The 144179-nt window shown below is 36.6% G+C and overlaps 1 long non-coding RNA gene across 5 annotated transcripts; it reads right to left on the bottom strand.

Moving 5' to 3' along the window:
* Positions 1-55457: 55457 nt before the first annotated feature.
* Positions 55458-143754, bottom strand: LOC103886213. 5 transcript variants are annotated; one of them, XR_002523350.2, is made up of 9 exons: positions 140802-143754; positions 129760-129853; positions 127260-127329; positions 106624-106746; positions 95909-95995; positions 72334-72384; positions 57987-58090; positions 57598-57782; positions 55458-56776 (listed from the first exon to the last, which is right to left on the bottom strand). It is a non-coding gene; the product is annotated as an uncharacterized LOC103886213 (long non-coding RNA). The 5 variants fall into 5 exon arrangements; XR_004184932.1 differs by having other exon boundaries at positions 57598-58090; XR_004184933.1 differs by lacking the exon at positions 57598-57782 and having other exon boundaries at positions 57787-58090.
* Between the last annotated feature and the right edge of the window lie 425 nt (positions 143755-144179).

The raw sequence follows: 144179 nt of genomic DNA, 5'->3' as shown, positions 1-144179 counted from the left end.
TCATAAGTGAAGGAGAAATAAAATCCTTTACAGATAAGCAAATGCTTAGAGATTTTGTCACCACTAGGCCTGCCTTACAAGAGACCCTGAAGGAAGCACTCAACATGGAAAGGAACAACCGGTACCAGCCATTGCAAAAACATGCCAAAATGTAAAGACCATCGAGGCTAGGAAGAAACTGCATCAACTAACGAGCAAAATAACCAGTTAATATCATAATGGCAGGATCAAGTTCACACATAATAATCTTAACCTTAAATGTAAATGGACTAAATGCTCCAATGAAAAGACACAGACTGGCAAACTGGATAAAGAGTCAAGACCCATCAGTTTGCTGTATTCAGGAGACCCATCTCACATGCAGAGACATACATAGGCTCAAAATAAAGGGATGGAGGAAGATTTACCAAGCAAATGAAGAACAAAAAAAAGCGGGGATTGCAATCCTAGTCTCTGATAAAACAGACTTTAAACCATCAAAGATCAAAAGAGACAAAGAAGGCCATTACATAATGGTAAAGGGATCAATTCAACAGGAAGAGATAACTATCCTAAATATATATGCACCCAATACAGGAGCACCCAGATTCATAAAGCAAGTCCTTAGAGACTTACAAAGAGACTTAGACTCCCATACAATAATAATGGGAGACTTCAACACTCCACTGTCAACATTAGACAGATCAACGAGACAGAAAGTTAACAAGGATATCCAGGAATTGAACTCATCTCTGCAGCAAGCAGACCTAATAGACATCTATAGAACTCTCCACCCCAAATCAACAGAATATACATTCTTCTCAGCACCACATCGTACTTACTCCAAAATTGACCATATACTTGGAAGTAAAGCACTCCTCAGCAAATGTACAAGAACAGAAATTATAACAAACTGTCTCTCAGACCACAGTGCAATCAAACTAGAACTCAGGACTAAGAAACTCAATCAAAACCGCTCAACTACATGGAAACTGAACAACCTGCTCCTGAATGACTACTGGGTACATAACGAAATGAAGGCAGAAATAAAGATGTTCTTGGAAACCAATGAGAACAAAGATACAACATACCAGAATCTCTGGGACACATTTAAAGCAGTGTGTAGAGGGAAATTTATAGCACTAAATGCCCACAAGAGAAAGCAGGAAAGATCAAAAATTGACACTCTAACATCGCAATTAAAAGAACTAGAGAAGCAAGAGCAAACACATTCCAAAGCTAGCAGAAGGCAAGAAATAACTAAGATCAGAGCAGAACTGAAGGAGATAGAGACACAAAAAACCCTCCAAAAAATCAATGAATCCAGGAGTTGGTTTTTTGAAAAGATCAACAAAATTGACAGACCACTAGCAAGACTAATAAAGAAGAAAAGAGAGAAGAATCAAATCGACGCAATTAAAAATGATAAAGGGGATATCACCACCGACCCCACAGAAATACAAACTACCATCAGAGAATACTATAAACACCTCTACGCAAATAAACTGGAAAACCTAGAAGAAATGGATAATTTCCTGGACACTTACACTCTTCCAAGACTAAACCAGGAAGAAGTTGAATCCCTGAATAGACCAATAGTAGGCTCTGAAATTGAGGCAATAATTAATAGCCTACCAACCAAAAAACATCCAGGACCAGATGGATTCACAGCTGAATACTACCAGAGGTATAAGGAGGAGTTGGTACCATTCCTTCTGAAACTATTCCAATCAATAGAAAAAGAGGGAATCCTCCCTAACTCATTTTATGAGGCCAACATCATCCTGATACCAAAGCCTGGCAGAAACACAACAAAAAAAGAGAATTTTAGACCAATATCCCTGATGAACATCGATGCAAAAATCCTCAATAAAATACTGGCAAACCGGATTCAGCAGCACATCAAAAAGCTTATCCACCATGATCAAGTGGGCTTCATCCCTGGGATGCAAGGCTGATTCAACATTCGCAAATCAATAAACATAATCCAGCATATAAACAGAACCAAAGACAAGAACCACATGATTATCTCAATAGATGCAGAAAAGGCTTTTGACAAAATTCAACAGCCCTTCATGCTAAAAACGCTCAATAAATTCGGTATTGATGGAACGTACCTCAAAATAATAAGAGCTATTTATGACAAACCCACAGCCAATATCATACTGAATGGGCAAAAACTGGAAAAATTCCCTTTGAAAACTGGCACAAGACAGGGATGCCCTCTCTCACCACTCCTATTCAACATAGTGTTGGAAGTTCTGGCTAGGGCAATTAGGCAAGAGAAAGAAATCAGGGGTATTCAGTTAGGAAAAGAAGAAGTCAAATTGTCCCTCTTTGCAGATGACATGATTGTATATTTAGAAAACCCCATTGTCTCAGCCCAAAATCTCCTTAAGCTGATAAGCAACTTCAGCAAAGTCTCAGGATACAAAATTAATGTGCAAAAATCACAAGCATTCTTATACACCAATAACAGACAAACAGAGAGCCAAATCATGAATGAACTTCCATTCACAATTGCTTCAAAGAGAATAAAATACCTAGGAATCCAACTTAGAAGGGATGTAAAGGACCTCTTCAAGGAGAACTACAAACCACTGCTCAGTGAAATAAAAGACGACACAAACAAATGGAAGAACATACCATGCTCATGGATAGGAAGAATCAATATCGTGAAAATGGCCATACTGCCCAAGGTAATTTATAGATTCAATGCCATCCCCATCAAGCTACCAATGACTTTCTTCACAGAATTGGAAAAAACTGCTTTAAAGTTCATATGGAACCAAAAAAGAGCCCGCATCTCCAAGACAATCCTAAGTCAAAAGAACAAAGCTGGAGGCATCACGCTACCTGACTTCAAACTATACTACAAGGCTACAGTAACCAAAACAGCATGGTACTGGTACCAAAACAGAGATATAGACCAATGGAACAGAACAGAGTCCTCAGAAATAATACCACACATCTACAGCCATCTGATCTTTGACAAACCTGAGAAAAACAAGAAATGGGGAAAGGATTCCCTATTTAATAAATGGTGCTGGGAAAATTGGCTAGCCATAAGTAGAAAGCTGAAACTGGATCCTTTCCTTACTCCTTATACGAAAATTAATTCAAGATGGATTAGAGACTTAAATGTTAGACCTAATACCATAAAAATCCTAGAGGAAAACCTAGGTAGTACCATTCAGGACATAGGCATGGGCAAAGACTTCATGTCTAAAACACCAAAAGCAATGGCAGCAAAAGCTAAAATTGACAAATGGGATCTAATTAAACTAAAGAGCTTCTGCACAGCAAAAGAAACGACCATCAGAGTGAACAGGCAACCTACAGAATGGGAGAAAATTTTTGCAATCTACTCATCTGACAAAGGGCTAATATCCAGAACCTACAAAGAACTCAAACACATTTACAAGAAAAAAACAAACAACCCCATCAAAAAGTGGGCAAAGGATATGAACAGACATTTCTCAAAAGAAGACATTCATACAGCCAACAGACATATGAAAAAATGCTCATCATCACTGGCCATCAGAGAAATGCAAATCAAAACCACAATGAGATACCATCTCACACCAGTTGGAATGGCGATCATTCAAAAGTCAGGAAACAACAGGTGCTGGAGAGGATGTGGAGAAATAGGAACACTTTTACACTGTTGGTGGGATTGTAAACTAGTTCAACCATTATGGAAAACAGTATGGCGATTCCTCAAGGATCTAGAACTAGATGTACCATATGACCCAGCCATCCCATTACTGGGGATATACCCAAAGGATTATAAATTATGCTGCTATAAAGACACATGCACACGTATGTTTATTGCAGCACTATTCACAATAGCAAAGACTTGGAATCAACCCAAATGTCCATCAGTGACAGATTGGATTAAGAAAATGTGGCACATATACACCATGGAATACTATGCAGCCATAAAAAAGGATGAGTTTGCGTCCTTTGTAGGGACATGGATGCAGCTGGAAACCATCATTATTAGCAAACTATCACAAGAACAGAAAACCAAACACCGCATGTTCTCACTCATAGGTGGGAACTGAACAATGAGATCACTTGGACTCAGGAAGGGGAACATCACACACTGGGGCCTATCAAGGGAGGGGGGGAGGGGGGAGGGATTGCATTGGGAGTACCTGATGTAAAATGACTTGAGTTGATGGCAGCAGACCAACATGGCACAAGTATACATATGTAACAAAACCTGCATGTTATGCACATGTACCCTACAACTTAAAGTATAATAATAATAAATAAATTAAAAAAAAAAAAAAAAAAAAGAAGCTAGCTCTGTCTTGATGGACAGCAGCTAATATATAAAGCTTAGCTTACTAAGGATGTCGGTGTCAGGAATAAGTTCTTCACAAATCCAATCTTTACTTGATCAGGTGATACTCTTACTCAGCATTCACATCTTCCCATTAAAATAAAACCATGAAACTGAAAATCAACGGTTTCTACCATTTTGTACACTGGTATTATTATGTCTTTTAGTATTAATATTCATATTATCAAATCTTTCAATTATTAAATCTTTAATTATTAAACATTTGCTATGCAGAAGCTTTTTAGCTTTATGTAGTCCTGCTTGTTTACATTTGTGCTTTTGGTGTCATATCAAAAAAAATCATTACTTAGATCAATGTCAAGAAGCTTTTCTCATGTTGTCTCTAGTACTCTTACAGTTTTAAGGTCTTATATTTAAGCCTTTAATCTACTTGCAGTTGATTTTTTCCATATAGTGTGTATGAATTAAGTATCTAATTTTATTCTTCTGTATGTGGATATACAGTTTTCCAGGACTGTTATTTTTAAAGACTGTCCTTTCCCAATTATGTGTTTTTGGCATGTTTATTAAAAATTAATTGTCTATAAATATGTTTCTGGGCTTTCTATCCTGTTCATTAGTTGACATGTCTCTTCTTGTACTAGCACCATGCTGCTTTGATTACAAAGCTTTATCGTATATTTTTAAATCAGGTACCATGATAGTTCTGGCTTTGTTCTGTTTCCTCAAGATGGCTTTGGTACTTGAGAGGATTTTGGTGATTATGCAGTCAGAGGAGCAAAAAGGAAAGAGAATGAAGAAAGCCTACAAGAATTATGGGGTACCATCAAAAGGACTAACATTTGCATAGTAGATTCCTCAGAAGAAAAAAAAGGAGTCAACAAGCATATTAAAGAAACTGATGGCTGAAAATTTCACAAATCTGGGGAAAGATATCAACATTCAAGTACAGAAAACTCAGAAGTCTCTGATCAAAATCATTTGAGAGAGGAGTTCACCAACACACATCATAAACTATCAAAAATCAAAGACAAAGAGAATTCTGAAATGGCAAAAAATAATAAACGTATCATAAAAAAGGAAGCCCCAATATGACTATTGGCAGACATCTCAGCATAAACCCTGCACATCAGGAAACAGTGGGATGATATATTCAAAGTGCCGAAGTAAAACAAAATGCCAATCAAGAATTGTTCACACAGCAAGGCTGTCCTTTAGAAATGTAGAGAAAAATACAATTTTACAAGACAAACAAAAGCTAAGGGAATTCATCTCCACTACACATGCCTTACAGGAATTGCTGAAGGGAATTTTTTAAGCTGATAAAACAGACTGCTAATAAATATACATAAAACATCAGAAAGTACAAAACTCAACGGTATAACTATACATGGTCATATTCAGAATACTCTAATACTATAATGATGATGTGCAAAGAAATTTTGTCTCCAATATGAGGACTAACAGACAAAACTATTAAAAACAACTATAGCTACAATAAATTGTTAATTCTGTAAACTATACAAGATGTAAATATTGACACCAAAATTATGAAATATGAGGTGGAGAGGAGTTACAGTGTAGAGTTTTTGTATCTGATTTAAAAAGTTATCATTTTAAAATAGTCTGCTGTAAGTATAAAATATTTTATGTAACCACAGCAAAAACCTATAGTAGTTGCACAAAACATAAAAAGAAAGGATTCAAAGCATACCACTCCAGAAAACTATCAAATCACAAAAGGCAGCAATAAAGAAAATAAAAGAAACAAAAGATTTACAACACAACCTCCAGGCGATTCTAATTATATTTAAAGTTTGAGAATCACTGCTTTAGGCAATAAATAAGGAATATCAGTTAAGCTACACATCCTAGAAACTCAACAAACAGTAGCTTAACCCAATGTGATCGATTTTTGTCACATAACATGAAGTATTGAGGTAGGCAGTCCAAGATAGGTATAACAGCTCAAAAAAATCATTAAGGACCTAAGTCCTATGTAGCTTCCTGATCCTCAATTCTTATTCTGTAGTGTTCACCTTCATGCTCACAAAATGACTGCATGCCAGTTGCGTCTTTTTCCTTTATCATTGAAACTATAACTTTTCCCAGGAACCCACTCATTAGACTATATTTACATCACAGAACTATGTTTTGTATGTATAATTAGCTGCAAAAACTCTAGAGAAATCACATTTTCTAGCTGGATATTTTGTTGACTTTTGCAAACCCTGGGTTCTGTTAGTAAGAGAGTTTGGGTAAGCAACTAGCATATTTTCTTAAAACTGGAATAATTTCTTTCTTTTGTATGACAATAAGAAAACAAAGAAGCAGCTCATTTAAGAATGTGCTTCCAATGTTTCCTTTCCTTATAACTTTAATCACTGTTTAGTCGATAATCTTAATTAGGTCAAACAACAAGAGTTACAATGTTTAATCTTTTTCAGTTTACAAAAATGACAATTTTATGAGTTTCTACCTAAAATATGTATATGAGATTTGGGTGGAGACACGGAGCCAAACCAAATAGATAGATGATAGATAGATAGATAGATAGATAGATAGATAGATAGATAGATAGATAGATAGATAGATATTCAGTTTGGAAACATATACTCAATAATTAGTGTGCATATAAACTACAAAAAAGACATTTTTAGTTGTTTGTTTAATCAAAGAAAAATGAATTTTAACTACACTCAAAGGTTGAAGTCTATAATTTGAACCTCTTTGGAATCAGAGTTACAATGTGTAATGCTATATGCTGTATCTTTTGGGGGAAATAGGCTAGGAAATCTATAAATCAATGCAAACCACATGGTTCATAAGACAAGCCAAAACACATGCTGACTTTTGGTAAGTCAGTACATATATCTCCACATATGAAACTTTATTCTTAAGAGTACAGACACTACAGTTCAGAATTTGGCTTGTACCAATAAGCATGATTTTGAAAGAGAGAATTTCCAAAAGTATTCTTTGTTATCATCAGATTGCCATGTGAAATGATGATTCCAATTGGTTTGAAAGTTATAGATAAAAGAATTTATGAAACTATTCTAGCACCAGGTCTGTATGTGGACCCCATTTTACATCAACACCTCAGATTTTTAGCAAAGTCAGATTTTTGCCATCATTATGCAGTAATAATAGTCAATAGGTATTTCTGCATTATACTTAATTATTTATGTTGTATTTGGTATTAATTATTTGTAAAGTATACTCCTTTATAACTCCCCACATAGAGATGGAGGAAATAACACTTTTACAAAAGCATTTGATTGAAAATTGTTTTAAAGTGGAAAGAAAGTAGTCATACTTCTCTTAAGTGAAATGACTGCTAACACCATAAAACATTTATTTTAAGGACTGTTTATTTTCTTTCCTGCACATTTGTGCTCAGCATTTGAACTAACAGTACTTTCAAGGCTAGAATTTGGATCAACTCAACAAGTCACAAGTTGAGTAAGTGGGTCACCCAGTGAAATCACTTAGAAAATACTTTAGATTTCAGGACTTTCTGAAGAATGTTTAGATTTTCAGTGGTGGATTATTGTGGTCTCTGAAAGTAAGAAATGATATAGTGGATATTTTTAACTTAGAAAATGAGGATTTAAAAATAAATTCTAAATGGATCCAATGTAAAATAATTTAAAAATAAAGAAAATGTGAGTGAACATTTATCTCAAGGTGAGTGATGACTTTATAAACATGAAATGGAAATGAGAATAATCAAAAATAAAATAAACATAATATTTTAAAGTTGTAATTATCAGAATTCTGTATGAAAGAAACAAAATCAAAATTCATAGACAAAAAGTTGAAAAAAATGTGCAAATATGACAAAAGATTAATATATTAAATGTGCCTTCTCAAACTAGACCATCTTAATAATATTAATAACAAAGGAAAACATCTTAATAGAAAAAGTCAAGTAAATTAAGTGAAAGTTTTCAGGAGAAAAAGAAATTTTAAAAAAAAGTATAAATTATTAAATTTCACTATTACAGACATTTGAATTAAAATTAGAAAATGTATTAGTTTGCTATTGCTATTGTATTAAATTACCACAAATTAAATAGTTTAAAACAATATAAATTAACTATCACACAAAACTAGTGGTCAAAATTAGGACACATCTAATTGGTTTAAAACAAAGTATTGACAAGGCTCCACTCCTATTTGCAGGCTCATGGGGAAAATCTATTTCCTTGCCTTTTCCAGCTTCTAGAGTCTACCCACATTTCTTGACTCTAGGCCCTCTTCCAATACCCTCAAAACCCGCAGTGTTGATGGTAATGAAAATTAGTTCAACCATTGTGGAAGACAGTGTGGCAATTCCTCAAAGGCCTAAGGACAGAAATACCATCTAACCCAGAAACCCGTTACTGGGTATATACCCAGAGAAATATAAATTATTCTATTATAAATGCATGTGTGCAAGTTTGTTCACTGAAGCACTATTCACAATAGCAAAGACATGGAATCAACTTAAATGCCCTTCAATGATAGACTGGATAAAGAAAATGTGGCACATATATACCATGGAATACTATGCAGCCATAAAAAAGAATGAGATCATGTCCTTTGCAGGGACATGGATGGAACTGGAGGCCATTATCCTTAGCAAACAAACACAGAAACAGAAAACCAAATACCACTTGTTTTCAGTTATAAGTGGGAGCAATATGAAAAGAACACATGGACACATAGAATTGAACAACACATATTAGGGCCTTGCAGAGGGTGGAGGGTAGCAGGAGGCAGAGGATAAGGAAAAATAACTAATGGATACTAGGCTTAATACAAAGGTGATGAAATAATCTGTACAACAAAGTCCCATGACACAAGTTTACCTATGTAACAAAGCTGCACATTGATATGGTTTGGCTCTGTATCCCTATGTCCCCACCCAAATCTAATCTTGTAGTTGCCATAATTCCCATGTGTTATGGGAGGGACTGGTGGGAGATGACTGAATTATGGCAGTGGGTCTTTCCCTTGCTGTCCTTGTGATAGTGAATGGGCCTCATGAGAGCTGATGGTTTTAAAAATGGAAGTTTCTCTGCACTAGCTCTCTCTTTGCCTGCTGTCATCCACATAAGATGTGACTTGCTCCTCTTTGCCCCAGCCATGTGGAACTGTAAGTCCATTAAACCTCTTTTTTTTTTTTTTTTTTTTTTTTTAGATTGCTCAGTCTCAGCTATGTCTTTATTAGCAGCATGAAAAAGAACATAGTAAATTGGTACCAGGAGTGGGGTGTTGCTGAAAACATACTTGAAAATGTGGAACAAAACAGTTAGGAGGGCTCAGAAGAGAGAAGAAACTATGGGAAAATTTGGAACTTCCTAGAGGCTTATTGAATGGCTTTGACAAAAATGTTGATAGTGATTTGAACAATAAGGTCCAGGCTGAGGTGGTTTCAGATGGATATGAGGAACTTGTTGGAAACTGGAACAAAGGTAACTCTTGTTATGTTTTAGCAAAGAGAATGGTGGCATTTTGCCCCTGCCCTAAAGATTTGTGAAACTCCAACTGATTTAGGGTATTTGGTGGAAGAAATTTCTAAGCAGCAAAGCATTCAAGAGGTGACTTGAGTGCTGTTAAAGGCATTCAGTTTCAAAAGGGAAACAGAGCATAAAAGTTTGGAAAATTTACAGTCTGACAATGCAATAAAAAAGAAAATCCCATTTTCTGAGGAGAAATACAAGCTGGCTGCATAAATTCGCATAAATAACAAGGAGCCAAATATGAATCACTAAGACAATAAAGAAAATGTCTCTGGGGCATGTCAGAGACCTTTGCAGCAGCTGCTCCCATCACAGGCCTGGAGGCCTAGGAGAAGAAAGTGGTTTCATGGGCGAGGCCCCAGGGTCCTTCTGCTGTGTGCAGCCAAGGACTTGCTGTTCTGCATCCCAGGTGCTCAGGCTGTGGCTTCAGAGGCTGCAAACCTCAAAGCTTGGCAACTTCCACTTGGCATTGAGCCTGCAAGTGCACAGGAGTCAAAAATTCTGAACCCCCGCCTGGATTTCAGAAGATGGAAACACCTGTGTGCCCAGGCAGAAGTTTGCTGTAGGGGTGGGGTCATCATAGGGAACCTCTTCTAAGTCAGTGCAGAAGGGAAATGTGGAGTCAGAGCCCCTACACAGGTTCCCTACTGGGGCACCCACCTAGCAGAGCTGTGAGAAGAGGGCCACTGTCCTCCAGACCCCAGAATGGCAGATCCACTGACAGCTTGCACTGTGCCTCCAGAAAAGCCACACTCAACAGCAGCCCATGAAAGTAGCCAGGATGGAGGCCATACCCTACAAGGCCAGAGGCAGAGCTGCCTAAGACTATGGGAACCTACCTCTTATGTCAGTATGACCTGAATGTGAGACATGGAGTCAAAGGAGACCACTTTGAAGCTTTAAGATGTGACTGCCCCACTGGATTTTGGACTTGCATGAGGCCTGTAGCCCTTGTTTTGGGCAATTTGTCCCATTTGGAATGGCTGTATTTATGCAATGCCTGTACCCCCATTGTATCTAGGAAATAACTAATTTGCTTTTGATTTTACAGGCTCATAGGCAGAAGGAACTTGTCTTGGATGACACTTTGGACTGTGGACTTTTGAGTTAATGATGAAATGAGACTTTTGAGTTAATGCTGAAATGAGACTTTGGGGGACTGTTGGGAAGACATGATTGGTTTTGAAATGTGAAGATACGAGATTTGAGAGGGACCAGGGGCAAAATGATATTGTTTGGCTCTGGGTCCCCACCCAAATCTCATCTTGTAGCTCCCATAATTCACATGTGTTGCGGGAGGAACCCAGTGGGAGATGATTGAATCATGGGAGCAGATGTTTCCCATGCTGTTCTCGTGGAAGTGAATGGGTCTCACAAGATCTGATGGTTTTGAAAAACAGGATTTTCTCTGCACAAGCTTTTTCTTTGCCTGCTACCAACCACATAAGATGTGACTTGCCTCTCCTTGCCTTCCACCATGATTGTGAGGCCTCCCTGGCCATGTGGAACTATAAGTCCATTAAACTTCTTTTTTGTTTTGTTTTGTTTATTGCCCAGTCTTGTGTATGTCTTTATCAGCAGTATGAAAACAGAGTAATACACACATGTCCCCTGAATTTAAAATAAAAGTTAAAAAAAAAAATATTGATTTTGACCCCGCTTCCATCATTACATTCCTTTCTCCAGTTGTGAGCTTCTGCTTGTAAGGACATTTGTAATTACATTGAGCCCACCTAGATAACACTGGATAGTCTTGTATTTATAGGTCAGCTGATTAGCAACCTTTGACATGTAACAGATTCACAACTTCCAGGAATTATGGCAAGTATATTTTTGAGGAGCCATTATCCTACCTTTACACATGCCATATTTTGCCAGTCTAAAAATTGGCATTCTAAAAATTGTATTCAACCTGGGGAGTGTAATGAAGTGATCACTGAATTGGACTAAAAAACATTAGTAAAACAAGAGTAGACAACTAGACTTACAACTCAAATAACTTGAATCTCTCAATAAAATAACATAACCATCCAGTCTGTATGTTTAACTATCTCCAGTGATGGGCACATCCAAAGACAGCTCTTCCAACTCTAGATTCCATCTCCATGTCTGAATACTACACATTCCTTTATTATTATCAGTCAAAATTTGCCTGCCTCCCTCATAACCTCCACCCAGTCTTCTGCAGATTTTGGTGCATGGAACACCTACCAAACTTCTTCTTCCACACCATAAGCATTCCAAAGTATTTGGATAGGCCTTTCTTATATATAAGCTTTATTCTTCGAGTAAAATATGTTTTATTATTTCAACCATTCTACATTCATCACAACTTAGAGACACTTTACCTCTCAGGTGAATGTGGAAAGGAAAAAAAAAATGAAGTAACAAAGTTAACATTTGTGCAGTTAATTTTCAAGTGAAGGATATAAAATAACAATTTTTCCAGAATTCCTTTGACATCAGAATCTTCTTTTTATGGAACACCTTATGTGACAAAATATATCTAGGGAAAAGTGACTCTAGTCATTCTTCCAGTCAGCCATGATTTTATTTATAGATTCTGTTCCTTAATTCGGGGCATGACAAAGCTAAGATTACACTGTGTAGCACATATCAACATGATACTAGATTATTCTCCCATTTATTATTATACTACATGGGTTCAATCATGAGTCAATTTTTAGTCTGCTTAGTTTCAAAAATGTCTCATTTATTCTTTCAAGATGTATGTATTGAACAGGCAGTCTGTGTCAGGCACAGATGGCACAGAGGCACAGCAGTGAAGGCAGAAATCACTCTTCTCAGTGAGTTTAGAGTTTACTGGTCAAAGTCAGTATTAGGTAAGAGTGATTATGGGCCTTGTAAGAATGAGTAACAGAGAGGAGCATTCTACTTTTGAAGTTTAAAAAATACTTTTGGGGGGAATGTAAAAACTGAGTTTTGATGGACAGACAGTGTATCAGCCTTCCTGCTTCTGTAACAAAATACCATAGACTGAGTGGGTTAGACAACAGAAATTTATTTTCTCAAAGTCCTGGAGGCTGGAAAGTCCAAGATCAAGGTTCTGGTAGAGTTCATTTTCTGGTAAGGGCTCTCTTCCTGGCTTTCAGAAGGCCACTTCTCCCTGTGTCTTCATGTGGCCTTTTCTTGGTGTGCATGTATATAGACAGACAGAGAAATCAAAGATTCTATTACATTAGGATCCCACTCTTACGACCTCATTAAATCTTAATTATCTAAGGGCCTTATCTCCAAATACAGTCACATTAGAGTTAGGGCTTCAACATATAGATTTTTGGGGGACAGGTTTCAATTCATAGTAGGTAAGAATATAGCAAGTGAGGTCAGGAGGTGGAGTGGCACGAATAAGAAAGGGATGCATGATGAGTCTGCAAAGACAGAGAAGGATAAGGCTGTGGAGAGACGGAAACTATGGCAAGGATTTTAAAGGTATTCTAACCGCAATAAGAAACTATTGAAGGGAAACTTCCTCAAATAATTCACTAATAGAATAAAATGAGAATAGTCTAACAAAAATTATAAAAGTAATCATATGTGAGTTATTTACTGCTATATAATAAACTTCCCCAAAACTCAGGGACTGGAAATAACATTTGTTATCTTACAGTTTCTTTGGGTCAGATATCTGAGTGTGTCTTAGTTGAGTCTTCTGGCTCAGAATCTTTCCCAATACTAAAATCAAGAGGCCTAGTAATAACAGTCACCTCAAGACTCACCCAGAGAATAGCAAACTCCTAAGCTTTGTTGTAAGTGTGTGCTGCTAGGCCTACCCTGGGCTTAGTCATGTCCAAAATTTGTATGCCTTTAGGAAGGATTTCATTCCTCATGAGCTATTTTGACTAAAAGACTCAATCCCTCACTGGCTGTTGGCCATAGGGCTCTCTCTGTTACTTGCCACAAGGGCCTCTCCATAGAGCAGCTCACAGCATTCAGCTGGCTTCACCAGAGTGTGCAAGCAAGACAGAGTCTTAGCAAGACATAAGCTAGAGTCTTTTGTAATCTTATGTCAGAAATGGCATCCTTACACTTGTGATGTTTTCTACTGATTATAAGCAAATACAGAATAGATTCAGACTGTACTCAAAAGGAGAGCACTTCACAAGGGTCTCAATACCAGAAAGTGGGTGACATTGGTATCTATCTTGGAGCCCTCCTACCACAGACTCTAAATTGGCTTTCATTCATTAGTGATTAAATTCATTAAAATCATTAAAATAATTCTTATAATAATCTGTTCAAAAAACTCAGTTGCAAACTCAATATTCTTCCTCTTTTTAAAAATCATAACTAAAATTGTCCATCTTCAATCGTCAATCCAATGATCAATTCCAGTTGCAAAATATTCTATTAAATGGAAATCATTAAAATGTTCATGCTATACTTAACCTTAAATTTTGCAATATCTTTCATAAAATTGCATACATTGTACTTGAAATGATGTTTAGTTTGTTTTAACTTTCTGTTTACTGAAATCCATGAAATATTTGGGACATTTTCCTATACTACTACTGTTAATGTTACTTGCTTTCTTCATCCTGTGATCATAGAAATTAATGATTCACTATTTATAGAAACTTTCACATATTGCAAAGCTTTTTAAAATATGTATTGAAGGATGTAGGTTATGTTATGTGAGTTTCAGAGTGACTTCCAGGCAAGCATTTGAAAACCACCCACTTAGGTACTTCAGGTTGAATTTTAATTGTCAACTTCTCTGACCGTCAAAGGTAGCTCCCTTAACTTTCAGTAGCAGCTTTCTTGACATCTGCTCCATGATCTTTTCCAACAGTCCTGTAAACCCAAACCAGAATACATAAAGTGGCTTCTGTTTTCTTCACTGAACATAACTAAAACAACGTATGCTATACCTCTCAGAAATCCCAGAGGACCAATTGGAAGCAAACGTGAAGTCCAACATCTTCATCAACTCATTCCCTCTTTTCTTTGCACCAGAAGCTTTCTGACTTTGAATTCAGGAGAATAGCAATGCTGTATCACTATAAACATTTTTAAATTTCAAATTGGATCTTATTTAAATTTCTCTCTTATTTATGATTTGTTATTTTCATTTTACAAACAGAAGAATTGAAATACCACACAGTTACATGAACGACCAAGATTTCATCACTAGAAGGAGCAGGACAACAACTTGAACTCGGGTCTACTTATCTCAAGACCAGAATTTTCCACTCCCATACCATTGGGAATACTATAAAGGCATACACATACATGGTGTGCTCAAATAATGACACTTATAGATCCAAAATCAAGATGAAAACCAGACTCCTTACCATGGACATATAAAGCCCCCTAAAATCGGGCTTCTCCCTGTATCTCTAGCCTTACCTCTTGCCATTCCCCTACCTGTCTCGTAAGTTTTTAACCACACAGAACTGCTTTAAAGTCACGTTTTCATGCATTTGCTTCCTATGCCATCTCTACCTAAAACCCCTACTTCTTGCTTTTGATTACACCTTCCTTCCATCATCATCCTATCAAGAGCAACTACTGATTGTTCACGATTCAATCTAGAAGTTACTGGCACCATGATGGCTTTTCTGCTTCCCTGTTTCCCACTTCTATTCCATTTGTATCCAGGTGATATCATATATTTAAATATAATTTTAGATCACCTCTAATGTTTAAATTGCATTTAATTATTTGGACTGTACATACTATGACTTACAATGAACAGAGTGCTTCCACAGTTATGTCAATTAATTCTTAAAGGATGCTTACATCACCTTCATAAGTAGGGACTGTGCCGTAATTCTCTGCTCCAGCATTATGATTGAAATAAAGTACTTTTAAAATAAATATTTATGGATTACACAAGGAGTAAATTAAGTAGATATAAAATAGCTACATAGTGCATTTGGGGAAACACATGTCATTGAAAAACAACAAAATCACAACATTATTTTCACCTGGTAACTTTACTCACCACACTGAGTAAAGCATTTGTCCCACTTTCCTTCACCTGTACAGCACTTCGTAAGTCTAAGTTGAAACAAATAAGTAAATTCAGCTGTAGAAAGGAAGGTCTATTTATTTAATTAAAGAATGATGCTAAAGCAGGTCTAATTTTTCTGCCAGAATTGATAATGACTTTGGATATGTATGAGCACTGTTGTGTAACATAAAGAACATTAATCTCTCAGTCTTGAAACTTAGATTTTTTTCCTGCTTTGCCACTAATCAGTTAAGTTAATTGAAAAGCTCATTTAACCCCTCTGGCTTCAATTTTCTCTCATATAAAATGAAGACCAGAGTATTTCTGAAATTATTTGCACTGCTTAAAGATCTCATACATTTTTGCATCTTCATCTTTTGATTAACATGATTATATAAAATCACTTTCATTTACCACTTAATGAAAATCGCCAGCAAGATACGGGATCTATAATGTTCCTGGGGTCTAGTAGCTTAAAGAATATTATTTTTCTGTTCAACTTTCCAGGAACAGGTCACATTTAAATACAAAGCTATTATGTGTAATTGAAAGTTATTTCTTTAGCTTAGGTTTTCAAAAAATAATCTTTGGAAAATTACATTTGGTAAGAGTGACATCTACTTTTATCCTTTATACTTTATTTTATGAGGAACTTTGTCAGGCAAGCATAGGCACACACTGTCACGGTGATTATTTACAAGCATCATAAAATTGCTGAGTGCCTAGAATATATAAACCCCTAATGCTAAAGTCTTACAGGGAACCAAAGGAGTACAGCTCTTTCTGCTCTCATGAAACAAGCAATCTCTTTCATTGAGCTTTTTTATTCTAATTGACATATTAAACTTAGTCAAATCATAATCCATGTAAATTGTTAAGAAGATTGAAATGATTGGGGGCAGGTCATACCTTGACAAAAATACACATATACATATAACTCCCATCTGGCATTATAACTGATTTGTGTATTCTGTATTATATTTCCCCCTCCATAGAATGTATACAGTATACAGTAACAAATGGTATCTGAAGTCATGGATGAAGATAAGATTGTCTGAGAATGTATACAGGTAGAGAAAGAGATGGGGAGAAAAGAACAAGAGAAGTCATTCTAGAATCCTGAGATTCAAGAAATAACCTCAGTGAAGGGAGTCTGTGAAAGTGCCTTCGAAAAAATATTCGGAAATGTAGGAAGAAAAGCAGGATAGAGTGGTGACATGGAAGTTATGGAAGAAAAAAAGTATTAAGAGTGGATAGCTAGTGTCACAGAAAGGAAAAGACAGAAAATACTTTAAATGGACTATTTGCTTAAAAAGTTATCAGTCCCTCCAGGAAGAACTGCCTCAAGAAGGAAGCAGAATCAAACCTCAAATTAAAGTGGGTTGAGGTTTGAAAGGATAATGAAAAAATAGAAACAAGAATTATGGAACACTATAGCTTTGTTTCAAATAGTTAGAAGAAAGATATTGAATATTCCCAACACAAAGAAATGGTAAATGTTTGAGATAATGGATATGCTAATTACCCTGATCTAATTACCCTGATCACTTGTACATAATAGTACCAAAACATCACTCACGATGTGCCCCATGAATATGTATGGCTATTACTTGTCAAGTTTAAGAGGAAAAAATGTTTAATAAACATATGAATAAGTATTAAATAAATGGCTAAGTAGAAAAATAAATAAACAAATGTACAGTAAGCTGTAGGATTTTTAGAAGGGCTTAATTCTCAGTCAGGGAAACCAATATAGAGATAAATGAGAGCCTTGCTTCCTATGCTACTCTAAAGAGAAGAGCTAGGATTCAGAACAAAAAGAGCACTGGTTGAGATTAAGCATTTTGACATTTAGAGAGGCATGCTTCAGGCTTTCTTCAGAAGCACAAGAACCACAGACTAAAATCTAAAAGCCATATTAGAAAATACCTTTTAAAGAATTGATGTTTTCATCAAGAAATCCTGTAATGTTTTCCAGGTGATTAGCTTCAGGTCATTTTAGTAGGCCCAACAATTATAAACAAATTATCTTGGAATAATGCTTCAAATTATGGATATGAAACTGTACTTTTTAAAGATACTGAATTCATTTTAGGAGAATGTTTGCTTTGGGATGATGTAATAAATGCCACTGTTGGGTTTCTTGCTTGAAATGCACATCTGAAAAAAGAGTGTAAGTATCTAAATTACTTGAATTATTTGTGAGAAGTTTACATTTAATATCCACACATACCTTGGAGATCCTGTGTGTTTAGCTCCAGACAATTTCAATAATGCAAATATTGCAACAAAATGAGTCATATGAATTTGGCCTCTCAGTGCATATTAAATTTATGTTTATATTGCAGCTTATTAGTTTATTGAGTGTGCAATAGCATTATGTCTAAGAAAACAATGTACATACCTTAATTAAAAATACATTATTGCTAAAAAATATTAATGATCATCTAAGCCTTGAACGAGTTGTAATCTTTTTGCTGGTGGAGGGTCTTGCCTTGATGTTGATGGCTGTTCACTGATTAGGGTTGTTGCTGCTGAAGTTTGGGGTAGCTTTGGCAATTTCTTAAAATATGACAATGAAGTTTGACACATCAATTGACTATGCCTTTCAGGAAAGATTAAACTGTAGCATAAGATACATTTTGATAGCATCTTACACACAGTAGAACTTCTTTCAAAACTGGAGTCAATCCTCTCAAAACTTGCCACTGCTTTATCAATTAAATTTACATAATATTCTAAATTCTTTGCTGTTTTAACAGTGTTAATCAGCAGTAGATTTCAGCTCAAGAAATCCTTTTCTTTGTTCATGCCTAAGAAGCAACTCTTCATCTGTTAAATTTTTGTCATGAGACTTCAGCAGTTCAGTCACATCTTCAGGCCCCATTTCTAATTCTAGTTCTCATGCTATTTCTACCACATCTGCACTTACTTCCTCCAGTGAAGTCCTGAACCCCTCAAAGTCATCTACGAAGCTTGGAATCAACTTCTTCCAAACTCCCATTCACGTTGATATTTTGACCTCCTCTTGCTAAGCACAAATGTTTTTAATGGCATCTAAAATGGTAACTCCTTTCCTGAAGGTTTTCAGTTTACATTGCCCAGATTCATCAGAGGAATCACTATCTATGATAGTAAGAGTTTTATAAAATGTATTTCTTAAATAATAAGACTAGAAAGTTGAAATTACCCCTTGGTCCATGGACGTTGTGTTTGCAAGCATGAAAACAACACAGACCTTCTGGTACAAGTCCATCAGATCTCTTGGGTGACTAGGTCCATTGCCAATTAGCAGTAATATTTTGAAAGGGGTCTTTTCTGAGCAGTAAGTCTTCACAGTGGGCTTAAAATATTCAGTAAACCATGCTGTAAACAGATATGCTATCATTGAAGCTTTGTTGTTTCATTTATAGAGCACGGGCAAAGTAGATTTAGCATCATTCTTAAGGGCCCTAGGTTTTCTGGAATGGTCAATGCGCACTGACTTCAACTTAAAGTCACCAGCTGCATTAGGTTTTAATAAGAGAGTCAGCCTGTCCTTTAAAGTTTTGAAGCCAGGCATTGGCTTCTCCTCTCTAGCTATGAAAGTCCTAGAAGGAACCTCCTTCTAATAGAAGGCTTGTTTCATCTACATTGAAAATATGTCATTTAGGGTAGCCACCTTCATCAATTATCTTAGCTAGATCTTCTGGATAATTTGCATCTTACATCAGCACTTGCTGGTTCACCTTGCACTTTTATGTTAAAGAGATGGCTTCACTCATTAAACCCAATGAACCAACCTCTGCTAGCTTCAAATGTTTCTTCTGTACTTTCTTCACTGCTCTCAGCCTTCAGAGAATTAAAGAGAGTTGGGGCTTCAGTTTAAGGGAATGTTTTGGCTTTGTTGATCTTCTATACAGACCACTAAAACTTTCTCTGTATCAGTAAGAAAGCCGTTTTGCTTCTTATCATTTGTGTATTCTGGAGTACCACTTTGAATCTCCTTCAAGAACTTTTCATTTGCTTTCACAATGTGGCTGTTTGGCATAAGGCACCTACCTTTGAGCCTATTTTGGCTTTTTATTTGCCTTGTTCACTAAGATTAATCATATTTAATTTTTGATTGAAAGTGAGAAACATGCAATTTTTTATTTCACTTGAACACTTGGAGGCCATTGTAGGGCTATTCATTGGCCTAATTTCAACATTGTTTTGTCTTGGAGAATAGGGAGGCCCGAGGAGAGGGAGAGAGATGAGAGAATGACTGGTTCATGGAGCAGTCAGAACACACGCATTCATTGGTTAAGTTTGCTGTCTTATACGGGCATGGTTCATGAAGTCTTAAATAATTACAGTAGTAACATTAATAATCATTGATCATAGATCACCATAACTGATGTAATAATAATTTAAAAAACTGAAATATTGCAAGAATTACACAATGTAAAGATATGCACAAAGTGAACATGTGATTTTGGAAAAATGTCACCAGTAGACTTGCTAGACACAGAGCTGCTGCAAACCTTCAAGTTGTCCAAAATGCAGTATCTGCAAAGCGCAACAAAATGAAGCAGAGTAAAATGAGGTATGCCTGGATACAAAATTGAATAGGCATCAGTTATTATAATAAAAGCTTCAGCTATAATAATAAAAGCTCTGAAGGAAATGGGCTTGGTCTTCTAGCCACAGGAGTCTGTCACTGAAGAGCTACAGTCCGAGGGACCATCATCACCCAAGATAAAAGCAACTAACCAAATAACTGGTGTCTTGGAACATCAGACAACTCGAATTGTCACTCTCTCTTCTTTCCGTGTTACACAGACGTTATTCAGGTGGCAGAAATGTGCTGTGGGTTATGTTAAAACCCTGTCCATATCTCCTGAGGGTCTGGGCCTTCCATGTTGGGGGTGCCAACAATACACTGTGTGCCCTGAGGTCTGCCTTTTCAAATGTGCATCATTTTATTCAATGCCACAACACAGAGAAATAGATTTGTGAGGGTTCATATGCAGAAGATTCAAGCCTCCATTTTTCCTTATCTTTGAAAAAACAAACTCTAAAACACCAGTTTACCAAGATGACAATAGATTAAACATGATGCAGATATTGGTAATAGTTACCCCCTTTACTAAATGCCCCAAGTGCCAGAAGAGTTACATTGATCCATTCAATAGTCCACACTACATAATTAAGAGGATAATACAGAGCATATTACATCATTCAGGGCATGTTAGTATGAATAAAGAAGTGGAAGCTTGGAGAGACTAAGTTGCCAGAATACAAGTTCAGGTAAGTGTCAATACAATGTTGACATGGTTTGGCTATGTCCCCACCCAAATCTCATCTTGAATTGTAGTTCCCATAATCCCTGCATGTTGTGGAAGGGACCCAGTGGAAGGTAACTGAATCATGAGGGTGGTTACCCTCATGCTGTTCTCATGATAGTGAGTTCTCACGAGATCTAATGGTTTTATAAGGGGCTTCCCCCTTTGCTCAGCACTTCTCCTTCCTGCTGCCATGTGAAGAATGATGTGTTTGTTTCCCCTTCCACCATGATTGTAAATTTCCCGAGGCCTCCCCAGTCATGCTGAACCATAAGTCAATTAAACCTTTCCTTTATGAATTACCTAGTCTCAGGTATGTCTTTATTAGCAATATGAGAATGAACTAATACAAATGTTCACACTCAAATCTGGCTGACTTCAAGCCTGAGCTCTTCCCACACAACACAACATCAGAGTTCTCATTAACACTTCATCAGGCAGGAGCAAATTAGCATCTCTAGATTAAGTGGAATACTAAGAAAAAAAAATAAAAGTCAGGTAGGTTAGTCTGGAATACTCCACAGAAATCACAAAAATATACTCTCATATGAAGCTTCTTTTAACTAAAGTTTCAGATGGCTGTTTTAAAAGGAAAAATAAGAGAAGACGGCAGGAAAAGTATAAATGCAAGAAACAGAAATAGACTAGATGGCAGAAATAGACTATATATTATAGAATTTAGGTTATAATAAAAACAACATAAGAAATTCACATGGAAAAGGGATAGTCAATATTTAATAGGTGCTACTGAGATAGTAAATTGTTTCGGAAAGAGAGGAAGAGAGGGAGAGGGAATTAGAGTCCTACCTCATATTAACTGAATAAATAGTAAAAATAAGTTTCTAAGTTTGATAGAGAAGAATATATAGAACACAATCTGTTCTAGGGTGAAGAAAAATTTTGTAAGTCACAAAGAAATCACGAAGTAAAAGATTAGTAGATATGACTACATAAAACCCATATATTAAAAAATCAGAAAAAATAAATAAGAATTATAATCATATGAAATATTGGAATTACTAAAGTGTATAGTTTAAAACAATATGCAAATATAAAATAATACAAAGGATATGAAAACTTTATAAAGAAAAATGAAGACTGACAAAAGCACTTGAAAAATTTTACTCTAATTAGGAATCAGCTAAAAGCTACTTTTAAGAATGCTGTACTATGTTTTAGCTATAATAATTGCAAAGATTCACAAATATGAGTGAAACTAGTATAGGGGACTGGGCAGTGAAATGGAGTTTCCTCCAAAGTTGGTGGCTGTATTAGGGTGCTCCAGAACTAGTAGGATATATGTATATATGAAAGGTAGTTTATTATAGAGAATTAGCTCACATGATCACAAGGTGAAGTCCCACGATAGGCCATCTGCAAGCTGAGGAAGAAAGAAGCTGGTGGTGGCTCAGTCTGAGTCCCAAAGCCTCAAAAGCAGGAAAGCTAATAGTGCAGTCTTCTGTCTGTGGCCAAAGGCCCTAGGGCCGCTGGCAAAGCACAGGTGTAAGTCCAAGAGTCCAAAGGCCCAAGAACCTGGAGTCTGAGGTCCAAGGCCAGGAGGAATGGAATGAAGCATCTAGCATGGGAGAAAGAAGGAACCCAGAAGGCTCAACATGCTAGTTTATCCCACTTTCTTCCACCTGGTTTGTTCTAGCTGCACTGGCAGCCAATTGGATGGTGCCCACCCACATTGAGACTGGGTCTTCCTCTCCCAGTTCACCAACTCAAATGTCAATCTCCTCTGGTAACACACTCACAGACACACTGAGAAACAATACCAGTTATCTAAGCATCCTTCAGTCCAATCAAATGACACCTAATATTAACCAACACAGTGGTGGTATAAATTAAGACTTTCATTGAAAAAACTGAACTATATATCAAAAACCTGAAAATTATTGTACATATTGACTCATAAATTTCACTTTTAGGAATTCATACTAAGGGAAAAAATGGCAGATGTGCACAAGTGCATGTGAAAATGCTTCATCATAAAGATATTTATAATAAAGTATATAAAGGCCTGGATATTAAATAACAATGGTATTGTTCTACAAATTTTGGTGTGTCTATAAAATTGGTATATTGTACAGTCATTTATTAATATTATAATTATGTTTTTTCAAAAATAATATTCTAAACATTTATCAGTTAAGAACTTCCTAAAATGAAGCAGAAAGTCCTTCTAATTTTTTTGCAGTAAGTTTTGCAAAAAGTTTTTTCTTGAGGAGGGAGGAGCAATACATATAAAAATATTAGAACTAAGCAAAAGGAAGCTTTCACTGGTTCTTACTCCCATTGTGATATAAGGTAGCAGTCCTCAATCTTTTTGGCACCAGGGAGCAGTTTTGGTAGCAGAGGGATGCGGCGTCAAGTTTGATTCCCATAAGGAGTGCACAACGCAGATCCCTCGCATGCGCAGTTCACGGTAGGGTCCCAGCTCCTATGGGAATCTAATGACCCTGCGGATCTGACAGGAGGCCGAGCTCAGGTGGTAATGCTCACTTTGCTTCCTCTCACCTCCTGATGTGTGGCCTGGTTCCCAACAAGCCATAGACTACTACGGGTCCATGGCCAGGGGATTCGGGACCCCTGCCTTAAAGGATGGGGCCTTCATACAGGACATAAGCTTATAGAATGCAGAAAAAAAAAAAAAAAAAAAAACAGAAAGAACTTAAATGTAGCCTCTCAAGACCTAGTAGCAAAGAAAAGGATGCCTAGCTGAAGAGGAGAGGTAAAGAGTTACAGTTTGTCATCATTAGACAAAGTATGTGGTACATACAGACAACTGAGCCTGGATAATGGATTTATCCCTACGGTTTGCTGATCCTAGAGGAAGCTGAGTCCATTTGTGTCTGGCAAGAGCAGTAGCAGCACTTGCATTAACCGCTCTCAACCAGGTGTCAAGAGACTGCAAGGGCAGCATGTGTCCCCTTGCCCTCACTGTCCAGGAGAGACAGCCAAGGACCTCTGCATTTGACTGGCTGGTTAAAGTCCTCTTTCTGGCTGACTGTGGCCAGCCAAAAAGAGGCAAGAAGCTGAATCATATTAAGCATAACTACACAACTCAGTACTTCAGTCTGGCTGCCCAACTGTTCAATTGAACTATGTGATATTGCCAATGTGGGACCACTTTGACCTACAAAAATGGAAATTTCATATGGTTGAAACTATATATCAAAGTTGGCCATAAACTCAGACTCTGTATTCCCCCAGTAAAAATAAGACAACTGTTTCTTTAAAGAATATAGTCAAATTTGAATCCAATTAAGATTTTAAGCACAGCAACTCCTTTATTAAAAAAAAAAAAAAAAATTGATCAGCCAAGCTTTCATTACAAGCTTGAACAACTTTAGAGAAATATCTTATGACCAAAAAGAAAAAAGAAAAAGGACTTTCTCTTTGGGCACAAGTCTCTAGAAAACCTGTTCCAGGGACCTCTACCAAACAAAGGGGAACACCTAGAGAAGTTACCAAGCTAAGACTACCTTCCCTCCTGGAGAGCGTTTGCATTGGCAGTACCAACATTTGCCCTCTGGCTTTCCTTTCTCTACACCTCCATTGCTAACAAAGAGCACTTCAGTTGTGGTCATAATTTTTTAGTTATTTTGGTTCATTTGAAGATTTACTATACTGTCCTTTTGCTCTGGAAAACTGTCCTTTGCTTTTAAGACTATGTGTATATCTGTACTCTGATGTATTGATTTTGCAGTTCAACAGTGAAGATGATCTTATTTTCAGATTCTCAGAGGATTCGTCAGCATAGTCCCCTTGTCAAGTAATAATAAAAGTAACATACTACTTACTGAGTGCTTATCGGTGCCAGGCCTATATGCAGGGCCCTGTTGTACGTGTGTTAGCTCATTTATTCTCATCAGTATTCCAACTAGGACAGGCAGGACTCAAAACCAAGAAGTGTAGTTTTAGACTTCCTTAACTACCAGTTGTTAAATTTTCTTAACCATTTTTATACTAGCCTATAAGAGAAGAAAACAAAGTCTATACATTTAGTTTTTTATAATAAATACATTTAAATTTGCACAAGCAGGTGATAGGGTTTGGCTGTGTCCCCACCCAAATCTCATCTTGAATTATAACTCTCCCGATTCCCATGTGTCATGGGAGGAATCCAGTGGGAGGTGATTGAATTATGAGGGGCAGGTCTTTCCTGCTCTGTTCTCATGAAAGTGAATGTGTCTCATGAGAGCTGATGGTTTTTAAAAGGAGTTTCCCTGCACAAGCTCTCTTCTCTTGCCTGCTGCCATGCGAGATGTGTCTTTCACTTTCCACCATGCCTGTGAGGCCTGCCCAGCCATGTGGAACTGTAAGCCCAATAAATCCCTTTCTTTTGTAAATTGCCTAGTCTCAGGTATGTCTTTCTCAGCAGTATGAAAACAAACTAATACAACTGGAAAAGTTATTTTTAATGATTGTTTTATTCCCTATTATCTGTTTCTCCCTACTCCAAGTGACCAAAGCAGTCAAAGTCTCTGCCCTCAAAAAAGTTGGGAGAGACAGACAATAAAAACTGGGGGCAGAGACTTTGACTGCTTTGGTCACTGCTGCATCTTTGGTGTGTGGAATAGGCATAGGAAATATTCATTAAACACAATGACCTTTTTTTAGTCCCTTATTTTCTATTTTATTTCTTTTCAGGAAAAAAAAAGGGCTATGATTTGCACAATAAATTACATGGTTAAGACCAACCTATCTATAAATGTGTATTAAATAAATGATATGAAAAAATCTTTGATTTTTTACATAATTACATGGTATGCACCATCTACCCAGATACCATCAATTCTAATGGAAGCTAGGAAAAACAAACCAAAAAGCACCTGAAGACTAAGATCCTAGGACTGAATCCCAAATAAACTGGACAAAGTTCACAAAAAATAAGCAAGCAAGATGTAGTCCAGGAAACCCCCCCATCCCTCCCCATGTTTTAGATATTGATAGAGGCTTTTGATGCTGCCTGAAGAATACTATTTATTTCCCGGAAGTCAGTATATCACTAAACACCATAGATGAACTATGGTGGCTGCATGCTACAAGATCAGTTGTGGATGGTAGGATCTCACAAAATGAGAAATTTGTTAAATAAAGAAAATACACATCAAATTACAGGCAAAGAGAAAAGAGTATTTAAAAATGCCCTGGTCAGTGAAATAAAGAGAAAGAATCTAAATGGCTGCTAACATAAATAACATGAGGAAGAAGATTCAGTTACATTCCTTGGTAGATAAGTGAAGGTACTAGTTTAATTTAGCGGGATGAAGTTCTCCACTAAAATCAAACTAGATACGATCTCTCCAGGTTACAAGTCAGGTAACAAAGCCCCATTGCCCATGTGATTATAATTAGAAAAGCATCATGCAAATGAAAGAAACCTTCAGAAGATGTTTACAAAGAAATGTGTAAAGATTTAAGAGATTACTAAGATCAGAGGTGATGGTTTGGACCTTGTAAATAATTTTGGGGGGTTGCATATAATTTAATGAGCCTCATGCTGGGATTTTTCTAAGTGACACAGTGATACAGATACAGTGATAATTTCATTCACTGACTTCACTAGCTAGAAAAAGTAAGCTAAATGTTTCATGTGGTCAATATCACATAATTGGAAATCCCAGGACTTGTAGAGCTCATTCTCTTGTTTGGGTATTGGCTACAAAAATTGAAGAAAACTGGAAGAGCCTCATGCCTTGATATGTCTTCCTGGTCATCCAGAGAGTTTCAGCTAACCAGAAAAGGTTTGCAAGTGTCAGCAAGCTTCAATCTGCTGGTGAAATCAATCCTGCCACTCGTTTTTATAAATAAAGTTTTACTGAAATACAGCCACATTCATTTGTTTGCATATGATCTGTGCTGCTTTCACACTACAAGCACAGAGTTGAGTGGTTTTTGTGAACATGGCCTACAAAACCAAAAATATTTACTACCCGGTCATTTACAGAAAAAGTTTGCGGATCCCCTAGAAAAAAAAAAAAAAGACAGGAGATTATAAATGTCTATCATCACTACTTAAGACATTTTCTTACAAAAGTCTGAGTCACTTTTTGATGATATGATAAGTATTTTAAGAGATATTTTTAATTTTCCACAACTCCAGACCCAGGCGCCATCCTTGCTCATGTATGCTAAGTGGCATCTAATGATCTGAAACAGTCACTCCACCTAATAACCACTGGAGAAAATCTACCCCATCTCAGAATAAAGTTTCATAAGCACAGTGATCACTCTGTTTGGTATTCCATCAAACTGTTGAATTTTATAGGACTCTCATAAAACTTTAATGTTCTTCCAGTGCTGTAATCAGATGAACAAAGCCATATTTTAACACAGAACACTTCTGATTATATGACATATTACGATTTTAAAAACATATGTTCAATCTACAATCTGAAAGCAACAGGATGGTACAGAGTAGATGGCTGTAGTTAATCTGTCTTAAACTACATTATTCTTTTTAAATCTGAATAAAATTTCACCGACAAAGATGGTTTATGTTCAACCATTAATGTGAGCAGGCACTATGAGTCAACGACAATGCATTAAACAAATCACAGCTGTAAACTATTTATTAAGTAATGTATTTTATGCCACATTTATCTCTGTTACTCATCAAAACATCTTTACCACTTAAAATGGTATTTCATTTTCTTTTATTTGAATAACTATCTGCACAGATTTATAGTTTCACAATTTTTCATTTCTGCCATGGAAGAAGAAAGACTTTTTAATATTACTAGATTGTTCAAGGCAAATAAAACATTTGAAATAGGAGAAATTTTGCATTTTTTATAATGAAGCAAATGTCAATTCCAAATAGCTTCCCTAAAGAACAATCGGGGGAAAAAAAAAAAGAAATTACTTTCCCTCATTCAAACATTCTAGTGTAACAAATGAATGACAAGAACAAGATCTTTTGTTTGTACACCATGCAGCACATGCAAGTTTTTTATAAAACAGTTCATTAGAACAACATTCTGAAAGGGGTGGATAAAAATAATGTTACTTTTCTCTGGTTTGCCAGAATTGACTTATATAAATGTAAAGGATGTATTCAATAATTATCCTAAAAAAAAAAAAAAAAAAAAAACTTGGAAGAGTTTTGTTGACAAGGTTGACTAAGACCTTACACGTTTTTTCCTATAAGACTAATAAGCAACAATTCTTTACATATAATATGTGGTGGAAAGAGGGAAAATTTAAATGATGAAAATTCTTTTAACACATTGTGACTCAAATAACAGTCTTGACTGTTTGAGTCCAGATTCTTGGGGCCTCTAACTGTGCTTCTTCTTCTGAGTATCCTATGCAGGTTTTCTATTTCTATATTTTCTGCATAAAGTTTTTGACCTCACTTCCCCCTGACTTAGGTTGTCCATGACTGCAGTTTTATCCTCTGTTCTTATTACTAGCTCTTTTTTATTCTGTGCATGTTTCCTTCCATTATAAGGAAATAAATGTTTTTCTAATTGGGGTCTTGGGTCTTCTTGATTTCTTCTACTAGAGAGTGATATTGATATACTGTGCAATTCAATTAAGCATTTTTGAGCTGCTAAGATCATAGAGGGGAGGGTCTGCTGCTTAATTATCTTGACTCAGGAATGGGAGGGCTATATCTGTACCCCAACAGTTCACATGAATAAACTAAACAATAAAACTAAACAATTTTATTAGAGGTGTTTTGTTTTTTAAATTAAATCCTCTCTGGTAGGGAGAGTGAAGAACTCCAAATAAATAAATCTTATTTCTCTAAAATAGCATTTTAAAAGGGACTAGAAGTACACTGTCTTAAAGGAACTCTAAAGAAAATATTTTTTAAAGACAGTAGAAATCCACTTTTCTCTAGTGTGCTTTTTATACAATATATTCCTAGTTTCTATTGTAGCAAGTCTAGCTGTGCCAATACTTAATTTTGAATGCCTTCTTTCATCAAGTAGCTCATTATAATCTCTCAATTTTTCAGATTTTGGTATAGTAAAACCAGAGCCTCTATTAGTCAGGAATTCAACATGATTACATGAGAAAATTTTAATGAAGAGACTATGGTGGGTTGAATGTTCCCCTCACCCACCCAAATATTCTCACCTGAAACCTCAGAATATGATCTTATTTAGAATAAGGGTTTTTGCAAATGTAATCAAAGTGAGAATATCAAGATTAGATCAACCATGTTTGGTTCTAAAGTCAACAAATAGGTGTCCTTATATAGAACAGAAAAGGAGAATACACACAGAGAAGGGAAGGCCATGTAAAGATAAACACAGGTGTTGGAGTGATTTATCCATAAGTCAAGGAACTAGGACCTCTGACATTCACCCGAATCATAGGGAGAGGTATGGAACAGACTCTTCCTTCTATTCTCCTGAATAAACCAACCCTGCCAACGAACACCTTTATTTTGGGCTTCTAGGCTCCAAGACTGTGAAAGAATTTCTGTTGTTTTAAGCTACCAACTTTGTGGTCATTTGTTTTGGTAGTCCTAGGAAACTAATACAGATAATATTTATCAGGGTTTAGCAGAGATAAGAAAAACTACCAAGAGATGGAGAAGTACCCAGTTTAGTAAAACAAAAACAGAGATCGTTACCATCCCTATGTCTGAAAAATCAAAGGAAAGAGAAGCTACCACAACCAGAGAAAAGCTGTAGCTGCAGAAGACAGCAATCTACAGAAGCTGTGGCCTTAAACAGATAAAAGCACCCACTGGCAGCCTAAGACACAGCAGGCAGAAAATGAGAGAAATAACCCTGACTTCTCCCTTCTGTACCCTACTAATGATCTACTAATAGCTCTCATTGGTCAAATCAAGGAACGTAAATAAGAGAGCAAGGGAAAAGCTGTCCCCAAGGGCACAGGGCAGGATGGAGAAAGTAAGAGTGTAGTTTTAGAAGGGCTAATGAAGAATATATGATGACATATAATATGAGCAAACATTTCTATCCAATGTTTATATCTAAGAATAAGAAGGAATAAAGTTATAAAATAGAATAGCTTTTAAAATTGCCAAATGTTTTAATTCATGGGAAATAATGGCTTCTATAGATTTCTATCAAAGACTATAGACTGCTGAAAATTATCCCACTACAATATAAGGCGTCTGTGTTATCAATCAGAAGAAACAATGTTTCCTCTATAAACACTAAAACACATTTTCACGCAGCATAGATTTTGGTTTGCAAGTGTAAAACTAACATTACATTGCAAATAATATAAAGAAATTAACTTTTGTTAAAGTACTTACAGTGCCAAGGAAATGATTAGTGTTGCTTAGAAGTTTGGATAGTTGTGCATTTTCAAGTTGTTTTGAAAACATCATTTTCACTATACTGAAAATCCTTTTCTTACTGGAAATTTATTTCATTTCAAAAGTTGTGGATAAAATATTCCCTTTTATAATCAAGCTATGTTGAGTCCATTTCTAATTATCAATGCATACTCACCTGTTTAGCTGGTATATTATTTACAATCATTAAATACTCCAGCAGAGTAGTGATATTACCTGATTCATTAAATCAGTCCAAACTTCACAGTGCTCATTTTGTCCTCAGGTTAATAGCTGGGACCCTAAGCCAAACTTTAAAATATGTCTGCCAGAATGATGTCACTCTATTTTGAAACTTCACTTTAGCATTTTTAGTCAATTATAACCATTGTTTCTACAATCATCTGGTATGATGTTCGAAACAACAAAAAGTGTGGGCTAGGCAAATGTCCTATCCATTTTTTCCCAGTACTTGCCATTTCTAAGTGTAAAAACTTCCCCACAAACACAGAGAGGTTAGAGAGTCCAAATAACATGAGCTGTGAATAACTGGGGAAGAACTACAAAGATTTTTTCCCAGCTAGCTTCTCAGCTGCAGGTCTCTGCTGAGGCAGAGCTCAGGTGAAGAAAGAGAATGTTTTACATAGTGAGCTTTGTCAGCCACAATCAGGAATTACCGTAACTAGGCCACTATCAAGAAGGAAGAACTAAAAAGAGAAAACGAATGAAGATCAATGCTTCCAGCAGAGAACACACTGCAGAGACTGACTTCCTGCCATACTAGATCTTGAACAGTCTATTCCAAAAAGAAAAAAAGGGATTTCATCAAGCCAGCAAGAAGAGATGGCACATCAGTGAGCACTCATCCTTTTGGCTCATTTATCTTAGCTGAAAGATGTTTCCAGTGAGAAAGAAAAATCTATATGAAAGTCTTAAAGTAAGAAGAGTAAATTAATTTTGGAAATAAGCAACTAACATATAAACATTAGGCTTCCCTAAAACTTAGCAAGGAATAAATATCCCTTAATGTATTTCTGAGAGTGACACAGAGTAAATCATAATGAAGGCAGAAAGAAGACCCGGAATTATGCTCATTCCTGCTCCAGTTACGCACCACTCCAGGGTCTCCAAGAATCAAGAACAGGCTTCTGCTCCTGGCCCATTACCTGCACAATGGTTATGAAGATAAGATACCTCAAGCCAAAAACTATGGGCGTAAATAATCCTATTCTCAATTTCAACTCACAACAGAAGTTGAGCAGCAGGTACACATTCAACAAAAAAACATTTCATTGTCTATATTTTCTGTCCCTCAGAGAAAAGCTGACAATATACCAGAGGCTTATGAATCAATACTACGTGCAATAAGGCAAAATGTAAAGAAAATGGTGTTAAAAAAATAAAAAGCAATCCAGGATACCACCATGAATACAAAGACTTTAGGATTCAACAGGAGCATCCTTAGCAGAACTAGTCAATTTTAAATATGCTGCATTTCCAAGGCTGGGTGTCCTCAGGCAGAAAGATAATTATAAATCAGAAGGTTCAGGAGAAAGCCAAGAGCTATTCTAGGCATCTGCTGGTATGCAGGATTAGGAAACAGACTTAAGGCACTAGTCCATGTCCAATGGTAATCGAATGCCCATTTTGTTTTCCTCCATGCTAAGAAACAGTTTAATCTCCAATTTATTAGTTACTAAGTAGTCTTTCTAACTCATTCTATTCTGGCTATTTCATTTTTAAAAATTTTGTTGCAGTAAAAAGTGAGTGCAAATACTCAAAATTTTAACTAATACACAAGTCAGAAACTTAATGTTATAAGAATACGTAAGACACAGTTTAAACTTGGATAGGTAAAATTTGGGAACAATCCTGTAAAATCAGTAGCTAATGATCACACCAACTTTAAAACCAAATTAATGTGAAAATTCTAGTTGCTCACTTTTTTAATGGTTATGTTCCAGAAGTTTTGTTCAACTTGGTTTTATATAATTCAAAAATTATATGTATTAACCAAGGCCTTCAACTAAACATGGATTTTCCGAATGCCAAACAAGTAATTATTTCAGTTTTCAGTGTCCTGCTATACTAAATTCAAACAAGAGTATAACCTAATCTTGTTCTTATAACTTAGCATGGTTTTTTCTTTTTTTAAGAAAATGATTTTTTAAATAATCAAGTTTAACTTAAGTTAAATACACCTGTGCTATACTATAATTCTATTTTTTTAATTTTAGGATTTAATTCTGTACCTTTCACATCAGAACAAGTAGCCTCACCATTCACTTTTATAACATGAAAACTGGCATGAAATTCAAACCTATTGTACAAACCATGATTAATTATAAATTTTGATTAGTATTACTGCATTTTTAACTAAAGCATCAAAAAAGTCTTGTTTTACTTGAATTAGCATTAGACGAGGCAGTTAACTATTGTATATTTGATCCTACATTCACATTGTATAAAAACAGCATGATATCAGTAGACTGATATGTTATGGATGGATAATGTAATACCTAAAGCAAACACTGAAAGATTATACAAAGAGATAAACACGAAACATTACAGATAAGTAGAAAGTGAAATTTTAAAACATGTTTAAGTATCCCACAGGAAGACAGAAAAATTATATAAAACAAAAGGGGATAAACAGAAAAAAAATTATAAACTTAAACCAAAACATAACAAAAATTACATTAAATGTAAATTGTCACAATATACCAATTAAAAGACAGAAAGTATCAGGGTAGTTCTTTTTATATGACTGAATGATGTGCTGTCCACAAGACATTCACCTCAACTATAATGATATAGGCATATTAAAATTTAAAAATAAAAAAAATACATCAATCAAAAGAGTTTAAAAGACATATGAACATTTTTTTCAGTGGGCAGTGTTAAACTATAGTGTCTAGGGATCTACCCTTATTTGGTAAAACTAGAAAGAAATTCAAGGAAGTGATTGCTTTAAATGTCAAGGTAATGGTTGAGCTTGAAATGGGGCACATGGTGGCAGAGGGGCTATCTGTGGTGATGGCTCTATTCCTTTCTGCTATCAATTTCTACTTCTTCCCTGGATGGTGGTTATAAGAGTGTTCACCTTATAATAGTTCATTTAGTTTTAATTTTAATGTGATTTTCTGTATTTGTTTTAATATAAAAGTCAGTTTTCTTAAATAAAAAGAAATATAGGATAAAGAATAATCTTAAAAGAAAATGCAAAAGATCAGGATTTTAAAAGTATAAGAATCATAGTGACTCAAGGAATTATGGCACTTGAGTGACACATTTTTTTACCATGTACCCCACGATTAAGAATCTTCAATTGCTTTCTATTATAAGATCTTATGACTCAGATTTACATTTCTGGAAGAGAGGTTCTGATCGTCTTAGCTTAGGTAAAATAGCAAGTCTTTTTCCAGCAGGCTAGAGGACACTTTGATTAGCAGTTACAGTAAGATTGCACAAAATGAGATATGGATAAGTCCCTAGAGAAATCATGTTTCTCTTACAAGAATAAAAGAAAATAGAAACGAACTCCATAGTATCTTATAAATTGCAGAAATTAAGTGTGAGTAAAATATTACCCAATCCTGCAAGATTTGTAATCTAAGTTGTTAAAATCTATTGACAGCAAATTCTTTGTGTCATCTTAATCATATCAAGGACTGTTAGAATGCCCACAAGGTATTTTATATTTATCTCCTAAACTCTTGCATTTTAAACTGAAAAACAACTAACGCTAGAACTATAGCAGTGTATCAGGGGAAATAACAGTAGACAAGTGGCTGCATTTTTCTAGATTTCTCCCACCAGCAGAGTAAAGATATGATTGAGATTTATTTGGAAATTAACTCCATTCTAAACCTTGTGGAATGGGGAGGGTTGAGGGATAGATGAAAGTCTCTGAGTACAAAATATTATCCATAATATTACTTCAATGTAAATCCCCACATAAAATGTTAAACAAAAACCTATCTAATATCCCTGGAATAAAACCACTAGTTATAATACTTCCATTAAAATATAGACATGAAAATGTCTTCCAAACAAACCAGTTAGTATACTTCCTCAACTCTTGTTTATTTTTAAATAAGAAGGGAAATGAAACTGCATCTTAGGAATTTTAATCTAAAACATGTATTCACTATGAAACTCATTGGCAAAAGTTGTTCAAAATTCTCTTTCAAAAACCACTCAGCAAATAAAACTCTTATCTGCTCTTCTCACAAAAGAAACTAAATTTCTGTTCTCTCCTGCCCTTTGAAAACAGATAATTGAATGAGAGATTCATAATGGAATTCTTTTGCAGTGTGCCTAAATATTTGGCATCAGGCCAAATTGAAAGAGCTCTGAGGACTTTGAAACTGAAAAATTAACCTTAAGTTGAAAACAGGTGACTTTCGAAATGTTTAAAAGTATTAAAAGTACCTGAGGTGCTTAATATCATTCTATTCTCAATAAGTCAATTTTCCAAATATTAAAGAAACTTAGAGTAGTCCTAAATTCATGTTTCATGAAGAGAAAAAGGACAAGCTACAAATCCTTTTCATGGTTAAACTACCTGATATGTCAGGACATCAAAGATCTATCTAACAGCCCTAAGGGAGAAATGGTTAAGTTGAAAATACAAGCTCCATCTAATAAAACCAAAGGAAATGAAGAAAGAAAAGACAAGACATTCTGAAGAAAGAGAAGCTGTGACCTGCCAGTCACTCAACAGAAACTACTGACTACATAGTCAGCAAAAAATGGAGTCTCACTTGGAGAAAATGTCCTGTTAGCTTGACTGTCAGAAGAGGTGACGAATTGCCTAGAAAAAAACCAATTTACTGCATTTAATTGGGAATAAAACTTACCAGTCAGTGTTATAAAGTAATAATATAGGCTATAAAAGAGTATGTCCATCTATGGATGGATTGAGCTTTCAATGACAGTCATGGAAATATCTGTACATCTGTCAAGTCACATTTGCATATAAGGAAGAGAAATTTCAAACTGACTCTAAAAATGGACTTTTAAAGAGATATAGATCTATCGCATGTTCTCACTTATAGGTGGGAATTGAACAATGAGATCACTTGGACTCTGGAAGGGGAACATCACACACGGGCCTATTATGGGGAGGGGGGAGGGGGGAGGGATGGCATTGGGAGTTATACTTGATGTAAATGATGAGTTGATGGGTGCTGATGAGTTGATGGGTGCAGCACACCAACATGGCACAAGTATACATATGTAACAAAACTGCACGTTGTGCACATGTACCCTAGAACTTAAAGTATAATAAAAAATAAAAATAAAAAAGAGAGATATAGATCTATCATAATCCTAGAAAAATCTGAACACTCTAGGCATCTGACTGACACAGCTCAGCCTACGGATTGATTTCTTTGGGGCCAAGTATCTACCCATAGTCCAGTAAGCTTTGGCCAGTGGTAGACAGGTTCATGTGGTAGAAATAGTACAAAGGTTGGAAGAAAGCAAAGTTTGGAGTGGATTGATCAGAAGTGGAATGAAAAAGACTGTTATGATCTGCTCATTTAGTACATTAAACCCTCTATGCCTGCCTTTCAAATATACTGCTCCAAATACTCAATAATTTTCTCCCCTAATATGATCTAATGACTACATTTGTAAGTGAAAAGACATTCTTCCCTCTGAATAGAACAGAACATAACAGATCGCAGCGAATGCAACTTTATAAGGGTTAGTATTGTTTCTGGAAACTTGTTTCTACTTACACATACACATACCCCATACAAATGTGTGTGCTAAAGTCGAAGTAAAATGTGCTTATTATACATCAGTTTCTGCCATTTCTTTTCATCAGTTTTGGTGCACCAGCTGCAGGCAGAAGGGAACTCCTATACCATGGTTACCAAATATGTTTCCTTTTGCTCCATAAGCCAAATATTTGATGACCTGAGTTTATCTGTCATGCTGTAATTTACCCAGTGCTCCAAAAGGAATCATTCAACCTTACCATTCTTGTATATTCCATCCCTTTAACTACTCTATAATAGTAAAAACGCAAGCATGAAAAGCCTGACCCTCCAGTTGGCACATGATCCTGATAAACCACCAGATCATAGTTTATTCACAAAGAGTGTTAGCTTTGCATTTTCAGATAAGAAGAGATGTTTCCTTATCCTTTATCCCAACAAAATCCAATAATAAATCCAAACATTGGATCTTCTCTGTGTCCCTTACTCCCCATGATTATTCTCTGCCTTAGTCTCTCTTCACAAAAAGATATGAGTTTCTTAGCAGCCTTGGGCAAACAGAACAACCATCCCTTAGTAATGATGGAGCCTGAAAGGCTGCAGAGAAACAGAATTAGGATTTTGTGCACTTCCTCTTAAGAGACAGATTCAATGTTTAATATTCAGTGTTTCACAAATTCTAAATTTTCAGTAGTGGTTTAAAAAGAGGATTATCAGAAATTAGTATTAGTCATTCCAGTGCCAAATGCAATTAAGCAAGACCATAAAATCCAAAACTGAAATCAGTGAGCATTTCCCTCAGGAAATTTTAACCACGAATTTCCCTATATCTTAGCAAGCAGGGGCTAACAGACATTATCAGAAACACAAAGGATATAGTATTTATAGTCATTGCATGCCTCTATCATAACACTTAACCATATTATAAAGAAATTCTCTGTGTACATATTAGTAACTCCCACTAGAATATAAGTTCCTCTGGGCCATATTCATCTTTGTTTAATAGAACACCAAGTATGTAGTAGGTGTTCTGTACCATCATTTATTCTAAATACTAAATAGCACATTCACTCTCAGGTAATCTATTTGCTGTACTTATAAGTCTTCGAACTAAAGAATTCTTTCAGATACCATTATGACTACACGCCTGAAACAGGTGGACCACAATTGACAATTCAGTTAAGATTCTGATGCCCAAAGAAGACAAACTAAGTAAGAATACTCTTATAGAATGCCTATGGAGCACATCTTAAACTCCTTAGATTGACTCACACAAGTATAATAGCACCACTAATCATGTTTCATCTTCCAAATTCAGGAGTCTATAATCTCCAAAGCAGCATATCACAGTTAAGAGGCAGAAAAAGAAAAAACTAGGTTCGAGTTCTAATTCCTTCACTTTTCAGCTGAGATAACAACTTGACCCTCTTTCAATTCCTTCATTTATAATAAATCAGGTATAATTAAAGTTTACATCATATAATAGAACAAAATAATGTCTTATGTATGTAGTACAATATCTGACACATAGTAAACAATCAAAGTTTATCATTTCTATCAATATTATTACCACCACTATTAAAAGAGAAGAAAGAGAAAACAAAAGAAAAATACCCATGTTATATTTTAAAGTAGGTTAAGCAGTTTTTTAAGAAACAGTCCATGACTTTAGTAACTCTACAAAAATCTTGTTGGCATTTCATTAGAAAAGTTTGTAGTTATCAACATACACCATTATGAAAGAAATTATTGGTATGAGAAAAATTGTTGCTACAAGTGCTTCCTTTTCAGATTCAGAAGCAACTCATTCACTGATTATAGAGATATTTTCTTCTTCTTCTTTTTTTTCATTTTTCATTTTTTTTTTTTTTTTTTGAAACACAGTCTCGCTTTATCACCCAGGCTAGAGTGCAGTAGCATGATCTCGGCTCACTGCAAGCTCAGCCTCCCAGGTTCATGCCATTCTCCTGCCTCAGCCTCCTGAGTAGCTGGGACTACAGGTGCCAGCCACCATGCCCAGCTAATTTTTTGTATTTTTAGTAGAGACGGGGTTTCACCGTGTTAGCCAGGGTGGTCTCGTTCTCCTGACTTCATGATCCACCTGCCTCGGCCTCCCAAAGGGCTGGGATGACAGGCATGAGCCACCGTGCCCGGCCAGATATTTTCTTTAAAAAAACATACAATTAGGTTTTTTCTAATTAAGGCTTTTATTAAGTCTAAAACCATGTTTCTGAAAAGTGAAGTTGTGAAACATTTGTATCCAAATTACCACAGTGATCAGAGGGATAGTATAATCGTTTTAGAAATTATAATTAGGATTTGGACCACCAAATTATGAGAAATTCCACAGATATAAGATTCTTCCCTGTACTCCCAATCATGAAACAAATAAACCTCAATTTCTTTTTGAATTCAGCAAACATATTTTAAAGTAGGCAATAAAATGGAAACCGAAAGAGTTCTAGACAAAAAGCTAAATATGAGCAAAGGTTATGAATAGATATTTCACAAAATTATGCAAATGGTCAATTAGCGCATGAAAAGATATGAAACTTACCTGATATGGTTTGGATTTATGTTCCTGCCTAGATCTCATGGGAAAATGTAATCCCCAGTATTGGAGGAGGGGCCTGAGGGGAGAGGATTAGATCCTCATGGGGACAGACTTCCCCTTTACTGTTTTTGTGATAGTGAGTGAGTTCTCACAAGACCTGGTTGTCTATCCCTTCCTTACACCTTATACAAAAATTAATTCAAGATGGATTAAAGACAAATGTTAGACCTAATAGAAGAAAACCTAGGCAATACCATTCAGGACACAGGCTTAGGCAAGGACTTCATGACTAAAACACCAAAAGCAATGGCAACAAAAGCCAAAATAGACAAATGGGATCTAATGAAACTAATAAGTTTCTGCATAGCAAAAGAAACTATCATCAGAGTGAACAGGCAACCTACAGAATGGGAGAAAATTTTTGCAATCTACCCATCTGACAAAGGGCTAAAATCCAGAATCGACAAAGAACCCAAACAAATTTACAGGAAAAAAAAAAATCCCATCAAAAAGTGGGCAAAGGATATGAACAGACACTTCTCAAAAGAAGACATTTATGCAGCCAACGGACACATGAAAAAATGCTCATCATCACTCGTCATCAGAGAAATGCAAATCAAAATCACAATGAGACACTATCTCCCACCATTTAGAATGGTGATCATTAAAAAGTCAGGAAACAATAGATGCTGGAAAGGATGTAGAGAAATAGGAAATTTTTACACTATTGATGGGAGTGTAAACTAGTTCAACCATTGTGGAAGACAGTGTGGCAATTCCTCAAGGATCTAGAACTAGAAATACCATTTGACCCAGCCATCCCAATACTGGGTATATACCCAAAGGATTATAAATCATGCTAGTATAAAGACACATGCACACGTATGTTTATTGAGGCACTATTCACAATAGCAAAGACTTGGAACCAACCCGAATGTCCATCAATGATAGACTGGATTAAGAAAATGTGGCATAGGCCGCGCACGGTGGCTCAAGCCTGTAATCCCAGCACTTTGGGAGGCCGAGATGGGCGGATCACGAGGTCAGGAGATAGAGACTATCCTGGCTAACACGGTGAAACCCCATCTGTACTAAAAAATACAAAAAACTAGCCGGGCAAGGTGGCGGGCGCCTGTAGTCCCAGCTACTTGGGAGGCTGAGGCAGGAGAATGGTGTAAACCCGAGAGGCAGAGCTTGCAGTGAGCTGAGATCTGGCTACTGCACTCCTGCCTGGGCGACAGAGCTAGACTCCGTCTCAAAAAAAATGAAATAAAGTGGCATATATACACCATGGAATACTATGCAGCCATAAAAAAGGATGAGTTCATATCCTTTGCAGGGACGTGGATGAAGCTGGAAACCATCATTTTGAGCAAATTATCACAAGGACAGAAAACCAAACACCACATGTTCTCACTCATAGGTGGGAATGGAACAATGAGAACACTTGGACACAGGGTGGGGAACATCACACACCGTGGCCTGTCCTGGGGTGGGAGGAAGGAGGAGGGACAGCATTAGGAGAAATGCCTAATGTAAATGACGAGTTAATGGGTGCAGCACATCAACATGGCACATGTATACATATGTAACAAACCTCCACATTGTACACATGTACCCTAGACCTCAAAGTATAATAAAATTTAAAAAAATAAAAATTAAAAGAAAAAAGTTAGCCAGGCATGATGGCACATGCCTATAATCTCAGCTACTCCGGAGGCTGAGATGGGAGGATCACTTGAGCCTGGGAGGTCAAGTCTACAGTGAGCCAAGATCGTGCCACTGCCTGCAGCTTGGGAGACAGAGTGAGACCCTGTCTTAAAATATATATATGTGTGTGTGTGTGTGTGTGTGTGTGTGTGGATATGATATTGTTATATGCCATTTAAAAAGAGCAAAACTGTAGGTATTGTTCATAGATATATATGTCGTTAAGGGCCAAAATATGAAAGACAAGGATATACACCAGATTACCATGGAAGAAGGAAACAAAATAGGAATTAAAAAAATACAAAGGAGCTTTCAGCTCTTTCTGTGATATTTAAGTTAATGATCTAAAGGAAATACCAAGAAATATTTAGATATTTTGAGTCTTTTGGGAAAATAAATAGCCATTATATGTAAGCCTGGAATTTCTTAACTAAGAAATGACTTGACATGAAAGAAAATCTGTAAGTAACAAGTTTATAAGCAAGTTAATGAGAGAGAGAGCAAGTACTAGATCTTATGTTGAATGGCTATTTATGTTTTCTTTTATATGAAGGATAGTTGAATGTGAGAAACAGTGGGAAGAAATATTTTCAAGATTTAGGGAGTCCTCCTTTCAGGAATGAGATAAATAAGAATATTGAAGAACTGAGAAAAAAAAAAAAATAGTGTGCAGCACTTCCCGCTTCACCCTCTGCCTCCTATTCTGGCCATGTAAGATGTGCCTTTTTCCTCTTCACCTTCTGCCATGATTTTAAGTTTCCTGAGGCCTCCCCAGGCATGCTTCCTGTACAGTGTGCCAAAATGTGAGCCAATTAAACCTCTTTTCTTTATAAATTACACAGTCTCAAGTACTTATTTACAGCAATGCAAGAACAGACTAATACATGGCTCAATTGTTCCATAGAAGTCATATTTATGGTTTCTTTTGAATAAATGTAGAAATTGACTCTGCTAGTCTCAAAACTTGAGAAAAACTTGATTTATCTTACCTGAATTCCTTTCTCAGGAAATCAACCATCAAACTTCCTAGATACTATCAAGGAACTGAAACTTACCACATCACCACATCTGGGCAATGAGATGCCAGACCTTTCACTAATCATGATTGCCTAACTAACTTCCTGTTCCTGCTTCCCTTCCTGCTTCCTGTTGACCAACTCCTCTTCCTTACCCCTAAGGAAGGGATAAGTGAGAGGACTGGGTTTTCCCATACACGATTACATTTCTTCCCTGCTGAATAAATCTCTAATTTTAGTCAGAGAGAGAGATTTGAGACTGATTTTCCATCTACTTTACTGCAGCACCCAAATAAAGCCTTCCTCCCTGGTAATACTCATTGTCTCAGTGACTGGCTTTCTGTTGGGCAAGCAGCAAGACCTAGACCTAACTCTTGCTGTTTTGGTAACAGATAATATCATTAATAATTAGGTAAATGCAAATGAAAACTGCAATAAAATATTACTACACACACACTACAATGGCTAAAATTAAAGCAACTAACACCACCAAATGTTGGTGATGATCTGGAGTAACTGAAATTTTCATAAATAATTGGTAGGAAAGTAAAATGATTCAAGCACTTGGGAAAAGGTGTAGAAATTTTTTACAAAAGTGAACATACACCTACCCTATAAACTAGTAATTCCAATGCTGGGTATGTACCCAGTAAAAATGTTTTTTTTTAAAGGTTACCAAAAAAAAACCCTTGAAACACCTTATACAGGAATGCTCATAACTGTATTCATGATATCAAAAAATAGAAACACCCCAGATATCCATCAATATGCAAAAGAATAAACAAATTGTTATATATTTATACAATGAAATACTAATGATGAAAATAAACAAATTTTTAGTACACATAAAATATAGGTGAATCTCATAACATTATGCTGTGTAAATGAAGCCTTACCCAAAAGGGTACACACTGTATGATTTCATTTATACTACATTCCATAACAAGCAAAATTACTCTATGGTGAAAAAAATCATAGCAATTATTAGTTTGCCAGGGGGTAGGGTGGAGTATTAGTCCCCTTTCACACTGCTGATAAAGACATACCCAAGACTGGGCAATCTACAAAAGAAAGAGGTTTTCGGACTACAGTTCCACATGACTGGGGAGGTCTCACAATCATGGTGGAGGGTGAAAGGCACATCTCACAAAGCAGCAGACAATAGAAGAGAGTTTGTGCAGGGAAACTCCCATTCTTAAAACCACTAGATCTCATGAGACTTATTCACTATCATGAGAACAGCACAGAAATACCCGCCCCCATGATTCAATTATCTCTCACCGGGTCCCTCCCACAACACGTGGGAATTATGGGAGCTACAAGATGAGGTTTGGTTGGACACAGAGCCAAACCATATCAGGTGAAATTGACTGGGAAAAGTCATAAGGAATCTGTCTGGGACAAAAGTAATGTTTTATATCTTATTAGAGGTTTTGATTACACAAGCATACATATTTGTCACAACTTTGTGGATATGCAGTTAAGACCTGTGTATTATATTTTATGTAATTTTGCATCAAAAGAAAGATTAAAAACAAATAATGAACTCTATTTCATTATATGCATACTGATGTATTTAGGAAAAACTGTAATAATGTTGCAATTTCCTTTTAAATGTACCCCAAAATAAGATGGATTGGTGGAAGTTTACGGTGATAGACAGATGGACAAATATGCAATAAAGCAAGTATTGGTAAAGTATTGCTGAATGAATCTTTGTGGTGCGTGTACAAGTCTTCCCATTAACATTTTTTAAGCTTGCTAAGTGATTGACATTTTTCATGGTATAATATTGGCAAAAAAAGATACTGCTTAAAGTTTAAATTTCATTCTTTTTTCTAGTAAAAATCAAATGTCAAATTGCTTGTTGTTGGCAGTAATTCACCATAAACGCACCCTCGCTATAACTTTACAGTAATATATATCTTAAAAGAAAAATAAAATATATTTTATTCACAAATTACACCTGATCACTAATATATCACACTTGATATGGTCAATGAAAGTAACATGTAGGTCAACAGAAGAGAAAAAAAACACCTTTTTTGCAATATTGAAAAGCTTTCAAATATCATCTCAACATTCCCTTTGGCAGTACATGTTGGACTTTGTCCAATATAATCACATACAGTCTACAGGCAGATTCAAAATACTTTAAAATTATTATCATAGTTTAAAACTAAATTATAACAATTACAAAAACATGATTCTTAAAATTTTGTCTTATAGACAAAACATAAAGATGTTTTCCTCATACAGCATATGGATCTACATAACTTCATGATTACAAAAATTAGTAAACACTGACAAAACTATTTTTTAATGTGGCAAAATTTTGTCTTGATGTTGCATTGGCATTATAATTGTGAATTTACATGTTCATAAACTCCTATGGTGGTGTTGCAAGGCTTTTCCTTAGTTCAGCTAAAGACGGGGTTCTTTGTCCCATGGCCACAAAAATTCAGGCTTGCAGACAATTTGAATGGTGAGTGAGACACGGTTTTATTGGGTGAAAAAGAAGAAAAGTGGGAAACAGGGACTCTCACTAGGCCAGAGTTCCTGCTAGAGTGCTTCCCGCCCACCATTCAAATCCCAAGTTCCACACGGGAACAGGAGGGGCCAGACTCTTCCCCGCTGAAAATGTTGTAATGCTCCACCTCAGTGGACAGGCTGGCTGGAGTTTCTCTGGGGAACCCCTCCCACCTGGCTGTCTCATCCCTTCCTCTAAAGAAGTACATCCAACTGCCATAAGATTAGGATAAGGAAGAAGACCCATCCTAACTGCTTCCTGCTGACAGGGGACAGTTTTGGGGAAAAGGCAGTCAGAACTTCCCTAGAGTCTATTTAAGGGTTCCAGGCAGAAGGAGCCACCGGCAGAAGGAGCCACCATCAGAGGCTCCAGTTGCATGACTGTTTGGAGTTTGATGGCCTGAAGGCAAGAACAGATAAACCAGGTTATTAGAAAACATGTAACAAAACAAAACAAGGGGAGGTGTAAAGACAGCTCAAAAATTCTAAGGCCTTTTACCAGTTTACACAGGGAGAGGGAGGCCAAAAGCCCGACTGGTAAAAAAAAAAAAAAAAAAAAAAAAAAAAACTTTACCCCTTTGCTGCTACGTTGGGCTTCTGGGTTCCCTTCCCCTGAGCTCAATCCTAAACCAACCAGTTTAAGGTTTAGAAAATTAACTCTTTCCAGTTTGGAGGATGCACCTGAGGGGAGTACCTCATAGTATGGGGACATAATTACCTATTAGTGAAGAGAGAATTGAGGAGGAGAAAGGAAAAAAGAAGGCATTCTTTCAAAGGAGTCCCAGGGGTTCAGGATACCTTTGAAAAGGGTACAGACTGAAGGTAAATGTCTGCCTATCTAGAAGAGGGGAGCAGGCATCCCTGGTTCCCATCTCTTTCTAGCAGATATCCAGAGTACATGATAAGGGAGAGAGGGAAGGGCATCCTCTTTCCTTTTTCCATCCTTGCATGTCCAAGTTCCAGCAACCTTGGCAGGTACTGCCATGGGCATTAAAGTGGCTTGCACCCATGAAGCCGGGGGGCCTAGAGAATAGGAATTACCCCCTGTCACCTATGTCTCTTTCCCACCTACTGTCAGTAGCCTTGGAGTTCCCTTTACCTCATTTATGCCATGGATATTAATGTGGCCTTTATCAATGAAACAGGAAGCTTGGGGTTGACTTAATTGGCAGGATCAGCCACACTCACCTGCGCTGTGCCTTTTAATCTCTGTTGTCATTTGCCTATGGACCCCTCAGTCCGGTTTTCCTTCCTAGGGCTTTGACCCCAAAGCTTGGAATTGATTTGAGGACAAAAATGTGTCTCAGGTGTTGTATGGACTCCTTATCATAAACCAAATGCTAAGGTGAAACTGTGGAACTGAGTCCTCCTCCAAAAAGGGAGAGGAAAGGATGTCTTGTGACACACCCAAATAAGTGATGGCTATAGTTATGCTTGCTAAGAATTGGGTGCATGGTGCGTGGCTTTGGTTAGCTCCTTGGCCTTACTTTCCCAAAAGAAAACCTCCGAGTGTTAGGCATCCTATTAATTCCCATCACCTAACAGGATTTGCAGAATAATTGCTCAGAGCTAGGATACTGATCAGAATTTCTACGTTACCTATGCCTCTTATTCTTTCTGACCCTCAGCCAGGGATTGCTAGTTGGTTCACAGAAGCAAGGAGGGTTAGTCTAAAATGTAGGCAAAAAACTTAGAATTTAATGACAAATATATGACAAGTTTTGAAACATGATTTCTTTCTCTCCAGTCCTCATGTTTGTATAAAAAAAAAACAAATCATCATGGGACCGAATGGGTGTTTTTTGCAAAATACATTTTAGCCTTATACTAGGCCTGATTATTTGGATAAAGCAAGAATAGCGATTTCTACATAGACCTTTTGGACTGATTGACTTTGGTGGAAGTTTGTTCCACAGGGAGTCTCAGATAAGTCCTTTTAAAACCTAGTCAAGCCATGGGTTTATCCTCAAATACCTGTGAGTTGAGTGATCCTCTCCTCTGAAGGTCCCAAGATAAACTTGGAGCTCCTGGACCTGTTAGAAAGTGACATTCTTTACTGATCAGGTCAGGAACCCTATACAGGGACTGCACAGATGAGGGTATTAGGCCAGTTTCTCCTATGGGGCTTTTATCAGCTCTACAAGTTGAGATTGACTCCTTAAAGGGGAGCATACCCTTCCAGTCAAAGCCTTGGTAAAATAACCACTTTCTCCAATTGTGTCCTATTCCAAAAGACAATGGATTCTTATTGCACTGATGCAAACAACAATATTGTCATAATAATACTCAAAAATAGTTTCCAAATTCTAGAGAAACCAGGCAGAGAGAAACAAACATGCTCCAAATCTTGATCACAGGAGTATACCTACTTAATTATTAAAGGCCATACATAGTTCAAAGTTTCCTTGAGTCCAAAAAACAAAATATGGATCAGCAATTTTCCAAGCAAAGGTTAAAAAGATTTGCTTCAGTTTCCTGAGTTCAATCCATTTAGTTAACTCTTGTTTTGCTTGATATTCATGAGCATTTCAGCTCTTCATGAGTCTTGTACATTTTCCTTTACTCCAATGTTACAATCTCTAAAGTTATCAGAAGGCTGTATTTAAGAGTACCACTTAAACTTCTACAGGTCATTATAAACCATCTTTTGGGAAGGATTAAAACAAGAAAACAATTGTCTGTGAATAGGAAAATGTCCAAGTTAGTTACTGTTAGAAACACAACTGACAAAGAAGTTTGGTTATCTCCGTGGTTTATCATAACAAAATAAAAATCTTAATTATGATTGGTAGCATATACTTAGACATTATAATTTTAGAAATACCATACAATTTTGGAACACATATTAGCGTTATTCACCAAGATATAACCTAAAGAAGACTGAGCATCATTTTGACAACTTCATGTACCTAATATGTCAAATAATCCTGTTTACCTCTCTTTTCTGGACATTCCAGGGGCCCTCTGGACTATCCAAAAAGCCAGGTGTCAGGAAAGACAGTTTTGAAACTGAAGTTTAATTTTGGGAAGGCTGTTAAATGTTCAAGGTTTAAAATACTTGATATTGTGAAATAGAATTCCAGATTACCATAAGTTATTTATTTTGACAAAAATTATGGCTCAGAGATTTAAAGAAGCAAAAACCTTTTATAACCCCTTACAAATTTTGCCAAAGAGCAGATTAGAGACTTAGGAAAACCTTGCCATGCTTTTATTTCAATACTCAATTTACAGAAAAACCATATAATACCCTTTTTTGAATTTAGTCAGTATGTTCACACAGAGAACCTCTTCTGCAAGATTAATTCCCACATTTCTTCCACCACTTCTTTGAACCTTTAGCTTTTTCCTAATTTAGCTCATAACAATCCTTTAACTGGAGGCAAAAGTTTAAATTTCCATGCCTTCTTATAACTTTTATTTAAAACCACATTTTACTGTTCTTACATACTCTGCATGTAAATATATTTCTAGTAGTTTCAATTAACTCCTAGCAATTTTGAACTTTTAAGATAAAACTTGGTAAGTTGCTTTAATTGTGTGCTAACTGCAACCAAGGTTTGCCTTATTAGTTAAGGGGTGGTTAGTTCCATATATCCCCAGGCCTTACCAATTGTGAAGCCAGCAAGTCCAATAGTTCTCAAAACCCAAAAAGCAGTTTGTAACCTCAAAACACTTAGCAAACTTTGCACCTGACCTGCATTTCACCAATAGTCTTTAGGGCTGTTTTTATTTCTTAAAGTCATCAACTGAAAGTTTCCACAGCTTTTAACTTCCCTTTAAAAAATATTAGATCAACAAAGTGCTTGTCATTTCAGTTACAGGCCGAATTACATCAGAGCTCTGTTTGACAAGATGGAGGCTTACAGCACAGTACCACACACACAGGCAGAAGAAAACCCAGATTGGCTACAGCCCAAGACTAACCCCACAAACCCTTCTTCACAATTAAGGGGCCCTTTAAGAGACAGGGCTAGGAAAACTTGCAGATATCAACCCAGAAAGAAATTTATTCCCTAAGGCAGTATTCCTCAACAAAGCCTTGCCAAGTAGTTACAGGCCATACACACATTGTGTAAAACAAGATGGAGGCTTGCAGCACAAACCATACAGACATGCAAAGCGCACCGGATTGGCTACAGCCCAAGACTAACCCCACAAACCCTTCTTCACAATTAAAGCTTTACAGAAAATATAAACAGTGATAGTTGGGAAGCCTGGCAAAGTAAAACGTCTTCTAAAAGAAAAGAAAAAAAAACTTGCTTAAAACTTAACTGCTGATGGAGTGGAGAAGAGGAAAGGAAAAAAAAAACAGTTTAAAAATGCCTGGGGAAGAACCTCTTACTCTTATGCAAGTGGTTCCTCCACCAGGGAGACTAGTTCAATTACTGTCCGATGGAGTAAAACCCCTTGGCTGTCGAAGGGGAAGCCTCCTGCAAAAGCAGGTGACTGGGACTGCCAGCCTGCTGTGCCAGATCCTTGGGCCATGCATCCCAGCCCCGGCATGGAGGGGAGAGCCGTGGGGAGCTGCTGCTTGCCAGTCCAGCCCGAAAAAGGAAGGAAAAGGCCATAAGGATGAAAAGGCTCAGAAGGGAGACAGAAAAATAATTGTTGGCTTGCATCTCACTCACCACTTCTCCAGCCCCCACGTTGCGCACCAAAAATGTTGCAGGACTTTTCCTTAGTTGAGTTAAAGACGGGATTCTTTGTCCCATAGCCACGAACATTCAGGCTCATAGACAAGTTGAATGGTGAGTGAGACAGGGCTTTATTGGATGAAAAGGAATTAAAGGGGGAAACAGGGACTCTTGCTAGGCCAGAGTTCCTGCTAAAGCACTTCCTGCCCGCATTCAAATCCTAGGTTCACGCAGAAAGAGAAGGCGCCAGGCTCCTCCCTGCTGCAAACGTCGTGAACTTCCCAAGGCACCATCCCAGTGGGCAGGCTGGTTGGTGTCTCTCCAGGGACCCCCTTCCTACCAGGCTGTCTCAGTGGGACCAGAATTTTATTTTATTATTGGTCAGTTTCAGTTCCAGATTACAAAATCAGTAACTGAAATTGGAAGGATCTGCCTCCCACATCAGGAAAATTCCATACAGAATTATAACTTACAATGAAGAATATCAGATTATTATACACAGTGAAAATTATTTATGGGTAAGTTCACAATTTACATCAGAAATATTTAATGTGACGAATCATTTTAGGAGAGATATCTTTTCAGCTTTTTGCTTCTTACTCAGGTATTCAAAGAGACCAGCTGAGAAACTTACGTGATAATTGGACAATCTTTTTTCAATAGCATGTGATTTCAAATTCTGAGTAGCTCCTCCTTGCCCAGATATTTCAAAGGTTGAGGCTTAAATATGACCCATGTATTAATCAGCTTTGCTGAAGTAACAAGCAACAACCCCCAAATCCCAGTGGCTTATACAATTATTTTTCACTCACAGTGCCCCTAAATTATGAATTGATTGTGGTTCTGCTAGATGGGACTTCTAATTCCTGAATCAAAGCAGGACTAGCCCCTCTTTTAGATATGCCACAGGGAAGAGTGAGAGAGCTGGCCAAAAACATGTGCTGCCTTTTAAAGCTTCTGCTTCAGAAGCTCTGGCATATCACATCTGCTCATATGCAACATATAGAGAGAACTAAAGGACTCGAATGCGAAAGTCTTGAGGCCAGTATATAATCAAAGGAATAGGCAGCCAATAGTTTTTAAAGAAAAACAAATTTTCTGGGTTTAGAGGAGAAATCTAATATAGAAAAAGAACTACTATGAAAGCAATTTCCGTTTTTCTGATTTTCCTGTTACATCTCTGCTAGGATGCCAATACTATAAGAAAAAATAAAATATTCTTGCCCCATAACATAGAATAGAAGGCAAAACATCAATAGGAGGGGTAAAAACCAAAAAAAAAGAAGTGAAAATAAATAAATAAAAGGAGACAGTGTTACAAGGCAGAAGGTAAGTACACAAGAAAAAGAAGCTGCAGGAGAAAGTACATGTATGGAAGAAATGTCATTTTCTCAAGCCTTGGAGAGCTCCACTAAACTAAGCTCTTTGAAGAATAGGCCAAAACTTTGAAGAAAAGGAGCTCAGTTAACAGTGAGAAGAATGGTGTAGACTGTATTGCATAATAAGAAACTCCAGCCTTGTTACATGCAAAATCAAAATTTTAGATTTAAAAAAAAAAAAATCAGAGAAAGACAAAGAAAAAAATGAGTTCTTGAAATACACCTCACATAAAAATCACTGACTTTCAAAACTCCTCTCAGAAATCTATAAGAAAATATCAATTGTTAACTGAAATAATTCAGTTATTTATTTTAAAATGTATGTGTTAAGTACTATTGTTTTTCTTTTTTTTTTTTTTTCTTTTTTTAATGTAGAGATGGGATCTTGCTATGTTGCCCAGGCTGGTATTGAACTCCTGGTCTCAAGGAATCCTCTGGCCTTGACTTCCTAAAGTGCTAGGATTACAAGTGTGGACCAGGGCATCCAGCCTGCTCTTTTAAATAAAGATTTTAATGCCAAAAATAAAATTCTACTCTATATTTGAAGCTGAATTTTCAGCTTATCAATAAAAGAATTAAAATATAATAAAATGACTAATAAAAATGGGAGAGAGAGAGATTGAAAGAGTGAAATGTTATAAGAGTAAATGAGCCCCCTTCATTATCAATTTTAGAAAGTCTGTAAATACTGCTTAAATTGATAATCAAGAAATAAAGAGTAACTATATTATTTAGTGTTATAGATATAACCACCAAAAGAACTTAAAATGCCATAAGTTGCTACTTCTGAGGAAGGGACTGACGGTGAGAGAAAGTAAGGAACCTAAAAATACTTTAACGTTTTATTAAATAATTTAACATTTTTATTTTATGCCATTTTGGTCAGTTTACATTCTTATTTCTACACACATGTATTACTTTTCAAGTAAGAAAGCATTAATTGGAGTCGTGAAATTTTATGATGATATTTGAACAGAATGAATGTGTGTGTCTCAAATTGGAGCAAAAATACTTCTTAGTACCTTACACAATGTCTCTAGACAAGATACCAAAATACAATCTGAGTTTAAGCCCAGTTAATTTAAAAAAAAAAAAAAAAAACTAATATCCTAATGCTTTCTCTAGTCAGAAATTAGAGTTCTGTACTTTTGTAAACTTTTCCTCTTCTTCTTGGCTGATGAGAAAGTTAGAGCAAAGATCAGTGCCCCAGTTCTATCAATTCATGTTGGAGATCTGTTCACCTCATTCCCTCTGCTATAGTTTAGATGATAGCTGTTCATTCTATTTCTAACTGTCTTATTTTGTATTATGCCTAATCTCATAAGCCACTTCAATTTTTTTTTGAAAAACAGGAAGGATGTAAATTCTAAACAAAAAAGATAGAAAAAAATATCATGAAATTTTAGAAACTTTTAAGAAACTCTCTAATGAACTAAATGCAGCTGTTTTAGTTAAAAATTGGTAAAATACAGGAATTTTACATTAAAAACACAAAATGAAAAACAGTAGTAGTGCTCATGTGCAATTTATAATCATTATTAACAAATTATAATTATAAATAATTTAATAGATACATAATTATAGATTATATAATAGATATATAATAGATTATAAACAAGTAAAAACCAAAATCAATATAGTGTTTTCAAACACTTTTTCAAAGTCACAATAGAAAAGGCCTACACATTAATTATTTTAAAAAACAAATTAGGTTAAAATTTACTAATTCTCTCACTTCATATATGTATATACACACACATATATATACATGCACTTATTTTCTTCACTTGCCAGAGCCAATTTTTAAATTGAGTTGGCCGGGCGCGGTGGCTCAAGCCTGTAATCCCAGCACTTTGGGAGGCCGAGGCAGGCGGATCACGAGGTCAGGAGATCGAGACCATCCTGGCTAACATGGTGAAACCCCGTCTCTACTAAAAATACAAAAAACTAGCCGGGCGTGGTGGCGGGCGCCTGTAGTCCCAGCTACTCGGAGGCTGAGGCAGGAGAATGGCCTGAACCTGGGAGGCGGAGCTTGCAGTGAGCCGAGATAGCGCCACTGCACTCCAGCCTGGGTGACACAGCGCGAGACTCCGTCTCAAAAAAATAAATAAATAAAAATAAATTGAGTTAACTATACTTGGGTTTATCTCTTTGTCGTGCACACCATTAATAGCCTCACTACTGAAATAAGTTAGTTCTTTATTATTCCCTAAGGCAACAAGAGGCTGTAATTATTTTGTGAATCATTTTATCTTTAATTAATTTGTGTTGTCTCCTACATTAAATTTAGTAGCGATAAGGTTGAATTGGAGTTTCTGTTTATAGGTTTTGTAAGCAGAGCTTTTGACTCACAATTTTCTGATTCATTAGATGAAATATTATTAGGTAATGATTCACACGCTGGAAAAAATAAAGTTCTATCCAAATATAACTGCTACTCTTTAAAAGTATATCACAATTTGTTATTATTGCCATTTTTCAGAAATGATAAGCTTTGATTCTCATTCACTATGCTATCTTTAAAAATAGATCAGCTGAGCTTAAGAAAAATTCATCATTATTCAACACTTCTCTTTGGCCAGAATGATTTTAGTCCTATTCAGGCAAGCTCAGAAAGCACTTCCACTGCAGGAAATTGAAACCTTGGTTTGTGTTTAAACTCAAAAACTAAATCACCCTTGTAGTAATCATTCTAGTCTTTCCCCAATTAGTTGCACAAACAATTCTATAAAAATCAACCAGTCTATGCAATGATATAATTTAATAATTTATCAAAATGATAAAATGACCAGAACTAAATCAACTACACATAGGTCATTTTTAGCTAATGTAGATTCATATTATTATAAGTATTAACCTATTAAAAATAATGCAACCAAGGATATTCATAAATGTATATATTATTTATATTATCTTCACTTGTAAAACTTAGTTCTTAAAACTTCAGATATAGGCCAGGTGCAGTCGCTCATGCCTGTAATCCCGGCACTTTGGGAGGCAGAGGCGGGTGGGTCACCTGAGGTCAGGAGTTCAAGAAAAGCCTGACCAACAAGGTGAAACCCGATCTCTACTAAAAATACAAAAATTAGCTGGGCATGGGGATGGCACCTGTAGTCCCAGCTACTCCGGAGGCTGAGACAGGATAATTTCTTGAACTTGAAAGGCGAAGGTTTCAGTGAGCCAAGATCGTGCCATTGCACTCCAGCCTGGGCGATGGAGCAAGACCATGTCTCAAAAAAAAAAAAAAAATCAGATTACTAGAAATTAAAGAATATATAAATAAAACAATAAAATTTATTCTTTTATGCCATTCTATTGTTTTCCTATCAAAAGTATATAATACAATATATTTAAAAATCCAATAAATAACTATTTTTAATTACTTAACAGGATGATTGATAGTTGTTTTGAGTCTCTCTGCAACATCTAACAAATCAGTCACCAATTGTTGCAGAAGTTCATGGTAGGAACTCAGCATTTGCAACTTCCCAGTTACTCCTTGGCATCCTCCCAGGCCTCTCCTTCTAGCTGGGGCTACCAACCCAGAACTTTCTGGTTCAACCCCAACCCAGTATCTTGAACCAATTCTGAGCTTAAGCAGAATAGGCCTATCCTGACATTCTGAAATTTACTATAAGATTATTGGTGCCATTTATTTTGCAACTCAGAATTGTTTTAGGCTTTTCCTTATAACCCAGAATTTTAGTCTTGATTATCCTGCATGGCTTGCTGTGTTTGTGTACATTTACTCTTTGATTTTGTTACCTAGGACACTATTGATTTGATTTATATTCTACTCCTAGTTACTGACTCTCCACCATACACCCAGTCTAGGCTCCTTTGCTCAGACTCCTCTAAGGGGGAAGAATTAGATAATAAGGGAAGTAGACAAATGAGATATTTTATCCATTATTGATAGATTCACAAAGATATCCATCCCAGGTCCTTTGCCTGTCTTTCTCTTAGCAGGGAGGATTGTATAGTAAAGGAAGGAGACATATGAATAATTTTTCATCACTTTTATTAGACTACCAAAGATCCACGACCTTTAGTGGAAACAAGGCACTTGTTAGGTAAGCAGTGTCTAGGCAGCTGTTTAGTGGGTACATTCCAAAACAGCATCTTGTCTTCTCCTTGTCACCATGTGCAAAGTAAGTCTAATTATGTGATATAGTACTTTAGGCAGAGTGTATTGCCTAATGATAACAACAATAGCTCCCATTCCACCTCCTCTTGTGCAATATGAACTTGGTACTCCCCCAGAATCTATTGCTCCACCTCTTTGGGTCTGATCAGGCCCTTTGCTACTTTGGCCAGTAGAATACAATGGAAGTGATACTGCTCCAGTTTCACCATAGCCCTTAATTGGTCTAAAAGGGTCCAATTTGTGCATCTTGAAAGTCAGCTACTGTGTTAGCAGTGTGAGTACCTTGTACCACCATGCAACAAGAAGCCCAAGCCATGTGAAGAGGCCAGGAAGATGAGATACAATGTGGAAAGAGAGAGGCCAAGAAGCACCAAAGCATTAGATATGTGCATGAGAAACCTACCTTGGATGGTCCACCCAAGAAAAAGGAGTTTGCAGATGACTCTAGTTCTAGCTGCTATCTGGGTGTGACAACGAGCAACACCCTGAGAATGTACCACCTAAGCCTAGGCCATCCACAGAATCATGGGAAATAGTATTGTTACTGTTTTAGGTTACTATAGGGGGTGTTGTTACGTAGACAACCAGAACTGTGCTATTCATAAATTCAAGGTTTTATAAAGTCTTACTCTTCACTGCCAAGGCTTCATTGAATATTTATAGGTTAAAATATTTGAAATTACAATTTCCCAAATAATGCTCTAAATATAAAGCTACTGAGCAATATGTAGATGGACAGTTATCAAAAGATGATTTAGAAAAATGACATAGAACAATAAATTTTAGTGGCTCTCCACCTTCTTCGACTGGAATATATCTGAGGGATACAGCACATTACTATCAATTGCATCAATTGCTATCAACAACAACTGGAGTTTTAGCTTAAAAAGACCCAAAGACTATTTACTGTCAGATCCTTCAGTAATCATTATGAAAATATTAAATAAAAAATAACCATATTCACACTTTCTTGTCCATAGTGAACAGTGCTTGGTGAGTTTAAAGAGAGACTTTTCAGTGATACTTATTTATATAATTTCTTTTTTTATTATTATTATATTTCATGTCCTAGGGTACATGTGCACAATGTGCAGGTTTGTTACATATGTATACCTGTTCCATGTCGGTGTGCTGCACCCATTAACTCATCATTTACATTAGATATATCTCCTAATGCTATCCCTCCCCGCTCCCCCCACCCCACAACAGGCCCGGGTATGTGATGTTCCCCTTCCTGTGTCCAAGTGTTCTCATTGTTCAATTCCCACCAATGAGTGAGAACATGCGGTGTTTGGTTTTCTGATCTTGCAATAGTTTGCTGAGAATGATGGTTTCCAGCTGCATCCATGTCCCTACAAAGGACATGAACTCATCCTTTTTTATGACTGCATAGTATTCCATGGTGTATATGTGCCACATTTTCTTAATCCAGTCTGTCATTGATGGACATTTGGGTTGGTTCCAAGTCTTTGCTATTGTGAATAGTTCTACAACAAACATAAGATGGTGGTCATCTTTAAACCAAGCTTTATGTTCAGACGTTTGACTAGCTCTACCCATGGTGAAATGTAGTTTGTGAAATTGTGACATTCACAATCCCAAATCCACTTCTTTCCAGCTGTATGACCTTGGATAAGTTCTTTAATTTATTTGTGCCCTAGTTCCCTCATCTGAAAACAAAAGGAATAATAATAGTATCTACCCCCTAAAGTGGTAAGGAGGATTAAGTGAGTTAATAATGCATTATAACAGTTTCTGGAAGTAGTAAGCATCATTTAAATGTTAGCTTCATTTTTTTTAATCTCATTCATTATATTAGGAACACCTGATTGTAGAGTGGCCATAACAAATCCTGGTATCAAATGGATTTCACTAGACAAATAGTCTAAATTCTCCTTAGAGTTAGATAAATTGAAAGTACTTATTAAATAGGATTCTAAGTAGTGATTATTCCTATCACTCTTTTGATCAGTCTTATCAAAAGCAAGCAGAGCACTTTAATTCCAACTTATTGCATAACTTTTAAGGAAGATACACTAACCCAGAAATGTCAAGTTGAGTTGACTTAGTGAATTAGTACATTGCCTCATCCAAAATGAACACCATGATCCCAGTTAACTTGATGAGGAGTTTCAGCTGGACTTTCAGTTTCTTTTAAAGGGGAGTAAAGCTGTTCGTTGAAATGTACTTTGCCTGGTCAAATATTTGATGCAGTAAAAAGCAATCATAAAAGGTGAAACTAAGACTCAGATCCCATGTCAATCATTCTAAAAAAGCAAGCACCAAAGACAGTTTGCTAGAGTTTTGCCATTTTTTAAGAGAATATCATACAGATGCTATATTCATAGTTTATGCTTCATGATTCAGTGCTTTTTCCTGCTAACTACTGAAACTGAGAAGCTCAACATTCACACACACACACACACACACACACACACACACACACTACTAACAATGACAGAATTGAAAGTTCTTTATCCAACATCCATTCTTCCCTTCAGCCTTAGTAATTGAATTACAGTTTAAAAAACAGCAACTATGTATTATAAACATTTATTTTCATTTAAAATGTATAAGCAAAGAGTACTTATTCTACTGTCTTTTGATGCAGTGCCAAAGTCTTTTCTTTGAATGGCTCCATCGATTGTAATTCTCCATTGTCTTTCTTTCATAAATCACTCTCATAATTCATCTTCTACAATGTCCAGTTCCAGTGTCTTTGAAGAGAAAAGAAGACATTTGTCAGGGAACTAATGCATATCCTTTCATAGTTTGACAATTTTTTTCCAGACTTTCACAATTGCCTCCCCACATCTAATTTGACAATATTTTTAAAAAATAAAATTTGCCTTCATTGTGTATTTCCAAAGAATAAACTTTATTTTCATTTCAACTACTTTAATTTTTACTCACTTGAATATTACAGGTTTAGATAATATTTGTAAAAATACATAATTCTATCTAAATGTCTGAAATACACAGGTTTGGGAGCAAATATAACTGGATCTTACCAAGCCAAAAAAAAAAAAAAAAAAGTACTGAATAAGTGGGAATAAAAGTGAGCAGTCACATTTGAGATGAGCCTCATAATTGTCAAGGTTCAGCATGCACATTCATCATCAGAATATCTGATAGACATAATGTAGAGTTTAGGTTTATCTCTTAGTTTGGTGCAAAAGTAATTGCAGTTTTTGACATTACATTATGGCAAAACTGCAATTACTTTTGCATCAAACTAGTAGCAATGATTAAGTAGAAGTTGCATATGAGATATTTCACCCCTAAAGATATTCTATAGATTTTTCAAAAAATATTCACCACCCTCTTCTTAATCATAGAAAATATTTTTAAAATATGTCTATTTCTAAAGCAGACTATCTTACTGTTTTTCGATGTTGGTGTTTATAAAGAATAATAAACCCTTGAGACAACATATTCGTGTGTCTTTATTCCTAGGAGGATAATCAGCTATTAGTCACTGTTATGGGTTAAATTGTGACCCTCAAAAAGTCATATGTTGAATTTCTAATCCCAGTACCTCAGAATGTGACCCAATTTGGAAAAAAGATCATTGCAGGTATAGTTAGTTGAGTTCATAGTAGAGTAGGGTAGGCCCCGAATCCAATATTACTGTTGTCCTCATACAATGGGGAAACTTGAAGATAGACACACACCCAGGAAGCATACCATGTGAACATAAAGGTAGAGATAGAGATGATGCACCTACAAGCCAAGGAATGCAAAGATTTCCATCAAACACTGGAATTCTGTTGTTTCAGCCACTCAGTTTGTGGTACTTGGTTACAGCAGTCCTAACAAACTAATACAGTCCATCTTTAGATCAATATATCCTTAGGTTAGAGTCATATTAAGCTTAAATCTGACTTCATCTGGTTTCTATTTATATCCTTCTCTGCAGCTTCTTACATATTTGTCAGGTCTTCTCTTGTCTAGGTAGGTAGCCTCTTGACTTGAAAATGTTTCTTCATATGATATTCTTTCACTATCCTGGTCTCTCTTCTAATGCATTCCTAAAAATACAGTATTTTACATAAAATTAAAAATAGCATGTGGCCTGCCTAATGCAAAGTAAGGCAAAGAATAAATCACCTTTCTTCCAAACATGATTTTTTTTTGTAATGACACAGCCCAGGGTGCAATAATGGCAGCACATTAAACTACTTACCCTCACTGAACAAAAATCTTAGTTTCCACACATGCTTTTTCTAAGCCATGCCTCTTCTATATTCTGTCTTTGTTGGAGCTGATATTTTTTTTTATCCAATGATAAAACTTTAATGTTTAATCCTGAGAAACTTCATTTTGCTGCTCTGCCACATCATTCTAGCACACCAATTTAGCTTGGAACCTGATTCATTTAGTTAAGTCATTAGAAAAAAAAGTTGAAATGTACAGGGAAAGGATAGATTCCCTAAGCCACATTACCAGAAACTTTCTCCAAGCCAAGTTTATCTGTTACGTAGCAATCTGGGATATACTTTATCAAACAGTTTCCAAGAAATGTAGCTGTACTAACACCAAGTGCATATCTCTTCACAAGTTTAAAGAAAGGTTCTATTACTTTAATAAATACAGATATATATCTCTATCCTTCCCCTGATCTACCAGCCTAACAATTCTGTCAAGAAAAAGAACATGAAGCTAATTCAGCATCACTTGTTTTTGGAGAAACCAGGCTGAGTCTTCGTGATCTCTGCTAAGTAATGTAACACATTTCTTCATTTCTTAAGAAATTGACTTCCAAATTTAGCTGAAATCACATTAGAATTCATTATATGACTTTTTCTTCATAAATCTAAATGAACTGCAAAGTTTAACATTTCAATATAATCATGATAAAATTAAATCTTAGTTCATTTTAGAAAGTTAACTTGAAATTGCCTAAAGAATGAATAAAGAGTGCATTTTTCAATGAAAAATGTTTCTAGCTTTGCAGTAATGCAGTTTTTTCAGTCATATAAATAGAAGCTACCAAATATGCTTTTGAAAAGAGATGATTTATTTCAGAATCGAAATACTGACTTAGAACTTCAGTGTTGTCTTCTTTACAGACATTTAGCGTACTTTATCCTAATCTTACTTCTAATACTTCATTTATACTTTTTCCTTTGATTCATTCCCTCAGCTCCTTCTACAACTTTGTTTAAAATATCTCCTGCCCCCTCCCTTTAAAATGCACAGTCTATCATTTCCTATCCCCTTCCTTTATTTCCTTTATGACACTTATCCCTTGGCATTATTGATATTCATATATTTTCCATCTCACTTGCTAGAATGTAAACTACACAAGAATAGGAAGTTTATCTGTTGCTTTAACAGCTACATACCCAGGTTTAGAACAGTACCCAGCACATAGTGACTTCTCAGCAAATACTTGCTGGATGAGTGAATGAAGGAATGGAGAGAAGTTCCAATGATACTATTAAGTAAACATTTCACAACCAGAATACTAAGAGAAGAATGTAGGCAAGAGGTGGTAACTGAAAACAACAAATCACAGTTGAGATAAAACTCACCTATATATGCTACAAACTTAATTAAACATAACATTGTGTAATTAAAATTGCATCTAATATTTTAGATACATGTTTACTCTTTTAGAATTATAACCCACAACTATAAAATAATAGTTCAACAACTCTAAATATCACATAAATTTCCTAATAAAATGCAGCCAAAATGTCACTACGTTTGTAAAAAAAACTGTTTATTTTCTCATTCAATATATAATTTCCTTCTTTAATTCAAATATTCAAATAACCTGATGGAAGAAGCATAGTCTCTGCTGCCCATTCTCACTATCTATTTACCCATTTCCCCCTTATTCCCACTCTCATCACCCCATCTTCACTATGCTGGAATTCACTCCCTTCTATACATCTTTTTTGTCTATGCTATGAATAATTATCTTTTAAAATCAGAAAAAGAAAGCAATTATTTAAATGAGTAGTTATTTAAATAAATGTCTGATTTTTGTTTGGTTTCAGTTTATAACAGTTTTCTTTGTTTATATTGTTATCACTGTGTTTAGTATTGATTAGAAACAAATAGTGCCTTGAACAGCAGATATTTGACTGCCATTCTGCTACTGAAAAGGCCTCCAAGTGTCCAATGGTTCATTTAAAATAGACAAAAATGTGGTTCTATTAAATATTTCCATAAAACTGTGTATAAAAAATTGGGCTGTCTTCAATGAAATGTGTGAAAATATATAGAATCTACTTTAATGCAGTGGTTAAATTGAACCAACCAGCCAAACTGACTTCTAAATAAGCAGCTGATGGAGATAGATAGATAGATAGATAGATAGATAGATAGATAGATAGATAAATAGATAGATAGATAATGTAGATATATAAATATATAATTTATTAATCAAATGATTCCAGTGTTAAGTAAACAGCTAGTACATTGCAATGTAAAAGCACATTACAGTTTACAAAATACTCTACATAGCTCCAATTCCAATATGAGTTACTATGTCACTAAATGCCACTTTTGGAATCCAAATTTATCCACAGTGTCCCCAACCTTTGCATTATCAAGGCAGTTCTTACAACGCTGAGCCCTCAAAAAGCCTCATCTGCCACAAATAAATCAGCTCTTCAAGACAACAGAGCAATATGACTAACCCACAGCTGGTATCATACTGAATGAAGAAAAACTGAAAGCCTTTCCTCTGAGATCTAGAACAAGACAAGTATGCCCACTCTTACCACTGGTACTGAACATAGAACTGGAAGTCCTAAGTAGGGAAATCATACAGGAAGAAAAAATGAAGGACATTAAAATTGTAAAAGAAGAATTCAAGTTATTCTTGTTTGCAGATGATATGATTTATATTTGGAAAAACCTAAAGACTCCACAAGAAAACTATTAGAACTGATAAATTCGGTAAATTTGCAGGATACAAAATCAACATACAAATAGCAGTAGCATTTCTATATGTCAACAGTGAACAATCTACAAAAGAAATCATGAAAGTAATCTCATTAACAATAGCTACAAATAAAAATGAAACTCTTCGGAAGAAACTTAATCAAAGAAATAAAGATTCCACAATGAAAACTGTAAAACATTGATGCAAGAAATTGGAGAAAACACAAAAAAGTAAAGATATTCCATCGTCATGAATTGGAAGACTGAATATTGTTAAAATGTCCATGCTACCCAATGCAATCTACAGAGTCAATGTAATTATTGTCAAAATACCAATGACATTCTTCACAGAAATAGAAAAAAAAAATTCTAAAATTTATATGGAACTGCAAAAGACTGAGGATAGCCAAAGTTATCCTGAGCAGAAAGAACAAAACTGGAGGAATCACATTATCTGATAAAATGGTTTTGGTCTGTGTCCCCACTCACATCTCATCTTGAATTGTAATCGCCATAATGGCCACATGTCGAGGGAGAGAACTGGTGGGAGATGATTGGATTATAGGGGCGGTTATCTTGATGCTGTTTTCATGATAGTAAATTCTCATGAGATCTGATGGTTTTATAAGTGTCTGACAGTTCCTCCTTCACACGCTCTCTCTTGCCTGCCACCATGTAAGATGTGCCTGCTTCCCCTTCTGCCATGATTGTAAGTTTCCTGAGGCATCCCCAGCCATGCAGAACTCTGAGTCAATTAAACCTCTTTTCTTTATAAATTACCCACTCTCAGGCAGTTCTTTATACCTGTCTGAGAAAGGACTAATACACCTGACTTCAAATTATACTACAGAGCTAGAGTAACCAAAACTGCATAGTACTGGCATAAAAACAAACACATAGACCAATGGAACAGAATAGGGAACCCAGAAATAAATCCATACATCTACAGGGAACTCACTTTTGACAAAGGTGCCAAGAGCATACATTACGAAAAGGACAGTCTCTTCAATAAATGGTGCTGAGAAAACTGGAGATCCATATGCAGATGAATAACACTAGACCCCATCTCATCATTTACAAAAATCAAATCACAATGAACTGAAGAGGTAAATCTGAGACCTCAAACTATGAAACTAACAAAAGAGATAATGAGGAAATTATCAGGGACATTGGTTTGGGCAAAGATTTATTGAATAACACCCCACGAGCAAAGGCAAACAAAGCAAAAATGGATAAATTAGATCACACCAAGTTAAAAACCTTATGCACAGCAAAAGAAACAATCCACAAAGTTAAGAGACAATTCACAGAATGGAAGAAAGTATTTACAAACTATCCATCTGAAAGGGAGTAATAACAAGAATATATAAGGAGCTCAAACAACTGTACAGGAAAAAATCTAATCTAAAAATCTGATAATCTGATTTAAATAGGCAAAAGATATGAATAGACATTTATCAAAAAAAGACATACGAATGGCAAGCAGGTATATGAAAATATTCTCAACATCATTGATCAGAGAAATACAAATCAAAACTAAAATGTGATATCATCTCACCCTTGTTAAAGTGCCTTTTATCCAAAGGACAGGCAATGATGAATGCCTATTGTTTGGATAAAAGGGTGTGGAGAAAAGGCAATGCTCATACACTGTTGGTAGAGATGTAAATTAATACAGGCACTATGTAGAACAGTATAGAGGTTCCTCAGAAAACTAACAATAGAACTATAGTATGACACAGCAATCTCACTTCTAGGTATATACCCAAAAAAAAGGAAATCAGTATATTGAAGCTATATGTGAACTTCTGTGTTTATTACAGCACTATTCACAATAGTGATTTGGTAGCAACCTAAGTGTCCATAAGCAAAGTAGTGGATACAGAAAATATGGTATATATACCCAATGGAGTACTACTATTCAACCATGGAAAAGAATAGGATCCTGTCATTTGCAATAACATGAATGGAACTGGAGGTCATCATGTTAAGTGAAATAAGCCAGGCACAGAAAGACAAACTTGGCATGTTCTCACTTATTTGTGGAAACTAAAAATTAAAATGATTAAACTCATGGAATAGAGAGTAGACAGTTGGTTACCGGAGACTGGGAAGGGCAGCAGAGGTGTGGGGGACAGTGAGGATAGTTAGTGGGTACAAAGATATAGCTAGACAGAATGAACAAGGTCTAGTATTTGATAACACAACAGAGTGACTACAATCAACAAGAACTTATTGTATATTTTAAAATAACTAAAAGAATATAATTGGAATGTTTGCAACTTTAAGATAAATGCTTGAGGTCATGTATATCCCATTTACCCTAATGTGATTATTATGCACTGTATGACTGTATCAAAATATTTAGTATACTCCATAAATATATATACCTGCAATGCACCCACAATTTGTTTTAGAAAAGACAACAGAGCACTCACGTTCTTTGGTCACTTGCATTTCATGGAAAAGGGAGATGAAGGGAAGTCTATGTCCTGTGGAAAAACTGTTATAAGGTCCAGGTAATGAAGGTGATCAACTGACTGCAATGAGATAAAAATCAACCACTGCTCCACTTCTAGTTCCTTCTCTGCCCATTTTGACTGGGAACTTCAAGAAGATATTGGCTAGTACTTGCATTTTTGACAATTCAAGGACACAGTTGTTCATGAATCCCACTTTAAAAAATACTGTGATAAAATGGCATTGAAGAGTGATTAACTGCATTATAACCAGAGAAGATAGAGGGATGTGAATATACAAATGCCTTCACCTACAAATTTTTTATATAAAGTCATAATTCTTTTAAAAACACAGTAAGGAATCAAGTTCACATTTTCCATGCTGCAGACAGGATTAAACATGTAGGACAGTTTATAGCTATTTATTGCCTCCTGAACATCAACTTGATTAATGTTAGTATATTAACCCAGGTAAGCAAGTTTTAAAGCAAGGAAAAAAATGGCTTTGCTATTGGCTATTTTACTCAACCACAGCAGAAAAGAGAGGGAAAAATTATTAGTATTGTGAAGTGCTGAGGAAAAACATATTTGCCCATCGATAAACCCTTTTTCAAGGTTTGTTTTTTGTTTTTGTTTTTTTATCTTAAAACAGCATTATTGATCAGGCTGTACTAACTTTGCCTTTTGGCAACTTATTTAAAGAAAGACATTTCAGTTGCCATGATCTAAAGTAATGTTTATCACTATGGTTTACATTTAACATATGGTAGTTACTTTTAAAATTATTTTATTTTGTCATGTAGACATACCGTGTTTCTTTTTATTTGAGCTGGTTAGCGCTACAAATTCCTCACTTAAGCTTTCCAAATGGACCATTCTTTTTTGAGGTCCTATTAAACAAATAAATAAACAAGAATAAAATAATGAGCTGAAAGTGAGATAAGGGCATAAATATTACAGAAGTTTGGAGTAGATCACCAGTGAAATAAAAGCGTATATTTCAATTTCCCAGCCTAATAAAAAATTAATATAACTGCCTATTTTATTGACCTTTAAGATTCTAAAATACTCTAGAGGAAATTGAATCCAAATTTTATTACAAAAGTAAAAATAATAAAGAGTTAGTAAAAAAATTACCAAACATGGTAGTAGAATCTCTCATTTCAATTTTTGGGAAGAGGAAAAGTTTATGGTTCATTTTAAGTTTACATTGTTTCCTATCAATATGTATCTCTTTTTTTTTTTTTTGGAAATGATTTGGATTCTATGGATATGTTGCCATGAATGAGACTTTTCTTGATGGAAAGTGAAGTCATTATGTTAGAAGAGTCCCTTTGAGGAAATCAGTTATCTCCTTACTTGCAAGTAGCATTCATTTCCTAGATTTTCTTAAAAGTTAGGCTTAAATATTTCCAGAAATAGATATTTCACCTTAGCAACAACCTCCCTTGCAATCAGTGCTGCCAAAGGGAGGAACACAGCCTTTATAGTTAAAGATATCTGTGTGACTGGAAGGAAAAAATATTCCAACAGGAAATAAAAGTGAAACATGTACCAAGAGGAAGGATTGAAAGAAACAAAGGTAAAGGAAAGAAGAGAGAGAATAGAAAAAGATATGTAAATATCATTATGCAACTAACAAAATCTAATTTTAATATTTATTTATATTTATCTTTTCCCAAAAAGCTTTACTAGGGTCAGAATATTTAGAATTATCAATGCTTATAACGTTTTTAGGAAAAAATGACCATTGAGATTATTACTAGCATTTCAAATAAAACTAGACTTACATTTTGTTCATATTTTAAAAGGTTTTTTTCAAAATAATCATAATGTACACTTTTATAAAATATCTACCACACTGTTTTAGAACCCAACAGCTTATGGGTGAAGAAATGGTTTATCACATGATTTTCTTGGAGAAGGATGAGCCAAACCTTAATGCCTTATTAAAGTGATTTTCTTAACTAATTTAATTGCTGCACAGTAACTTTTTAATCTCTCACATCAGGAATTATTTATCCACGAATCCAGTAATATAGGAATCTGCCAGTCAATTTTTACTATATTTTGACAATTGTCTCTTTCAGAAATGTAACAATAAACTACATCCTATAAGGAAGACTGCTTCTAGTAGCATATTTTACCTACACTAGGTAAATTATTGCCTTTACAGTAGAGAGAGAATGAAAAATCCTTTTGCTTAAAATATCACCTGCAGTCATTCAACCTTGCAAAATCCCTTCCTGGATGAGATGTATTTATTCAGGTTTTCACTGTAGTGAATTGAGTTAGGATTAAGAGTTCTACAGAAATTTCAAGGACACAAAAAGGCATGCTTCCTTATCCTTGTAGAATCATGCAGTGACATGTAATGGTGTTATTTGTAGGACCTTGTAAACTTAATTTCTAAAATTGGTGAAGTGCTGGTTTTGTGTCCAGTGTGCTTAGGGCATGATAATAGGCTGTCTTCAACTTTCAAGAACTCTGAGTCTTTTATATGCTAGTTGTAAGCGTGTAAGTGTACTTGTGCATGAAGGTTGCCTAACTATACTGCATGTCTTTATAAAAAGAAAATTAGAAGCCTAGTAGAAAATCATTTAAATTTATTTCTGGGAGACACAGTAGGGCAGCAAATAATGCCTAAAAGCTCTCTTGTCTTCCATGCTGTTGTATCATATTAAATATATTTTAGGAGCTGACAAGCACTTTTCAGTGCCAATCAACAATCAGAAAGAGGCGTTGCTATTGACAACTGGGAAAGTTGTGGTGCTGAATTGCAGAAGCTGTCTTTTAAAGGGTTCTAGCCGTCATCATCACATCAGTGAAGCATATTAATCTGCTCCACATTGTTTGAAAAGATGTAGGTAATTACATTTCCTACTCCACAATGTTTTCACAGAAATCTTTTATGAGATAATATTGTTTAGTGGGAAACTATAGCTAAACTTTCCAACTGGGGAGAGAAAGGATATATATGGCTCATAAAAAGCTGACATCCTTTTAGTTAGTGGTTTCCAGAATTTGAATAATCACCAAATATGTAATTCATGTGTCTTATGCAGTAAACAACCTGAACAACCATACTTGCCAGCCCTACAGACTAACTTGTTATTATTACTGTTGTTGTTATTATTTAACAATAGGAGGCAGTTTTTAAAAAATACCTTACAGTTTCATAAAGACAATTTGGGCATGAACACCCAAAATAGGAAGTACATAATCTCAGAATGAAACACAGGTTTACTTTTAAATTAAATAATTTTAGATACAAGAAAAACTCACTGCACTACCCTTATAGCACATTCTCATTACATGACAAACTAGTAAAAGAAAGTTCTTATTATCTTTCATAAATTTGAGTTTGGAAAATAAAATTTGCTTTTAATTATTATTTTATAGAAAGCAAAAAGGCCTTTTAACATTTGGTGAAAATCAAGGTTTATCATTTCTGTAGCATGTGGCTATGTCCCTAAAAAAGTGACTTAACCTGCGGCTGCCAAAATCAGTGACAGATTTTGACACAAGCTGTGAAAGAAGCATCTGTGTGACTAATGGCCTGGCTCATACATTCACTTGGTGGCTGGGTGCCAATATTTTATCTGGATGGTTTGCTTCAGACTCAGATGCTTCTACTTTAATAACTCCTGAATAAGACTCTGAACACAAAGTAATTCCTGTGGATTATATATCCTTATCATCCCCAGACTGTATCTCCTTCTCACTCATCCCATTGACAAATGCGTCTCTTTTCAATTCCCCAGAAAGACTCTTCCCTTAGTGGAGTCCCAGAAGAAATAAAAAGTGGGTCACTACAGGTGGAATGTCTCAGCCCCAGACAGACAATGACACAAGAGTGAGACATGATAATATGACCTGGATTTCTATGAAATGTCATTTAAGCATGGATTTAACTGCAGACCCAAAGCATTATGCTCTACAAATCAAGTGAGTTCCTCTTCTTTTTCCAGGAATTACTGTCCTTCCAGACTCGACTGATCAGTTTTCCTTTTCCTTATCTCTCCCCATCCAACTCAGAAGAAAGGGTAAATCAGGTAAAATCAAACAAGGTGAAGCCAGGCATGTAATTAATTCTCAAAATATATGTTGTAAACTCTTGCATGCTTTCCAGAAATGGGTTACAACTTTAGTTTTATACTTGCTAGCAAATAAAGGCATTGGCAGAATCAGTAATGGTTCAGTGTCTACGTGCTTATAAACATACAAGTTGCAAAGAAGAACACGCTCATGGCTGGTATTGACATGAGAGAGAAGTTTCTCCTGTGGGCCCTCTTAAAGAAAAGAGTGTGCAGTGTAGTGAAGAATCATTAAATGGCAGCCTCAGAGTAAACATAGTGGCTTTCAAAAATCTGTTTCTTCTAACATCACTCAGCATAAGCTTATGGCAAAATGCCACTCCACAATTTAGTAAGCACATTCCCACAGGAACCAGAACAGTGTTACCGAATTTTTGCTTGTCTGGCTTACATAGGATAGATTTAAGAGGAGCTAGGTGAATGGACAGACAGCATGTCCTTCAGACAATCTTTCATAAATATTGTTTCTCCCAGCTGAGCTTCTGATAAATGTTGAATGGCAGTAAGTTGAAGATTATATTCCCTGACAAGTACCTGGAGTGAAGCTATTCTGTTTTTCCGGTTAAGTGCAAAGCCATATGTTTTAACAGCTCCTCAACCCAGAGGCCAGATTGACATTTTCTTATGAAAGTTGACAAGTCTGACAAGAACAAATGCTTGAAGAGAAAGCCACTCCATCTGCACACAGAGATAAACAAGGGAGTACCTACGGGAAGGGCCAAGATTCTTTTCAAAAAGCAATTACTCTCCTGCTCACAAATAAAGGGATCATCAGAGTGCCGAAGATCGTTGCCATACGATAAGAGCATAATAATTTTAAGCTAGATTAATTTTAACGTTTTAACAAAATACCATGCACATTTGCCAAAAACAAATTTTGTTTCACCCTACTATTGCCATCTGCCTCCAAAAATATTTTATATCAGTTTATTCCAAAGAGAGGAGAGTGTTACTCAAACAAAAAATATATATTTTTTGTCAATTCTCCTAATGAGTGGGGCATTCATCATGATAAGGAAGCAAAGACCAGAAAAATGGCTGTTTTCTTATACATGCTTGCTTAGGTTGCATGTTACCCTTCTAAGAGAATCCCACCATTCCTCTACCTTTTTCTTCTTTCTAAGTCTTTCTGCCATACACCTGAGGTAGGAGGAGCTGAGAGAGTTCTGGTTAGAACTGTTGCCCCCATACAATTCCTGGTACAGGCAGATTAAGCTGGCTCTTCTCTCACTTTAAGGAAAATATATTTTACTTTTCCTACTGTCACTATATAGGGGCCAAAGGAGCTACCCATTTGTCAAGTCTAAGTCATCAAAGTTCATCCAGGGATTTGGAACAAAAGCTTTTGCTGTGGGGCTGACTCTCTACATACTTATTGCCCACAGAGCCTTAAAGATAAAATATAGAGACATACCTGGGAAAATACAATCATAATAGAGTTTGGCAGTGGTGAATAGTGAAATAACAGTGCCTGGGACTTGTAACTCCTTGGGAAAAGGCAAACTTACAATAAATGTATCAAGAAATAAAGTAATATAATTACCTATAATTTGAATGAAGTAAAGAATTATCCTTAATAAGAATGAAGTGATGCCCTGCTTTCAACAATGGACAGAACATTCAGACAGAAAATCAATAAGGAAACAATGAACTTGAACACCGCTATAGACCAAATGAGGCTAAGAGACATATGAAACATTCCACCCAGCATAAGCAGAATACACATTATTCTCAAGCACATATGGAATATTCTCCAGGACAGACCACATGTTAGGCCACAAAACAAGTCCTAACAATTTTAAGTAAAATATATTTTAAGAGACTGAAATTATATCAACATGTTTTCCAACCACAATAAGAAACTAGAATGTAATAACATCAGGAAAATTATAAAATTTACAAATATGTGGAAAGTATACATTACACACCTAAATAACCAATAGGTCAAAGAAAAAAACAAAAAGAAAATCTCAAAAGATCCTGAAATAAATGGAAATAAAAACACAGCATACTATAATTTACATAATAAAAGTAGTTTTAAGTGAAGTTTATAGCAATAAACAAAAAATCTATAATTAGATACCACCTCACACTGTTATGATGACTGTTATCAAAACCAAACAAAGATAATAAAGACTGGGGAGAATGTGAAGAAATTGGAACACTTGTATACAGTTAGTGGGCATGTAAAAGGGTGCAGCAGCTATTTAGTGCAGTATGGAGGTTCCTCAAAATATTAAAAATAAATCTATCATGTGATCCAGCCATTCCACTTCTGGGTATATATTCAAAAGAATTGAAATCAGGATCTCAAAGAGATACCTACACATCCATGTTCATTGCAGCATTATTCATAATAGCCAAATGAAAACCACCCAAGTGGACATGGACAGAAGAATGGAAAAAGACAATGTGGTACATGTATACAATGGAAACTTATTCAGTCTTTAAAAAGACAAAAATCTTGCCATTTTCAACAACATGGATAAATCTGGTGGCCATTATCCTAAGGGAAATAAGCCAGGCACGGAAGGACAAATAGTGCATGATTCCACTTCTGAGTTACCTATAACAGTCAAACTCATAGAAGCAGAGAATACAACAGTGGTTGGCAGGGGCTGGGAAGTGGAGAAAATGAGGAGTTCATTGGATATGAAGTTACACTTATGCTAGATAAATAAGTTCTAGAGTTCTTCTGTATTACGTATTGCCTGTAGTTAATAAGATGATATTGTGCACCTCAAAATTTGTTGATTGTAGATTTCTTATTAAATGTTCTTAACATACATGCACACACGCGCGCACACACACAAGGGACATAAGGAAACTGAGAGGTGTTGAATATGTCTATTGCCTTGATTATGGTGGTGGTATCAGGGGTACTTTCATACATCCATACCTATTAAAGTATACACATTAAATATGCGCAGTTCTCTGTATATCAATTATACCTCAATAAAGCTGTTTTTAAAAATGAAGGAATGGAACAGAGATTAAATTCCATCAGATGGGCTCTACTCAGACAGTTGATAAAGTTTCTCTAATTCCTCTATACCTCAATAAGGCTGTTTTTAAAAATGAAGGAATGCAACAGAGATTAAATCCCATCAGATGGACTCTACTCAGACAGTTGATAAAGTTTCTCTAATTGGCAAGACTAATAGGATTTATGAAAGCTTGGTCAGAAAAAACTTTCACTGAGGTTATGTTTAGCTTAGGGTTTTAATTACTTATGCAATATGAAGTATTATTAAGACATAACCAGAAAATAAGCTGGGGTATATAAAGTCTGGCACCATTCAATTTGGTTGGAAAAGTAGGGGGTAGGGAAGTTTCCTATTTTTTACAAATAAATTAATTTTAGAATATCGCCCAGTAAACTCATAAACAGAAAAGTCATGTTCTAGAATTTGTCTACAGTACCAGTTTCATCAGCTAAACTCAGGTCTTACCATGTAAATTTATTATACCAAAGTATTAGAAGAAAAGAGAATTTATATTGAAAGAAGAAGATGTTTACACATATATAACTTACCATTTCTGAAAAGATGCATGAAAAAAAGAATGGTACCAGTAATGGAAACTAGATGCTTAATTTTAGTGACATTTAATTTTTGGCAATATTTAGTATTTATAGCATGCGTATATGACCTCCAATATTATTTAAGATTTTACAATGGAAATTAAATTTGAGGCTAAAAATTTTGGTTCCTTCATCTAATTTTAATTTGACAAATTACCACACTAATCAAACCAGAGTTGAGTGGGGTTTTGTGCATGGCTGTTATTGTTTGTGGTTCTTATTTTGATGCACACCCTTTATCAATTTAGAGATTAGGGTGCCACATTTCAAATTTTCTACGCCACAGTACAGAAAGAATTAGTTTACCTTTATTGACAGTCTTTCAATAAAGAGTGAAATAAAAGTCTACTCTTCACAATACCCGAGAGAGTTTAAAAATTCCTCCCTGGTCTCCAACTCTCCACCTTTGGGAACACCACCTAAAGTCTTCAATAGAGCTTTTCTCAGTGTCTCATTGGGGACACAAAGAATGTTCAGTTTGGTGGTATATGCAAAGTGAAACATGTAGGAAAAAGTCTGTTTATTGACGGGGAAGATCACAACCCATGGGCTGGGCTGGGGAAATACTAAGCCCTTTCCATGCTGCCTCCCTATATTTAAATTTTTACCTGAAGCCACACACTGTAGAACAAAAAAATGAACTTTTACATGGATCATACCATCACAGCTGAGTCAGGCAAAGTCAAAAATCAACAGGCAAGGACAAAATCCCAGATTTTTTTTTTTTTTTTACTTCTATTTAGCCTACTTATGATTTAGCTCTAGAAATTTCTGAACTTGCTTGGAATAATTGGCTGATGTGACAAAGTGAATCCATACACAAGGCTCTACATTATAGATCAGTCTTCTCTGCATCAAAAGAAAACCCCCAAATTTACATACTTTATAAATAAATGTGTGTATATGCATATCTGTGTGTGTGTGTGTATTACAACATATTTCGTCTGCCTTTAAATTTGGTCATAATCATATCAAAATGCTCATTCTATCCTTCTTTTTCACTTTCCATGGGATTAAGTTATTCATCTTTTCTTCATCTTATCTCATTTTCTAAGTTACTAGAAAATTTGATCCATGGGTAAAATTTTAAAAGGTAGGGAAATAGCTGCAAATTTCTATAAGCACTAGAATAATTTGCAGTCACCTTGTCAGTGATAGATCAGTTGTAGTCAGTTACCTCATGCTAAGGCATAAAGCAGGCTGTGTTAAACTGAGCTGTGGAATATGCACAATACCTGAGTTTCCAACTGTGGTTCCACTCCTTTCTTTACCATTCAAGAAACAATCTGCAATGCAAATAAGGAAGAGTGACTTTACAGAGAAAACATGACATCTGCTTACTTGAAGACTTCAGAATTAAGTTCATATCAAAACTATGTAGAACTTCCCTCCCAGCAAAGACTATTGTGTTCCATTCCTTTCCTGGCTCTTGGCATGCTATTGGCATGTAACATTTTAGAAACCCCCCAAAAATAGATTTTAAGCATCTGCCATGTACATTTAACTTTTTACTTGAAAGAGTTTACTGACTACGAGAAACATCATGTAGAATTAAGTTATACTACAGAATATGTTGCTTATATACCATGCAATGCAAAAGAGTCATTTCTGTTTCAAATGTAGTTTATGCTATTGGAAGAACATAATGACATGTTGTTCTAAGAGTATCTCCATTTAACTAAAATGTGATAAGAAAATCACCTTATAGTGTGCGCTTACTGCTAACTGGAATACTCATCATTTAATGCCTACCACTAGCTTGAAAGAAGGAATTTTACTCACTATAGGAGTCAACCTGTCCATTCTTCATTCAATTATTCTCTATATTACAAGGCATCCATAAAAATTAAAGTGCTTCTAAGTCACTAAAAAAAATGTTATGATGAACTTCTCGAAACATTCATTAAGTAATGGATAGAATCAAATTTACTAAAAGATTGTTTCATATATTATAAATATAAGTAGCCAAACTGATATTAATCAGAATATTTGTTTCCTTTAAGAGTTATGTCACATATAAAAATGTGGTAAGAGAAAGGTTTTCTTTTCTCACCAGAATTAAAAATACTCTAAAATGTTTTGTGAATTAAGTATCAGCACATAATCAGCCAGAGGTCAGGTATCTCTAAATCCACACAGAAGCATAGTATTGGAAGAATTTATCTCAGTGCATCAACTTTGCTTTTCCTAATGCTCTCAAGAAACAAAAATTGTATCTTCTTTAAAAATAATGTTAGAAAATAATCCAAACATAAATTAGTTATGGGAATGAATTATGGGAATTAATAAACATAGATTAGTTACAGGGATTACCCCTAGTGATAAAGTAGCATCGTTGGGAGCAAAGAAATGAGGTAGGAAGGTTGCCCCCAAAAGAGACTTACTCTTCATCACCAACATTGGATTTTTTTATTAGATGTACTTTTATATTACTTGTGTAACTGAAAGTAAACTTAATTGGGCAATATTAAATGAACACATACAGATACATGTATGAAGGAAAGAAAGATAGGAGATGGAGAAAAGTGTGAACCTGTATGTACTTCAGACAAAGATCCAAGATGAAAGAACGGGGCAGAATTCTTAATTCGAACTACGTGATGATGTTACAGCAATTTTTTATAAAATCCATAACACCATTATACATTTATCCAAATAGAAAAATAAAATACAAAAGACAATCTTGTCTAAATATGGTCACTTTTCTCAAATAACCTTTCTGGACAGGTGTTCAGCTTCCTTTCATTTTCCCTTCCAAGTTTTTAAATTCCCCCCCGCCACACCTTTAATCTCTCTCCTAATCTATGGAATCTTTTTAAAATCTTATTCTTCATTATCCCAAAAAGTAATCACTCTATAGCCATATGGATCAGCCTATACTATTTATCTCACACTTACTTACAAGTTCATGTGTCACCTCCAATGTTAATGACTGTAAAAGAAATAGACCCCTAGGACTCAGCTCCCATTGTAACTGGTGTATTATGCAGGAATAAGGAAATCGTTTCTGGAAACCAGGTTGCTTAGACAAGGCTTCAGATATCACATATCAATTTAATGCGTGCAACTTTTAGCTCTTGGAATGCTTAATAAAAGTTTTATACTTGCCTTTTAACTAAGACCTAAATTTAATATGATTTTTGGAGTTAGGACCATTCCCCTCTGGCTTAAAGAGCAAGTGATCCTTTTTGTTTACAGATAAAACATCCCACTTCTAAATATTATTTCTAAACTGTTAATAGGTCAGATTCAGAGGCATTAACTATAAAAGAAAATTTTGCTCATTTAGAAAACATTTTGAAGGTTATTTTAATTAACAGATAACTGTATCCATAATAAAATAAGGAGAAGTGTTTTTTATTGGTATATCTTTGGAGACGCATTTAAATGCTCTATAGATTTAGGAACACAAAGAATCCAGAATATTCATGTCATTCTCTCCTGAAGTCATAAAGCTCCATATAATTTGCATGATGCATTCTAGTAATAAAACATTTAACATTTACTAAGTACTTAATATATGCCAGGCACTGAGCCATGGAGGAGGGATTCCAAAAAGGAAATTACAACCATAAGAATTCTTCCAAATGGATTTTAGGTAAAATCAGCAAGGGGCGTGAGCTTTCTAACCTGCCAGGCTAGAAAGAATTAGCCTAGAAGAAAATATGAATCTTGGGATTTACCTTACCGATTTGTCCATGGCAGCCCTTCTGGCTGACACAAATATTTTTGTTAGCTAGTCTACCGCTTTTATCTCCTTTCCATTCATTCCCCTTTAACATAGAAAGATTATATTGAGCCTCTAACAGACCCTAAAAGTAAACAAACAAAACAGTTTCACAATGTTTCTGTACTGCTAAATGTTGCTCTCATATCACTTAATCTTAGTATATTTTACGCTTTGAAAAAAAAAAAAAAACACCTTCATTAAATCCTTTTAGGACCAAATGAGAGTATAAATGAAATAAATATTGTTAATTTGCAATCACTGTTGTTTTCCAAGTCTTGTACTTCTCTCTTTGCAGTTGTTATATCTAAAAGTTTTGGGTGTTCATTGTTCTGCAGGATTACACAAATTAAAATAGAATTAAGAGTATAAGAATAACAGAAATCAGGCAGAGTAAGACGGCCAAACAGAAGCCTACACTAATCATCCCCCTGCTCAAGAACACCAAATTGAACAAGTATGCACACAATGAGAGCACCTTCATAAGAACCAAAAATCCGGTGAGTGATCACAGAGCCCAGTTTTAACTTCATGTCACTGAAAGAGGCACTGAAAAGAATAGAAAAGACAGTCTTGAATTGCTGATGCCACCCCTCCTCCATCCTACAGCAGTGGGCCCCATGGAGTAGAGAGATAAACTGTACACTTAGGGAAGGGAGAGTGCACTGATTGTGAGACTTTGCCTTGGAACTCAGTGCTACCCCGTCACAGCAGAAAGATATATCAGGCAGAACTCAGTCAATGCCCATGGAGGTTGCATTGAGACCAGCCCTACACAGAGAGAAATCACTCATCTCAGTGGTCAGAACCTAAGTTCTGGCAAGCCTCACCACTGCAGGCTAAAATATTCTAGGGTTCCAAGTAAACTTAAAAAGGCAGTCTAGGCCAAAAGGACAGCAATTCCTCAGCAAGTACTGGTACTGTGCTGATCTCAAAGCCAGTATACTTGTGGGGCATGTGACCTGTAAGACACAAGCTGGGGCAGCCAAGGTAGTGCTTAGTTCCACCCCTTCCCTAACCTCAGGCAGTGCAGCTCCCAACTCTGGGACAGACTCCTTCTTTCTGCTTGAGGAGAGGACAGGAAAGAGTAATGAGAACTTTGTCTAACAACTTAAATATCAGCTCAGCGACAATAGGATAGGGCACCAAGCAGAGTTGGGAAGCCCTCATTCCAGGCCCTAGCTCCCAGATGACATTTCTAGACATTCTCTGGGCCAGAAGAGAACCCATTGCCTTAAAGGGAAGGGCCCAGTTCTGACACAATTTCCTACTCGCTGACTGAAGAAACTTTGATCTGTGAATAATCGTGGCAGTAGCCAAGTAATACTTGCTGTGGGCCCTGTGTGAGCTGGTTCATCCTCCCCCAGCTCTAGGAAGCTCAGCACAGAGAGAGAGAGAGAGAGAGAGAAAGAGAGAGAGAGACAGACAGAGAGACAGAGACTCTTTGTTTGAGAGAAAGTAGGGGAAGACAAAAAGAGACTCTGCCTAGTAATCGAGAGAATTCTTCCAGATTTTATGTAATACCCCAAGGACAGACATCTGTAAGAACCACAGCATTACTGGGCTTGTGGTGCCTGCTAATACAAATATGGCTGCAGTGACAAAAACTTAGATTATAACACCCAAGCCCATCTGAATAACTGGAAAGCATTCCCAAGAACAATGAGCACAGTCAAACCCAGACTGTAAATACTTAACTCTTCAATGCCCAGACAGTGGTCAAACATCCACAAGCATCAAGTCAATCTAGGAAAACATAACCTCACCAAAAAAAAAACAAAAACAAAAACTAATAAGGCACCAGTGACCAATCCTGGAGAGACAGAGATATGAGGTATTTCAGAGAATTCAGAATATTTAAAATAGCTGTTTTGAGGAAATTCAATGAAATTCAAGATAACAGAGAAGGGATTCAGAATCCTATCTGATACATTTGACAAAGAAATTGAAATAATTAAAAAGAATCAAGCAGAAGTTCTAGTGCTGAAAAGTTCAAGTGACATACTGAAGAATGCAACAGATTCTCTTAAAAGCAGAATGGATCAAGCAGAAAGAATTACTTAGCTTAAAGAAAGTCTGTTTGAAAATAAACAATCAGAAGAGACAAAAGAAAAAAAGAATAAAAAACAATGAAGCATTCCTACAGAATCTAGAAAATAGTCTTAAAGGGGCAAATCTTAGAGTTATTGGTCTTAAGGAGGAGGTAGAGAGAAAGAGAGAGTGGTAGAATATTTATTCAAAGGGATAATTAAAGAGCACTTCCCAAACACAGAGAAAGATCTCAATATTCAAGTACAAGGTTATAGAACATCAAGTAGATTTAACCCAGAGAAGACTACCTCAAGATATTTAATAATCAAACTGGCATAGGTCAAAGATTACAAAAGGATATTAAAAGCAGCAAGAGAAAAGAAACAAAATATAATTTAGTTCTAATATATCTGGCAGCAGACTTCTCACTGGAAACCGTTCAGACTACGACATACTTAAATTGCTAAAAGAAAAGCTTTTATCCTAGAATAATATATCCAAGGAAAGTATTCTTCAAACATAAAGGACAAATAAAAACTTTCCCAAAAGAAACAAACAAAAAAGTGAAGGAGTTCATCAACACCATACCTATAATATTGTAGGTGGGTGGACTGCTTGAGATCAGGAATTTGTGACCAGTCTTAGTAACATGGTGAAACCTCATCTCTACTAAAAATACATATATTACCCAGGTGTGGTGGCACACACCTGTGGTCCCAGCTATAGGGGAGGCTGAGGTGGGGGGATCACTTGAGCCTAGGGAGCTCAAGGCTGCAGTGAGCAGTGATCATGCCACTGCACTCCAGCCTGGGCTACAGAGTGAGATCGTGTCTCAAAAAAAGTATATCTTGAGGTACAAAAATCACTGGAAATAGTAAGTACACAGACAATCAGAATATTGTAACACTGTAATTGTGACGTGTAAACTACTCATATCCTGGGTAGAAACACTAAATGATGAACTGATCAAAAATAATATGTAGAAGTTAAGTTAGCGTGGTGGGAAAAGTTGTAAGAAAAAAAGGTATGGGGAAAGATGCAAGCCTTCTTGGAAGGCCAGGAGGTTTTGCAAAAGCTTCTGGAGAGGATTATGGCTGAATTCTGGGGACGGAGAGCAAAGGGCTGATAACAAGGGAATGTAAAGGAACTTATCTAGATAAATCTGTTTACTTATATCTCCAGAAACCAAACTCTGATCATTCGTACACAGGACTGCTCTCTACTCGGGGGGTCGACAATGTTTATTATCCAAAAACTGTGTTTGCTCCAAGCCTTTGTCATTAAATCTGTACTAAATAAATTTGAGCATCGCAGGCTTAGGGGGACTGCTAACTCTTTTCAGTCCTTAGTGCCAGCAGTCCCCTAGCCCGCTCTTTCACTGGATATCTGTGTCTGAGTACTCCTTTCATTTGTCGCTCAGCCAGAGTCTATAGGACAGACTCAGCAGCAGCTGAGTGAGCCTCACTGTGTGAGGAACGCTGCAACAGATTGCAACAGAACCCTTAAAACTGAAGGTGAAGAGACTGCACAGTCAGTAAGTCATTGATGCCTGCTTGAGATTTCCAAGTTCAAGGGAACTCTTCAGGCTAGGGTTTCATCAAGAGACAACAGTTATCAGCTCAACAGCAACAGTATATAAAAGTATTGAAACAGCTGCTTAAAGCTAGTGGAGCCTGGGTTTTGCAGACTCAGTTAAGGAACCTAATGCAAACTGTTGTTTCCCATAATCCATGGTTCCCAGAAGAAGGTACACTTGACGTAGAGCTCTGGGAACAGTGGGGAGAAATCTTAAACAACATCACATGCAAGGGCAATGGGTCCCAGTAACATCTTCAATGTTATGGGCTTTAGTTAGGGTTGCTTTGGTCTTGCTCTACACAGAAGAGGAGGAACTGTCACCTACTTTACCACTGCCTCCTTCTCCCTCAGTCCCACCATTAATGGGCAAAATAACAAAGTGGGAATGGAGGTTTTGTCTGAGCCCTCTCAAATAAATTGGAAAAAAGATAAGGGATATGCTACAACTATGGGACCCTGTCTTGTATGGGACCCTGTCTTAGGCAAATGGCATTAGAAGGGGAGCTCTTAGCCTGCCTGGTAATGCAAGATCAACAAGGCAATCAGGCGTATTAACCCATTTCTTTTGATGCTTGTAAACAGATAGAAAAAGCATTAGAGAAAACAGAGCCACTAGTTCATTTACAAAAGGGTTAATTGAGGTCACTCTTCAGACATCGTTCTAATTTTGGCCACTGTTATTATCCCTCCCCTTCCTCTGACATGGCTCTCTCAAGATCCAATTTGGGTAGAACAGTGGTCTTTAAAGGGAGAGAAATTACAAAGAGCCCATGAATTAGCTGAGGAGCAATTAAAATCCAGCTATATAGAACCATCAAACAGCCCTTGGAATTCACCCATTTCTATCATTCCCAAAAGATCTGGCAAATGGAGACTTTTGAATAACCTATGGGCTATCAATGCTAATTTGCAACCTATAGGGCCCCTTCAACAGGGCCTCCCTTCCCCCAAGGCAATTCTTCAAGATTGGCCTATAGTCATTATTGACTTAGCTATTCTCCTTGCAGAACACAACAGAGAAAAAATTGTGTTTACAATACTAGCTATCAATAATGAAAGACCAGCTCAATGATTTCACTGGAAACTACTTCCTCAAGGGATGCTGAACAGTCCTACCATGTGTCAGTATCATGTAAATCAGGCTTTGCTCCCCAGTGGAGAAGAATGTCCTAATTGCAAGATTATTCATTTTATGGATAATATTTTACTAGCAACCCAACGGAGCCAGTACTTTTAAGTTTATATGCCTCTGTTGTAATGAATACACAGTTAAGAGGTTTAATCATAGCACCTGAAAAAGTACAATTGTCCTCTCCTTGGAAATATCTTGGATACATACTAACTTCCTGGTCAGTAAGATCTCAAAAGGTTAAATTAAATACTAGCAACTTACATACCTTAAATGATTATCAAAAATTACTGGGCAATATTAACTGGCTTCATTCCACCTTGGGCATCACTACTGACAAGCTACAAAACCTGTTTTCTACCCTAAAGGGCAATACAGCTCTAGACTCTCCCAGGTATTTAACTCCTGCAGCAAAAAGGGAAAATGAGGAAGTAGAGCAAGCTATTTCTCAGAGACAGCTAGATCACATAGACCCATGATATTCAGTTCAATAGTTTGTTTTTCCTACTAAACATTCCCCAACAGGATTAATAAGACAGATGGCCACAGGGCTATGCTTCCTAGAATGGGTTTTTGGCTCACATACCAGGACTAAAACACAATCTCCCTATATCCAGCTAGTTAGTAAAGTTATCTATACTGGCCACAGACGGTGTAATCAGTTGCTAAGTTATGACCTTGAGGTCATAAGAATTCCTTTGAATAAAAAGCAATTTGAAGCAGTACTGCCCTTATCTCTGGACATGCAAACAGCACTCTCTGTTTACACAGAACATATAGGGCATGCCTTTCCTGCTGACAAACTAGTTCAGTTCTTATCTCATATTCCTATAGTTGTGCCTACAAAAGTAGTTCACTCCCCCATACCTAATGCTTTAACACTTTTTACTGACAGCTCTGGTAAAAATGGAAAAGTGGCTGTTTGATGGAGACCACATAATCCCCTCACTTGTTCTGGATTTACTAGTGCTCAGAGAACTGAAGTTGGAGCCTTAATATTGGCCATGGATACCTTTTCTGCTCAGTCTATCAATATTGTTAGTGCTCTGTTTACTCTGTTTATTTATTGCAGAACCTTGAAACAGGCCTCATTAAGTCCACTCCCAAGCCCACCCTATGTGCATTTATTCTTCTACTTCAGGAATTGCTGGGTCGATGTACACATCCTTTTTTTATCACACATATTTCAGCCCACAGCTCACTACCTGGCCCTTCAGCTTATGGTAATGAACAGGAAGACCTGCAAGTTATGATGTCACTTCTTGACCAAGCCACTCAATCTCATCAATTTTTCAACCAAAATTGGAGGAACTTAACTAAACAATTTCAACTTACCCAAAGACTAGCTAAACAAATTATCCTGCAATGCCCAGATTGCCAGCTCACAGGAATATCCCCTCCTTCAACAGATGTTAACCCTAGAAGACTACAACCTAATCAGTTATGACAAACAGATGTTACACACATTCCTGAATTTGTAAAACTAAGATATGTACATGTATCCATTGATACCAATTCTCACCTAATTAGCACACATGCTCTTCCTGGAGAGTCCACCAGATATGTAATTAGACATCTTCTCTTAACTTTTGTGTTTATGGGGCAGCCCACAAAAGTTAAAACTGATAATGGTCCAGCTTATGCCAGCTCACAATTTCAACAATTTTGTCACATATGGAACATCCAACATTCCACAGGCATCCCATAACCCCCAAGGACAGGCCATAGTAGAACGTGTCCATTCCACTCCTAAAAATATGCTCAGTAAACAAAAAAGGGGGAATATGAGTAAGGACCTTGCAACACTACTAGCACATGCCTTATTTACCCTTAATTTCTAAAATTTAGATGACAAATTTCAATCAGCTATAGAAAAGCAGTTTGCTAAAACCTCTCAAGACATAAAACCTGCAGTTTTATGGAAAGACGTAAACAGTAATATATGGTGTGCTCCAAATGAATTGCTAACATGGGGAAGAGGATATGCTTGTGTTCACACCTCCTCAGGTCCTCCTTGGATTCCATATGATGCATCAAACCATACCATGGCATGGCTAGAACCCAACCTGGTACCAGAAATGAAGGAAATGTCCCTGCAGAACCTGCAGCCCCTGCAGCCCCAGACAATGCAGCTTTCTCAAACGACACAGACCCCAGACATTTTGCTGAAGAAGACAACTCAGGAAGCTAAGCAAATCCTGCTCCAGACAGACACCATTCACTCCATATAATTTGTTCATTGCTATGCTTTATTAACCTTTTAAATTCTCTCATTCTACCTGCAACCAGTACCTGCTACACTCTATTGGGACCATCTTCTAAATCCGCCTTTCTTCCGCCCTGCTACCTGGGCAAGCACCACCTTCCTAGCCTCTAATAATGTAACTGCTTGGCTGGAAGGGGTTAACATACCCCCCGTGGGGTTCTTTAGTAATGACACACATTGAATGAGGTGCCAAGTAACACTACATGTCACTCCTTGATTGGAAAAGAATGTTACTGATTATACTTATGTTTGTCTTATGTTATTTACTAATTCTAGGATGTAAAGCCGGAATACAAGCAGTGACTGCAACGCCAGACAAACCTGTTGCTGCACACATCTGTACTTTCAAAGCAACAAAACCTGATGGGAAAAAAAAAAAAAAAAAAACCCCGAAAAGGGGAAGATGTAGGAGTTAGGTCAGGGTGGTGGGAAAAGTTGTAAGAAACAAAGTTATAGGGAAAGCTGCAAACCTTCTTGGAGGGCCAGGAGCTTTTGCAAAAGCCTCTGAAGAGGATTATAACTGAAGGCAGCCAAATTCTCTTATCTGGGGGTTGAGAGCAAAGGGCAGATAACAAGAGAATGTAAAGGAACTTATCTAGATGAATCTGTTTACTTATGTCTTCAGAAACCAACCTTTGATCCTTCTGCACAGGGCTGCTCTTTACTTGGGCAGTTGATAATGTTTACTACCTACAAATTGTATTTGTTCCAAGCCTTTGTCATTAAATTTGTACTAAATAAATGTGAGCGTCATCAGCTTAGGGGGACTGCTAACTTTCTTTGGCCCCTAATGCCAGCAGTCCCCTAGCCCACTCTTTCACTGGGTATCTGTGTCTGAGTACTCCTCTCATCCATTGCTCAGCCAGAGTCTGCAGGACAGACTTGGTGGCAATAATAACCACAACTTTTCAAGATACAGACAGTACAATAAGATATAAACAGAAAAAATAAAAAGTCAAAAATCGGCCAGGTACAGTGGCTCACACATGTAATCCCAGCACTTTGGGAGGCTGAAGCAGGTGGATCACGAGGTCAGGAGTTCAAGACCAGCTTGGCCAACATAGTGAAACCCCATCTGTACAAAAAATACAAAAATTAGCTGGGCATAGTGGTGTGTGCCTGTAGTCCCAGCTACTTGGGAGGCTGAGGCAGGAGAATCACTTGAACCTGGGAGATGGAGGTTGCAGTGAGCTGAGATCACACCACTGCACTCCAGCTTGGGCAACAGAGTGAGACTTCATCTCTAAATTTAAAAAAAAGTTACAAAGCAGTGAGATAAACTTATAAGTAGAGTTTTTATAAGTTTTCTCTTTGCTTGTCTGTTAATTAGTTTGTTTTTGCAATCTAGGCTAAGTTGTCATCAGATTAAAAGAATGAATTATAAAGTATTACTTGCAAACCTCATGGTAACCACAAATCAAAGTATATACAACAGATACACAAAAAATAATAGGGAATAAATGAAAACATACCACCGGAGTAAATTCCCTTCACCAAAAGGAAGACAGGAAGGATGGAAAGACAGAATAGAAGACCACAAAACAAACAGAAAACAAACAAAATGGCAGAAGTAAGTCTTTACTTATCAATAATAACACTGAATGTACATGGACTAACCTCTCCAATAAAAAAGCATAGAGTTGTTGAATAAATAAATTTTTAAAAAGAACCAACAATTTATAAGGAAATGCATAGACTAAAAGCCAGGGGATGGAAAAAAATATTCCATGCAAATGGAAACCAGAAAAGAAAATAAGTAGTTATACTTACATTAGAAAAAAGATATTTCAGACAAAAACAACAAAGAGAGACAAGGAAGGTCATTATAATGACAAAAAGGTAAATTCAACAAGAGGATATAACAGTTTTAAATACATATATACCCAACACTGGAGCACCCAGATATATAAACAAAATATTAATAGAGCTAAAAAGAGAGATACACCATAATACAATAATAGCTGGAGTCATCAACACCCTTCTTTCAGCATTGCACAGATCATCCAGACAGAATATCAACAAAGAAACAATGAATTTAATCTGCACTATAGACAAAATTGACCTCACAGATTTTTTACAGAATATTTCATCATCCAACAGCTGCCAAATACACATTCTTCTCTTCAGCGCAGGGAGCATTCTCAAGAGTAGACCATATGTTAGGCCACAAAACTAGTTTGTAAGGTTTCCAAAAAATGAAATCATATCAAGTATTTTCTCTGACCACAGTGGAATAAAATTAGAAATCAATTGAAAGAGGAATCTTGGAAACTATACAAATACATGGAAATTAAACAACATGCTTCAGAATGACCAGTGGGTCAATAAAGAAATTAAGAAGGAAATTTAAGTGTTTTAAAACAAATAATAATGGGAACACAATATGTCAAAACCTATGGAATGCAGTGAAAGCAGTACTAAGAGGAAAGTTTGGATCTACAATGACCTATATCAAAACAGTAGAAAAACTTTAAATAAACTATCTAACAATCTTAAAGAACTAGAAAAGCAAGAGCAAACCAACCCCAAAATGATTAGAAGAAAATAAATTATAAAGATCAGAGCAGAAATAAATTAAATAGAAATGAAGAAAAATACACATGATCAATAAAATAAAAGGTAGTTTTTGAAAAGATAAACAAAATTGACATACTTTTAGCCAGACTAAGAAAAAAAAGACAGACAACTAAAATAAATGAAATTGGAGATAAAAAGAAAAGACATTACAACTGATACCACAGAAATTCAAAGGATAATTAGAGGCTACTATGAGCAACAACATGTCAATAAATTGGAAAATGTAGAAGAAATAAATACATTTCTAGACACATACAACCTATCAAGATTGAACTATGAAGAAATTGAAAACGTGAACAGGTGAATAGCAAGAAACAAGATCGAGGTCATAATAAAAAGCCACCCAGTAAAAAAAAAAGACTGGGACATGATGGCTTCACTGCTGATTTCTACCAAACATTTACAGAATTAATACCAATCCTACCTACATTATTCCAAAAAATAGAGGAGGAGGGAATACTTTCAAAACTCATTCTATAAGCCCCGTATTATGCAGATACTAACATAAAAGGCACATCAAAAAACAAAAATTGCAATCCAATATCCCTGATGAATATTGATGCAAAAATCCTCAACAAAACACCAGCAAACTGAATTTAACAAGACATTAAAAAGATCATTCATTATCACCAAGAGGGATTTATCCTAGGGGTGCAAGGATGGTTCAACACAAGCAAAGCAATGCGATACATTATATCAACAGAATAAAGCACAAAAATATATGATCATGACAAATTGCATTTGATATCGAAAAAGCATTTGATAAAATTCAACATCCCTTCATGATAAAACTCTTCAAACAACTGAGTATAGTAGGAACGTATCTGTATTAGTCCATTTTCATACTGCTATAAGGAACTGTCCAAGACAGTGTAATGCATAAAGTAAAGAGGTATAACCGACTCATATTGCCACATGGCTGAGGAGGCCTCAGGAAACTTACAATCATGGTGGAAGGAAAAGCAAACATGCCCTTCTTAAAATGGTGAAAGGAGAGAGAAGTGCCAAGCAAAGGGATTCAAGCCCCTTATAAAACCATCAGATAGTAGGAGAATCACTCACTATCACGAGAATATGGGGGTAACTGCCCTCATAATTCAATTACCTTCCACTAGATCCTTCCCATGACACATAGGAATTATGGAAACTAGAATTCAAGATGAAATTTGGGTGGGGACACAGTCAAACCACATCATTCCATCCTGGCTCTTCCCAAATCTCATGTCCTCACATTTCAAAACACAGCCATGCCTTTCCACCAGTCCCCCAAAGTCTTAGCTCATTCCCGCATTAACTTAAACGACCAAGTCCAAAGTATTACCTGAGACAAGGCAAGTCCCTTCTGCCTATAAGCCTGTAAAATAAAAGCAAGTTAGTTATTTCCTAGATACAATGGGGGATAGAGGGATTAGATAAATACACCCATTCCAAATGGGAGAAATTGGCCAAAATGGAGGGGCTACAGGCCTCATGCAAAATCAAAATCCAATTGGGCAGTCATTAAACCATAACAAAATTATCTCCTTTGACCCCATGTCTCGCATCCAGGTCACACCAATGCAAGAGGTGAGCTCCCATGGCCTTGGGCAGCTCCACCCCTGTAACTTTGCAGGATACAGCCCACTTCCCAGCTGCATTTGTGGCTGGCATTGAGTGTCTGTGACTTTTCCAGGCACACAGTGCAAGCTGTTGGTGGATCTACTATTCTGGGGTCTGGAAGATGGTGGCCCTCTCCTCACAGTTCCACTAGGTAGTGCCTCAGTGAAGACTCTATGTGGAGGCTCCGACCCCATATTTCCCTGCTGCGCTGCCCTAGCAGAGGTTCTCCACAAGGGTCCCACCCCTGCAGCAAACTTCTGCCTATACATCCATACATTTCCATATATCCTCTGAAATCTAGGCTGAGGTTCCCAAACCTCAATTTTTTACTTCCATGCACCTGCAGGATCAACGCAACATGGAAGCCGCCAAGGCCTGGGGCTTGACCCTCTGAAGTCATGGCCTGGGCTGTACCTCATCCCCTTTGAGGCATGACTGGAGTGGCTGGGATGCAGGACACCACATCCCTAGGCTCACACAGCAGAAGGGGCCCTGGGCCTGGCCCAGGAAACAAATTTTTCCTACTAGGCCTCCAGGTTTGTGATGGGAGGGGCTGCTTGAAGGTTTCTGCAAGAAATGTCTGGGAGACATTTTCACCATTGTCTTGGTGATGAACATTTGGCTCCTGGTTACTTACACAAATTTTCACAGTCATTTTGAATTTCTCCCCAGAAAATGGTTTCTTCTTTTCTATTGCATCATCAGGCTGAAAATTTTCCAAACTTTTATGTTCTGTTACCTCTTGAATGTTTTGTTGCTTAGAAATTCCTTCCATCAGATATCCTAAATCATCTATCTCAAGTTCAAATTTCCACAGATCTCTAGGGCAGGGACAAAAAACTGCCAGTCTCTTTGCTAAAGTATAGCAAGAGTCACCTTTACTCCAGTTCCCAACAGTTTCTCCATCCGAGACTACTTCAGCCTGGACTTCATTGCCCATATCACTATCACCATTTTGGTCAAAGCCATTCAACAAGTCTCTAGGAAGTTCCAAACCTTTTCATGTCTTCCTGTATTCTGAGCCCTCCAAGCTTCTAGAAAGTTCCAAACTTTCCCACATTTCCTATCTCCTTCTGAGCCCCACAAACTGTTCCAACCTCTGCCTGTTATGAGTTCCAAAGTCACTTCCACATTTTCGGATATTCTTATAGCAGCACCCCACTCTCAATACCAATTTACTGTATAAGTCTGTTCTCACACTGCTATATAGAACTGCCTGAGACTGGGTAATTTATAAAGGAAATAAGTTTAATTGACTCACAGTTCCACATAGCGTGGAAGGCCTCAGGAAACTTATAATCACAGCAGAAGGAGAAGGAAACACATCCTTCTTCACATGGCAACAGGAGACATAAGTGCTGAGCAAAGTGAGGAAAGAGCCCTTTATAAAACCATCGGATCTCATGAGAACTCACTCACTATCATGAGAACACCATGAGGGAAATTTCCTCCCACCAGCTTCTTCCCTCAACACGTGGGGATTATGGAAACTACAAGATTAGATTTGGGTGGGCACACAGCCAAACTATATCAAAACTTCAGCACAATAAAAGTCATATAGAACATACTCACAGCTAGTATCACACTGAATGTAGAAAAACTGAAAGCCTTTCCTCTAAAATCTGAAATATGACAAGGATGCTCACTTTCATCCTTGGTATGCAACATTATACTGGAAGTCCTAGCTAGAGCAATCAGACAAGAGAAAGAAATAAAGGGCCTCCAAATTAAAAGGAAATGCCAAATTATCCTTGTTGGCAAACAATCTTTTATTTGGAAAGACTGCACCAAAAAAAAAAAAAAAAAAAAAAAAACCTATTAGACCTGATAGATTTAGTAAAGTTGCAGGATACAAAGTCAACATGCAAATATCAGTAGTACTTCCTATGTCAACTGAACAATGTGAAAAAGTAATCAAGAAAGTAATCTCATTTGTAACAGCTACAAAGACAATAAAGTACCTAGGAATCAACATAAGCAAAGAAATAAAAGATCTCTACAATGAAAACTAAAACATTCATGAAAGAAACCAAAGATGACACACAAAAAATAGAAATCTAACTCCATGTTCATGGATTAGAAGAGTCAATATTGTTGACATGTCCATAATATGCAAAACAATCTATAGATTCAATGTAATTCCTATTAAAATAGCAGTGACATTCATCATAGAAGTAAAAAAAATCTAAAATGTATATGGAACAATACAAGACCCAGAATAGCCAAAGCTATAAGAATAAAACTAGACGAATCACATTACCTGACTTCAAATTATACTATAGAGCCATAGTAACCAAAACAACATGATACTGGCATAAAAACAGACACATAGACTGATGGAGCAGAATAGAGAACCAAGAAATAAATTCATTCATTCATAGTAAACTCCTTTTTGACAAAGGTGCCAAAGACATACATTGGGGAAAGGACAGTCTTGTCAACAAAGGAAACTGAGAAAACTGAATATTCATATGCAAAAGAATAACGCTAGACCCCTATCTCCCATCATACGCAAAAATCAAATCAAAATGGACTAAAGATGTAAATCTAATACCTCAAACTATGAAACTACTAAAAGAGAACATTAGAGAAACTCTCCTGAACATTGGTCTGGGCAAAGATTTCTTGAGTCACACTCCACAAGCACAGGCAAACAAAGAAAAAATGAACAAGTTTTATCATGTCAAGTTAAAAAGTTTCTGAACAGCAAAGGAAACAATCAGAAACAATCAACAAAGTGAAGAAATAATCCACAGAATAGGAGAAATTATTTGCAAACTAACTATCTGACAAGGGATTAATAACCAGAATATGTAAGGAACTCAACTCTATGGGGAAAAAAATCAAACAGATTTTTAAATGGGCAAAAGATCTGAATAGACATTTTTCAAAAGAAGTAATACAGATGGCAAACAGGTATATGAAAAGGAGCTCAACACCACTGATCATCAGAGAAATGCAAATCAAACCACAATGAGATACCATCTCACCCCAGTTAAAATGGGTTCTAACCAAAAGACAGTCAATAACAAATGCTGGTGGAGAAAAGAGAACCCTCATATACTGTTAGTGGGGATGTAAATTTCTGCAACCACTATATAGAAGAGTATGGAGGTTCCTCAACAAACTGAAAATAGAACTACCATATGATCCAGCAATCCCATTGCTAGGAATATACCCAAGGGGAAGGAAATCAATATATCAAAGAGATATCTGTAATCTCATATTTATTGCAGCACTATTTACAATAGCCAAGATTTGGAAGCAACCTAGGTGTTTAACAGCAAAGAAATGATAAAGAAAACATGGTACATATACACAATGGAGTACCATTCAGGCATAGGAAAGAATGAAAGCCTATCATATGCAACAACATGAATGGAACTGGAAGACATTATGTTAAGTGAAATAAGCCAGGCACAGAAAGACAAACTTCATTTTCTCACTTGGTTTTGGAAGCTAAAAATTAAAAAAAACTGAAATCAAGGAAATTGAGAGTAGAAGATGGTTTTCAAAGGTTGAGAAGTATAGTTGTGTGGTCTGGCGGTGGGAAAGAGTGGAGATGGTTAGTGGGTACAAAAATATAGTTAAATAGAATGAATAAATTCTAGTATTTGATAGCACAACAGGGTGACTACAGTGAACAATAATTTCTTGTACATTACAAAATACCTAAAAGAGTATAATTGGATTGATCACGACACAAAGAGGATAAATGCTTGAGGTAATGAACACCTCATTTACATTCATGCAATTATTATGCACTGTATACCGTATCTAGCTGTCTCATGTTCCCAATAAAAATGTACACCTACTATGTAACCACAAAAATTAAAAATTAAAAAAATTAAAGTTAATTTAAAAATCAATGTATTTAAGAAAACACTAACAGAAATCAAATTTCGCAGAGTCTAGTAATGAATCAAGATACAGAACAGTGAAAGTGAATCTCCAAACAGATTTCATTTCCTTCCTAGTCATTGAAACTCTTTTTAAATAAAGATTAGTGTTTGGTTGCAGCTGTAGTTTGGCAGCTTAAAATTTCTCTCTTCCTGAATGTTGCAATTTACATAGGAACCTTCTTTCAGAAAATATTGTCAGTGGAATTGAATGGACATTAATTTTCAAATAAACTAACATGAATCTCCACTTGTCTATTGACAGTTTTCTAACAAATAGAAGATTTTGGAGTGGGGAAAAAAACTTTTTCAAGTTTATTACTGACAAAACCATCAATGTCAGTTATGGCCCAGAAAATCCAATTTAGGATTTGTCTGAAAGGAAGATACAGTCTCCTCCTAAGAAAAAGGTGAGCCCCATGGTGTAATTCATGATGCATACCAATGGCTGAAGCAAAAATGCATATGAATAATGCACTGTGTGCTGCCATCCATCGCAGGAAAATCTCTTAATTGAATGGGGCCACAAGGTTTTATAGGGACTGTTAAGCCGATCTATTTTTAGCTGAGTAACTCTTCATCTGCCCATGCTAGGAAATTACAGCCTTGACATTAATTATGGCTATGGAAGTGTTACCTGAAAAATTAATTTTATGCTGTGCAAACAGTTAGGTAGAAAATCCACGAAGAAAGTGCCACTGATAAGACAAGTAGTTCCCCTAGAGTCCAATGAGACCATCTGTGCCTTTTCCTGAGCTTTTTCTTTTGGTTACATTTAAGCTGCTACATCCACTGGTGGAAAATGTTCTTATTTCAAAAAGGAACACCAGGGAAGAATGAAATAAAGTATTTTTTCCTTGCAACTGTCCTTATTAGTATGTATGCCCAAATGCATCAAACTAATGAGGCAGTGTCATTATATGGAAAAGCTGTATTGGGTATTCCAAAAGTTTTAGTACATTGGAAGGATAAAACAAAATAAAAGCTATTAGTTAAACACATGTGGTCATAAAGTAATAATGAAGATAGTCACACAATATGTTGACTTCACTAATAACTACTGCATGTGGTGTAAAGGGTGGAATTTTAAGATACTCAATTTTTCCCCAAAAGCATAAAGTACCAAAAGCTCTATTCCAAACACAGCATATGGTGTAAAAACTTTTTACAATACAAATTGTGATTCCAGCACTTATAAGTTCTCCATTTTTATTTAGAAACAGGGCAAAATAAATATGAATTTCAATATTACCTGTATGATGTTTAATTCATTTGCTTAAAGGTTAAAATAAGTAATATCACCATTTTGCACATTTAAGTAAAAACCTACTGAAAAATAACAAACTTTGGAGAAAATATAAACAAAAATCCTTAATCTTTATCCTCAGAATATGATGGTAGTAAAATTAAACATATTAAATCATGCCATGGGCATTCTAAAATTAAGCAGAAAAGACAATTGTGTAATTAGAAATGGGAAACAAGAAACATTTAAATCCTTCTTGGCATTGTAGCTTAATCTATTCCATTATTAGTGGAGTTTTTAAATTGAAATAATCATACAATCCCTTCTGGTTCCTGTAAACACAACCTACCTAGTATTACATTAGACACAGCTCAGTAAAATCTCAACAACAAAACTCTCCAAATCTACCAAATATGTGGGAATAAGAACAGTATCTTTTTATTCCACAGACTTGAAATTTTATAGAGTTTCATCCTCAATCACAGAGGATTGGAAGCCTCTTTCAATGGAACTTTCCCTGACAGAATATGTTGAGGGTTATTTCTCCAGAGACTATATCTATACCTACTATCTGAATATTTAAGGAACGAAATACCCATTTCCAACCTATGCAATACAATGTACTACTTCAGATCATCTAAATATTCTAATCTTCAGCTTTATCATGATGTCTCTAGTTTTTTTCTAGAAGTTCAGCATGGGCAGGTCTAGACAAAACTGTGAAGTTGGTAATTTATTGATAGTACCTCCACCTGAATTCCTCTTTTGTGTCTCACTTTCACTTTCCACTACTACCCCACCCAACTCCCTCCAAACCTTTTGAACCCTCACATTCTTCCCTGAATGTGAGAGTTGTCTCATCCCAGATTTTATATCCCAGTTTGTTAATTTATTCAATACTGATCAAGCACTTACTAACAAAGTAGGAGCATCACCGTCTTGGATAAGCCCCTCATTCTAAAGTTCACCTTAATAAAAAAAACTGCCTAAATCCAAAGGGCATCAGCATAATGGCTAAGGTCAGCATGACCATAAACCACAAATAACATCTCCAACCAGAAACATTCCAAACTCCTCCCCAACCAGAGACATGCTGGCCCCTAGATAAGCCCCTCTAGCTGGGAAGATGCTAGCCTTGAGATAGCCCCACTTTGGACCCTAAAGATGTCTGCCCCAGATAACCTCCCCTCCTCCCAGAGAGATTCCAACCCCACTATAAAATTCTCCACACACATAAACATTCCAAGTTTGTGATAAATCCCCCTCACCCTAAAACCAATATATACTCTTAGTCTATAAGAGAAAGCACTCCTGACCTCAATTGGCCAGGAGCACCTCTCAGGTTTTTTGTTTGTTTGTTTGTTTGTTTTTTACTTTTTATTATTATTATACTTTAACTTCTAGGGTACATGTGCATAACGTGCAGGTTTGTTACATATGTATACTTGTGCCGTGTTGCTACCTCTCAGGTTTTAACTAAAGAAAACCTGTCTTTGACTGCCAAGCCACGTTTTGTGTTTCTTACTCCTTTCTTTGACTTTTACATTTGGTGCCAAAACCTGGGATGAGTGCTGGGGGCAGAGGCTCCCTTGCAACCCAGGAAGCAGTGGGCCATGGCTACTCATCCTGAGTTAACTCCTGGATCCTGAGGGTCTCTGGCCACCTGCCCTGTAGTCTTTTCTCTCACTTCACTTTTCCCTCATCCTCCCTTTCTCCTTTCTCTCTCTCTCTCTCTCTCTCTCTCTCATGCTGCAGTCCAAGAGACCCTTTGCTGATTCCAACTAGAACATCCAATATCAGACACTATCCAGCGACTGGTAAGATCTGACCTCCCCTGGCTTTCTCACAGTAGCTAGGAAAAGTTAGGTCCACTGTCCAGGTCCTCAGAGGACTAGCGTGACTAAGCTAGAATAAATCTTGGGGATGCCCAGTTTTCTTCTCAGCTTGACCATCCTCTTTAGAAAGAGGATTCCGGGTCTCTGTCTTTTGTCTGGGGACGCCTAGAACAAAAACAGACACCCTGGGCTTCTTCTCACCAGTCCACATGGATGATAAAAAATCCCACATTCCTACACCCTCTCCACTGTGCTGTCTCCTTCACGACCTCACCAAACTTGGTTTAAGTGTTTAGTCTTTTACTGTAACATGGCCTGGCCCCAAAACACATTAGATAATGACAGCCCATGGCCCAAAAATGGCACCTCTAACTTGCAAATTCTCAGGAATTTGACAACTTTATAACCAGGAATGGCAAATGGCAAGAGGTTCTCTATATTCAGGCCTTCTTCTGCTTCTACCTTAAATCTCAATCCTCCCTGTATCAAGCTTGCACCTCTCCTAAAATCTTTCTTCTTAATAAAAACCCTCCCCAGATCTCTCCTTCCTCCAAAACTCCTTTTGACCCTGCAGATAAACCCCCTCTGTATTCTTATCCCCCTGTATCCGCTCCTTACCCATCCAAATACTCTACCCTGGTGGCCCCTCCTGCTTCCAAGCATTCAGCCCCAAACCCCACTCCTCCTCCTTCTCTACCTGTTACCCATTCAAAAACCACCTCTGCATTCACACGCTAGGACTGAAATTAGGCTGGAATACAGAGGTGAGGTCAATACTCTGAGGCCTGACTCAGCTGCAGAGAAAAATATGTGAACCCAGAAAATCTGAGACAGGTCTCTTAATTTAGAAAGTTTACTTTGCCAAGGTTGAGGAGGCGCCCATGACACAGCCTCAGGAAGTCTTGACGACATGTGCCCAAGGTAGTTGGGGCACAGTTTGGCTTTATACATTTTATACATTTTAGGAAGACATGGGACATCAATCAATATATGTAAGAAGTACATTGTTTCAGTCTGGAAAGGTGGGACAACTTGAAGCAAAGGCAGGAAGACTGGAAATAGGGAGGTAGCTTCCAGGGCACAGATGGGTGAGACACAAGTGGATGCATTCTTTTGAGTTTCTGATTAGCTTTTCTAAAGGAGAAAGAGACATGAACACGAGCAATGCCTTCAACCCCAGCCACTTCCCAGAGAAGGAGAATGGTTATAGCATTCTATAACCACTTGGATGTTAAAGCATATATGGTCCTGATAAGAACAAGAAGGCACAACAAATTTAGAAGATTTGAGGAAGGTTTGCCCCCCAAAAATGCTTCATCTTTATCCTCTCTCACAGGATGGTGACCCTATCTTTCCAGTTGCTTAGGCCAAAATCCTTAGGGTCATTCTTGATGCCTTTTTTTCATAAACTTACATCCAATTGTCAGGAAATCCTGTGGTCTCTATGTTCGGAATATATCTAGAATACTACCACTTCCCAGCACCTTTGCAAAGCCATTACCTCCTGAGACTGAATTTCTGCAACAACAACAGAAAAGTAATATTGTGCAAAACTTTTTGTCTCTAATTTTCCAAAACACCTGATGACTTATCTATGTAGGCATATAAATGTGATCCCTAGTTTCAACACTTATGGTAAAAATTACATGTGATTCTGTCTTTTGTATGAGATTCCTGGCCCAATCTATTTCCTGTCCTTTTTTTAAACACACACACAGAATTAATACAAGCGAGACTGAAAACTGCCCTCAATAATATACTTACAGGTTCAAATAAATATTTGAAAAGATCCAGAGGAATTACATGTCTGCCTCAGCAAGTTCATAACAGCAAATGAGGAATTGGGGTAGATTACTAAAAATAAATTTAAATAATCCTCTTTTGTAAACCGTACTAAACTTTGCCTGTTTAAGAAAATTTTGGCAAAGAAATTCTGACTCTCACAGTGAAAATACGTGAATTTATTTGAAACGGTTCCAGCTCCAGAAAATGCCAAGATAATTTACCAGTTTACAAACTTCAGAAAAGGTACCATGTTTTCTAAAACAATGTGGTAAACTTAACAAAAATCCTTTCCACCTTACTGCTTGTCTATTTTTGGAATGCAAGTTGCTGTAACTCTTAATACAAATTTAAGTGAAATAATCAGTTAATTTCTTCCTAAGAAACAGTCATCACTTCAACTGCACATTAAATTGGAGGTGTGTAATATAAAGGTGAAATTAATATTATTCAGAAAAAAATAATCAACAGCCTATATACATTTGGTGTGTTACATTAAATATAAACTTAGCAGCTTTATGTATACTTATTAAGTTTTTAGACATATACTTAAGCTGAAACTGAAGTTAAGAAAGGAAATGGCCTTTGAAGCCAGCTACCAAAATCAGTCCTCCTTGGGCTTTAAAACAGAATATAAAAATACTACATCATAGGAAGGTGCAGAGTATGTCAACTAGTGGCAGGCCGGGTCTCACTAATGCAGGCCTCCACTACAACTGTTTCAGCAGTGACTAAGTAGTTACGTTAAATGTCAACAGCTGATAGAGCCAGAGCCCTCAAACAAAGGCTGGAATGGAACAAAAGCCCACCAAGAGTCTGGCTTTGGCCTTTCCTGGGTCTTGAAACATGAAAAGGTAACAAAGGAATTCTTAACAGAACCCATTTACAATTAAAAAATTTTATTGGTGATCTGAAGGAATTCCCCAGACCTCCATAAACAAGCTTTCTCGGGGACTAAAGGAATTCCCCAAACTTCCATGATTTAGCAGGAGACAAGATAAGGGTAATCACCCCTGGCATCTGGACCCGTCTAAATTAAGTGAATTTACTGGTGCTCCAGAGGAAGGTCTTCAGGACTCAGATCTTAGCTGCAGATTAAAAGAAGTTAATCACTTACGTCTTTAGATGAGTGCACACTTACATGTAGACACGTAGCTTAGAAGATACACAAGCTCTGAAAAACTTTGTAATTTTGAGTTGGTCAGGTGATAATTTCCAGGCCTTCTCCCTGTAACCAGTCACAGAAATGAAAACCTCCTTTCTTTTCCAGTTCATCTGCATCTCCTTATTGGGCTACAAGAATAAGCAGCCTGATGATCCGTTTGGTCCGGGAACAAACTTACATCTTCACTGTGATACATCAAACTCCTTTTGCAGTCATGCATTCATTAACAGTTATATGATGGCTCCTTTATTCTTGTCAACTATCTGTTTTCTATTCAAAATTCTTCAAATTTAATTGATTTAAAAGAAATATACAAAATAAAAACAGGTTAATCCTTCATGTTTATGACTGCAATTTTAGGGCTGATTTACAGTGAGATTATTGCTCTCTCCCTAGGCTCTCTGGAAATTTAGTTAAATAGCAGTTTGTTTTATTTATGTTACATATGAACCTATTACTATAAAAATATTAAAAATAACAAATTTTATTAATTGCCTGTTATTTCTCAGCCATAATGCAAACCAATTTAAATGCATTAGCCACTTAATAGTTATAACAACCCAGTGAGGTAGACATTCATACCTCCATTTATTTCAAAAGGACTTTAAATTGGAGTTATCTACCAACAGGCTGCTTGAGAAAAGTGTTGGTTATGTTCATGAGGGCATGGTTAAAATAATGATTAATTAACTAAGGATTTCTGTTACACTTCTTTCTGCAAAGAAACTACTTGCCCAAGGGGTATACATTATTTCTAAGTGAATGACAGAATGGTGAAATGTCCACATTTTAACAAGTGAGCCATAACTGACAGATGCTCTGAGAAAGAGCAAGTTCAGAAGAGTGTGGTGTTCTCAGTCTCCTCGGGGAGGGACGCCTCCACTCGGAATTCTAATTTCAGTTTCTGTTACTAGGGGAGAAAAGCAAAACCTGACAGCATAGCCATGGAGGAGAATGAAGGAGAAACAGGGCTGTGAATTCTTAATTAACGGGATGCTCAGGGATGCCAGTGCAAGCTTTATAAAAGCGCTGTGGAAGGGTGCGTTTAGAATAGATACAGAAGCTACTCACTGCTATCACTAACTTCGGGAGGTAAAATGGCAGTTTCCAAAGTTCTAGTCAGTGGTGAGAAGGGAAATTATTTTCTCTGGATCTATCTCCCTGAAAACATTTTCATACTGCTAAATGACTTGGTTAATAGCATGGCTCAGAGGTTCCAAAACTCAGTTTCTGAAACTAATTCAACATGTGCACTCAAGAAATGGAAAGAAACAATCATAAGCAAAAATACTAAAGTCCTAATGATTTCAACTAATGTTACATTCCTAGAAGAATCAGGGAGCTTCCTAAATATTTCAAGAAAAGTAAAAGTAATGTAGGATCTCCTTTTTTCTAAGAAAAAATGTTTAATAATTTAGTGACATTTTCATTTTATTATTCATCCATGGAAACATATTGAAAATTTTAACAGTGCTAGGCACTGTGTTAGGCACAAGAGCTCCTAAAAAACAAGGGCATATCTCTGAATTTAGAGATACCATAGCCTATTTGGAGTGAATACCAAAACCTCCTATGGTTTTATGCAGTTAGTCAAAGAAGTCAGAAGGCTTTACAATAATATTTAAGGAGGTAAGCAGTACATATAACCAACAGTGTTATGACTCTCTCTAGATGTACACAAACTGGAACAAGCATAAAATATCAATACTTAAAGAAAGAGAACAATTGAATTTTTAAAAATATACACCAAGATGTATTTTTACAAATAACATTTTTTGTAAGGTGTATAAAAATTGCTGGAGACTAGTTTGCAGTCACAGTTGTCCTCGAAGTTTTGATGACTTGTCAGAGATCAGTCTTGGTCAGTGTAATTGTGATACATTAACATTACTGGGGCAAGTAAACAATTATGGTAATTGCCAGGATAGATACATGAGCAGGCTGCGGTGAGAGCCTGTTTTAGTCCTTCTGGCTTACTCACTGCTATAAAAAAAAAAAAATCCTATATACAAACTGGATGGCTTAGGCACAACAAAGTTTGTTTTTCTCATAGTTCTAGGAGGCTGGAAAGTCCAAGATCAACGATCAGCAGATGTGGTGTCTGATGAGGGCCTACTTTCTTGTTCATAGATGATGCCTTTACATTGCGTCCTCACAGGGTGGAAGGGGCTAGCAAGCCCCCTTGGGCCTTTTTTATAAGGGTATTAATCTCATTTATGAGGACTCTACCCTCATGACCTAATCACTTTCCAAAAGTCCACCTCTTAATACCATCACCTTTGGGGTTATGATTTCAATATATAAATAAATTTGTGGGTAGACAAACATTCAAACCATAGCAGAGTGAAAAGAAGAAACTTTACAACTAAGAGTATAAATAATGAGGAGACTATCAGTAGCTCAAAGTTAAAACGCCTTGCTGTATATCAGAACTGTTCAAAAGGGGAATCATTAATCCCGTTGTACAGGGATCCATTCGAGCTCAAGAGAGGTTAAGGCAGAGGCCAACTGTCAACACATTGTAGAAAAAATCTAAAAGATGAAACTAGGAAATAATCAAGACTTTCCAAATGGATCTAATCCAGAATTTCCAATTCTGGTTTCCAGGCTTCAGTACAGGCTTGCCCACAAAGGATGTAAAACTCTCCATTGTGGAATAATCTATACTGGAATAGCTGGGTCCTATATCATCACATACCAGGCAGCTCCATGGCAGTCATCAAGGTGACCTTCCCTTTTGTAACATGGCTTTCCTAAAGATCAAAATTTTCATCATGCTCATAAACTCTGCATACTTTTCCAGCCACATTAATTTTAGAGGCATCCTAACAATTGGTCTTTACTCTCCAATGCTGATGTCTGGCACAGTTGGTAATTTCTTTCCTACTGTTCACCCTATCATAAGTTTTCTTTAATCACAACCCAAACCTTTTGTTTTTCAGAAAGTCATCCCAATTTATTACATTTATTCATGGCCTCCCACAGCAAATACTGACCACAAAGACGTGAAATCCTAACAATGTGGAGAGGGACATGCTTTTATCTTCAAAATCAAAAGTAGAAGAGGGAGATCTTTTCCCAAGCCTGCCTGCTCCTCTTTAATGGTAATAAAACATCATTTATTGAGTGGTCTCTCTATGCCTAATACCTTTCTATACACTTTACAGGAATAACCTCATTTAATCTGCTCCACTGAGTGTGAGTCAAATACTGTCAATATTTCCTTTTGACATAGGAAACAGAAAGGCAAATGACTTGCCTGCAACTGTCCATCTATGTAACAGAGCAAGGGTTTAAACCTAGGCAATGTGGATTTAAAGACTTAACCACTACTCTATTCTCTCTCCAGTATATGACAGTTCTTACTATTATGATCCATGTGGGCACATAAACATGGTAATGTATTCATTAACTAGCTCTGCTTACAGGAAATAAACGAGAGAAGATGGAGGAGAGGAAGGACTAATTGCTAGATTAGCAACGATAATCCCATAAATTAGATGCTAGAGCCAGTCCAGACATGGATCTACGTGGAGAGAGAATGAAAAACACATAAAGTAGATCCACTCTGATGCCACAGATTTAAGAGAACTAAGCAGAATAACTGTAATCCCAACAAGACTGACAGAGAATAATAACTAAGCAGATAAGATAGATGGATTCCTTCCGATGTGAAGATGGCATGGGAGAGAGAGTGAAGCCCTCCACATGTGAACGATGACCACCTTTTCAAACTACACAAAAATATACTGCTAATGCTTTCACAGCAGTATATTTTGTCTACACTATTTTTATGACCTACTTATATAATGTAACATGGATGCTATTCTACTCTATTAATATCCACCCATCTATCATTGTTCCCAAATTTTATAACTAGCAAAAATTTACATACAACTAACGTAAAAAATTTGAGGAGAGCCCACGTTTTGTCCTTTCCTTTTATCTCCCCAAATCTCCTGAAACAGCATATTGGTAATAATAAGCATTTAATATGCTGAAGTTAAATCTATTAAAAATGTAGATACCTTTCATGGGAGGAAATATTTTCCCAGAATTTTTGGAAGAAATTAGATGAAAGAGGAAATGGAAAAGTTTATTTTAATTAACTCAGAAAAATGGCATACAGCAAAGAAATGAAAGATATTAATAATTCTAAAAATATTAAGAGAAAGTTTTAGAAAGGAAAAGTATTATCATGAAATAGGAAATGAATCAGAGAATGCAAGATTTATTTCAGATGCATACAGAAGAGATGGAACTTTAAAATGCAAAGTTGCATTAGAAACAAAATGGCATTTTATAAAGCTTCTAACCTTTTTTTTTTTTTTGAAATGGCGTCTCACTGTGTCGCCCAGGCTGGAATTCAGTGGCACGATCTCAGCTCACTGCAAGCTCTGCTTCCCAGGTTCAAGCGATTCTCCTGCCTCAGTCTCCCGAGTAGCTGGAATTACAGGCATGCGCCACTATGCCAGGCTAATTTTTTTGTATTTTTAGTAGAGACAGGGTTTTTCCATGTTGGCCAGACTGGTCTCCAAGTTCTGACCTCCCGTGATCCGCCCAACCTCTGCCTCCCAAATTGCTGTAATTACAGGAGAGAGCGGCCACACCCAGCCTAAAGCTTCTAATCTTTAACCCCTAGCACAAAATCAAACTGGAGGCTGGCTTTTGGGAGAGGATATCTCTTGGTGTCTATGCTGTTGTATTTTCACATTTTTAGAGCTACCTGTTGTATCATGCACCTGTCTGCTCTCAAGTGATTTACTAAAATCAAGAGTTGATGTGTATTTTCTAGCGGCCTGAATTTAGCCTCCTCTTCTCAAAAGATTTGACAGAGAAGAGAGAGAGCTCCTCATTCCCATTCCACGCCCCATGCCCCCAACAATGATTGCTTTCTCAATTTCATCCTACAAATTTGAAAGTAGCCAGTGTAACTAGCACAATACATTGTTAGCAAACTGTTCTCTGAAGAGAAATATTGCCCTAGCCAGATAAGTTGGCAATACTTGGTTGGCTTTCGTTCCGTCATCACATGATAATTACATCATGTATCTCTAAGAGCTTACTTTGCAAAATGAATTTCTTATCATTGCACAGCAAGCATAGGCTACCAATTGAGAGAAAACAAGACTTTTCTGGAAACAATAACACTTCCTTTGCTTTGAAAGGAAATGGAGGATATGGGAAATAATTGCAAGTAAATTTACAAGTAGAGTATGGATTATTTATATCCTTACAGACAAAATATAGGCCCACCCCACCCTTCTTAAAATTATCATTAGCATTTGTTAAGTAAGTATATATATCAAGCTAAAAAACAATGTTACAAATTATTTTTAAATGACTTTTTAAGTATTAAAACATTGTGATACCAATGCTTATATTTTGAAAGGACAGCTTGAAACTATCTCAGGGCTCAACTTAGGAAATTGCTCTTTCTAGTTTACGAATGGTAAAGGCTGACCAAACATATGGCCCACAAGGACCAGCAGAGTTCCAAAGTGTGGGTTCTATTGATTTAGAGAAGGAATTTGCAAATGCCTGTAAAAGACCAGGGAATCTCTCAATGATTACTTCAACTATACTAGTTAACATTTCTGAAAAAGAATGTATTTTAGGTTTTATAGGTCATATATTCTCTGTTGCAACTACTGAACTCTGCCACTATAGCATAAAAGCAGCCATAGATAATACATAAACAAATGGGTGTGCCTGCATTCCAGTAAAGTTTTATTATAAAAATAGATGGCGGGTCAAGTGTGGCCCATGGATTATAGTTTGCCAATCTCTGATTTAGAGTCACAAAGACAGCTGACAGAAATTGGACATCAATATCACCATACATGGCGACAGAGAGGATATTCCCTCTGAAAATAATAAAGGGAAAAAAAGTGGCACATAGAGTTTCTAAGCTGAAGCTAATATATAAGTGGTATCCTTCGTATATTTCTTAGATTTTACTTAATGCCATCTAGATAGGCAATAGTTAAATGATTTACTAAAGGTCAAAGTAATTTGTTTATATGAAAGGCCATCACCACAACAAAAATTCAACAGGCATGGTATTTGCACATAATGCCACTCACTAAAAAATATTTGGAGAGAGGAGGACCTTGGGAAGAATCTCTCAATGATTACTACAACCATAATATTTCTGAAAAAGCAAAATTTTTATTTATTATAAGGACTAACCAATTCTGTAATATAAGCTAAACTATTTAAAATAGTCCCATCAGCCTTCTGAGCAACATAAAAAAGCCAAGAGTACATATACATATGTACACACATACATACACATATATGTATATGTATAAATATACATACATATGTACATACATACATATGTATGTGTATATATACATGTACATATAAATGTACATGCATACATATGTACATACATACATATGTATATGTGTGCATAATACCCCTATGCACACACACACATATTCTTTGTAAGAAAGCAACCAATTACAATGATGCTGCTAATGATGATGATAGTGATGAAGGTCCTAACTATGTAGTTATCAGTGAGAGTACTTACCTACCACATTTTGGGAATCATGCTAGATCATTTTACAAAATTATTTCTAATCATTGGTATTTCCATGAAGTAGGCATTATTATCCCAACTTACACAGATGAGGAAATGTCAACTCTAGGTTACAAATAATAATAAGTTAGTCAGGCATGGTGGCATGCACTTGTGGTCCCAGCTGCTCAGGAGACTGAAATAGAAGGATCCTTGAGTCTGGGAGGTTAAGGTTGCAGTAAGTCATGATTGTGCTACTAAGTTCCAGTCTGAGTGACAGAGCAAGACTGTCTCAAAAGAAAAAAAATACTAAACATAAAAAGATGCAGAAAAATGTAAGATGTAAGTAAAAGAAAACTGTCAATAGAAATAGACCTAGGAATGATGGAGCTTAGGGAATTAGTAGACAAAAAGTTTTGAAAAGCTATCATAAATATGTTCACAATTTTGTTATTGTGGAGATAATGAGGAGACAAAGGGAGGATTAAAAAAACAAAATAAAACATCTAGAGATGAAAAACATAATATTTGAAATTTAAAAACCGCATCTGCTTGACAACAGATTGTATACTGCAGAGAAAAGATAAATACGAAACACTGCTGAAAGAAATTACATATGACATAAATAGAAAAATATTCCATGCTCATAGATGGAAAGAATCAATATCATTAAAATGGTGATACTTCCCAAAGCAACCTACTGATTCAATGCTATCCCAATCAAACTACCAATGTCCTTTTTCATAGAATCGGAAAAACTATGCTAAAATTCATATGGAACAAAAATAAGCCCAAGTAGCCAAGACAATTCTAAGCAAAAAGAACAAAGTGGGAGGCATCACATTACCTAACTTCAAACTATGCTAATAAAGCTACAGTAACCAAAACAGTAGGGTACTGGTATAAAAATATATATACCAATGGAACAGAATAAAGAACCTAGAAACAAAGCACACACCTACAATCATTTGATCTTCAATAAAGTTGACAAAAATAAGCAAAAAGGAAAGGACTCTGTATTCAATAAATGGTGCTGGAATAGCTGGCTAGCCATATGCAGAATAAAGCTGGACTCTACTTTTCACCATATACAAAAATTAACTCAAGATGGATTACACAATTAAACATAAGACCTCAAACTATAGAAATCCTAGAAGAAAACCTAAGAAACACCATTCTGGATGTCAGCCTTGGGAAAGAATTTATGACTAAGTCTGAAAAAGCAATTGCAATAAAAACAAAAATTGACAAAAGGGAACTAACTTAACTAAAGGGCTTCTTCACAGAAATAAAAACTATTAACAGAGTAAACATATAAGCTACAAAACAGGGGAAAATATTTGCAAACTATAAATCCAACAAAAAACGAATACCCATAATCTATAAGGAACTTAAACAACTCAACAAGCAAAAGCCAAATAACCCCATTAAAAAGTGGGCAAAGCACATGAAAAGACACTTCTCAAAAAAAGACACATAAGTAGCCAACAAACCTGAAAAAATGCTCAACGTTACTCACCATCAGAGCAATGCAAATCGAAACAACAATGAGATACTATCTCTTATCAGTCAGAATGGCTTTTGTTAAAAAGTCAAAAAACAATAGATGCTGGTGAGGCTGCAGAAAAAAAGGAATGCTTATACACTGTTGGTGGGAATGTAAATCAGTTCAGTCAGTGTGGAAATCAGTTTGAAGATTTCTCATAGAACAACTACCATTTGACTCAGCAATTCCATTACTGGGTATATAGCCAAAAGAAAATAAATCACTCTACAAAAAAAAAAAAACGCATGCACTCATGTATCAGTCAGGGTTCTCTAGAGGGACAGAACTAAACAGGTATGTATAGAGAGAGGCGTTTATTAAGTATTAACTTACTTGATCACAAGATCCTACAATAGGCTGTCTGCAAGCTTGAGGAGCAAGGAGAGCCAGTCAGTCTCAAAACTGAAGAACTTGAAATACGATGTTCGAGGGCAGGAAGCATCCAGCACAGGAGAAAGATGGAGGCTGTGAGGCTAGCTCAGTCTCCCTTCTTCACTTTTTTTTTTGCCTGCTTTATATTCACTGGCAGCTGATTAGATGGTGTCCACCCAATTAAGGATGGGTCTGCCTTCCCCAGCCTACTGACTCAAATGTTAATCTCCTTTGGCAACACCCTCACAGACATACCCAGGATCAATACTGCATCCTTCAATCCAACCAAATTGACACACAGTATTAACTGTCATAACTCATGTTCATCGGAGTACCACTCACAATAGCAAAGACATGGAATCAACTTAGATGGCCATCAATGGCAGATTGGATAAAGAAAAAATGCAGTACTTAAAACAAAATCATGCCCTTTACAGCAACATGAATGCAACTAGGGGTTCTCGCAACTAGTCAGGGTTCTCCTACCAAAAAGGACATTGGTAGTTTGATTGGGATAGCATTGAATCAGTACGTTGCTTTGGGAAGTATGGCCATTTTAATGATACTGATTCTTTCCATCTGTTATCCTAAGTGACTTAATGGAGGAACGGAAAAACAAATACTGCATATTCTCACTTATAAGTGGGGGCTGAACATTGGGTAAACATGCGCATAAAGATAGAAACAATAGACACAGGGACTACTGGAAGCAGGAGGGAAGGAGGAGTGCAGGGACTGCAAAACTAAGAAAGTTCTTCTGGCTGGTGGAAAATTATAGAATTAGCAGATAGAAATTTAAATGTGCACAAGGAATAAAGAGTGCTGAAAGTGGTAAATATGTGAGTAAATATAAAGTATATTACTCATTTTAAAATTTACTTAAGTGATAACTGTTTAAAGAAAAATCTATAAATTATGTTTATAACTTGTGTAGAAGTAAAACACTTGATAATAATAGCAAAGGACAGGAGGTAAGAATGAAAATATACTGTTCTTATACTATGAAGTGCTAAAATATAGTTTGAAAAGTTAATATTACATTACAATAAGTTAAACATGTATATTGTAACCCTATAGAAACTACTAAAAATAAAACAAGTAAGTGTATCTAATAGACCAACAGTTACTATAAAATAAAGTACTAGAATGTACTGAATCCAAGAGAAAGCAGGATAATATGGGGGAAAGGAGATAATGTTAGACAAATCTAAAGTTACTGGCAAGATCAAAACTTTATCCCCACTATTCTGATCATGCAATTAAATGTAAATGGTCTAAACACCCCAATTTAAAAAGCAGATTATCAGGCTATAGCAAAGCAGGACAAACCAACTACATGCTATCTACAGGGAAAAAAAAAAAAAAAAAAAAAAAAAATGAGCACACACATTTTAAAAATAAGCAAATAATAAGGTCTAATCATATTAAACAGTCACCTCCAGAAACCCTAAATCCAATGAAAGAACTTCATCCTTAATATTCTGTTCCTCTAAAACCACCCATGGTACCAAAATCTGTATTAGTCAGATTTCTCTAGAGAGGGTTACCTAGTTCTCTAGCTTTCTAGTCAGGGTTCTCATAATTAGCCAATGTAAAGTGAATTTGAACATTCACTTTACAAACAAAGATGTACAACTGGCCAGTAAGTCATGAAAATATACTCAACATCATTAGTCACCAGGAAAATGTCAATTAAAACAATGAAATAGCAGTACACACTTATTTTAAAAGACTGACGATACGAATTGATAGAACTAAAATTCTGATACATTGCTAAGTAGAATGTAAAATAGTATAACCACTGTAGAAAACAGTTTCTTAATAATGTTGAAAATATACAAACCATATGACCTAGCAATTTCATTCTAAATATTTCCCCAAGAAAAATGAAAATCTATTCCCATAAAAATACCTTAGCACTAATGTTTGAGGCTGCTTTATTAACAATGGCCTAAAATTAGAAACAACCCAAATTATCATCAGCAGGTAAATAAATTAGCAAACTATGGTATATTCCTACAATGGAATATCACTCCATAAATAAAAAATAAAAATGTATACACTACTGATACCTAAAAAAAATGGAAGAATCTTAAAACACACTTAATGAAAAAGCTATACACTAAAGTTTACATACTGTATTATTTCAGAAAGGCAGCATAATTTATAGCGACAGCTGATTTACAGTTGCCTAGGGTTGGGTAGGGCATGAAGATCAAAGCAAAGGAGCATGAGGAAACTTACTGAAGTGATGAAGCTGTTCTATATCTTGATTAGAGTGGTGGTTATAAGGGTACAGTCGATCCCTTTTATTCACAGTTTTCTCTTCTGTAGTTTCAGCTATCTACACCAACTGCTTTCTGAAAACTGTTAAGAATGTATAAGATATTTTGAGAGAGATAAACCATGTGATATAGTACATTGTTATACTTGTTCTTTTTTAAGTTATTAGTGTTAACCTCTCACTGTGGCTAATTTATAAATTAAACTTTATCATAGTAAGTATGTATGGGGAAACAAACACAGTATTTATATGGTTTGATTATATCTGCAGTTTCAGGCATACACTGGGGGTCTTGGAACATATTTCCTGTAGGTGAGGGGGGAGTACTGCATACTTTTGTTAAAACTAATCTACTGCACACTTAAATATCTTGGCTGTATGCAAATTATAGTAATAAAGTTGATTTTAAGAGAAAAAAAAGAGATACCATTATTATAGAAATCCATCTGCTTGCTAAGTATACACAGCCTTGGAAAAGTTTTGTTTTACTGTAAGTACCCTCTCATGTAGTATTATGTAAAATAGCCCAAATAATAACCCCTAATTCTTATATTCTCCCTCTACCACATGTTAGTTCTCATCATGGTTACACTTTGTACTTTTTGATGAATGCAAAACAGATGGCAGTAATTGCCAAATTCATAAAAAGCTGATATACGTCCTAACCACCACCCACATCAGAGCTTTTTTTTTTTTTTTTTTTTTTTTTGAGACACAGTCTTGCTCTGTCACCAGGCTGGAGTGGAGTGCAATGGTGTGATCTCAGCTCACTGCAACCTCCACCTCCCGGGTACAAGAGATGCTCCTGCCTCAGTCTCCCAAGCAGCTGGGATTACAGGCATGCACCACCCCACCCAGCTAATTTTGCATTTTTAGTAGAGACAGGGTTTCACCATGTTGGTTAGGCTGGTCTTGAACTCCCCACCTCAGGTGATCCACCCACTTCAGCCTCCCAAAGTACTGGGATTACAGGCATGGGCCACCGCACCCAGCATAGAGTTGTTACCTGTAGGGATCTCATAATAATAGTAGGATCCAGGAAAGTAATGTAATGTATGATGGGACCCAATATTAGACAATGGAAATAGATTGGGGACCGATATCAAGATAACTTGTCAGAAAATTAAAAAATAACTAATGTACTGTCCAAAATAATCAAGTTTTTTTTTCAAATGATAATAAGAAATTTAATATATAAATTATATTTTAAAGCCAGACTTTCAGGAATGATCAGTCCAAAGAAAATGCATATATCTAAAGTAATCAAAAAGATTCCCTATAGTTTATATTAAATTATGGATTTATAAGTTATTAATAAAAAATTTGAATAACAGATTTTGAGAAGGAAATGAAGTCAGGTGACACTAAGAAAAATAAGGCTTGAGTCAACCTAAATTTGTGTTCTTCATAAAAGCAAAGTGAGGAATAGAAGAGAGAAAATATGTAGATGAAAAATTAAAAACAAAAAAGAGACATTCCAAGCTGGGCATGGTGGCTCACACCTGTAATTCCAACCGTTTGGAAGGCCAAGGCAGGAATCACTTGAGGCTAGTTCAAGACCAACCTGGACAACACAGTAGGACCCTATCTCCACAAAAATTTAAAAAATAAAAAATTAGCTAGACATGATGGCACACAAGGGTAGTTCCACACAATTGGGACACTGAGGCAGGAGGATCACTTGAGCCCAGGGGGTCCAGGCTGCAGTCAGCCATGATGATGTCACTATACTACAGCCTGGGTGACAGAGTGAGACCCTGTCTCAAAAAAAAAAAGAGAGAGAGAGACATTTTTGTCCTGATTTTGAACTTGGTCTAAATGATTTGGACAATCCAGCTCCCTTATCTCATGTCTCTTTTATATCACTGCAGGAAGTATTCATACAAAAAACAATACTAGTAAGTCATCCTTCCAAGTATACCGTGAGTCTAGACTTCAATTTCCCTATGATCTCTGATTCCCTGCTGCTGACAATGGCCATATCCCAAAGTCCTGTTTCATCCACAACAGGAGGGCTTAAGTTGCATTGCTTTGTTTTCAGAAACTGCAGTGCCTTTGTAGAAGCAACTAACACAGAAAAATTAAGTAGAAGTTCAAGGTTATATAAAAAATAGGTGGGTACTCTGGAAAAAAAAAATACTTATCCATTAATAACTGAGAACAAAATACTGCAGGTAAAAGAGAAATCTTTGTTAAACACCCCAGGTCAAAAAACTAGCTTCCTTAAAAATAACAGAAAACTACATTTGTGTTTGTTCCTATGTGATCTTTCTTGTACCTAGATCTTATTTATTTTGCACTATGGATCTTTTTGGAATTCACTTATTTGACACAATTATTAAGCCATTTGCTAAACATCTCAATTTTAGGCACTGTACTAAACATAGGCAAGAAAGAAATGAATATGAAATTGTGGTTTCTGTGGCTTTGTGGTTTTTGCCACTGAGAAGCTAGAAATAACCATTGGCAGCCCTGCTTACCTAGTGCAAATTCCACATGCTAGCATTATCAATATGACTTAGGAAAACTGAAATCAGTCTTTTCAGTTTACAAGATTCAGGAGCTGCCAGAATAACCTGTTACACCTTAGGCTGGTGACTGTGAAAGAGCACAAAACCCATTGCACATAGGTAGGAATTAGGAATAATTAAAGTATCTTTTCAGACCCTAGCAGGAGACATTGATATGACCTTAAGGATAAATACCCACCAACTCCTGCTGAGACACAAAAAAGCACAATATGTTTCACAATATGTTTTAGGCAAGGCATCCGCACTCAGCTGTTGTTACAGGCACATACTCCTAACTTAGGTATTCAATCTTATCTGCCTATTAAGCTAAGTTGCAGTTCGTTCACAAGGACTCAAATATAGAAGTACGGGGTCCTTCTCAGGCCACATTTAGTTTGCTTTAACAATGGATTCAAAGATTTTCTGATTGACAATTGGTTGAAAAAGTTAAATTATTATCTAAAGACCTGAATCAATAGAAAGGAGTGTCTGGGTTAAGACCATGGGTTGTGGGCTGGGTGCGGTGGCTCATGCCTGTAATCCCAGCACTTTGGGAGGCTGAGGTGGGCAGATCACCCGAGGTCAAGAGTTCGAGATCAGCCTGGCCAACATGGTGAAACCCCATCTCTACTAAAAATACAGAAATTAGCTGGACATGGTGGCAGACACCTGTAATCCCAGCTACTCGGGAGGGTGAGGCAGGATAATTGTTTGAACCTGGGAAGCAGAAGTTGCAGTGAGCCAAGATCGTGCCATTGTACTCCAACCTGGGTGATAAGAGTGCAACTCTGTCTAAAAACAAAGAAAAAAATAGATAAGGGGTTATAGAGACCAAAGTCCTTATTACATAGATAAAGTCTCACAGGTGGCTGCCCTTAGAAGCAATAGATACCAAAAGTTTCCTATTCAGACCTTTAAAAAGTATTAGACTCTCAGCTAATCTCTTCAGGATCAGAAAAAGACCTGAGAAGAGGATTCTCTACAGAGTATAAATATCCCCCACAAGAGTGTTTTGTGAGACCATTTCAAAATATGTCAAAGAAATATATTTTGGGGTAAAATACTTAGATTTATTTCAGGGCCTGCTATCCGTCATGTGATGCTACACTAGAGTCAGACTGGAATTTTTTATCTTGTTACTACAAAAAGTCTGTTTCGTCAGTCTAAAGATCTCTGTTTTAATGTTAGTGCTGGTCGGTTGTGTCTGAATGCCAAACGGAGAGAGTATAATGAGGCATGTCCAGCCCCCTTCCCATCATTGCCTGAACTACTTTTTCAGATTTCTTGGGAATCCCGTTGGCCAAGAGAGGAGTCCATTCAGTCTATTGGAGGGCTTAGAAATTGATTTTTGGTTTGCAGAAGAATGGAGAGAAGCTTAGTTCCCAGTTAAAGGAGGGGATGGAAGGCATTGGGGAGTGTGTGATAGGAAACACAAAGATAGGCTTCTGGATAAGTTACTACATGTAGCAAGTTAAGATTAACTACTACTTATGTTGCAGAAAATCAGGAGGGCAAGGGAGACCTCGGGGTATAGCAGGAGAATCTTTTATTGAGTGTACCCCAGCCCAGCAGACTCAGCATCCAAAAAACTGGGCCCGGAACAACAACAAGGTTTTGCTTATATACCTACTCCTAAGTGGCCCAAATGCAAACTTACAGAGGCAGGACAGAGGCCGTTAATCAAACTAAGACAGGCTTATAACTCAGGTTTAGTATACTCCTTACTATGCAGCCCAGATGGTCGTTATCTGGTTAGTTCAAAGGAGTTTCACAAAGACTCATCTTGCTACCCCTACCATGGCACCTAGCTGGCTACAAGCTAGACCTGCTCAAGCTGTACTGCTTAGATGAAGAAGCAGGAACCTGCAGTCATTAACTACAGGAAAAACAGAAACTCATACAACTTACAGAGCAAGAAGCAAGGTATAGTTTACATAGCAGAGGGGATGGGATTCTAGGGGAACATTTACTCACACTAAAGGAGAGATAGGAAAACTTATCTCTTCACATCCTTTAGTTGAGGGAGTGTTGGGAGAGTCTTTAGAGCACATTCCTCTGAGTTGTGGCCCTTAGATAACGTTATCGAAATTTTGCCTGTTACTGCCTTTGAAATGAGTCAGCTAACACAGGCAGCTTGTTTTTTTTTTCTTCTTTGATTTCTATTTTCTTTCTTTCTTTAATGCTTTTTCCCTTTTTTCCCTCCTCACTTATTAAATATTTATGACACTGTTAGAAATGCAAAGTTCTTGTTCCTCGGTGCCGTGAAGAAATAGCACTTGAACGTAAATTTAATTCTCTCAGCAAGGCAATTTTTACTTCTATAGAAGGGTGTGACTCACGAATGGAGAAATGGTGAGAGCACACCTGGACAGGGGAGGGGAAGGTGTTCTTTTTTTTTTTTTAAACGAAATTGTAAATTTTATTGTTTTAACGTGTATGCATGTTTAGTGACATTTACATTTTGAAATAAAATTTATGATTCATTATTTCATTTGCTGGAGATAGTTTCTTTGAAGAGTATGTATTGCAGAGGCTCTGGGGAAGGGAACTGAAATGGACAAACTCAAGCAGTCACAATTGACTGAGGGACTGAAGCTTGCCTGGAACTTGGCAGGTCCTATTTTGGAAGGAAGGCTTTGCAGAAGAGCTCTTGCAGAGCGTGGTTGCTCTTCTGGTTTGAGGGGAAGGAGTTCTTATTCCTGATGCAGGTAGCCCCTACTGCTGTGTTGTTCCCCTATTGGCTAGGGCTGGACCGCACAGTCTAAGCTAATTCCGATTGGCTATTTCAAAGAGGGCAGGGCTATGAGCCAGAGTGGTGGGGTGAGTAGTTTGGAGGGAAGGATGGTTAGGAACAGGTAACTAGAGATGATTTAGGTCAGAGCAGGTGACTAGGAGTGACTTAGGTCAAAGCAGGTGACTGGGATGAGTCAGGACGGGGCAGGTGACCAGGGGTGACTTAGGTCAAAGCAGGTGACCAGGATGAGTCAGGACAGAGCAGGTAACCAGGGAACAGATGTGAACTACTGATTAGGACTGGCGGGAAAGTTGTTTACTGAAACTAGAAGCAAGGGAGGTGAGAGAACCAGGAAGTTAAACTTTAAAATGGAGAATCAAAGAATAAGAGAGCTGAACATACTGATACATTGATTCTTTGAAGAGAAACTGGGAGTTCATTATATTTAACTGTCACGCGCATCCATGTGAAGGGACCACCAAACAGGCTTTGTGTGGGCAATAAAGCTTTTTAATCAACTGGGTGCAGGCGGGCTGAGTCCAAAAAGAGAGTCAGCAAAGGGTGGTGGGATTATCCTTAGTTCTTATAGGTTTTGGGATAGGAGGTGGAGTTAGGAGCAATTTTTCGTGGGCAAGCGGTGGATCTTACAAAGTACATTCTCAAGAGCAGAAAGAATATTACAAAATACCTGATCTTATAAAGTACATTCTCAATAGCAGAGAGAATATTACAAAGTACCTTCTTAAGGGCGTGGGAGGATATTACATAATACTTTCTCAAGGGTAGGGAGGGTGTATCATGTAAAGTACATTCACAAGGGCAGGAATATCACAAAGTACATTGTCACATTATCACAAGGGCAGGTAGGGTGTATTGTCACAAAGTCAGTTGATCAGTTAGGGTGCGGCAGGAACAAATCACAATGGTGGAATGTCATCAGTTAAGGCAGAAACTGGCTATTTTCACTTCTTTGGTGGATCTTCAGTTGCTTCAGGCTGTTTAGATGTATACATGCAGGTCACAGGGGATATGATGGCTTAGCTTGGGCTCAGGGGCCTGACATTAACAACACTGCGCTTTCTGAGCATTATATACTCAATAAATCTCCTGAGGAAGGCACTATTAATTATTACTATTGTCAAAGAAACAAAGCTTGTATCATGTTTGGATTTGAATCCACTGGAAGTACTTTATGTTGTTATTGCTATTGCTTGCTGAAGGCCCTCAGGGAAACTCAGGTTGGAGCCCATTCTGCTTACCCAAGTTCACTTACAGCTCAAAGGAAGAAATGTCATTTCCTAAACCAAATTTATTTGATAGATTTAAATGAAAATATAAGGCTTCCCAGTGCTTGCCTATGAAGGTTAAGTTCCAGAAAAATTAAACAGGAAATTTTAAATGTCTTAAGAAGAATTTGTCTTGTCTTCTTAAGAAAGAAGCATCTACATTCCTTCTCAGGGTTATATCAAGAGACAGAGTCCATATATATTTAAAGTTAAGTACGGCTTTTTGCCCCACATGTCTGCTCCTACAGAAGTAATCGTTTTTGATTGTGTACCCCTATGATATTTGAAATACCTATTTGGTCTGTATCCCTGTTTCCTGTTATACAATTTTAAAAATCCTTGGAATCTCCAAAGTGCTATCTTTTTGCATACTAATGTTGGCTGATAGCTTCAGGATGGGGATGATCACCTGAAACAAAGGCATAATTAAAGGGTTGGGACTTTCAGCCCCAACCCCCAGACTCCTGAGAAAGGTAAGGACTGAAGGTCAAGTTGATCAGCAATGGCCAACGGTTTAACTATTTAGACCTCCTTAGTGAAGTCTCTAAAAAAACCCAAGAGGACACAGTTCAGAAAGCTTCTGGATAGGTGAACATATGGAGGTTTCTGGAGGAGGGTATGCCCAGGAAGGACATGGAAGCTCTGTGCCCCTTTCCCTATACCTCATCCTATGAGTCTCTTCATCTGTATCCTTTGTAATATCCTTGACAATAAATGATAAACCTAAGTGTTCCCCGATTTTTGTGAGCCAATCCAGCAAATTAATTGAAACCACAAAGAGGGTCATGGAAACCCCAAATTGAAGACCATCAATCAGAAGTTCCAGGCCAGGCATGCTGGCTGACACCTGTAATACTAGCGCTTTGGGAGGCCAAGGCAGGTGGATTGCCTGAGCACAGGAGTTCAAGACCAGTATGGGCAACAAGGTGAAACCTTATCTCAACTAAAATACAAAAAAACCAGCCAGCTGTGGCAGCATGCACCTGTAGTCCCAGCTACTCGGAGGCTGAGGCAGGAGAATTGTTGAACCCAGGAGGTGAGGTTACAGCGAGCCATGATTGTGCCACTGCACTCCAGCCTGGGTGACAGAGTGAGACTCTGTCTCTTAAAAAAAAAAAAGAAAAAGAAGTTCCAGAGACCTGGACTTGTGACTGGTGTCTAAAGGGTAATCCTGGGGACTCAACCCTCAACCTGTAGGATATGACACTATTTCCATGTAGATAGCGTTAAAACTGACTTGGAGGACACCCAGTTAGTGTCTGTTGTAGAATTAGTTACTAGCTTGGTGGTGGGGAAAAAAATCCACATATTTGGTCACAAAAGTCTTCTTCCGTGTTGATGATTATTGTTATGGTGGTGTGACAGGAGAAGAAAAGCAAGGATTAAGAGTTTTTCTGAAACTACTTGTGATCACAGAATATAAATTTTTTTACACCCCTTGTTCTACCCCTTGTGGAATGGGGAGCACGGGTAAGCAGGTGCAGGAGTGAGGGCAAGCACTTTTGGGCTCTGGCAGGGGCAAAACTCCGTGCATGCTCTGCAGCAGCATCTAGTGGGTTGCCCACGACCCCTGAAGCCCCAGAAGGAGTGTTACAGTGCCCATTTAGCTTTTCTGTCTACAGACAGCTTAAGTGGTAACAGCTTGGTGGAGGGTTAGTGTGACAGCCTTTTGCACCTGCACTCGTGGCACCCAAGTTCTTGTGCAGTGTCCAGGAGGAATGAGGTCGTGTGAATAAACTGAAGATGGTAAACATGGTGGATTTTATTGCTGATGAAAGTGGCTCTCAGTGGGAAGAACAGAGCAGAAAGGTAATCTTCCTCTGAGTCCGGCCATCCCCGGACTCCTCTCTGAGGCTATGCCAGACTCATCTCTGAAGCTACACTGTCAAGCTGTCCCTCTGAAGTCAAGCTGCTTCTCTCCAATGTCCAACCATAGTTTCTGTCATCCAGCTGCTTCTCCTCTCTCCTGGCTGAGTTCTAGGGTTTTTATAGGGTCATGATGGGGGCAGGGTGGGCTACGGGTGGTATCAGAAAAGACAACATTCAAGCAGGAAAACAGGGATGTATGTTCTCACTTTGGGCCGCAGTATTAGGCTTTTCAGCTTGAGCGTGGGGCCCTTGGCCAGGACCAGCTCTCTTGTGCCCAGAATTTCCCTGCCTCCTGTCCCTATCATTATCTCATCATCAGCACATTATTTGTATTTCCAAAATTATTTCCTCCTAAACCTTATTCGTTAGCATTATTTGTGAAATGTGGTTTCTTTTCTTTTTAGCCACACTGAATCAAGTTCTATTTCATAAGTTCTATTTTTTCAGCACATTACATATGAAAAAATTGAAGCACAGAGAAGATGAATACACCAAAATTCACACATATCTCAACTACCAGGTTAGAACTGCAACCCAAATCTGAGTCCCAAGTGATTCCCTGTCCCATTATATGACTCTGCCTCCCTCAAGTGCTGGTAGGACGGCTGAAGCAATGGGAAGTTTAATGTGAGAAAGAAGTGCAAAAGGAAGCCAGCAGGCTGGATATGTTTCTACATGGGAGCTGGCTGTTCAATTCCAAGCTTTGGAACACAGGATATGCTAAAGACTCCTAGTTTGTTTCTGTATCTAGAAGGTACATGAAAAGTTTCAGCAGCTATGCAAAAATATCTGGCATGAGAAAGCTGTGCCACTAAGACTCACCTCAATAATGCAAGCCTATTAACAGTATAGTCAGGGCACATCTGGCAAGGTGAGGAAATGATCAAGAATAAATGTATGAGCGTCCATCAGAGGCAGCATTGTGTAGTTGTTAGGAAAGCACATCTTGATATCAAACTACCTGGGTAAGAATTCAATGTTCACATCATTGTGTTCTTGTGACCCTGAGAAAATTATCTAATATCTCTCTGCTTCAAATTATTTACAAGTAAAATAATAAGAATAGTATCTACCTCACTTTGTGTGAGGATAAGTTAATATATCTAAATTGTTTATAAACCTGCTTACTATTTAGTAAGCCCTCAATGTGAGTTTTCTTATCATCAATGAGGAAAATGAAGTTGAAAGTAGAGATTCATCTACCTTCCAGTCTGCTTTTAACATCTTAGACTATCAAGCTTGAAACACTGTAAATGGGTGCATTGAATATTCAATAAGTAGTTAGCAAAAAGAAGTGATTTTAAAAATGCACAGATGCTTTAGCAGGTAAGATAACTATGGAAAGGCAGATGCCCACAACCAACATATTTACTCAAAACGTGCTAAACCTGACAGGTAATCTACCTAACTTAAAACAAAAAAAACAGGCAAATTCTGAATGTATTTCCATAAAGGATTAGAGTCAGAATGGTTCAATGGTCACACAGGTACTTATGCTCAGCAAACTGAATACTTGGATTCAAAGCAGCAAGACTCATCCAGTGTAGACTGACAGCATTGAGGCCACTGAGAATCACTCAGACTCATTTAGGATATGCTTAGTTCAATGTACATTTGGTATATTTCCCACCAAGCTTTTATTGGCCTTATTTAGGGTACCACACGCTGAATTTCTTTAGATAATGACACCCAACTGATCCTCAATCTATCTGGTTCGAGTGGTGATCCAACCTCAAAAAGGGGGCAGAAACCCATGCCCTGCTAGTTCTTTAGTTCGAGGTTAAACATGTACCCAGGTTGTTCCAATCAGAACATAGGCAAGGATTTGATCAGAATACTCAGAAAAAGATGCTTTCACTTCTGTGGGATTTTAACGCAGGAAAATGTAGGCTTAAAACTTCTATGTGACAACTTCCTTTTCCCACCCCTGAAGACTGAGAATGAAACCAACAGGGAAAAAGATAAGAAATAAAGAGAAGAATGAAATCCTGATCACATTGTTTGAGCCTATAACCAGGCCACACTTAAAATGAAACTATCCTCTGGATTTTCAAGTTATATAAGCCAATAAATCCCCCATATTTTAAAAATCAGTCAGAGTTAGTATTCTGTCTGATGCAACAGAAAGAATCCTAGCTGATACACTTAGGAACTGAAAGGGAACACTTAGATGAAGACTGATTTTTGTAGTTGGTAAAAACTGTAATCGAAAAGTCATGGAGTGGCATCAGTAAAATGCCAACTAGAGTCATCTGGCTTTCCCCACCTCAACAAAAAGGGACCAAAACAATAAGAAAAAAATTATATTTTGAGTTGAGTGACTAATGAAGTACCCTAGAGAACAGCAGGGAGTGGTAAAGATCCTGTGGACCACAAACACTTAGGATAGCACCAGAGAGAGGGGTACAAGTTACCCTGCCACTTTACAATGTCTCCCCTACCAGGATAAGCTTGGAGATGGCGGGATTTCTTCTTACAGGTAAAAGAAAAGTTGAACACACCCAGGAGTACCATTATCATCACAGATGCCAGTGGTCCTTTCTATAGAAGAATCCCCTAGCCCTCACAGGTCCCAAACTCACTTTGGAGAGTTGCTAGAAGTTGGCACAGCTGCATTGTTCTGGAATAGGAACTCACATTGTGAATCCCCCACTCTTGTGATGTAAACTGCTACTACATAGCACCATCTTAACACCAGACCCACTGCTAGAGTGTGTTCTACCCTGGGGGCCAGAAGACATTGCCTTTATCCATTGCCTAGGTCCCAATATCATTCTTTCATGTTCACATGCATGCCTGAAACACCATGACCCTGGGTACTAGGATTATAGGCTGGACAAATGATTAAAACCCCAGTGTTTGAAGCCGTATGTCAACTAGGTCCTCTGGGTAATAAGCAGACTTCCACAGCAGGGACACCACCAAACTACCAGCCAGGTTACTGCTCCCACATGTGCCCCCGTCAGGCAGCCAGGCAGTTTATAGTACATGTGAGAGCCTGCGGATGGTTTAACAGTCACTTCAGTAGAGCCCTGCTTTGCCAGAGGGTCCACCACACTAACAATGGCCTGCCACATCTGTGCCCACCCTGATACCCAGTCTGTTAGTAACCCAGTGTAACCCAGTTCTGGGAGAGACTGCCATACTGCTGGCCGGCCAACCATGTCTGCATGTGTCTGGCCCTGCAACCAGCTTGGCACCCCTTCCCCCAGCAAAAATGCACCCCAGCTATCACAAACTCCCACAGCTAAGGCACTGAGGCAAACATAAATATTGGCCAATGAGAAATATAGTTGAAGAAACTACACAGAGACCACACTACTGAGTCCACACAGACACAAAGCCAATGCACTATACCCAGCTGACACCCAGGATGCTCTACAGAAAAAAAAAAAAGAACTTTCCCCCTACAAAATCATTTCATAAAATTGGAAAAAGCAACCTGTTCCACTAGATGTGTAGGTATCAGTAGATAGCATATCAGTAGATATGAGAAACAAACAAAAAAAATCCAGGAAACATGACACCCCCAAAAGAGCACAATAATACATGAGTAGTAAAACCCCCACAAAGGATATTTACAAAATGCCTGAAGAGAAATTCAAAATAATTACCTTCAGGAAACTTAACAAGATACAAGAGAATACTGACAAACAATTCAATGAAATCAGAAAAGCAATTCATGATCTGAATGAGAAATTCAATAGAAAGAAATAAGAAAAAAAGCAAACAAAAATATTAGAGCCGAGGAATTCAAAAAGTGAATTAAAAATACAGTAATACAATTCAGACCTTCAACAACAGACTAGATCAAGCAGAAAAAAGAATTTCTGAACTTGAAGACAGCTCTTTTGAAATAACCCAATCAGAGGGGGAAAAAAGAAATAAGAATTAAAAAGAATAAAGAAAGCTTATGGGACTTTGGGAACACCATTTAGCAAACATATGTTCACATTACAGGAGTTCCAGGGGAAGAAGAGATGAGAAAAAGGCACAGAAAACCCATGTAATAAAATAATAGCTTAAAACTTCCTAATCTTGTAATAGATATGAATATCCAGATCCAAGAAACCCAAAAGTCCTCAGTTAGACTCAACCCTTTTCAAGGCACATAATAATTAAATTTTGAAAAATAGAGAATTCCAAATGCTGCAAGACAAAAGTGTCAAGTTACATATAAGGGAATCACCATTAGACTATCAGAAGATTTCTCAGCAGAAGACTTATAAGCCAGGAGAGAATGGGATGATACATTCAAATTGCTGAGAGACATAATTGTCAACTACTAATACCGTATTCAGCAAAACCATCCTTCCAAAATAAGAAGAAAATAAAGGCCTTCACAGATAAGCAAAAGCTGAGGGAATTCATCACCACTAGACTGGCCTTACAAGAAATGCTTAAAGGGCCAGGCATGGTGACTCATGCTTATAATTCCAGGACTTTGGGAGGCCAAGGTGGAAGGCTTCCTGAAAACCAGGAGTTCAAGACCAGCTTGGAAAACAGAGTGAGACCCTGTATCTACAAATAATAATAATAATAATAATCTGGTCATGGTGGCATGTGGCTGCAGTTTCAGCTACTCACTAGGCAGAGGTGGAAGGATTGCCTGAGTTCAGGAAGTCGAGTCTGCAATAAGCCATGATCACACACCACTGTACTCCACTGTACACTCCTGGGTGGCACAGTGAGACCCTGTCTCAAAAAGAAAAAAAGAAAAGAAAAGAAAGAATGAAATGCTTAAGGGAGTTCTACAACTGTAAGCAAAACAACAATTACTATCATGAAAACATGTGAAGGTACAAAACTCACCAGTAGAGGAAAATTCATATTCAAACTGAGAATATTCCAGTATTATAAAGATGCTTTATAAATCTTCCAATTTACTAGTATGAAAGGCTAAAGAGACAATATTTTAAAAAATAGCTAGCAGATAAAAATGTAAATTTTAAAATTTTAGGGCAACAAAAACATAAACTGTGGGGCAGAGGAAAAATTCTAAAGTGTTTTCATGCAACCAAAGTCAAGTTGTTATCAGTGTAAATCGCCTGTTATAATTGCAAGACTATGTTAGTCCATGGTAACTACAAATAAAAAAATTATAACTGATGCACAAATCAGAAAGAGAAAGAAAAAGTGCAGCATAACAGAAAACCTACAAACCAGAGGTAAACAATGGAGAGATAAAAGAACAACGGATTTTAAAACAACCAGAAAACAATAAAGTCAGAGAAGTCTTTACCTACCAATATATTTCTAAATCAAACTGAATTAAATTCACCAATTAAAAGATAGAGAGGCCAGGCACAGTGGCTCATGCTTGTAATCCCAGCACTTTGGGAGGCCGAGCGGGGTGGATCACGAGGTCAGGAGGTCGAGACCAGCCTGGCCAACACAGTGAAATCCCATCTCTACTAAAAATACAAAAATTAGCTGGATGTGGTGGCAGGCACCCATAACCCCAGCTACTTGGGAGGCTAAGCCAGAGAATCACTTGAACCCCAGAGGCAGAGGTTGCAGTGAGCTGAGATCATGCCACTTGCACTCCAGCCTGGGCAACAGAGCTAGACTCCATCTCAAAAAAAAAAAAAAGATAGAGAGTGGCTAAATAATTTTTTTAAATGCCCAACTAGACGCTGCCTACAAGAGACTCACCTCGTTCTTAAAAACAAACAGTGAAAGTGAAGAGATGGAAAAAAGACATTCCTCATACATGAAAACCAAAACTGAGTACGAGTGACCATAACAGATAAAATGAATTTTAACTAAAATACTGTAAAAATAGGCAAAGTCATTTCATAATTACATAAGGATTGATTTAATAAGAGGATATAACAAATGCAAATATATATGCACCCAAAACTGCAGCATGCAAATATGTAAAGCAAATATTAGTACTGCAAATGTAAGGCACTATGTTCAGCTTAGTGCCTCAGAACTGTTTTTTCCCTAGCTGAAGCATATGCCAGCCCATTTAAATAATGGACAGATCATCCAGACAGAAAATCAACAAAGAAAGATTGGACTTACACTGCACCATAGATCAAAGGGACCTAATAGACATTTATAGAACATTCCATCCAACAGCTACAGAATACACATTCTTCTCAACTTCACAAGAAATGTCCTCCTATAAAGATCACATGTTAGGTCACGAAACAACTCTTAACAAATTAAGAAGATAGAGATCTTGACACAAGTATACATATGTAACAAACCTGCACGTTATGCACATGTACCCTAGAACTTAAAATATAATAATAATAATAATAACAAAAAGAAGATAGAGATCATCTCTGATATGATTTGGCTCTGTGTCCGAACCCACATCTCATCTCAAATTGTAATCCCCATGTGTCAAGGTAGGGGCCTGGTGGATGGTGACTGACTCATGGAAGTGGACTTCCCCTTTGCTGTTCTCATGACAGTGAGTTCTCATGAGATCTGATTGTTTGAATGTATGTGGCACTTCCCCCTTCACACTGTCTCTCTCTCTGCTGCCACCATGTGAAGAAGGCCCCAGCTTCCTCTTCACCTTCTATGATGACTGTAAGTTTCCTGAGGCCTCCCAGGCAGGCTTCTCATTAAGCCTGTGGAACTGTGAGTCAATTAAACTTCTTTTCTTCATAAATTACTCAGTCTCAAGTAGTTCTTTTATAGCAGTGTGAAAATGGACTAACACAATTTCCTCTTTTCTGAGTAAAACTATGTATGTCTGGAAATCAACAAGATAAATTGCAAAAACTTTGCAAATACATTAAAATTGAACAACATGCTCCTTAATAAGCAATGGATCAATAAAGGAATTATAGGAGAAATTTAAAGCTTCCTAGAGAAGTGAAATGAAAACACAACATACCAAAACTTACAGGACACAGAAAATTCAGTTGTAAAAAGAAAGTTTATACCAATAAATGCCTACATATAAAAAATTATAATAAAAAACATAATGATGCACTTCAAGGAACTAGAAAAACAAGAACAAACTAAACTCAAAATGGTAAAAGGAAATAAGGAAGCTCAGAGAAGACATAACTAAAATAGAGACTTAAAAAATTCAAAAGATCAATGAAATAAAGAGTTAACTTTCTGAAAAGATAAAAAGAATAAATTTTTATCCAGACCAAAAAAAGAGAGAAGATGCAAAGAAATAAAATCAGAGATGAAAAAGGACACATTAGAACTGATACGACAGAAATACAAAGGATCATAAGATACTGTTATGAAAAACTATACACCAACAAATTTGATAATGTAGAAGAAATGAATTAATTCCTGGATACATACAGCCTACCAAAATTAAATTATGAAGAAACAGAAAATATGCACAGACCAATAACCAGTAAGGAGATTGAATCAGTGATAAAAAGTCACCCTTCATAGAAAAACCCTGGGCCTGATGTCTTTACTACCAAATTCTTCATAACCTTTAAAGAACTCAGCAATTCTCCTCCAACTATTTCAGAAAACTGAAGAGGAGGAAATTATTCCAAACTCACTTTGTAAGAATAGCATTACCCTGATTCCAAAACCAGACAAAGCCATAACAAAGAAATAAAACTACAGGTGGATACGCTTGATAAAACATAAATGCAAAAATTCTCAGCAAGATATTAACAAATCATATTTAATAGCACATTAGAAAGATCATTCATATGATCAAGTGGGATTCATCCCAGGGAGTCAAGGATGGTTCACCATACACAGATCAATAAATGTTATATATTACCTTAACAGAAAGAAAGGCAAAAACCATATGATCATTGCAACAGATGCAGAAAAAGTGTGTGACAAAATTCAACAACCCCAACAACACTTCATGATAAAAACTCTCACCAAACTGGGTATAGAAGACATATGCTTCAACACAATAAGGGCCATATTTGACAAACCCACAGCCAATACCATACTGAATGTAGAAAAACTGAAAACTTTAAGATTAGAAACAAAACAAGGTTGCCCACATTGCTATTCAACATTGTACTGGAAGTCCTAGACAGAGCAATTGGGCAAAAGAAAGAAATAAAAGATGTGCAATTTGGAAAGGAGGAAGTCAAGTGACATTATCTTATATGTAGAAAACCCTAATAATGCCACCAAAAAAAAGCATTAGAACTAATAAAGGAATTCAGAAAAGTTGCAGGATACAAAATAAACACAAAAAAAATCAGTGCCATGATAAAAATAAAATATCTGAAAAAGAAGTCAGGAAAACAATTCAATTTACAAGAGCTACAAAAAATAATCTAACTAGGAATAAAGTTAACTAAGAAGGTGAAAGATTTTCACATGAAAAACTATAAAATACTAAAAGAAATTGAAGAAGACAGAAATAAATGGAAAAATATCTCATGTTCATGTGTTGGGACAATTAGTATTGTTATAATAACTACATTACCCGAAGCAATCTGCAGATTTAATGCAATCCCTATCAAAATACCCATAACATTCTTCATAGAAACGGAAAAACAATCTTAAAATTTATGTGGAACCACAAAGACCCCAAATAGCCAAAGCAATCTTTGACAAATAGAAAAAAGCTGGAACCATCATACTACCTAACTTCAAAATATACCATATAACTATTGTAACTAAAACATCATAGTGCTGACATAAACACAGAAACATAGACAAATGGAACATAATAGAAAACTCAGAACTAAATTCACATGCCTAGAGCTAACTGGTTTTCAACAAATGTGGCAAGAACATACACTGGGGAAAAGACAGATTCTTCCATAAATGGCGCTGAGAAAATTGGATAGCCACATGCAAAAGAATGAGATTAGACCCCTACCTGTCACCATATACACAAATAAATTCAAAATGGATTAAAGAGTTAAATGTAAAGCCAGAAACTATGAAACTATTAGAAGAAAAAATAGGAGAAATACTTCATGACATTGGGCTGGGCAAGGATTTTGAAATAAGAACTCTAATGCACAGGCAACAAAAGCAAAAACAAACAAATGGAATTATATCAAATGAAAAAAGCTTTTGCCAGCAAAGGAAACAACTAACAGTAGAAATAATCTACAGAATAGAAAAAAATATTTGCAAACTGTACATCTGAAAAGGGGTAAGTTTCCAAAATATATAAGGAATTTAAACAGTTGAACAGTCAAAAAGAAAACTCATTAAAAAATGGTTGAAATACTTTATGAGACATTTCTTCAAAGCAGACATACTAATGGCCAATAGCTGTATTAAAAAAAATGCTCAATATCACTAATCATTGGAAAATGCAAATCAAAACTACAATGAGATAACCCCATACTCCAGTTAGAATGGCTATTACCAAAAAGGATAAAAGAAAACAACTGTTGGAGAGGATGTGAAGAAAAAGGAACACTTACCCACTTTTGGTGAGATAATTTAGTACAGGCATTGTGGAAAACTATGTGGATGTTTCTCCAAAAACTAAAACTACCATATTATCTAGCAATCCCACTACTGGGTATATATCCAAAGGAAATGAATTCAGTATGACAGTCAGATATCTCCACTCCCTGCAATATCTTAGGCTACAATAGATTTTGCTATAAAACTAATGTAAATTTCCAGTGTTAAGTATGCCCCTTATGCCAACCTTCAGAAGATATTTTGTAGTACAGAAACTGTAGCAGTCTGAGTACAATTGCAGCACTAGCTAAGACAGAGAATCAACCTAAGTGTCCAACAAAGTATGAATGAATAAATGTGTTATATCTACGAAATGGAATTCTATTCAGCCATAAAAAAATGAATAAAATTCTGTCATTCGTGACAACATGGATGAACTTGGAGGACATCATGTTAAGTGAAATAAGCCAGACACAGAAAGACAAATGCCACATGATCTCAGTCATGTAGAAACAGAAAAAAAGGAGGAGGATAGAGAGAGGTTGGTCAACAGTTAAGAGGTTACAATTAGATAAGAGGAATAAATCATGTTGTTCTAGTGCACAGCAGTGTAACTATGGGTAGCAGTAAGGTGTTGTCTATTACAAATTACTTACAAGAGAGGATTTTTAATGTTCTCACCACAAAGAAATAATAAAGGTCGGAGGTGATACATATGCTAACTACCCTGATTTGACCATTATAAAACATATACATATATCAAAACATCAAATCGTATCCCTTAAATATGTACATTACAATGTGTCAATTAAAACTTTTAAAAACTAGAAGAGTCAAATCTGACAGATTCATAGCATGCTCAATGACCCCCTTCAATATCTTCATGGCGCCTGCAACCATGAAATTATTATATTCTCACTCATTCATGCTCGATATTAACCTCCATCTAATTTTGATAGTCTCCTTATTTCTAATACATTTTCCTAATATCCCAAAATAATCTTTCCAAATAGGAGAAATATCTTTAGTTTTGCCCTAATGGATTCCATATGCCCGTTTACTTGTAAGCAATGTGTATAAGGCTCACAGCTCAAAACTAATATTATGATAAGTCTGAAGCAAAACAATTTATTTATATTTATCTAATCCAGAATACTAATAGGGGTAAAAATAAACACAAAATTTCCTGACAAAAATCAAATAATGAAAGAACTTATAACTTTCTTGGGTTCCAATATGTTTTTCTATAAAACTAATGTAAATGTCCAGTGTTAAGTATGCCCCTTATGCCAAACTTCAGAAGATATTTTGTAGCACAGAAACTGTAGCAGTCAGAGTACAATCAGGAGACAGAAAACACATGGTAAGTTAAATGGGGGAAGGTTACTATAAATAATTATTATCTATAATAAATGAGTATCTATAAGATATAAGGAAATTGTATATGGCACCCTAGGGCTCTGCAAGAATACCTAATGGAGGACAAACTTGGAAGGCATTCAGACTTTGTTGGAGAAAGCATGGTTTGCCAGCTGGATAGCAGAGAAATCCATTGTTTCTATCATGCCTGAGCTGGTCTGGAGTTGCTGGGAAAAAAATAGGCATCTGTCGGAGTGCATGCTAAGGAGGAGGTGATCAGTAATTCATGGCACAGGTGCACAATGCAAGTCTGGTTGCTGGTTAAAGCAAAAGGCTTTCAGAGCCGCCTTCTCTGAAGTGCATGCAGGAGCCCAGGTTTTTGTGTCAAGAGGGCTATGGAAAGGTTATAGCAAGGTTGAGGCTGAAAGGTCAAAGGAGAATCTTGTTTTGGGTCCATGGCTAGGGTAGGAGCCACCAGACATCCTCACACCCACACCACCAAACCATGGTCTGTATAGGAATCTTCAAGAGAGCCTTTTCCTCTGCCCATATCTGTTCAGTATTCTCTACTGAGAGTTTAACATCCAATTCACTTCACAGAAGAAAATACATGAAGAAATTTTATTGTTTATGACAGAGAATATATTGAAGGGTGCATGCAAAGCTGAAAGGCAATAAATCAAGAACTGATGGTTAAAGGTTCTTTTCTACCATGTGAAACCTTACTCTCTTTTTTGCCTTATTTTCTCTATTTTTACATTCATTTAAAAACCAACATTTATTGTACCTATGATTTCGTCAAGAAAAGATGAACAAAATGCAATTCAAGTCCTTAAGGGGTAGAGAGCATGTAAACAAGAAAACAAACAATTGAAATGCAATCAGTACAGTAATAGAGGTATGTACACCAGAATTTAGCTCTGACTTCTCATTTCTGTTTTTTTAAATTTGAATGGAATCAGGGTATTCCCTATAAAAGTAGCACTTTCATTTTCTTGAACACTGATAGGCAAATAGAGCTAAAGCTACCACAACAGGAGCTACACACAATCCAATTTTGTCATTTATGTCACTGAAATCTTTTGTGTGTGTGTGTGTGTGAGACAGAGTCTTGCTCTGTTGCCCAGGCTGGAGTGCAGTGGCACGATCTCTACTCACAGCAACCTCCGCCTCCCAGGTTCAAGTGATTCTCCTGCCTCAGCCTCCCAAGTAGCTGGGATTACAGGCATGTGCCACCACACCCAGCTACTTTTTGTATTTTTAGTAGAGACAGGGTTTCACTGTGTTGGCCAGGCTGCTCTCAAACTCCTGACCTCAGGTGATATGCCTGCCTCGCCTCCCAAAGTGCTGGGATTACAGGCGTGAGCCACTGCGCCCGGCCTGCAATCTTTATATGCCATAGGATGTTATATTCACAAGACTACTGAATTTGATAATTAATAATTTATGATTCTGAAATTTCTAAATCAATACAATTTAAAGAATCAAAATACAACCTTGTCCAGAGATAGGAGGCAGTTCCAAATTTGAAAAATCCTCAAAAAGTAGACAAATGTACTTCTCAGTCTGAAATTTAGATAAGACATATTGAGGCAGGCAAATAGGGTCTACAGGCAGGAAACATAAGGCCAATTCACACTTCAGCTATGACAGGAAAATATCTTCTCCATAGGGTGTAGGCCAAGTAAATAAGTTTGTTACTTTACTTCCTCCTCTTCATTTACATTTACTGCATATCCCAAATAACCAAGGGAATCTCTAGAGGGTACTTAAACTCCCCAAAATTCTGTAACGGGGCCCTTGAGCCCCTATGCTTGAGCCCGCTCCCACACTGTGGAGTGTACTTTCATTTTCAATAAATCTCTTCATTCCTTCCTTGCTGTGTTTGTGTGTTTCATCCAATTCTTTGTTCAAGATGCCAAGAACCTGGACACCCTTCACTGGAGACAATACTACATGCAGAGTTTGCAAGTCAGCAAATTAGCTTTCGTTGAAGCATGGGATTGCCTAGACAAAGCTTTAAGGAGAGATCAAAATGATCACCTTATGTTGGGTTCCCTAGAAACAGTGTCTGAGATGGAAATTCTTGTTCAAGTTATTTATTGAAGGAGTGCTGTCAGGAAATGGGGAGTGAGGAACAGGAGTGAGGTAAAGGTAATGCAGGAAAAAAGCTATGCAAGTATGAGGTCTTAGACAAAGCCTAGCTTCATGAGGATCTCTGAATCTGCAAGATATTACAGAGTCAGCTCTACCTGAAGCAAGGAGGCCAACCTTTTAGAGCCCCTCTCCCATCAGAGAAATGTTAGCTGCAGGCTGCACTGGGAAGAAAGCAGGTCATGGCTCCCAGGTGAGGTGGCTCCTTATTTAGACAAATATTTCGAGAATATTTGTTCAGTTGTGAGGCACTGGCAGCAAACATCAACAGCATTTGTTGAGTTGAGTGCACGGGCAGTTAAAGAGGACCTGGGTAGAGCATGAACTGTATCACGATAAAAATTTAAAAATAAACTTTGGAGAATTCAAATGGAAAAACGCCATATGAATGAGGGACACCAATGTCCGCCATTTGAATGAGGGACACCAATGTCCACCATATGAATGAGGGACACCAAGAAGTCTAAGAAAGATGACGATAATAAGAGAGAATGGTATTAGTAGCATCCATAATAGGTGTTTCTGACCATTGCAACAGAAATGACAAAACTGAAAATAGAGCAAGGTGGAGTAGTTACAAAAAACTACCTGCAGTCAGTTTATTCTCAGATATCTAAATAGAATACAGTAGTCCCCATTTATCCACAGGGGATACATTCCAAGATCCCCAGTGGATGCCTGAAAATTCAGATAGTACCAAACCCTCTATATGCCGTGTTTTTTCTTAAACATACCTATCTACAATAAAGTTTAGTTAGTAAATTAGGCAAAGTAAGACATTAACAACAATAACTAATAACAAAATAGAACGATTTAGTAAAATAAGGGTTACTTGAAGACTGTAAAAATTAAAGAAAGAGGAGAGAAACACGAAGAGTGGCTTTTCAGTCAACAGGGACAGGATCATTTTAAATAAACCTGAGAGGGGTGGCTAGCTGAGTTAGGTCAGAGCCACATTCTCTTACAGATTAAGAGTTTTTAAGGATTCAGGGTGGGAGAGTTTAGCAGAGGCTTGGACTGCTTCTGTTCTCTTTGTTGTGCTTATCTGGGAGAGAGAGTTGTGTGTCTGTTCCCATACATCTTTCTGCAGCTGCAGGCATATCCCTTAGTCTGCTTTTAGCCTCCCTATCTTAGTGCACCTGAAGGGAGAGAATGTGCTTATTAAGGCTGACAGTTTTACTTGGGCCCATTGTATGAGGGTGAAGTTTGGCAGTTACTCAAGAGACTTTCCCCCCATCTCCCTCTGTGCCCCAGCTGTCTTATCTGTGTTTTCTTGTCTGCTCTTTCTGGTTGCTTGCAATAAGAGAAGTGATTTCCTTGAAATGCATGACACTAGAAAGGGAGCTGGAACTTAAAGAGGCGGTGTTTGTCCAAGGCGATGGTGCTTCTGCTCTGTCAAACACAAGCACTATAATATCACAACAGTCAATTTGATAACCGAGAAGGCCACTAGGAGACTAATGGATGTTTAGCATACACAGCATGGATATGCTGGACAAAAAGATGATTCATGTCTCAGGCAGACAGAATGTGACATGTGAAATTTCAACATACTACTCAGAATGGCATATGAGTTAAAAAGTATTATTTCTGGAATTTTCCACTTAACATTTTCAGATCATGTTTGACCATGGGTAACTATAACCAGGAAAAGCAAAATCATGGATAAAGAGAGACTACTTTCCTTTTTTAAGATTGCATATCTTGCAATATTTAATTGTCTAAAATAATTGATATAAAATAGCAAAACCAAAGTCTATACCAGGCACAAGGATAGCCACTACCATCTTGGCCTTTTAAGATGCCAATCTCAGAGTATGGTCCAAAAGTTACGGTACCCACCTGGAATTCAACAAATCACACGGAGGGGAACTTGGTAGTGACTTCTAGGTCTACTGGCTTCCCTTAGCTTCCCTCAGTGCTACTACTGCAAGGCCTTGGGAGATTAGAAAATAATTCTTCTTATAAGTATCTATGAGATATTAAACCACACTATAATAAAATAAAGGAAAACTTGATTATGCATAATTAAACAAGAATGTACCATGTGACAACATCCCAGTGATTCGTGATTATCTAATCTTGAAAAAAGTCATATTATAAGTGTTTGTGTTTAGAATGTAATACTCTGTTACATGAAGTAGATAAAGAAATGTACTGATTGAAAATTAAGACTTTCAATTTCCAATTTTACTAGCCATTGTTTCCTTATTAAAATTACACCAATTGAGCCAACAATAATTATTAATCTTTAGTTATTTAAGGAGGCCTTGGGACTTATGCACATAGTACCTTACCAAGTAGAATTCATGGGATATAATCAGAACACATTATGCTTTTGCCTCAAATGCCCTCTAAGTGTATTATCTGGGGGTAGTTTTTCCTCTCCCTTTGGCAAAAACTCAGTCAGGTCCCACAGTTTCCTCAGTGCTTTTTGATTACATAGCCCTGAACTGATTTCCCACACTCTTGATCCAGCAGATATTTACAGCTGGCTTTATCTGACGCGGTGAATTTTGGAGTTCCTCAGAGATGTCCAGCATTAGTGTGGACTCTCACATGCAGCTCCTTGACACAAACAAATTCACTCCTTCCCAGAGGTTTTTACTCCTTCCTAAGCGTCTATAAATTTTGCAGTCACTTCTACCTTCTCTTGAATGCCCTATAGATCACCCTATTAGGCAGCATCACAAGAAGCCTACTTAAGCTCCCTTGAGTCTGACATACTCCAGTCTGGGATAACATTTCCTCGGATGTGGCCTTCACAACCTGTAGACGTGTAGTCTGAGCTCAGTGTCCCCTTCAGTCCAGTTGTCACCAGATATCCATATTAAGCTTCCTGAATTCCCCCCTCTTATTTAAAATGAAGGAAGATACACCCCATGGTAAGAGAGATACTTTGTAATTTTTTAAAATCCACTTTATCTGTTTTAATTGTTTTGTAGAGATGGGGGTCTCACTTTGTTGCCCAGGCTGGTCTTGCTTAAACTTCCTACAGTGTCATCTGTTTCATGATTCACATTGGTATTTGATATATGGGTTTCTCTTTTAAAACCTCCAATTTAACATCCTTTTACATTTAAAAAAAATGAGAATTAAGCCCTGTATCTTATATAAAAGCTTTGGAAGTTGCAATAGTGAGAACACCCCAATATTAATAAACTAGAGGAGAAAATGATAGAAGCACAGGGATGAACCTTGGTGACAAGAAACAGTCATGTAATGGTTCGCGGGAGATCCACGAAACCCTTTTACCTCCATTCCATCTGTGCAGGAGAACTCTCGGAATGTGTGAGTAACCTGTCTCACAGCCTGGAGACAGGGAAGCTAGCGGACATAGGAAGTTGTCCACCAACTAGAAAGTCAGTTTTCTTCTACTTCTCTGTCCACTATCCCTTATAGAGGCCTTCTTTCTTTTCTTTTCTTTTTTTTTCAAAAAAAAAAATATATATATATATTTGTGTTAGGTACTAAATTTGGTTCACAGGTGAGTCAGGGAAGACTGGCTCAGAGGTTACCCAAAAGAACATTTTTAGCCTCATTAAACTTAATACTTAAGGAGAATCACTTTCTCACTTGAAGTATTCTGCTAATTATTTTAATTCTTTTTTTTATGGTCACCAGTATTAAACTATCCTAAGTCAACTAGAAATAAAGAAATCTGTGATGGAAATATATCCAATCTTAACAAGATTTGGATAATTAGCCTATAGGATTGAGCCAATATACTTCCCCCAAATGAACTAATTTTTGCATTCAACCACAACTCATAAGGTTTCTTTATAATTCATGTTTCCTTGTTTTCAAAACTCTAACGATATACTCAAAACTTCACAGATTATAAACCAAGAGACTGAGCTAATGTTTTATATTCTTTCATTGGCGCAGAAGACTATCATGGGGACCTATAAGGATATGAAATTTTTCTTCCAAAGTAATGACCTTATATTTCACTAGAGAGCTAAAATACCACACTCATACATTTCATATTGCATCAAACTCCATGTATACTTGAAGTTTTTCACTTTCATCTAGAATAGTTATGAGCAAATAAAATCATTCTGAAGAGAAATAATTTAGTCCTCAGTAGTCTATTTTTACACTTGTCACTTTAAAGAAATTTAAAAAAGAAAAACTCTAATCAATCTAATGCAAGAGATTATACCATTTACCAAAAATGCCTTCTTCATTTACTAGTAAGCTTATGGAAGAAATAGTTGGTCATTACTGTATCACCTGGTCAGACCCCAAACTTTTAAAATGTGATAAATTTCAGCCATTTTAAAGGCTTAGATGAAAAACAGCCTTTTCTTAGGCAAATGTAAATGTTTCCCCAAAAAATAATTATGTTCTATTATAGAAATCAATAATCAAACTTGTCTCTAGTGTGAATCACATAAAAATTATCTTTGAAGTATTAACAAAATAGTTTCATTGAGGTAGGAACAACCAATTTCACTTTTATCCACAACTGTCAAAACTGTAACATAAATGCATAAACCTTTTATACAGTTTTTTAAGTTATCTTTTGCATAATGGAAAAAGTAATAAAAGTAGAGTTCAAGTTTCAAGAAGAAAAGTTTTGTAGAGAAAGGATTAGGCAGGGTGATGAGAGACACCCAGGGAAACTAGAAAAATGAAAGAACAGGAATAGAATTTTTAAATTTTTATTGACGTTCTTACAAGGTTTACAGCTGAATGAAGTTAAGCATTCTGCATTTCAATTATTTTTATAGCAGTAACAAGAATGTAGAAAACAGCTACACATTCATCTCAACTTGTTGTCTACCTACTGAGAGCAGTCTTCAGAGGTCCTCCTCCACTACAACTGAGATTCATTTTTCTGACCTCAACACTCACATCAGTATTCCAAAAAGCCCGTATGTCTAAAATCAGAAAAGTTTCTCATTTCCAGGTTTCTATATATTCACTCTATAGTAACACTTATCAAATGTTAAAGTGCATAAAACTCATCATGTAAACGTGTTTAAAATAGAGAGTCTAGCATACAGATTATCACCATAACCATCTGCAAAGATTCTTAATCAATTGATCTACATTTTAATAAAAGTATAACTTGTTCAAGGTTTGAATCACACTAGAGAAACACTGATCTAATTTTGGGTTCACATTCAAATTATTTAAGAGCTTTTAATATTATGACTACAATCAACTTTAACCTGTTACATCTTGGAGGATTTGATAAAAGAATCAAATTAAATACACAGAAATAGCTAGATGATAGGTGGATGGATGGATACATACATACATACATACATACATACATACATACATACATACAATGAGAAGTGGGTAAAAGAGATGAGGAGGGAAGAAAGGGAGATGAAAATAAGTTGTTTTAAAAAAAGGTAGCTACAACTAAGTCTGCAAAATGCAAAACAACAATTTTAATTAAGTTTTACACTTAATTGATTGGTTGTTTAGCAATGTGTAGACACTTCCTTTGGCTACTTTAGAACCAGGGCATAGTTTTGAGGGTTCTCTCTCTCTCTCTCTCTCTCTCTCTCTCTCTCTCTCTGAGACAGAGTTTCACTCTTGTCGCCCAGGCTGGAATGCAATGGCATGATCGTGGCTCACTGAAACCTCCACTTCCCGGGTTCAAGCAATTCTCCTGCCTCAGCCTCCCAAGTAGCTGAGATAACAGGTACCCACCACCATACCCAGCTAATTTTTGTATTTTTAGTAGAGATGGGGTTCTGCCGTGTTGACTAGTCTGGTCTTGAACTCCTGACCTCAGGTGATCCACCTGCCTCGGCCTCCCAAAGTGCTGAGATTACAGGTGTGAGCCACCGTGCCCAGGCCTCTGTCTCTTTTTCATTCCTTCTGCATCTTCATGTCTCACTCATAACCAGATTCTCTCTCTCTGCTCAGCTTTCTTATCCTTTTGTGATTTCTTTCACTTTTCCCATTTTCTCTTAGTCACTTTATCAATTTACTATTTTACTGTCTCTTGTTCCTATGTCCACCTTTATTATGGGAGGTCTCCTATATGGTATGGCTGAAAGTACTTCTGCTATTATTATGTCTTCCCCATGCCTTCTGGTCCCACTCTTGAAATCTTAGAACTCCTATCTTTTGGGTTAAGAATCGCCTTATTCACCAACTTCTCTTTTAAAATCTATGTGCTTCTGGAAGAGATATATACTTCTGAGAGATCAAGTCACTATCAGCTGGAGACCCTTTATTTCTATCAGTTATGAACCAGTAGGCTTAAATGACTTTGGGCTTCTAACTGACATAGACAAACGATGTCTTAGCCTTCCTTAAAATCTGGAGACATCTTACAATATGTACATATACACATTGGGCAACTTATTTTTCCATCTTCACTTAATTGCTTTGGACACAATTTTGATGCTAGGAATAGCAAATTTTAACATTAATTTCCTAGACTTATAGAGTCAGAAAAATTAAAGAAATAAACTAAAAAGATCAGCAATCCATCCTTGAACTTCCTCCCCACTCCCATATTTTATAAAAAGAATTAAGCAGTCTCTCAAAAATACAGTCTTAAAATACATGTACACATACATACACTCACACACTCAGGCTAGGGACATTAATAGTCACATACCCCCATATCTTCACCTCTTTTCTTGTCTAAAAATGTTCCACAACCTGCATTAATAGCCCAACCTAGCATTGCATTAGGCAATGATCATTGCTGAGAAATCTTTCCAATTATCAACTAAAAATTTCTTACAGATTTCTCTCCTTTTATTATGCCCATAGTGAGGATGAATAACTAATCATTATCCTTTAACACTTTTCCATACTCTGTGCTTAAAGACAGAGGTTATACCTATTTTTATTCACCCTTTTACAATGTATTCGACACTTCAGCAGAGGTCCTGCTAAGGATTTTTATTGTGTCTCCTTCCTCACAACCACCCACAACTAGAATCATTATTAAAGCTCATTTTCATATACTGCTTATATTATTAAGAGATGCCTTCAGCATTTTAAAAATATTTTTAACACTCAGCACTTAAGAAATAGCATTCTTCAATATAAATGGAAACAGAAAATGATTACAGTTGAAATTCATTAGGCACTCAATAAACATTTATTAAATTTAGCCGAAATATCATATTTTTCTATTTTTAATATTCAGTATGATTTATTTTCTATTTTCATTTATTATGAGAAAACTTTCCATATTCCAAAAGATTCATTATATTTAATTTTTTCTCCCTTGAATAATTCTTTATTCCCCTGCTATTATGTGTAATATTTCAAACTAAAGTGTTCTTACTACAAATCTCCTGTGTTCATGTGTCTTTGCCTTGCAACAAACAAACATATTAAATTTCTTCTCTTCTTAATAGTAATTCTTGCCACCTACCTGACTTACGGAAACATTGTGAAGATTGATGGGGCTATCAATAAAACACCTGAAATTCCTTGCTGTTTTTTTTTTTTTTAAAGAAAAAAAAAAAAAACAGGAGTGTATAAGGGAAGATAGTAATGCTGTATTTGGGGGAGCATTTGTTTTTCTAAACATCCTACAGTAATTCTTTAAAGGATCCTTCTCTCCCCTTTGTCCTTGTAACAAAATTATGAGTAAACATGAACTTGATAGAATATGGATCCTCTTAATAAGAGTTCATTTATTTCTATTTGTTACAGAAGATAGGTTCACCATTGTCCATTCAAATAACAACTAAATGGGGCATGACCAGACCCACAGATTTCAAATTAAGATATAGCAGTTTAATAGTATATCGCAGCAGTTGGCTTCTTTATAGCCTATCAACTAACAGAAGAATGCTGTCTCTTAAAAATCAAGAACTATAAGGCTCCCTTACCAGGAAATTAAAGATTTTCAGGTAAATTATTTACTGCTCTCTTTGTTGATTCTCCTCTGATACTATTAATCTGTTACAATGGTCACATCTCTGTCATTTTGCATGTGTGGGATAAACTAAACCTGACATCAGAAAACCTGGGTACATATCCCTTTCCACCACTTACCAATTAAGTAATCTTGACAAGTGTTTGTAAATCTAAATTGCCATGAAGGGATAGAATGTTTTCTCTCACTAATTTACAAAGTTTTTGAGAGAATGGAATTAGAATATGTCTGTGAAGGCACGGAACACATTTTTGATTGCTTATATGTATAAGATAGTATGATGTCAGCCTACCTAGCTTTTGGGCAGTCTACCCCACAGTTCTATCAGTTGTGAATAGAATTGTGATTCTATTCAATCACATCATAATTCTTACATAAGAAACAAGTAGGAAAAAATCATTGGCACATTTCATCAGGTCTTCTTATTTACTCAGAGCTGATCTACATGTAAATGTAAAGAGACTGTGATTTTACAAGGGGCTTAAAACACCTCTCAGTATTTTGCATACTCCTTCCAACTTCCTGACCAGCAGTCCTGTCTGTACGCTTGGCCAGCCCTGGCCTTTCCACCTGGAATAGCTTTCCTCTTGTACTTATCGGAATGATACTAACCTTTGAAAGTACAGCTTAAAAGTCACCTCCTTTAAATAGTCTTCACTTCCTCAATCAGAAGTATTTTTAATCTATTTTTGTTATTGTAGCACCTATTATTGTAGTCCATGTACTCCAGACTCCTCCCTAAGACTATGACCAAATTGAGTCAGAGAAGGAACTCTCTCTTATTTATTACTAAATATTAGTACCAAATAGAGGAAGTTTAATATGAAATTTACTAAACAAATCTGTTACTTTTACTTATATCTCACACAAAATTATGAAATTAGTCTTTCATTTGTTCTTCCCACATATGATGCACAAAAATATCTGTAAATATATAATTTTACATCACCTGTGACTCTAATTTAAATGTCTCAGTCCTAAACTCAAAACCTTCCATTTTTATTCACTTCCCCCTCCATCTTTCTTAATTTCTTCTATATCATGTACCCAGTATTCCTCCTCCTTAGCATCCTGGTGTTTTAAATTGCTATCTCCATTTTCCTACATTCTCTGTCCTTATAGAATAGTCTATTTTATTAATTATTTACAAATCTAGTATAAAAGCTAGCTCTTCCAAAAGACCTCACCTGATCAACCCTTTTATATAGATATTTTATAAACTCTAAGCTCTCAGACACCAGGACAATTTCCTTATAAAATGAAAAAGAGCATATGACTTCATATTAGAAATGCATTAAGATAAATGGCCTAAAAGCATAATTGCCTTAAGGCAATTTATTCAGGGTTTGTTTCTACAGCATGAAACTAATAACAGCAGAGAATAAATTTTAACAGTATATACAGACAAACATTTTTCATCCTTACATTTTTGTGTGCATAAGTAGCATTTCTTGAGATCAGAGCATTTTGCACTATCCAAGGTTTACACTATGAAGATAAAATGTACAAGTAATTCCTGCTTATTTATCATATCTTTCTGGAAATTGTTTTGTGAATAAGATTTTCAAAAGTGAATCAAAATTGCCCACTGAAAGACTACCATACCAGTAGTTAACCTGACAAAGACCCCAGCATCAAATAAGTCATAGGAATAACTAACAGTACTTTGAAGATATAGTAAGGAGTTTAAAGTTTTTAACATTAAAATAAATTTTTAATTTAAACAATAAAATATAATTCATGTTCTATAAAATTATTTAAAATCTCTAAATAACACACTAATCATTAAGGATTCTAAATGTCATGGAAAATATTTCTGAAAAACTGAATCTACTCTGCTGGATATAATAATATTTAACAGTTATTTTTCAAGAAATTTGGTGGGTGGCTCCCATCCAGGGACAATGGCTAAGCCTTGGGCCTGGCAACACATTACCTCCATGCTAAATAGCAAAAGCCCCTTAATTTGAACTCTGTTCTGAGATCTATAATCTGTAGGTCAGAAGGGGAAATGCAAAGATGAAAAGTCAAAAGTTGTTCTTTCCAAATAGACAAGAATACAGACATTCCTATTTCCACCTGGGTGCACATTCTACCTTGTAGCTGTGCAAATGTAAGTAAGCTCTTTAAACTCTAAACTCTTGTTTCCATAGCTGCAAATTGAAAACAATTATACTTAATAACAACTAAATGAATGTCAAAAATTAAATGAAATAAAGTGCATAATGTGCTTAGCAAGTATCAAGTATATGTAGTAAATATTCAGTAAAGTCACTATTATAATATCATTATCATTATCATCACATAGGGTACACTTGCCCACTGACACATTGTAGATTACCTAATACATGCAGTCCATTCCTACCTCACACCTAGAACAATTGAGTGCTCTCCTCAATACTAGGGATATGATCTAATAGACTGACACTGGTCTCAAGAGACAAAGGGCCTGGTGAGTTAACAGCAGAAGGAATGCTGACTCTCATAAATTTTGACAGATATTTGTCATACAAATTGACAGAAAACCTCCTTTAGTTACTGAGGAGTAATTTAAGCTATGATATCACCGGCCAGCCACTATAATTAAAGTTAGATATCCTGAGTAAGATTTTTTTATGGCCTAATGATCAATTAATTATTTCTGCATGGGAAATTTTCCAAACTACAATAGTCTCAAAGATGCTCTAAGGGTTGAAACTATGAGGATTCAGTCTTTAATTTGCTCAAGTGTTGGAGCCAACACAAAAACGAGTCTAGTTTTAGGAATGTTTTAATTTGCCTGTGGTTGGAACTATAGAGTGCTATCTCTTCAATACAGTCTTAAACTCCTTTATTTTAATAAAAGTATGAGAAACTTATCCTGTACTCAGTAAATATTTAAGTAATATGTAAATAAATCTTCCCTCCATCACTAACATAGAATAACAATACTGAAAGATTTGCCAGAATTTATCCGGGGTACCTCTCTGCTGTATCCTCAGAGGCCCTTGTCGAGCATGGCCTGCTGCATGCATGGTACAATTCTGCCCCTCTCTTGATCCTCTGTGTTTATCCAATCAATCAATCCAGACCATATTGTCTAGGCCTTCCCAGACAATAAAAGAATAACTTTTTAAAAATTGTGCTTTTGGCCGGGCACGGTGGCTCAAGCCTGTAATCCCAGTACTTTGGGGGGCCGAGATGGGCGGATCACGAGGTCAGGAGATCCAGACCATCCTGGCTAACACGGTGAAACCCCGTCTCTACTAAAAAAATACAAAAAACTAGCCAGACTTGGTGGCGGGCGCCTGTAGTCCCAGCTACTGGGGAGGCTGAGACAGGAGAATGGCGTAAACCCGGGAGGTGGAGCTTGCAGGGAGCTGAGATCCCGCCACTGCACTCCAGCCTGGGCGACAGAGCGAGACTCCGTCTCAGCGCAAGAGCGTCGTGCCATCGATTGTGCTTTTGTTTAATGATGTATCATATATTGAAAAATGCTATAAAAATGTTGTAAGAAAATCTTGTGGCACACTGTTTCATTCTGTCTCCCTTGTAACAACTATGGGGCAAACTTCCTTTAGACTTCAAGGCCACAGCCTCCCCTCAAGCTGGTGTATGTTATTATATGGACAATTTGAATCTTGCAACTTGTCCTGATTCTTTCTTAGTTTTGGCTCATTAGGAAATTCAAAACTGATTTGGTGTCCCACCTTCAGATACTCTGAGAATTTTATAGCACATATCGCTAGTTCTCTCTCTTGTAGCCCCGTTTTATTATTATTCCTTATTTTCCTTTCACCTTGTCTTTTATATTTTTTTCAGTCATTATGGCTTATGCTTGTCTCTTTAGAACTTAGGAGAGGTATTTGTAGGAGTGTCATGACGCTTTTAAAAAAAGAAAAAAAACACTATCCAGGGAAATGTTTCCCAGATTCTCAAATATATTTGCCAATGAACCTCTTCTAACAGTACAGAACCGTTGACCCCAATTCCTGCACCAACTCTTACCAAGCTAAATATATCACTTGTCTACCTGGAATTATATTGCAAATGAGTCCTAGGTTCTCTTATGATATGTATAGCTTGTACACTTTTCTTCATCATCATTTTTACCACCAAGCCCTTGCCACTCCTATCAGACTACCACTGGGTGGCATTCTGCCTTGAATGGACAGATCACCTAACTAAACAAAAAAAAAAAAGTCATTACCTATCTTATTTCAACCATCTGAATATTTTCTGTTGCTTGGCTAGTACCAACCAGATTTCAAGTAGCTACCAGGATGTTACCACAAATAACCAAATACACACCTGGTCTTGCCGCACACATTACTCATTGTGCATTGGACTACCCTGTGCCTCGTGACAAATGGCTTGTAAAGGTCAATTAATTTTCTCAGCACCTATCTTATCTAGTTCCTGCTTTATCCTTCTACACAGGAATCAAATCCCCACACACCTGGCACTAAAAACCTCTACCACCACCAAAATTCAGAAACATGAAATTGACCACCCAAGAGCTCCATTCAGAGATTATAACTGACATTTTAAAATAGCCTATAGTTCCCTTATGTCAATATTAGATAGAGATTGGACTGAATAGAAAGATGACCTCTGTTAGAAAACTGAAAACAAAACGTAAAAAGCAACGAAGCAGAAGTGGATTGCTCCTATATATTCATATCTATGAAATGTATACATATTTTCATATATGGTATAAACACATAGAGTTATAATTTTAAGGTCACATCCTAATGTCAACAGTAAAGAGAAAGAATAGTAAGTTCATAATATTTCTTTTAATGTGTTTCCAAAGCTGTTGAGTAAGCTATGATGCCATAATTCTGGCAGAATTGTCTATTTCATATAAAATTTTTAAGATTTCCCCACAAAGAGCCAGGTTCAGACAACATACTGATGTAATAAAAGTGTCTCATAGAAATAGGAGTGCTTTTTAAAGATATTACTAATCCACAAAAATTACTCAACATTTCACTTTCAGCCATAAAACATATTTACACATACTTACACAATACTAACTATGGAATTTAACCCAACAGGTTCCAATTATTTACATTAAGATACACAAGAAAGGACCAGAAACTAAACTAGCCCAATCCTTGAAGATAACTCTTAAAGTGTGGTCTATAGACCACCTGTTTCAGAGTTACCTAGGACGTCTGCTTAGAGTGTAAATTCATGGGACATACTCAGGCTTCTAGAATTAGAATTTCTGGGGTTGGAGCCCTGGAATCTGATTTCTTTATAAGTTCCCTTGATTCTTGAGTGCAGTAAAGTTTAAGAATCACAGCACATGGAGAAGACAAGTGAAATAAAAAACAGCCAGACTTGTAGTGAGAGTCCTTGTAACAGGTACTGCATAGCACCCAAGGAGTGCAACAAGTTATTGCAATTCACAGAGGCAGCCAGCAAAATGAGGTAGGGTATCCACAATTGCATCAATGCAATTGGGTTTGAAGCTTCACTACATGCTAGCTATGTGAATTACAAGGTTTTTCTTTTAACTCAATGACTTTTAACTCAATGACTTCTGCATTTGTAAAACAAGAATAATCTAACTTATGCGTGGTTGTAAGGATTAAACAATTTAGAATTTAACACATGTAAAGCACTTAGAGCAGTGATCTGGGAGAATATCACATAGGAAATAATCATTCTAAAATGACTAAGTCATTACCTATCGATACTACACTGCTAGAGGTAAGTAACCATGATTATCCATATTCTGGACTGTTTAAGCAAAACTGTGAGATGAAGCTCATCTTCATATTGTCCCCTTCTTTTTGGATATCTTCCATTCTTAGTATAAAGATCTGCCCTTCCTAACCTACACTCTGTTTGTTCTCACCTTCCCACAATGGTGGTTGTTACAATTTTACCCCACTGGAAATTATCTGTTGTATATTATATCATCTCATGACTTAGTGTTTCAATAATGGAGCTAAAATGATGTACTACATTTTTAGAAAGACCATTGCCAGGTATACATATCCAACTGAGGTTTGAGGAGACTAATCCTTCCCCCACAGTTTTCTAATGAACTAAAAAGTGTAATGGTGAAAAGTAAAGGAAGGTGAAAAAGATATTTCAGAGTAGGCATATCTCTTAGCAACCATCCATGAACCAGGTGTTTCATACCTGCAAATAAACCTTGCAAAGAGCAGTACACCAGGAGAAAAGCTACTTATACCAGACTAATTTTATCATGAAGGTTTATCTTTTATCAGCTTTCCCACTCCCATTCAACTCAGGGATTAGGCATACTTTTTCCTTTCCTCCTGAATTTCACTCCTTCACTCTGAGTAAATGATATTAAGAGTTATCAAGTAACATATATTTCACCTTCCTGCTCTGCAACCTTAGAAGCTACCTGTGCTGCTCCCAGCTACTCCTCTTTTCCTTGAACCTCAGGGTAAAACATCTTCTTCTTCCTTTTGAAAGTTGTTTCCACTTGGACTCTGAGTCTGATATATTTTGATTTAACTTGGAGCTTTTTAAATTTAATTCCTTCTCTCTTTTCCTTGTCTTCAGATGACTCCTTCCCCTTAGGCTATGTTCAATCTTAAAAATTCCCTTGATTTTTCACCCATTCATACCTTCTTTCCCACAGCTTTCCTTACCTTCTATCAGACTTTCAGATTCCCAACACCTTGTTTTTGCTTTTACCATTCTACACACACACACACACACACACACACACCCCATGACACTTAAACTTGATTGGCAACGGCCACCGCTGACTTCCACACTGCCAAACCCAACTGACTGAAAATTCCAGCATTTGACACCATTGACTAGTCTTTCCTTCTAAAAAAACATTGTTCTCCATTGACTTCTGTAACATCATCCTAAAATAGACTTATTTCCCATCTCTTTTACTAGATCTTTTGACTCTGCTCATCCCTAAAATGTTTGTGCCCACTTGTCTTTTCACCTTACAATTCTTCCTTAATGTTTAAATTTAGTCTCATAAATTTACATCTATAAATGTATGACTCTCAAATCAGCACCTCTAGCATCAGATACTTCTAAACTCCACAACCAAATATCTAATAACCCACTGTAATTTCTACCTTGATATCTTTTTTCCTGTGTGTCATATCTTGATAAAAGAAATTATCTATGTAATCACTCATGCCAGAAATCAGGGAATCATTTTTGAACCCTCATAATTCATCACTTCCCACATCTTATCAGAGCACTAGGTCTCGTCAGTACAAAGCCTGTACACTAGGTCTTGTCAGTACAAAGCCAGTACACTAGGTTTTGTCAGTACAAAGTCAGTATAAAGCACTATCTACTATATTGCCTTCTCTCCATCTGCGTGTGCTACCATTGCTTTCATATGAAGCACATTGTCTCTTCACTCAGGACAGACAAGTTTAAAAAAATATTTTAAGGTAACATGATAACTTTCATACAACTATAAAATAAACATGTGTCGTAGATTTTATTTAACTAATTAATGAATGAGGGAGCCAGTAAGATGTTACAATGAGTTCAAAGGAGAAGTTAAAGTACCACACTTATATAGGTTAATAAGCGATGTTGAGATGAATTTACCAATATATTCAAGTCTGGCTTTTTCCACAGTAGGAAGGAAAATTAATTTTCCAGTCTCCAGACAATTCATTTGCACATCTATGGACAAGAGTCATTTGCATCGACATGATCTGCAATTTACAGAATTTTAAATAGCTCAAAGACAATGAAAGATGCAAACCCCATAAAATCAAATAACTCAGAAAGGTGTGCTCTGTCCTTTAGACAATATATATTTTGATTGAAGACACCTAGTAAAGTTTTTTGTCTATTTCAAAGTCTTTCACAATTTTTTCTGAAAGACTTTCTCATCGTTTGTAAAACTAAAGTCTAATAAAATATCTCCCCAGTTAAAAATTCCTCATTGTCTTCCTACCAACACAAAATAATATCTAGCTTAGCTCTAACTGGCCATTCTGATCTCCTGCCTCACCACCCCACCCCACCTCACCCCCACTTTATATCAGTTAGAGAAATAACAAAATGCTCATTCCTTCCCTAATATACTTTGCTGTTTTATACTCATTTTATTTCACATGCCAGGTTTTTCCTGGAATGTGCTTTTGTCCAACTAATAAAACTTCATTATTGTATCTTTTTTGAATTTTTTTATTTTTAATTTTTATGGGTATATAGTATGTGTATATATTTGTGGAATACATGAGATACTTTGATACAGGCATGTGGCCAGGCGTGGTGGTTCATGCTTGTAATCCCAGCACTTTGGGAGGCCAAGGTGGGCTGATCACCTGAGGTCAGGCGTTCGAGACCAGCCTGTCCAACATGGCAAAACCCCATCTCTACTAAAAATACAAAAAAAAATTAGCCAGGTGTGGTGGCAGGT

Source organism: Papio anubis, chromosome 7 (assembly GCF_008728515.1).
Source record: "Papio anubis isolate 15944 chromosome 7, Panubis1.0, whole genome shotgun sequence".
Taxonomy (NCBI): Eukaryota; Metazoa; Chordata; class Mammalia; order Primates; family Cercopithecidae; genus Papio; species Papio anubis.
The sequence above is the reverse complement of the archived record's forward strand: the minus strand, read 5'-3'. Positions and strand labels throughout refer to the sequence as shown.